Genomic DNA, 144,179 nt, shown 5'->3' on the forward strand with positions numbered 1-144,179 from the left:
GCTGTGTCGCTGATAAAACAAAAGTACATTTACGTTACTCGTATGTTTGATTAAAAAAAAAGGAAGAGCTCTCGTTGAAGTGGTGCGAGAAGCACGTATTTTAGTTTATTGTCTGGCACACCGCCATATTTCATGATATAGAAAATTACTGCGAGTTGCAACCATACTAGGCACTCGATTCTGTAAAGAATTTATATTTATAAAAGTAAGTAGGATTATGAACTGTAGGCTTATTCATTGAATATATCTGATTTAACTAACTGTGTAATTTTTTGTTTAGTAGACAATCACCTCTGTACGACGTTTTGGCATGGCTGGCAAATTATTGTAATATTGAGATTTAGTTATGAGTCCGCACCTACCGCAGCAGTCTTTGGAATCGATTTAATTACGAAGTCCGATTATTTCAGTTTTATTTCACGGTCAAGTACGAGTAACATTGCCTTTACGAAAAAGCCATTGTCAAGCGTCTGATACCGAATAATCAAAACCTGACGACTCATAGGAGAGCCAATCATACAGATAAAAATAATTAATATTATATTTAATTTTATTTTATTTTATTTATTTTATATTGGCGACCGAGACAGGACTTGTTATTTTGTCATTTGTTACATTGTTCTCTTTGTTTCATGTGAAAAATCAACCTTCTGGTCCTGGACTTGACTATATGAGAAATAAAAAAATCAGAAGATATTTGCCAATTATAAAATTTTGCGGGAAGACGCAAAGAAGCTTCCAGCAAAATAAGGTAAGACGCAGCATCTTTGCATTAGCAGGCTTGACCAGACGTATAATTCAGTGTATTAGCTTTTCAGTAAAATTCTGTAGTGTTTCTTTTCCGCATAACAGTTTCAGTGATAAATTCCATTCTCAGTATTTTTCCTTAAACAATAACGTATGCAACAATACCAATACACGAGTGTACAATATGGCCGACTTCTGTACGATATCATGTAACATGGCCAGCAGCCATTACCAATAATCTCAAATTCAGTTTATATTTTTAAATTAACAGACAGCCATTGTTGCTACGACCGATTCATGCTCAACTGTATTTTATTTTAAAATCAGTGACAAATATTTTCTTGAAACATATATCACGTGTGGCATGGTAATAACTAGAAAACAATACGCAAAAATGGAACAGCAAAGACGTACTATTCAGACGCAATCCGACTCGGACGAGAGACAAATGTTAGAAAATGACTTTACGACAGCAACCGGTAGTGACGATTCATCGAACATTGACGCGAGTGTTGACGAAAATTTTGACAATAGGCCTTCCACCACAAAAATTTCAAAGTCTCAATCAGAGCCCATGTTAATGCATGACGTCACGTCTAATGACGCGGCGGGGGCAGAGACCTTGCAAACGGTAAACATTGCCGACATGTTACAAATGCTAATGAAGCAAAACGCCGAAAACATGGCAACCTTACAGATGCAAAATGAACAGTTAAAGACACAAAATGACGGAATCAAATCTGATCTCATAGCACTCAAGACAAGCAGTATCACCAATATTATATTGATATGTGCAGAAACATGGCTGAGTTACAAAAATCTGATCCTCACTGGTATAAGATAATAACATTACTGGTAGAAAAACACAATCATCCTTTGACTAAGTATTACAAGTTACACAATGATGTGCTATTTTACCGCCGGCATCCAAATGCTACTAACTGGTGTGTATGCATTCCCAAGGAGTCCGAACGTAATCTAATTTGGCACACACACTTAGTTTGGGGTCATTATGGGACAACAAAGTGTGTAGCGAAGCTCAGTACATACTGTTATTTTAGCAATATGAGAAGAAAAATTTACAGGGAACTGAAAACATGTGTCATATGTCAAAAATCAAAACCTCAGAATTTATCCAAAAAAACAGATTTACATTCTATTTTACCTAGTAAACCCCTGGAAATTCTGTGTACTGACATTAGTGGACCGCATCCAGCAAGCTCTGGAGGCGTCAAATATATCTTAGCTTTTTACGATATATTTTCTAAACATGTTAAACTTTATGCTTTAAAATCCGCCACTGCAAGTGCTATAATACGAAGATTCTCAAGTGATTACCTGACGCACGTGGGAAAACCTAAAGCAATTCTATCAGATAATGCAGCATACTATTCTGGGTACAAATGGAGAAATTTCTTGAAGGACAATAACATTAAAAGTATATTTATTTCGAGGTTTAGTCCACAATGTAACGCGACTGAGAGACTTTTCCGAGAATTAAATCGATTCATGAGGACCTATATTTCATCAAAACATACTAATTGGGTGTCCTACCTAAGTCTTTTCGAAGACGTACACAATAACTTAAATATTTACGATACAAATTACACACCTAACGAGATCATGTTCAATTGCAAACAGAACGATCAGTGGATAGAACCATTACCTAAGTTGCCAGACAAGGAAATCACACCTGAACAGAAAATAAAAGAAGTATTGACTACATTGACACATCACGCACGAATACGAAACAAACATCACAGAAACATAATAAAAAGAAAACAAAAATTCGAGGTAGGAATGCTTGTACTACTTCGTACTCATCATAAATCTGTTGCACTCAAACGACGCAACGCTAAGTGGCGTCTGCTATATGAAGGACCTTATATAATTGTTAACATACCGCACCCTGGTGCGTATCTGTTACAACATCGTAGAACTAACAAAATTATTGGGCTATACGCACACCGAGATCTTAGAGTATTTCATGCTGAATAATGTCAAAGTCATACCCATCAAAATATTGCTAAGCAACTCGAAAAACTCTGTTGCTACAACACAGATAATAAGTAGTATAGAAATTTTCATTTCAGCGTTCCAGAGTCGCAGTTGAAGACAGAAGAACTTTTCTTTCAACGCCGCGGCTCCACCGAGAAGACTGAATATTAAAGTAAAATTTATGATTACGTAGCAGTGAATGATATATAAATTTTTCACGGAACATTTGTGACTGTAGGTACCACTGACCTGGTATGACACCTGACGAACTGACAGACGTCATCTGTGAAGCGATCTTTTACTTTGAGAAATAGATTAGACGCACATCTCTCAACACGAAAAGCATCTATCAGTAGTCAAGGCCACACAGACACTCTACACACACGCACAAAACGCGAGGAATCGAACATTTTCTCTCTCTTACTATTTTGAATATTTATTGAGTAGCGAAAACGCCTGGTCTTGCCTACTGATGTAATGAATGTTGTGTCTAACCTATCTTAATTTCAGATGACATCACAAAAAACATCGATAATATCCCGGCAAAACCGCTAAAGAGGATGTAAATATCTGCAATTCATGTAATCAAATGTGACACAATGTAATAACCTATAGCGATGTAATGATGATGTAAACATGTTTATGTGCAACTGTATTATGTTTATGCTAAGAAAATATGTGACGTGTGTATGTATAATTACTTATTTTCTTTTTAACTGATGTATCATGTAAAAATTTGAACAAAACGAGTGCCAAAAAGACATTGCATAGTGAACCTCTGTTCACGGACATTAACGAACATTTAGGTGAGCTATATTCAGCAAAAAAACGGAAAATGTGAAGTGAATAATTCGTGCATCGTCTAGTGACATTACTACAGTACCCAACTTCAAGATGTTAACTGGATTAAATGGACACAAAGTGCCTGTCCAGAAAACAACACGACGGGTGGAAGAGTTTTGGTTGGAACTTCAGGGAATGAAATGTTCTCGAAATGTGACGGACACTCTTACCTGGACTGTCCAAGGATCGACGCCAGCTATGTGCCGTCCGAGGTTCTGCAAACAAGCTTCCACGGAATGTAAAAAAAAAACGAACTGCACGTGGACCAATTACTCGACGGGTCACGTCTGATCTGTAATAAACAATGCTTTTTGTCACAACGAACTGCATCACAACGACTATAATGGAAATAGGAAACGGACACGCTTATGTATTAATCACGTTGTTATACAACGATGTTACTGTGATCAAAAAACTTTACCACGACGATACTAACCTGTAAAAAATTATTGTGCAGCAGATGAATATGAACTGTGATAACGACACCATGTGTATAGGTCAACGCACCTGAAACAACAGAACATTTTTCGTTGAAGCATTTCATTGCAATGCTATGTAACTAAGAACATTCAACAATCTAAAGTTGTATTGTATTATAACAAATATTGTAATTTTAAAACTAAGTTACCTGTCATAGAATGTAGTCTTCATATGTAATCTTGGTGGAATATTTTCTTTGTGCAACGACTAAGAAATGCGCGCGCACATGAACAATATGAACTGCAATACTGTGCCGCGTGATCTAAATTTACGAAATAACGGCAGTGCCGTAGTTACACAGACGCTTCTGCGCATGCGCGCACTCTGTTTTGCCAACATAAGAACTTTTTCGGCGCACGCGCGTCATTCAAATTTTGTATATAATATACAGTATAATGTAAGTCATGTAAATAGTTGTAGATAACTTAGATTTTCTTGTGCCTTTAGGTGAATTGCTCGCCTGCAGGTGTGTCCTTTCGCCTCGCAATTCAGGGGGCAATATAAAGGCACATCTGCATGCCGAGCGTGAGTTTCCTCGGAAACGCGAGATATTAATTAAATAAATAATCAGTGACAAATAAATAAAGCCTATGGCACACAACTGCAGCGCTGTGTCGCTGATAAAACAAAAGTACATTTACGTTACTCGTATGTTTGATTAAAAAAAAAGGAAGAGCTCTCGTTGAAGTGGTGCGAGAAGCACGTATTTTAGTTTATTGTCTGGCACACCGCCATATTTCATGATATAGAAAATTACTGCGAGTTGCAACCATACTAGGCACTCGATTCTGTAAAGAATTTATATTTATAAAAGTAAGTAGGATTATGAACTGTAGGCTTATTCATTGAATATATCTGATTTAACTAACTGTGTAATTTTTTGTTTAGTAGACAATCACCTCTGTACGACGTTTTGGCATGGCTGGCAAATTATTGTAATATTGAGATTTAGTTTATGAGTCCGCACCTACCGCAGCAGTCTTTGGAATCGATTTAATTACGAAGTCCGATTATTTCAGTTTTATTTCACGGTCAAGTACGAGTAACATTGCCTTTACGAAAAAGCCATTGTCAAGCGTCTGATACCGAATAATCAAAACCTGACGACTCATAGGAGAGCCAATCATACAGATAAAAATAATTAATATTATATTTAATTTTATTTTATTTTATTTATTTTATTTATTTTATAAGGTCCTGCAGAAAGTGTCTCTAAGCTGGACGTAGGTTGTGTTCCAAAAATGAACAGCATAGACTGACCGCGAATAGAGGAAAATATTGAGAAAACTACTACTACTAACAACTTGCATTATTTGACGGAGTTGGTGGAAGAATGTGATTAGCCCCGAGAGTGTGATTTAAATGGTGAGTAGGTCTTTCTAGCGCTTCAAATGGAATTACTTGTTACTACTAAGTGGTGCAGTCAAAAACACAACAGATAATGTATTCACACTAATCCTTACGAAATCGGGGTTTAGGGCTTTCTTCCGCCGACCCTTAATTTGTTTTATCAGCAACTGCGTAAGAGTAGTTTCAAAATTTCATGGTGACTACGACTTTTAGTTCACTTCTAGGCTAGGAAATCTACGAAACTTCGTACACTGCTCGGCAAAGCTTTAAACTTGAACATACGTGAAATAGAGAATGACTGATAAATGCGCTAAAGTTAAGGTATCTATCGACGGTGGCATAGGTACATTTTTCCATTTTTCCGCGCATGTCTTCATATACACTTGCACAATGCAGTATCACGAGTGGGTTTCGAAGATTTTTGCTTGCTAATTTGACCGTGCTCTTAACGGTATTCTACCAGAGTGTAAGCTCCATTAATCCTCAAGGTTTTCTTTTAATTGCAGGGACGTTGCCGAAGTTAAATCAAGGCGGATTCCCTTTAATTTGTTGTATGTGTCAGGCATGACTCTTTTTGATGTCAAAGAATACTTTGTATTCCGTGTTCAAATACATACATTGTGCTTGTTAAAGGGCATCGTGCTTTTTCTCCTCTTATCTGTTTCTTTTAGTTGTCCATAATGGCCAGAAATTCTTCAACTGAATTTTCATCTGAGGTTTAAAAACTGAGCCGTGTCGAAGTATCGACTTTGATAAAACGGGGCGAGACCCCTTGGTGTGGACTCCACATCTGGTGACAGCGGGCGGGGGGGGGGGGGGGGGGCGTAAATTGTATCCGTTAGTGGGTGCTCGACTAATGAGAACAAAGAGACGTGTAGCTGATGTTGGATTACCTGTTAAGACAGACGGCACGTGAATCTGAGAAATCGGCGGATTTAATAACCAGTGAAGCAATGTTTTTGGGATGTTACCGTACTCGCGACCATAGTTAAAGTGTAATTCAGTTCTGTTCAATACAGGTAGTATCTGCTGCCAAGGGAGTAGAACTCTTGCCCTACAGTAGCTTACGATTGGTAATCTGATAAACTTTTGCTGCCTTTTGTCTGTAAATAGAGAGAGAAGTTTTGAGAAACAGACCGGTCAAAGGGCTTAGTAGTAAATTGCATTTAATTTTCAGGTTTAAGTTTAACGTTGAGTGTGTATTTTATATGATTTTTAATTGGGTATATACATTTGCCGATGACAAGAAAAGCTTTATAAATTTTCTACCTCATAGTAAAACTAATGCGTTTAGAGCGTATTTGTTCAAAGCTCGATGTAATTTGCAAACGCCTCGTAAGACAGTGAACAATATATTAAGTTTTTATTTTATGAGGTTGTAATTTTTATTAATTGGTGTTCTACATAAAATTGAAAAAGTAATTTAATTGCTTAGATATCTAATAATTTCGAGATTTAAACTTTTTCCCATGAATTAATACAAGAGAAAACAGTGCAGCTGTGGAGCAATATGATCCTTGCTTGGGCTGTTGAGTCAAATAAATGTTTTTAAAAGCTTCTCTTGACGTTCAATAAACCTCCAGTATGTTCCACTTCTCTAAATCCATGTCCTGTCATTGTTCACAAATATTTTATTCTTTATAGGAAATATCAGCGTTGGGTTGGAAAAAAACCTTTCTCACTACAGTGTAATTTATTGTGACCATAGGTACAGATGCTTGTACAATATTTGTTCAAAACTATCCGGATGCCATATTACTGGACATTTATATGGGCTATGTCCACTCATCGCCATTTTGATTGCTTGAATTCTGCCTTGGACACATTTCAGTGAGGTGTCTGCATGTCTGTTGTGAAAGGGCAGCGCATTATTCCTCAAGAACCGAAACCAGTTGATGTTGGACACTGGAGTCTGGATCGAAATCGACGCTCTGATTCATTAAAAAACGTTGCATAGTGTTCAGGTGGAGACTCTGGGCGGGCCAGTCCACTCCAAAAACTTTGTCCACAAACTATTGCCTCACAGATGCTGCTCTGGCATGGTGCATTGTCAGGTTGATACAATCAATCATCATCTGTCAGCTGTTGGATGCTGGAAGCTGGAGTGAAGTCGACTGTCTAACTCATCCCAAAGATGATCCGTTAGGTTCAGGTCGAGAATCTGGGTAGGAAGGTCCATTTCAGGAACGTTATTGTCCGTAGACTATTGTATGAGAGATGCAGCTTTGATAGGTTGCAGGGTCGTCCTGATACAATCAGTCCTCATCTACGAACTATTCCTCTTGTATACGGAATACATAGTGTTGTGAAATATGTTCATATTCTTGAGCATTTAGCGTTTTCTTAAGCGAAATAAAGGGACCACACCCCGTCATCCACTGTCCAGTGACATCGCTCTTTACGGCACCTCAAGTGTCACTTCGCATTGACTACAGAAATGTGTGAAATGATAATTAAATCAAGACTCGAAGCTGTCGACAAGCGTGGATATACATCAACGGGGACAGTTGAAAATGTGCACCCCGACAGGGACTCGAACCCGGGATATGCTGCTTACATGGTAGACGCTCTGTCCATCGAAGCCACCGAGGGCACAGAGGATACTGCGACTGCAGGGATTTATCCCTTGCACGCTTCCCGTGAGACCCACATTCCCAACTTAATATCCAAACGTTACATTCGTAGTGCCCCTGCCCATTACAGTCATTACTCGCGGCAGACAATCTTACTGAGGCCCGTAAAAGTTCGGGCAATGCGTGTGCATCCAGCACAGGAGAAGAAGGTCACTGTCCGAAAGAACAGATATCATCTTCTGTGCTGGATGCACACGCATTGCCCGAACTCTTATGAGACTCGGTAAGATTGTCTGCCGCAAGTAATGAGTGTAATGGGCAGGGGCACTACGAATGTAGTGTGTGGACATTAAGTTGGGAATGTGGGTCTCACGGGGAGCGTGCAAGAGATAAATCCCTGCAGTCGCACTATCCTCTGTGCCCTCGGTGGCTCAGATGGATGCCGGTACGGTAGCTCAGCGTGTTCGGTCAGAGAGCTGGTTGGCCTCTGTAATAAAAAACTGAGTGGAAGGATCAACAAAACGAGCTTGGCCGGACGTCTCCAACGACCAAACACATCGATCAACAACGAAAAAAAAAATGGATAGAGCGTCTACCATGTAAGCAGGAGATCCCGGGTTCGAGTCCCGGTCGGGGAACACATTTTCAACTGTCCCCGTTGATGTTTATCAACGTCTGTCGACAGCTTAGGGTCTTGATTTAATTATCATTTCGTTCTAAGAGAGCTGCATGGTCGCTGATGGTATCTGTTCTTTCGGGCTTGTCCGAAAAAACACATACCATCTTCATACAGAAATGTGTGACTACTCGACCGTCGTACTCCGTTATTTTCAATTCTCTGCGCACAGCCATTATGCTATCTGGACTACTGTAGCACTTCAGAACTCACGAGTGATTCTTCTGATGATTTCACGCGATTTTTTACAATGACCCTACGCAATCCCTGTCCGTCATTACATGAGGTCTATTTGGTCTTGGTTTATCTGTTCTTGTTTCTTCACAATCACATCAGCAACACTCGACTTGGGCAGTTGTAGAAGAGCCGAAATGCGCATGATAGATTTATTCCTCAGGTGACTAGCTGACGTTCGAAGCCTCCTGACAGAGATATTCTTCTGTTACTACTTGTCTACTGACAACAAAATATTCCTCGCCTACTGTTATAGTCGCGGATCTGCTTCACGTGGCATCTAACGGTAAGTTCCGCACTACATGGGTGTGACCGTGTAATTTTGATCAGACGGCGTATACTGGAGTATATGAGAATCTTGGATGTGAATGCTATCAAATCTCAGAAATAAGTGAGTATTACAAAACAAAATATTTCATTACAAATACATAATTCTTTCCGTTTTTTTATTACTTAAATAAAGTACTCTCAGTCACAATGGAGTCAGTAACAGTGAGCGGCTGGATTTTCTTGGTTCCGGTCGCTGTCGCGAAAGCTCTGACTATGACCTACTCAGCGTGAATGGCTGCATCAGCGAAGATTCCACCAGCTGCATGATGCGCCGCTCGTGCTCTCGATATGGAACAAATGAAATAAGACATTCATGATATATATTTTCATATAATATCGTTTTACACAAATAAAATCATTAAAAATTACGTAAACTATTTTAGATATATTGAATTATTACTACTTCATCTCACCCATACTCGCTTAGGAGGAAAGTACAGCATTGTGAAAGCTCCAGTATTTTGTCCACTACTACATGCCCTAGGCTTTGGTATAATTTTTCTGTTTGAGAGATATCGTTCGAGAATTAAAGTTAAAACGGTTCCTAACTTCTTGCTTCGAGCAAGGTTTTCCAGAAGGTTCCCCAGGTTGTAAGGCAAATCGCAGAACTGGAAGTCTCTTCCCAAATATCCCCAGTTGGGAATATTTGTCTTCCCGAGCTAGCCTCGTTAATAAGTTTGTGGTCGAAGCCCTTGCCTTGTCCGCGTTCGCTTCCTAATATATGTAACAAAGGCGGTCCTGTCTTGAGCAAACATAGCTTTCCTTGTTTTACTATCCATACATGTTCCAGAGAACTTTGGCCGGCCGCTGTGAGCGAGCGGTTCTAGGCGCTTCAGCCCGGAACTACGCTGCTGCTACGGTCGCAAGATCGAATCCTGCCTCGGGCATGGATGTGTGTGATGTCCTTAGGTTAGTTGGTTTAAGCAGTTCTAAGTCTAGGGGACTGATGACCTCAGATGTCCCATAGTGCTTAGAGCCATTTGAGCCATTTGAATCCAGAGAACTTTCTCTATCTTCAGTGGGTTTTATCTATTTTCTGTTGAACAGTATATAAAGAATTTATGCATTATGATAGTTCCCAGTTATTGAGATTATAACGTTTACATTACAATAAGTATTGACAGAAATATTGACATGACGATTAAATGCATACCTTATTGTCACATACTGGTGCTTACAAGTCCGTTCGGCGTTCGCAGCACAGCTATAATAATTGCTTTCCAGTATATCATCTGTAGTTAACATGCATTTATCAATGGTTTGTTACGCAATTTCTCAAATTTTTAGGCCTAATATTATATCCCTGTATTATGTTGTTTAGAAAACGAAGATTCGCTATTTCGCTCTTTGACCAGCGGTTTTTTCGGCTGCATTACTATTTTTCGAAAAATGTGTCGAAACGTATGTCATTATGATTAGGCTTTGTGAAATATTGATTGGGCAGGGGGAGCAGAAAACGCGAGATCGACAAAAAGTAAGTACCTATATTTACATACATAGTATGCTGACCTCCCCAATCAACATTTCACAAAACCTAATCACAGTCAACATTCATTTCAACAATTTTTTTCCGGAAAGTAGTACTGTAGCCTAAAAAAAAAGAGAATAATGACGTAGCAGAGTACGAAAAAACGCGAGTATAAAAAACTGATAACGTATTAGGTCCCATAAAACTGAAAATTGTCTTAAAAACATTGATAAACATTTATTGCTTGCAGATGACGTATTGGAAGGCAACAATTATGTCTGTGTTGAAAATACCAAACAAATATCTGAACACCGATGTGTAAGAATAATGTATCTCTTTATTCCTCATGTTAATATTTCTGTCAATATTTTTAGTATTGTCAATACAGGGTGTATCAAAAAGTATCACCCGATTTGGTACGTCTATATTTCTGAAACTAAAAAACATATACACTGAACTTTGTTTTTTGGTGAACGGGAAACTGAAAAACTTTTTTTATACGTTCCATATGTGTTAGATATGCACCCCTTGAGATGCACGGCATATGTCAATGCGGTATTCAAATTGTACCCATGCTGCAGGGAGCATCTCTTGAGATATAGCTTCCACGGCTGTTGTTATGCGATGTCTCAGTTCAGTCGTTGTTGTTGTAATGGAGGCACATAAACAAAATCTTTTATAAACCTCCACAAGAAATAATCACATACAGTGAGGTCCAGTGACCTCTGAGCCCGGTAATGTAAAGCTGAATCGTTTGGTCCAGTGCGACCGATCCATCGTTCAGTAATCCTTTGATTTAAAAATTGCCGCGCTTCCAGATACCAGTGTGCTTATAAATGAAGTAGTTCAAATCAGTCTCCAACTGTGGGAAAAGAAAGTTCTAAGGCACATCGAGATATGTGCTTCCCGTAAGAGTGTTCTCGGCAAAGAAAAATGGACCATACACCTTTTCAGTGAAACTGCACAAAACACATTAAATTTTGGAGAGTCCGTCTTACGTTGTACAACTGCATGCGGTTGTTCCGTACCCTATATTTTCATAATACGAAGGTTCACCTTTCCATTTAAATAGAATGTTGCCTCGTCACTAAACACTAAGCGTGGAAGAAAACTGTCATCCTCTATCTTTTCAAGAGCGACATTACAGAACTCCACACGTTGTTGTTTGTCACCTTCACAAAGAGCTTGCAGTAGTTGAATTTGGTATGGTTTCATGTGTAAACATCGACGCAACTCATGCCAGACGGACATCGGAGGCATGTTAGAGCTGTCGAGCTTCACGGTGAACTTGGAATTGTTCACGCCATCGTAGGAGGATCCACACCATATCTAGTACGAAAGTCACGCTGAACAGCTGTTATTGACTGGCACTGCGCAAAACGTAGAACACAAAACGCTTTGTGTTGTCCCGACACCATTTTTACTATAACTGAAGTGGGCGTACACTGCTGCAACCTAGCGGGAACCGTGTAAAACTCGAGAGTTTGCTCTTTCCAACAGTACGTTGTTCACGCACATATCTCAAATAACATAATAGTTATGATTTTTTTTTAACGGACGATTGTTTTTGATGCACTTTGCACTGTAACTCAAAAACTGGTAAATATCATAATTCATAAATTCTTTGTACATTCTTCAACACATAATTAATAAAACCAACTGAAGAAGGAAAAACGTCTCCGTAACATGGATGGGTAGTAAACAAGAAAAAATGTGTTTGCTCAAGGCGAAATCGAGTTTTGTTATTACATAAGCCTGTCTCGTATTTGAGTGAAAATCCCAGACTCTGCTACATATACATCTACATCTACATTTACACTCCGCAAGCCACCCAATGGTGTGTGGCGGAGGGCACTTTACGTGCCACTGTCATTACCTCCCTTTCCTGTTCCAGTCGCGTATGGTTCGCGGGAAGAACGACTGCCGGAAAGCCTCCGTGCGCGCTCGAATCTCTGTGATTGTACATTCGTGATCTCCTCGGGAGGTATAAGTAGGGGTAAGCAATATATTCGATACCTCATCAGAAACGCACCCTCTCGAAACCTGGACAGCAAGCTACACCGCGATGCAGAGCGCCTCTCTTGAAGAGTCTGCCACTTGAGTTTGCTAAACATGTCCGTAATGCTATCACGCTTACCAAATAACCCTATGACGAAACGCGCCGCTCTTCTTTGGATCTTCTCTATCTCGTCCGTCAATCCGACCTGGTACGGATCCCACACTGATGAGCAATACTCAAGTATAGGTCGAACGAGTGTTTTGTAAGCCACCTCCTTTGTGGATGGACTACATTTTCTAAGGACTTTTCCAGTGAATCTCAACCTGGCACCCGCCTTAACAAAAATTAATTTCATATGATAATTCCACTTCAAATCGTTCCGTACGCATACTCCCAGATATTATACAAAAGTAAGTGCTACCAATGTTTGTTCCGCTATCATATAATCATACAGTAAAAGATCCTTCTTTCTATGTATTCGCAATGCACCACATTTGTCTATGTTAAGAGTCAGCTGCCACTACGTGCATAAAGTGCCTATCCGCTGCAGATCTTTCTGCATTTCGCTGCAATTTTCTAATGCTGCAACTTCTCTGTATACTACAGCATCATCCGCGAAAAGCCGCATGGAACTTCCGACACTATCTACTAGGTCATTTATATGTATTGTGAAAAGGAATGGTCCCATAACACTCCCCTGTTACATGCCAGAGGTTACTTTAACATCTGTAGACGTCTCTCCACTGATAATTTTGGAGAGTTCCTCTCATGTTGTACAACTTCACGTGGTTATTCGGTACCCCACATTCTCATAATACGACGGTTCACCTTTCCATTTAAATAGAATGTTGCCTCGTCACTGAACACCAAGCATGGAAGAAAACTGTCATCCTCCATCTTTTCACTATGAGTCATTACTCGAACAGCTCACTTTATCTGGAGAATGGTAAGCAATAAAATAAAAAAGAGGTTTTAGTATTTTTTTCCACACGAAGGTACGAACTATAGGAAGGCTCCTAGTAACTGACGGACATGTGAGTGTTATTACACACAGGTTGGTGTTGTGTCTGTCGAGAGCACTGCATGGCAGGGCTAGGGAAGAGCCGAGCTGTGGTGCGGCGGCAGAGGACGCGGCGGAGACGAGTGCAGGCTTTTTGCGAGCTCGTCATGAGTGAGTACGGCGGAGCGCCGTATGACAGGCGGGACGGGGTGATTTAGGTCGTTAAAATGCCGGCGCGTCTGCCGCCTTGTTACCGCGGGACCTAACTGCCCGCGGCGCCGCGCCGCTTTATGTACGCGCTGCTCGCTGCCATTACCCGGCCGTACTTTAAATAACAAATTCGCCGTAAATTCGTTTTATGCCCGTGCTGATGATAGGCTGTAAAGCGAGGCGCGGGATGATCGTTTCGCTTTTTCCGGTCTGATCGCAATTAGCGAGCTTAATTGCCCGGCGGAGCGCGCCCATAAGACAGCGAGTCGCGGCCCCCGGTGGACGCTGAGTCAACAACTCTGTTATCGGAGGTAGCTGGCAGGCAGCGAACCTCAGACTGCGGAACGCTAAACTCCGAGACGCTGGTCGGCTTCGAAACCGAGGCTGGCCGAACGCCGCACGCCATAAAGCGACCGCCGGTCGTAACATTTGCCGAGTTTGTGATGAGCCCGTACCTCGAATGAAATAATACTCGCCCGACTCGTCTTACCGTTGGCTCTTCAGTCCGAAACACTTTTGAAGCAGCTGCCCACGCTTATCCTGTGCAAGCCACTTCATCACTCAGTAATTCACTCTACTCCTGCATTTTTTTAGTACAAGAACGGTTTTCCATAATTACAAAATTCAATATCTCAGTTAGGAATGTTGATGTCAGAAACAGCCCAATAATTTGCAGGTTTGACGACTTTAAAAACACATACGACTCGGTTGACCGATAAGCACTTTTTGATATCCTTGAAGAACAAGGGTTAGACAAAACCCTTAACCTCATCAAAGAAACATTGACCGATACTATCTCCAAGGTGAAATTCATGGTTGAAATATCCGAGCCCTTCCTAATCAAAACTGGCGTCCGACAGGGTGATGGTCTGTCTCATCTCCTATCCAACCATGTGCTGGACAAGGACATCCGCCAATGGTAAAATGAACTGAAGAACAAAAACTGGTGGAAACCTATACAGATGGGGCGAGTCAAGGAGGACGTAAGAATTTCGTGTTTAGCTTTTGCTGAGGGCTTAGCGTTTCTAGCAGTTGATGAGATAACAGCAGTCGAACAGGCTGAAAACCCTTAAAGAATGTGGAGAGAAAGTTGGTCTGCAAAGGTCTTTCCCAAAGTCTAAGTTTATAACTGCAAAAACTGACACCCAAAACATGACTACAAAATACGGTCATATCAATAGAGTCCCATATTTTAAATTGTTAGGTTAAGTCCTTGAACCTACGGAGCGAGGGAAAATAGCACAAAACATTCGCCACCAAAAACTAAAGAGAGCCTATGGAAGAACCTACAAGGTGTACAATAAAAAATGCTTGTCGAGAAACACTAAAATTTGGCTCTATAATACAGTATTAAAACGTGAAGTCCTGTATGCTAGTGAAAAGGAACCTAGAAAACTTATTAAAGAAAGAACGTAAAATCATCAGAAAGATACTAGGGCCAATCAAAACAGAAGAGAGCTGTAGACTAAAATCTCGTCAAACAACTGAGAAATTGTCCAACATTGCAGCAGACATTAGAAAGAGGGGGTTAACATTTTATGGGCACGTCTCTAGGCTTCCCAAAACAAGACTTACGCACAAAGTTTTTAAAACTATACCCTGGATACAAGAGGCCGAAAAGGGCCTACAAAAAGCTCAGATAAGTTCTTCAGATATGTTGGTCGGAAAGGTATTTAAGCAAAAAGTTGTCAGATGGGAAGCTTAAGTCAGAGAACGAAACTCCGAAGAAAGCGGGAACAAAATGGACAGAGGAAAGGAAGAGAGTCCAAGCGCAAGCAGAAAAAAATGAGAGCAGTGTGGAAAAAAAGGGAAAAGTATCAAGAAGCTTTGCGTGATCCAATAATAATCATGGTGCTCTGAAGTTTCCCCGGCGCATTTCCAATTTGAACAGTTCTCGGGTATCCGACCGGGTAGCGTCGTAATTTCTCCACAATATTTCGGCAGACGTACACGCTGCCATCTTCAGGTGGTTCGAGACGAATCGTCAGGAACCACCTGAAGATGGCAGCGTGTACGTCTGCCGAAATTATGACGCTACCCGATCGGATACCCGACAACTGTTCAAATAATCATGGTTCTTACATGAGGCAGCACGTGTTCTGAAATTAGCTTTTCCATTGACTAGAAATTACAGAATACAGGTGACTAAGGTGTGTCTTTCTTAGTTAGACAGTGTACGACTAAAAACTCCTTTATTTAACACAGCAAACAGGAAAGAAATAATTCAAAGATATTCCTGATGTGCGAAAACGAATCGGCAACCGGTCGTTTTAAATAGGTTGGGAACTTTCCTTCAGAAAGCGAACACCAAGCCTTTGATGGTTATGGGAATATAGCATTACCTTTCAACTCCGCTGACCGGGGAGGTTTCAACTGCGGGGTGGGCTGGAAAAAACGCTCCCTAGATATTTCGTGTTAGCAAAAACGACCAAAAATCGATGACGTTATTGGGTTCATTTCTGAAAAGATGAAGGACGGTATACCTGTTATCCAAATGATCACATGCATATTTGATAGTTGAAAATACGTCTCGTTCGGACACAGGAGCATACTGGGGACGATTATGTTCATTGGCAACCGGAGATAAAGGGCCAGTATCTGTAAGAGAAGGAACTATACGTCCACCGCCACGCTGCAGAGGAGACGGTTTTCGTCCACGTCGTTCACATCACACCTCATGCAAAGGGGGTTGTCCGCCAGGGGATGACATGGAATTTGTGTCGCGTCGGGTATCTACCGGTAACGACGATGTACCAGGTAGCGCTCGTGTGGTGTGGTTGATGAACTGCGGGCAACAGTGCTGGCCGCGTGCCTTGTGGGTGACGTCCTTCGACAGCAGTCCTGAGGTGTGTCCGCATTAAGAGGTAATGAATATGTCACATAGTGGGAGCCCCAATGCGAGGAAAGTCTTCATGGATAAAAATGTTTCCAGTAACGCTTGATACGTGGCGCTGCTGGTGCAATGTGGGTCAGGGCGATCGGCGGTTGACATGAACTACGTATGAATTCGTCGGCCGAAAGTCCAGTGATACTGAATCAAGATTCTACGTACATAAAGAGCTGTAGTGCACGCATGGAAATTGACCAGAGAGAGACTCCCTCTTTTCTTAGGCAGTGTGAGGGTGTCATACTTGAGCTTGAATATGTGACCACTACTGACAAAATAACCAAAGGCTGCTCGGATCCGACGTGCCATCACTGTGGAGACAGGTAAAATTTGTGCGATGCGTGTTAGAGGGGATGCCTTATAAATGTTAATGAACTGCACCTTTTTTGACATATCCATTGCTCGCAATAACTGCTTTCGAAAGCCGGTCCTGATGTTCTGAAGAAGACGCTGCAAGTTGATTTGCCGTGATGCGACTAGTGTCTGGAGTAAAAACAAATCCTATACAGCGTAGAGTCTCCATCGTCCTGAACAAAGCCACACTTTCATCACGGAGTCCCCCTCCAGTGGTCATCACGCAAAATTTGGCGACGTTCATATGGCTGCTGCACCATTCACATATTGTTCGATTCACCGTGTTGCCTCTTGAACCTCCTATGAAGACGAAGTCATCTGCATAGGTGCGGAATTTGAAGTGTGACCTCGCACGGTGATCACCGATAAATGTCGTTGCAGGCAGTAGAGAAGCGGTTCTTGTGCGATGGCATACATGATCGTTTAAAGGGGCCAATCTCGTCGGACTGACAGTGCGATCGATATTGATGTCGTCATCTGTCCCTTGACCATCACTCTCGGTGAAGAGTCACATAGTAAACCCATGATTAAGACGACGAAGGCAGATGGGAAAGCCATCCTTTCCCTCACCTTCATGATGAGTGTCTGGTTCATGCGATAGAATGCCTGATCTAAATCGTTGGAAATCATGACTCCCTGCAGTCGACAAACTGTTGCAGTGGCTATGACGTCTCTATCGTCCCTATAATCGCATAGCACTGATTGTATAACAGTATCTTCCCCCAAGGACATCTGTACTGGTGACAGGACCTGGTGTAGGACTCATCTGGGACGCATCGCGAGGAGGTGCGTAAAAAGCTTAAAATCTGAGTTGAGTAAAGTGACTGGCCGATGGATGTCAGGTCATGTGCCTCCAGAGGGTTTGGGTATCGGAATAATTAGACATTCCAGAAATTCCAGTGGTGACGGCGTCATAGGGGACAGTAGTTCCAGGTTCATTTCCTTCTGTCGCGGCAACAAAGTCCTTGAAGCTCCTATAAAAATTTATTGGCAGGCCGCCTGGTCCTAGCGATTTGTTGAGAGTGCTCTAGACGAGTGCAACAATAATGTTTTCAGTGGAGGTGTTTGCTAGAAGAGAGTTCGCCGTCTGGCCATCAAGGGTATGATGGAACTTCTGTAGTATGTCTGTAGGTGTCTCAATATTAGGGTCTTCTTCATGATAGAAGTGACGATAGTGAGCTTCAAAGGGTGTTGCGATGTCCTCTTGTGATACTATCTAAAGAAAGGATCAGCACTTGTCGACGGCGCCGGAGATCTGTGACGACATGATGCACTGAGGGCGTTTCTCCAATGATGCTGTCTTTACATCGCACTCTGACAACTACGGTTTTCAAGTGGCGCCGTATCTGGGCTAATATCGTAGACACGCTGAACCTCGACCTGACCTTCCTGGGGGTGCTCCATAAAGTCCCTGAGGATCATGTAGTAAAATTCTGTCATGCTTCAGTGCCATTGCATTCGTTCCTTGCCATACTGGACCAGTGAATGGCGTGGGGCTGGCTTGACATATTGTATCCTCCACGGAAGTATGGACGAGTACTGTGTGATGCGTCTTTCGCGGGATTCCCATGTGATCATAACCATTCATCGACATTCTGTTTCCTATAAGTAGGTAATGTTAAGTTTCCACACCCCAACTGCGCCATAGTGTTTGATCATACACACATAAACACTGTGGTCTGATAAGGTCAAAGGCCATGTCTCCACGTTCAGAGCGTCCGAAGAGAGAGAGGAGGTCGAGTAAGCACGAGGGTGTTTACGAGACTGAGTCGATATAAATGGCTCTGAGCACTATGAGACTTAACTGCTGCTGTCATCAGTCCCCTAGAACTTAGAACTGCTTAAACCTAACTAACCTAAGGACACCACAAACATCCATGCCCGAGGCAGGATTCGAACCTGCGACCGTAGCGGTCGCGCGGTTCCAGACTGTAGCGCCTAGAACCGCTCGGCCTGAGTCGATATACTAAGTAATGGAGTTCGGCATGTGCGGTAAAATTTGGATATTGGTCCTTCCTCGTGAGAACACAGTTGAAATCTTTACCGTAATTATGTGCTCATATCGTCCCAGAAAAAGCAGCAGATTGTTTCAGAATAAAACTTTGAGCACTCTCGTCGTCGGTCTGTGCCGGATGACACATAAGACATTAATTAGTCTGATCACGTGTACTCGTAGTGCTAGGCCTCATTCTGGCTGCAAGAAAATGACATCCTCTACTACAGTGCCATTGCGCACAATAATCGCTGCTCCACTGTCTCTGTTGGTGGTATGGGGTGACGTATGCAGTATAACCGTAAAAGTTGGGCCAAGTCTCCATCTGTAACTCTTGGAACAGGGTAATGTGAACGTCCACTACTTGTAATGTGTCACATAACAATTGAAGTTTAACATAGGAAGCAATCGTATTTAAAATGGCCTTGGCAATTCTGTACGCCTGCATGTTGCCGTGCGAGAACACATGTGGAAGAACGAATGTAGCTGGGTCTTAAGCATTGTCTGTATCCTGATCATGCTCAGTTCACTGGGGCGGTCTCAGGCATTTCTTCGTCTGGTGGGAGTTCACGAACAGTGTCGTCCGCCCTTTTAACGGGCCAATCACGTCCAATCAGAACTGATGCAGGAAAAGCTGTTGGCATGAGTCCATACTGCAGCCGTGAGGAACGTTGCTGTGTTCCGGAGTCTCAGTAAATTGTTCTTGAAGTGATAGGGATGGGTACCAGCAATTCCATATATGACCTACTCCTGGGAATCATACGGCGGGTGTTTGACGATTTCATCCTGGAAGCACGATTCCCACTATGCCATCGATGTCATATACCTCTTCTTGCGTCTTTTTGAAGACCTTTGTTTGTGTGAATGTGGTTCAGAGTTGGACGATGGGATGGAGTCGCGACGTTCAGGTATGAATGCGGCAGTAGGCGCAACGATTGTAACGAGAGCCATATCACCATCACGTCTGTCAAGATATTTATGTGGCACGGGGATCTCTTGGGAAGGGGCCTGTCGCTGTCGTGGACGGTCGGCTTCGTCTCGTCCGTTCTCTGAAGGTTGTCAAAGATTGTGTGGAAGCTGCTGTGCAGGTGTCAGCAAGGCATCGGGTCTCAGTGCCGCAGCGTAGGTGTGTGGAAGGGACGTCATAGTGGAAAGGGGAGAAGCTTCGTCTTTTCTCAGCTGCGTAATTCTCATTACGCACATGTCCTTCTTTACCACATGCAGAACAGGTGTTTGGCTGCAAATCGTTTGTGACTATGGCCTAGCAACCGCCAGTGAAGGGGTAGGACGGGATATGTTTCTGTAGCTTCATACAGATTTGCCGCACTCCGTATGCAGTGAAGTGTGCCCATTTCTCTGCTACATGCCCGAGCGTTGTTCCGTAAGAGCACAGGACCGCCATCACGTCCTCTGCCGACATTTAGAAATGAAGTTCGAGGATACGGATCATGCGTAACCCCAGGTCGGTATATTCAGCAATTAATGGGCGACGTGGCTGTACGAATGCTGGGATTTGAGGTTTTTCTCGTCCATTCTAAGATCTCGTCCAAGCTGCGTCGTATGTTAGTGTGACGTAAACCATGTTACTGACGATGGATAGGTGTATTCTTACGCACGATCTTCACTTCGTCACGTAGGAATTGTTCAACGGCGAGTGCATTTGGTCACGCATATTCTTTCGAAAAGGTGAACATTAGTGTGGTTTTACGACAAAAGTTAGCCATTCTGTCGCTGATCGTAACTAGCGCAAATACCGCTGTGAAGTAGACAACCGCGAGGCACACACCGCAGCGAGGATATAAACAAGCTCCTTCTGCACCACTTGGCTACCGACGGCGAACTGCGAGTGTAACTGCCCAGAGCAGCGCGTCCGTAAAACAGAGGGGCGCAGCCCCCGGTGGACGCTAAGTCAACTCTGTTATCGGCGATTGCTGGCAGGCAGCAAACTTCAGACTGGGCAACGATAGACTCCGAGACGCTGGTCGGTTCGTAAACCGAGGCTGGTCAAACGCTGCATTCCGTAAGCGACCACCCGTCGTAACTAACATTTGCCGAGTTTGTGAAGAGTCAAATAACATAACACTCGCACGATTCGTCTTATCGTCGTTGTTGCGGTAGAAACACTTTTGAAGCAGCTTGCCACAATTACCCTGTGCAAGCCACTTCATCTCTCAACAACTTACTTTATTCAAATGGTTCAAATGGCTCTAAGCACTATGGGACTTAACATCAGTCCCTACATTTAGAACTACTTAAACCCAACTAAAGCCGGCTGCGGTGGGCGAACGGTTCTAGGCGCTTCAGTCTGGAACCGCGCAACCGCTATGGTCGCAGGTTCGAATCCTTTCTCGGGCATGTATGTGTGTGATGTCCTTAGGTTAGTTAGGTTTAAGTAGTTCTAAGTCTAGGGGACTGATGAACTCATATGTTAAGTCCCATAGTGCTTAGAGCCATTTGAACCATTTAAAACCTAACTAACCTAAGTATTTCACACACATCCATGCCCGAGACAGGATTCGAACTTTCGACCGTAGCAGCAGCGCGGTTCCGGACTGAAGCGTCTAGAACCGCTCGTCAACAGCGGCCGGCAGTTACTTTATTCCTGTTCTCACTTCCGAACAGGGCTGCACTCCAAGTACCGCCGGAACAGAGTTCATTCCGTTTAAATCTACAGTGCACAAAACAATTAAATGGTAACTCTTTTGAAACCCCGTAAAAAAAAAAAAAACTGAAATGAGCGTATGGCATCTTTGGCCGGGAGACCCCATTCGGGGAAGTTCGGCCGCCAAGCGCAAGTCTCATTTCAGTCGACACCACGTTGGGCGACTTGCGCGTCGGTGATGAGGATGAAATGATGATGAGGACAACACAACACCCAGTCCTTGAGCGGAGAAAATCTCCAACCCGGCCGGGAATCGGACCCGGGCAGGGAGGCAAGCACGTTACCGCCCAGCTAAGCAAATGTTTGAAATTTGGTTGAAAGGTGCCTACAAACTTCCTTCCTTTGTAACGGTGCGAAAGCCTGGCGTCCTCTGATGTCCCTCACCGGTAACGACAACGGCTCAAACAGTAAAGTGTCAACAACTGCGGAAAAAAGGCCAGACGTCAGAAGTTAATTTGAATTGTCGTGTAGGTTAGTGATTTCATACGGAATACAACGTCACCGTGGACGTGTAACACTATGGGAAGGTCTCTTACCTACATTTCACACCTTCTTTTCACGCCTCTGCGATGGAGGTCAGAACCACGACACCAAGCGCTGAAATCACGAAGTTTTGGTACGCGTGACCGAGGAAAACATTTCAGATACACAGCCCCTCAAAATTGACACGAAAAGCCCTCAGGAGGTGGCATAAAGGGCGTCAGTGAAACCACCCTTTCCCTTGGAGCGTTGATTTCCACACATTTCGCTGTCCAAAACGATAGGGCAACGTTCTTGACAATGCTCAGTGCTGCTGACAGCCTCCCCCCTCGCACCCAGATGATTCAACCCTTCTCTAAGGACATTGTGGGGCTGAAACCCCATTGAATTTGACCTGACACACATGAGTGTAGTGTGATCGCAATTTTTGCTCTGGTATAGAGAATGGAACCATTAGGGACCATTCAAAACCATTCGAGGCAGTCTGAATGTGATCCGAAGCAGAAAATGGTGTTTACGCTTTCTCAGTCCCCCTGTTTCACGCTCTCCTTTGGCTTGATCATGGGCAACATTGACATGTGCATGAATAAAATGGCAAAGAATCCCTCTAAGACATCCCCAGTTCAGCAACATACTTTCTGTTGCTCTAGCACCTGAGGGCAGGCAACCCCTTCGGCACCCCTTAGATTCTGTGCAGTCCTGATAGAAATGACTTCATGGTACATTCTAATCAGTGGTTATCTGATTCATAGCGCTACACCCCAGGATAGTATCTCTGGTGGGCACTAAAAATTTGTCCGAGTTCTACCTTGGCACCTCCCGGAAGTTGAACTGCCTGTGTCAATGACCAGTAGACTGCCAGCTAGGGAGAAACGCTGAGTAAGTTGCAGAAAACACGGGAGCTATCGCAGCATGGGGGAATGACTGAGCACCCAAGCGTGAGGGTGAAGTTTAATGGTATCATGGAATTCAAGAGACACCATTATACTAGTGATAAAGCAATCATGAAGGATAGGTACAACTCAACAAAAATACTGTATATTCAGGGGCCGAGCCATCAGAAAAGAGCCTCTGAACAGTGACACAGCCCAAGTCTGCAGTCACTAAGAGTGCTGAAAGTGAGGGAAAACCAGGACACGTGATGGCATCCTCACCACCAAAGAGTGTAAGGGAACTGCCAACATAAATACCCCACCCTTCTTAACAAATGTCTAATTGCTGAATGTTGATTGCCAACTGCCCACTCTGTAGTCTCAGCCCTTGTGTCAGTTGCAGCTATCCAGTGAGAGGCGCGGCTATGGAGGTCGACCCTTGGCACACCTAGCTACCTACGATCCTCTATGGAACCATGAGTCTGGTTGTAAGGGCGTCGCTGCTGGGAGCTGCATTGCCAACATCCAAGGCCATTCTGGTGCAGAGGCCGCAATCAACTTGCAGGCTTGTGGAGGCTTGGCCTACGTGACCTACGTGACTGCTAGGGAGAAACGTTGAGTCATCCACCTTTGAGATGGAGAGCGTCTCTGCTGATCATCCTGTTCCTGTGGCAGACACCGATGCTCTTGGCTTATGTTTCCTAAATGGGGGCTGAGAGCCAACCCCTCTGAGTGAGCGAGTACTTCAGTTGGATCTGGGGCGAGACTCCAGAGTGCAAATCTTTAATGTTCACAGGAGCACTGTAGAACTGGAGGCAATCAGATTTTATGGTCGATGGCCACCCATGACATAGCATCAGCCTTTGTCCTGATGCTTTGATGGGCTGGTGATACTGCAAGATGAGTGCAAGCTGGCCTTCTGCCATTGATGAGGCACTATTCTGACTGATGCGGCTGTGGCGTGGTGCTTTTGAACAGAATCCTGTATTACTGCCTAATAATTGTTCTGTTGTGCCGCTCTTGAGTGTAACCAGGTCCTCACCACCGCATTCTGCCCAGCTTTCTCCTGGTGACTGCAAGGGATTGGGACTGGACCCCTACATCTGGTAACAATGAGCGATTGCCAGTGTTAGAGAGGTCTAGGCCTGGTGGCACACCCACACATCTAGGACAATAGCAGCCAACTGTCTATGTAGCTCTGATGTTAGGTCAACAGGTACCAGTTGAAGTTCATAGCAATGGGTTGTGATGAGTGATGGATATTTGCTTGCTTTCTGGTTCTGTGCACCTGTGGTCTCAGGGGACTTGTATTTTGGCTGTGGTCACATGCAGACTGTCTCTGCATTTCACTCATCAAGTTGTTTACTTCCTCAATGTGGTATTTGTATTGCACTGTGACCATTAATAATTTTACACCAAGGCACACTCTTAGTGTCCAGTGACACATAAAGCTACATTCCAAACTGAACACTTATGAAATTTGTGAAGAGCTACACCTGGGCCCACAGGAAGTAATATGTATTCACTTTTCTGTCATTGGTAGCACTGTCTATATTAAAATGACTTTTGAGGAAGCATGTGCTGACGTAGTTCGACAACACACACATGGAATGAAGTTTAAACATTCTGACTGGCATATGATGGTAGACATGCGGGTTTCGGTCATCAAACAATTTGGGTGTTTGAGCTCCCTTTTGAAGTGCCACAAGACGTGATCACTGAAGCCTTTCAACCCCATGGCTACATTGTGGTCCACATCGTGAAAAAATTACAGACATTAACGATGTACCATGTGTTAAATGGTGTCCAACAGAACAAGATAGAACTGTCCAAAACATACCATCCTATCTGCTGTTAGGTGGTGTGCAAGCCATTATCATGTATGATGGCCAGCTGCAGACATATGCAGGATGCGGACAAGAGGGCCATGTTAGGTCTGATTGTCTCCATCGCCTTGGCCATGCACAGCAGCCCAAATACCTTACTTCAGGAAGCGCCTGTTCTCCTGGCATCATTCTCCCATGGAAACGATGGTGCATGTGAGACGTCACCAGCACCATCTGCTCTGACAGTAGTGAGACCCACATGCCACGATGGACATTGAACCAAGTATGAGGCCTACTTCTGCTTTCTTTCAGACAGGCATGACTTCAGATGGTGAATGACCGTAGTTTGACATGGAACAGCGCCTCCAAAATCAGTGGTCGCCCTGAAATTGGAAGAATGCCCTCCGACGACATTCTCCTTCATATGGCAAAGCAGGTAATGGACCAGATACCATACAATGCTCTCTCTTTGAATGCTCTGACAACAGGAGTGGACACTCCCAGTGTCCCATCTGGAAAGCATGCTTTCCACTGCCTATAATCCTGCTTGACATTGATGGATCCTATGGAGCAAGTCACCCTGGATCCCTCTGTGGCACTGTCACCACCCCCAGCCCACGATTGGTGTGACAATCGCCTGTCACTACCTTTGATTTTCTGGGCTGACGATGTCGACGACAGATTAGATCAGGATGCAGGCACACCCTTGGGGAAGTGCCCCATGGTGAATGGTGGCACCTGACCCAGCTTTCACCAGTGATTGTGATCACTGTGGCTGCACTGGATGTTTCATGCCAACTGGACATCTCTGTAGTACCCTCCATGCCAACAGGGAGAGCACGTCCACAACACTATTGCAGCACGAAGACGAATCAGGCCTCCATTCGGGTTCCACATAAATTGGCAATGTTCAGAGACATCATTTACACTGCTGATGTTGATATTGCCCTCATTGCTGTTTTTATGCTCCTATTTCCTGCATGGCCCTTATCTTCCACGCCTCTGACAACAGTAGTGGAGCAGCCATCCGCATACATATAAGGCTCCTCACTGAAGAAGTAGTATACCTTCCTAATGCTAAGTGTATGGCCCTCATGCTGTTCTACAATCACATCCTAAAGGTTGCACTATCTGGCTCCAGCTGACGTCACACACCTTCTTTACTGATAGGTAACTCAGCGGTTTGAGGGTCCACTGGATCATCTGGTCCTTTGCGGGGACTTCAACTACACGCAAAGGCTTACTGATCAACTCCCATGACATTCCCCATCTGTGACATTCTCTACCATCATCGACCAACTTCAGTTTATCAACACATAGACGAAAGTTCAAAGCACCTGCACAGGCTTCACATACAATACGGTGTACTCGTCCAGTCGTCTCGACCACATACATCACACATGTTCCCTTGCTGGTGGCACTCGACATGCTGAAGTTTGGCCTCTGGTTTTCTCTGACCATGAGACCTACATCTGCAATGTAGCCTTCGCCCACCAACAGGTGTGGCACAGTCGTGGCCTGTGGAAATTAAACTTTGCCCATTTGACTGTCCCTGACTGACGATGGATCATTTAGGATGCAGTAGCGCATCATGCTAAAACGCAGATCACGACACCTGGAAGGGACACTTGTCAGATCCCTCACTCATGACTGTATGCCTCACGAAACGCCACTGATGTGCCACCTCCTCACAGAACGCTGACACCGTTGTCGATCTCTCATACACAAACTCACCGATGTGGAATGACGACTATGTACTACACAATGCGCCATTCGTCACGCCTTGCGGGCTAAAATTGACTCAGTTGCATCTACTGATTCGGTTACGCAACTTGCAAAAAGTCAAGAAAACTTAAAGGACATAGTAGGTAATCTAAAACTTGGTTCAGAAAAACACATGGAGGAAATCAGTTCATTATCGGAGAAAGTAGCCGAACTTTCGGATCAGTTCACTAACTTATCAACAAAGATAGATGATGATCCGAATCTTACTGACGCAGAAGAGTACGAGCAAATTAGGAAATTCAAACAGAATCAGAATCAAATTAATACGCAACACAAAAGAGAAATCCGGGAAGTACAAGATCAGTTGGCACAGGTAAGAAAAGAGTTACAAATTTCAGAGGAGACTCGTGCTCCGACACGGGAACAACGATTTAGAAATACAGAGAAGCTACAAAGTAATAACACAGGGCATATCTGAATTATGAAAGAAATTGGCTAGGTGCACCGAATTTTGAGATGGAACCGCCGACACGACATAACAGTGACCGATTTGCGACCCGCCGACACGATGATTTTGACTATAAGCTGTTCATTACTACACGTAAATTCAAAACATTTAAGAATTCTGGTAACGACATTCATCCACAAGTGTGGCTTCATTAATTCACTCATTGTTTTCCTCCGCACTGGTCATCAGATCACAGGTTAGAATTTATGTGTGGCTACTTAGAGAATGAAGCAGCTGTAAGAATGCGATCGGTCATTCGCGATTGTCACAGTGCAGGAGAATTTTATCATGCCTTCCTCTGAGCATATTGGTCTCAAGCTACTCAAGATCGCGTAAAACATAGCATCATAATGATCAAGTCTGAATTTTCCAGACCAGTAAAACATTTCGAAGACATGTTGCACAAAAATCAGTATTTGACAAATCCGCACAGTCCCTCGGAACGCATCAGGATTTGCTTAATTAAATTGCCTGAACATTTACAACATATTATTTTGGCAGGAAATTGCAAAGACGACATCGAAGCTTATCAGGGACTGTTACAAGATCTGGAAATAGATACTGGCAGTCGTGGAATGCGAAAACAGGAACACAACAATTACAGGTCATATCTGTCACAATTTCATGATGACAGAAATAATAACTGAACACGACAAGACTACTTTCATAACGCAAATCGTGGCCAAAACAGACACCACCTGTATGACAACCGTTGGCAGAGGAACAACAGTTACAGGGAACGATCATCTCTCCATGGTAATGATTATGACAGACAATATGGGAACCAGAATAACTATAATCAAGTGAGACAGAACAACTTCAGACGCAACGGTCCACCTCGCAGTTACGACTGGGAGAAATTCCCCACCACATAACCGACAAGAAAGAAACTATAGGAATTACCTACATGAGGAAAGACGGTTTAATCATGACAACAGAGCTGATTGTAACCAAAATTAGCGGTTTTCAAACAGGGCAGGGCCCTCTCGATAAGTTGAAATTGTAGAGGGTAGATCTCCAAATCCCAATAACGACGCGCGACAACAAAGAGATAGTAGTTACTCACGCCATTGGCTGCCACAAAAAGGACTTACGAAGCTGACGACGTAGTTGCCGTGGCTATTAATTATGTAAAAATGGAAGACATTAGGGACATCTTTCTCCAGGAACACGACGTGAAACAGAACAACATTGCATATCCTGTGATTCACCTTACAGTAAATGATGTAAAATTTACGGCAGTACTCGACTCTGGAAGTCCCAATTCAGTAATTAGCGAAACAGCTTTTAGCAAATGCAACAAATCGAACGATTGTCCCACGCTTCCTTTACGTAAAATTAAATTTTTGGAAAAACTGTAAATGTACACCAACAACTAACTTAGAATTCCTTTGTCAAAGCCACAGATTCACTATGAACTTTCTTATTGTTCCAGTATTGTCGACGGATATTATATTGGGAGTAGACTTTTTGAATGAATACGAAGAAACATTAAACGTTCACGATGCTGAAATAAGTTTAGGGAAAGAAGGTAAGTCAATAGCTTTGAAATTTGAAGATTGGCTCTCAAACCATGATGAGGAAATTAATCGGCTTTACCTCTTGTTTGACAACAGTTCGGAACTTTCGACGGAACTTGACACTAATAATCACTATGCAAGTATTGACATGGATGATATTGATGAGGTATTTGATGCTAATGACAATTCAGAATAAAATCCAAACAATTGAGAACTGTAATGACACTGATTTTGACATTTTACAAGCATATTCCACAGTTTTTATTCACAAAACAGGAACAATCAAAGGGTTTCAATACCAGTTTCGTGCTCGTGAGCACACTAAATTTTGCGTCAGACCATATGTAATTCCGGCACATTATGGGGACCGTGTCAGAACGGAAATACAATCTATGCTTGACGAGGGCATTATTGAACATGCTGTAAGCTCATACAACAATCCTTTACATGCTGTTGAGAAGAAAAATGGATCAATCAGGCTTGTGTTAGATTCGAGACAAATAAATAATATCATCATTCCGGAAACAGACAGACCACAAACGTTGGAAGAACTTCTTCAAAATTTTAATGGTGTATCGAACTTGATCCAGAATGTAGAAAATACATAGTTTTTGTTTGTTTCGGCGTTTGTTATCAATTTCGGAGACTTTCTTTTGGTTTGATCATTTCTTTGGCAGCATTAATTCGTCGGCTAAATTCCATATTACCCGAGTTCTTAAAACGCCATATCACCTTCTATGTGAACGATATTCTAATAGCAGAAGCCTCATGGGAACAACATAATCGCATCCTCAACAGTGTGTTACTTATTTTTGCAGAATCTGGAATTACAGTTGACTTGGAAAAGACTGAGTTCGCTGGGACAAAAGTGAAGTTTTTGGGAGACACTATTAGAAGCAATTGGAGCCAATCCAGTTCCATCCAAAAAAAAAAAAAAAAACAAGACCACAGTTTTCCAGGTCTCGTAAATATTTACCGTCGTTTTCTAAATATGCAAATTCTAGTAACATCAAAACTTTGTTCTCTCTTTGGAAAAAATACTATTCGGAACTGGGTCGAACAGGTACAGTTGGAATTCAGTTCTTTGAAAGAAGCGCTACTTAACGCGCCAATCTTAGCTCACCCAGGTATGTCACAAGATTTTTGCCTTTCTTCTAAAGTCGGTCTTGGTGCTCATTTTTTTCAAGAAGCCATAGAAAATGACACTACTGTTCAGAAAACAACTGCTTTTGCTAGCCGCGTGCTAACACAATCTGAAAAGAATTATTCCGTTACTGAATTAGAGGCTTGGTCATTTAACAAATTCCGTTTCTTTCTGTCTGCTAAACACGTAAAAGTATACAGTGATCATCGTGCATTACAATTTCCTATGTCTTGAAAATTAAATCATGACAGGTTAAAACGTTGGGCATTGTTTCTGCAAGAATTACACTTCACAATAGTCTACATTCCTGGCAAGGAGAACATTGTTGCGGACGCACTGTCACGTGCACCGGCTGGACTGAAGAAAAGTAACACAGGAGCCAACCTCGAGAAAAATTTCAGTATCCTTTACATTCAGAAAGTCATCACATCTTTAAAGGCCATTGCTCATGAGCAAGATAAAGATCAGATTTGGAAAGACATTAAAAGTAAATGGCATGAAAAGACACACACGTAGATTCATCATTATTATCTGGTTAGAAACAACATACTCTTCAAACGTTGCACTGTTGATGACAGGCTATTGGTACCTTACATTCCTCACGATTTTGTTAATAAGCTCATTTGGTACATTCATTTCAGCTGTGCACATTTTACTTCACGAAAATGTTATCATATTCTTCGGACAACTTGTTATTTTATCAATATGCAAACTAGAATTGGAACAGACTTGTCTATTTGTAAACTTTGTCAAAAAGCTAAACCATCTACCATCTCTCGTAGTTGTTTCCTATCATTCCTACTAAATTAAAAGAATTTGCTACTATTGACCTCTTGGGACCCCTTGTCAGAACATCGAATGGATTTCCGAACGTTTTAGTCGCTGTTGAACTTACTTCAAAATTTGTTTCTTTCGCACCATTACGTAAAGCCACTGGACGGTCTGTATTCAACGCCTTTGTTTAAAATTTTCTTGCGTGAAGTTGGACACGTTGCTCAAGTTATTTCAGATAACGGACCGCAATTCAGATCTGCTGTTTGGCCACGCATGCTTCGGAATCGTAGAATCAAACCTGGTTTTACTTCATTGTACTCGCCACATTGTAACCTGTCAGAAAAGACTATGAAGAAATCAATAAGGTTTGCAGACTTTATTGTCACAGAAAGCATCAGTATTGGGACAGATATTTACACTTATTTCAAAACGTGCTGAATGAAATGCCTCATGACTCCACTGAATTACCACCTATTCTTAAACTGAAGAATGAAGAACCACCAAACAGAATCAGAGAGCTTGTACCTTTTCCGAATACACGTAAACTTCGACACAGAGACATAATTGATTGGGCTATTGAAATATTAATTCTGCTGCATACAAAAGGAGAAAACTACATGGTAAAGCAAATGCAAAGAAACTATATATTGGTCAGAAAGTTCTCATTAAATCTCATTCATTGTCATATAAGAAGAAACACTTCAGTCACAAATTCTTTCTGATTTACAATGGACCTTACAGGATCCAACGTATACCACATGATAATTGCGTTGAAGTTGAAACTCTGCCTACTAGAAAAAGTAAAAGATTACACCACATTTCACATGTAAAACCATTTATTGAGAGATTGTTTGCTTTCTGACTTGGTCATTGCTATAAGATTTCTACTTCCCTTTACTATTATGCTTTGTCATATTTAGAAACTGTTAACATCCAACGTTATTTTGAAGTCAACTATCCAGTCAAGAACCTAGGTAACTTATTTAGACAGTAATTACGAATGCATTGTTATAGTGGACAGACAACACAGTGCTATTGTGTGTATATTTTGTTTGTTGGTTGCAGGATTACATAACGATTATAGTGCTTACATATTTGGAACATATACTGGTAATGAGATTTTAATGCAACATTTTGGTTTACTTAAAAAGACATTTTGTATTTGAAGTACTTTCTGAGAGATTACAGACGACTTAGTATTTGGTTTGTTTGACAGCTACACGATTTTATCACGACGTTACTAATGAGTGACACAATTTACATTATTACTTTTACGCAGTATTTGTTTTATGTCTGCACAGTTTTTCTACATTCTTCTGAAAAGTAAAACATGTTTTTGCAGTAACTTCTGTGGTATAGCTACAATGAGACAGCCTTTTCTGTAACACAACAATATGTTACAATACAGTACTTTCTTGATCACTGGAATGAGCATAATAATTACATCTATATGCATAGCATTTCACTTTTGTTTATGATGAGGTAAGTACATTGACTTCTGCAGAACTTTGCTTATGGACGACAATAACTACGACACTTGGCAAATTTTTACCGTTAAGTAGTGACAGAAATTATCTTACAGCAAGACGCACAGTTTAGCGCTACAGGACACGCATTTGAGTGGTTAAATTTTGTACTTGGAACATTTTTAGAAAGGTTCTTGAATTACAATGATACAGTGATGGTTTTTAGTGATATATTTCATCATCTGAGGGCATAATTGCGTTAACCCTCAGGGGGGTACATGTTTACTTTGTGGACTATACGTGTGGCAAGTGCAAGGAGCCGTAGCTCATATGGTATTTGCTTATTCAGTTTTACACATCAGTACCATATTTCTCTAACACAGAATTACACAGCTATCTGATTACTTAAAAGAGAGACAAACATTTTTTTTACTACATCAGTGACACATGTTTACATAATTACACAGTTGGATAACTTCACACTTATGAAATTGTATTTTGTCTGCATTTTGGGAACTGTTCGTATTTACTTCAGAAACCACTGTATTACTACAAGAGCATTTTTTTAGAGACTTTGAAATTATTGAAGAAAGTTACAACATTTTTGAAATTTGGTTAGTTATGATGTTATAATTTCGAGGACGACGTGCATTGTGACGTTGAGCTGTGGTTGTGACCATTTTGAAAGGTGAGTGCGTGCATGAATGTCAGTACCACAATGCTGATGGAAAATTTTTTGGACACTGTTATTAATGAGATTTTGTTTCTACACATTTCTAACATAAATTTTCAACCTGTGAATTTTTTAAATTTATATGAGACTGTCACTGTAGCGGAAACTGCTGTCGTAAATGTTTTGGTAAGGAAGGTAGGTGACCTTGACGTATTGTGCTGTGGGTGCCCAGCTGCAGGACAGTCGCCTGGAAAAAAAAAACCATTAGTGTGTGCCTTTCAGAGGCACAGGTGTAGAAAAAAGAGGCCATTAATCTCGCTATTGACATTTCTTTGTAGAAATCATCACAAACACGACACGCTCATACTTGAAAACATATGATTACACTTTTGAGCATGTGCTTTCTGATATTTACTGAGATGCCTATGAAATTATGAGAAATATTTTACATCTATACACCTGATTATGACTACTGTCTTTCTAGTTGAGAGATTTTGTTTACTGCTTTATGAAATGCCATATGGCTAGTGAATGATATCTTTATACTTTGCCTTATATATATATATATTTGCCTATTTTGTTTGATATCTGGTTTCTAGCTGCGCTGCAACAATGTTTAAAATAAAGAAATATTTAATAGATATCCTAATGTAAATATTTTCTGTCTACAGATCCATTAAACAATAATTTTATGATCTACTTTCTTAAAAAAGGGAGCACTAGGAAATGAAAGAAGTACAAGAAGGAGAACTGATATAGACATTAGGATGTAAATATACATTTCCCTTCACAGGAATTGCATACATAATTTTTTTCAACGGCTTGGTAACTTGTTTGATAGAATAAGTTGTTGTGATGCGTCACTCTAGTGTTAAGGTGTGACACAGGTATTACAGTGTAAATAGAAATTTCCTTTATCTGCATTGCTATATTTACTGTAATATTTTTCTGCTTGAGCTTTGTCATGTTTAGGTATAGTTTGTTGCTTTTGGTGCTGCTGCTTGTCAGGTGATGTCCTACTGAATTTCTCTTTGTATTAGTCTGCTAAGCCAGTTTTACTAATGATTTATTTTTCTTGTTGCTCCACATTGGCTCATATTAGTTGTAATGTTGCATTTGCTTTGCTAATTTATATTTATTGCTGCTTGCTTTGCCACTTTGCATTTTTTCTCATTCTTGTTTGTGTTAATGTTCATGCTGCTGCATTGCTTCATCTCTTAGTTTATGTATCTGAGCTCAGCAGATTTAAGTTAGCTTAAGAGGGGGTAGGCAGAATGCATTGAGGAGTTATATGAAAAAGATTTGGGCGAAAATGAGTGTTGTATAATGAGAAATAATTATTTTGAAAGAGGATATGAATAGACAAGTAGGGCTTAGGGACAACAGGGTTAGCTAGGGTTTTCTTGAAAACAAATAAGGAGGTAAAGAATATGTGATAATACAGAAAGCATGCATAGATATGACCTTTTGGGAATAATGATGAATCAAGGGAGATCTCCGAGAAGTAAAGAAAGTTTTGTTTAAAAATGATATACGATAAATACTGCAGTACCAAATGTTATTCCGAAAACAAACCCTGTCCTTTCCTTTTGTGTGATTCCACTACATGTTTATGTGTACCCATGTGTGTCTATGTTTTTCCTGTCTTTATGTGTTTATCTGACAAGAGTTATGTTGTAGAATTTTTCTAATACTAAACTGCATTTACTATGATGAGGAGTACTGTTATCCTCAAATATAACCTGTTATTTACTTTGGAAAAATGTTTAGATATTACTTATTCTGTTATGTTTTCTTTTTATGCTCATGCATCAATTCAATGTTCTAATTAATATTCTCATTTTCTCCATTTATTTACTTATGTCACAATTCCTATAATACTCTTGTATATGCTTATTTCTATTCTTTTGTAACGCCTGAATTGCTACTACTGTAATCATTACGTTTTAATGATTTTTTGTACCTTTGTAATTGTATTCTCATGTCATAAAATTGTAATTGACAGCAGTTCTTCAAAAGAAGTAAATATTAGGGTTTCATTTCACTGCACACAGTTCTGTTGGTCATAGTATATGCAAAATACTTGAGAAGTGAAAAAAAGAACTGTTAGTGCTTGCAAGTGTGTTGATAATTCAGCATGGGGCTGGTTAATAGCATTGCTGGTTCTAATAACATTTCAAAAATTTTTTTTGTGATTGCACAAGTGGTAGTTCATGGACTTGTTATATTGTTCGCAAGACTCTTCGATGGTGGTTGTGCACCTGCACAGTCGCAACGGATGGCTGCTGGCCACCTCTAAAAGGACTACAGTGGGGATGGCCTCTGTGGCCGAGCGGTTCTAGGCACTTCAGTCCGGTCGCAGGTTCGAATCCTGCCTGAGGCATGGATGTGAGTGATGTCCTTAGGTTAGTTAGGTTTAAGTAGTTCTAAGTTCTAGGGGAACTGATGACCTCAGATGTTAAGTTCCATAGTTCTTGGAGACATCTGACCCATTTGAACTACAGTGGGTCTGCACCTTTGGTGGCCCAGCAATAAAAGGACTACAGAGGGTCTGCACCAGTGGTGGCCCACTAATACCATTTTCTCTACAGGAAATACTGTGGGTCTGCTCTGTGATGACCTACCTACCAATATTCTTCAAAACTTCGACTGACTCTGCTGTGCTTTGCTCTGTTGTGACCCATTACCCGTCTGCATGTCAAGAGTCAGCACTGTCTTTCTATTGGAAGGACAACATTACTTCTTCAAGACTGCATGAAAATCTACTACTTCCGTGTGCATTTTCTTTTACTGCTCAGACTTTGTGCATAAAACTGTAATTACTGTGTGATGAATGATCATGACCGTCTTTAGGGACTATGAGGAAAATTTTTGCTTTTGACCAACAGTGTACCAATAAGTGTGTGCATTTGATATATTTGTTATTGTGAAAAATTTTATGAAATCAGTATTGGCCACTGCCCAAAACAATTTCTAAAATTTTTTGTGGGGAGCATGGGGGCTATATAAGTAGGCTGTTTAAGTTTTTATGTTGGTGACGCCACATAGCGCTCTGTATTAAAATCGCTGACTGCGCTGTGGGCAGTCTGTGGCTGGTTGGACTCATTGGTGGAAGTTTTTCGCCAGTGTAGTGTTGGGCAGTTGGATGTGAATAGCCCATAGTGTTGGACAGTTGGAGGTGAGCTGCCAGGAGTGGTGGGTGTGGGGAGAGAGATGCCAGAGTTTTGAGTAGTTAATATGAGCGGACGAGCTGGACACGTAAATTGGATGTCATAATGACTTTTGAACGCTATTAAGGTAAATACATTGTTTGTTATCTATCAAAATCTTTCGTTTGCTAACTATATGCCTATGAGTAGTTTGTGCCTTCAGTAGTTAGTATCTTTTATTTCGCTGGCAGTATTGGCGCTCGCTGTAATGCAGTAGTTCGAGTAACGAAGATTTTTTTGAGGTAAGTGATTCATGAAAGGCATAGGTTATTGTTAGTCAGGTCTATTCTTTTGTAGGGATTATTGAAAGTCAGATTGTGTTGCGCTAAAATATTGTGTGTTAGTTTAGAAATGATCAGAACAAGTAAAGAGTTCCACTCTGGAGTTTGAAAATCAAGTAACGTAGGAGTTTTACCAGCACAGTCATTCTTTTCACTCAAACGGGAAGTTTCAAACTTTGTATATTATTCTTTAAGCATTATCGTATGTATTTTCATTGTTTTGCTATTTTTAGAGAATTTTTTTCGTTATTTATGTGACTTCCTAGTTGTTTGGTGATGTTATAATGCGAGTCGGCAGTCGCTATGCCCCGAGAACCCAAATGTTACGTCCTCACTGCTGAAGATAAATGGGTGGAAGGTGACCAGAGGATCTGTTACCGTAGGAATCTGGACAGGCAGGCAAAATATTGTGAGGCCTGAGTTTCTCCCGGCACCTACAACGTTCGAATAACTTACAGGAATGCAGCTGGGGGACGTAGCCGACAACCACAGATATTCTGACAGGAGAGCACCATGCCACTTTCAAGGCAAAGCTGTAGCAAGTGTGCACTGTGCAAGGGAATTTAACACCTCGGTTTTCAGTTAAGACCAAAGATGACCGACGTCAGAAGTTATCGATAATGAAATTAATAATCAACGGGTGAGATAGCATAAACTCTGTCCGTCTGGTTTTTGATTTGGGAGAGAGGAGGATTCCATGCAGAATTTAAGTAAAAACCACCATCTTTATTTATAAGGTTACTTGCGAATTTAATTTCAACAGTTTCCTTAACAACACTATCTCAGTCACTGGAAGTCCACGCCAGAATCGTTGTGTTGCTATATTTTTGTAACGAATTAACACTAACCTTACTAATACTAGATCTAGACATCGTGCGACACAGTTGAGAGAAGCTCAAACCGATGATTCTGTATTGGGTGAAATATTGACGAACATTTATCACAAATTAGTAACGTGAGTGAAAGTTCCGAAAACATTACGAACAAGTAGGTTCACACTAATTTATTAGCAGAACAAAGTACACGACAAAACATTTGTTATGAAAGTTTAGTCTTTGGAGACGAATCTGTGGGAGAAGAGACAGCACAATTTAGTTACATTTGGCAACGAACTCAGGCAGCAACGGTAGACCACGGTTTTGGGCTAATTCTCTTATGCGAACTGTAGTCGCGTCGCCTTCAGTTGGTCTTAGCGTCCAATCTAGTAACGTCGTTCTTGTAGAATTGTTGCTAATGACGAGGAAGGAAATAACGGAAACCAGTAGGTCACAGAAAGAAGTAAAAAAGACACAGGAAGAAAATATACTAGGTCACAGGAAGAAATAAAATCACAGATACAGAATCTGTCATTTCAAATTAGGCGCCGCGCGGGATTAGCCGAGCGGTCTCAGGCGCTGCAGTCATGGACTGTGCGGCTGATCCCGGCGGAGGTTCGAGTCTTCCCTCGGGCATGGGTGTGTGTGTTTGTTCTTAGGATAATTTAGGTTAAGTAGTGTGTAAGCTTAGGGACTGATGACCTCAGCAGTTAAGTCCCATAAGATTTCGCACACATTTGAACATTTTTCAGCCTAGGCAAAAGATGAGTGATGCATTCTAGCCAATAATAAATAATATTGAGGCTATGCTACGTAATGTTGGGACAGAACTAGGTCAACAGAACGAAACATTTTTAGAAATAATTGAAAAGTTATGTATGAGAGGTCTTTAAATACTGAAAAGAATAAACTTCAGAATTAAGAAGAATTAATACCCAAGATAACTACGATAGCAGAGAATTTAAACCATTAGATAAATTGTTTCTCCCACATGGGATATTATCTCTCCTTACATATAGTTTAAAAAAATGTATACACAACAGGGTGTTGTTTTGTCTTCTTCCTCGCAGACAGTTTTAAGAAAAAAGTAAGAAAGTTCTATTTATGACTTATCGGGTTATGATTAGAATACTACCAAGGAAACTGAATCGTTCGAAACTTTCCAATCCTACCCGTTCGCCGATTAAAATCTGCGAAATACTGTCATTGAAGCTACTATTCTCAAAGAACTAACACCTGGAGAGGTCTCTCTCATACCCCTTACATTAATGATCCCAACCGGTTTACCCACTCATTTTAAGCGACTTCTGTTTCTAATCAAGGTTTTTTTTGCAATAATAATAAACAAGACTCTTGGTCAGAGAGAAATGGGAATATGGAGATGAACAGAGAAGGGGATGGAGATGTACAGAAAAAGAGTGAAAGGAGGGGTTGGAGAGAGAGAGAGAGGGAGGGAGAGAGAGAGAGAGAGAGAATGACGGGAGAGGAGGGGATAGGCAGAGAGAGGGGTTACGAAGTCGTGGACAGAGAGAGGGGGGAGGAGGGGCAGATGGATGAAGCGAGGGGAGAGGAATAACAGATGGACAGAGATAGGGGGAGGAGGAGATCAGGACGTATATCCAATTCCAGTAAATATTTCGCACTTGCGAAGCATTGCCGGCTTCGTTAGTGGTCTACAGGGTGACCCAAAAGTCCATTAACTTTCGAAAATTCGATACTTCACTGAATAATGTAGATAGGGAGGTAAAGTGACACACGTGCTTGGAAGGACAGGGGTTATATTGAAACCAAATTAAGTGTACAAAATGACCAACAGATAGCGTTTCATATGATGCAAAAGCAATAATTATCATGAGAACTGAATTTTAGCGAAGACGATGTTCTGTATAACAAATGCTCAACTTCTCGGCCATTGCTTTGCAACGATACTTTTACTCGAGGGATAATACTGTGAACAGCACCGTATAGCAGATCAGTAGTTATGGTGAGAAATTGCCATCGCGGTATACCTGTGCTTCAGGTAACACCACAGCCAATAATTGCATGGATTGAGGTCTTGGGACCTTGGAGGCCAAGCATGACGGACATGGTGGCTCAGTGCACATCCTCAACAAACGATGTGCGCAAAAGATCTTTGAGATATGTAGCAATATGGAGCACCATCCTGCAAGAAAGTCGTACATTCCAACAGGTGTTTGTCAGCCAGGCTAGGGGTGATCAGGCTCCCTGTCACACCACAGATCATTTTTATACACGATTCTCAAGTGGCGTCACTGACGTATTGCTATCCATTGCCATCTGTTGGCCTGATTTTGTACTCGTTTTCGGTTTCAATGAAACCCCATTTCACTGCAGGTAAGTGTGTAAAGTTTTACCTCTCTACCTACATTATTTTGTGAATTAGTGCATTTTCAAATGTTAATGTACTTTCGGGTCACTCTGCACGCAGACGATTTTGGAGATAGCCACAGAAACCCTCTTAGATTGTTTGCAGATGGTGCTGTCGTTTACTGTGCAGTCATAAGAAGATCAGACCCAACAACAAGATGAGTTAGACAACATATCGTTATGGTAGGAAAAGTGGCAATTTACTGTAATAATGAAAAGTAGGCTATCCACATGAGTATTAAAAGCAATCTGTTAAATTTCGATTGCTACATAATTCATACAAATACACTGACAGAAAAAAATCGCTGCGCCAATAAATAATTAATGTAGAGTAACGAAATTCTAGCAATACATTTGTCTAGAAAACATATCTATGTAATTTGCATTGCACGTTCACAGGTTAATGTAATCGCGATAAAAGCCCTTGCAGATGCACGAATAGTCAGTGTAACCGCCAGAATCTACAATGGGTGTATGCAAACGTGTGTGCATTGTGTCGTCCAGGTGCCAGATACCAGTTTGTGGGATGGAGTTCCATGCCTGTTGCGCCGGCATTTGTGGCCGAGAGGTTCTAGGCGCTTCAGTCTGGAACCGCGTTACCGCTACGGTCGCAGGTTCGAATCCTGCCTCGGGCATGGATGTGTGTTATGTCCTTAGGTTAGTTAGGTTTAAGTAGTTCTAAGTTCTAGGGGACTGATGACCTCAGATGTTAAGTCCCATAGGGCTCAGAGCCATTTGAACCATTTTTTCTACTTCGGTCTTCATCAGTTATTTTGTTCCCCAAGTAGAAAAACTCATCTACTACTTTAAGTGTCTCATTTCCTAATCTAATTCCGTCAGCATCCCCTGATTTAATTCGACTACAATCCAATATCCTCGTTTTGCTTTTGTTGATGTTCATCCTACATCCTCCTTTCAAGACACTGCCCATTCCGTTCAACTGCTCTTCCAGGTACCCTAAAAAAAAAGAAAAAAGAAAGTTTCTTGCGGTCGAGACTGTTTACTCCCATTTTACAGATCTGGTGATCGAACAGGTCATGGTAACTTGTCGACACTCTGTAGAGCATGTACAGCGGTATGTGGGCGAGCGTTATCCTGGAATGCCGTTTATGAATGGCAGCACAACAGGTTGAATCACCAGATGTACGTACAAATTTGTAGCCAGGGTGCGTGGAATAACCACAAGAATGCTCCTGCTGTCATACGGAATCGCACCACAGACCGTAACTCCAGGTGTAGATGTAGTGTGTCTACTCTGCGGACTCACCTGGCCTCCTTCCACCACCAGCTTATTCCTCTGAATGCGAAAATATTTTTTTGACGCTCGCCTATATAGAGAGAAATGATGATAATAAAATAAGAGAAATCAGAGCTTACACGGATAGCCCTATTGGACGACCTCGATCAAATCTGGTGAGGTGTTGGTAATGGCGTCTTTGCCACCTTAAAGGCATGCTTGACTAACATCATTATATCTAATCTCAAAGGTTTTTACCGGGCGCTGGTCGAGAGTGGAATGGTAGAGAAATATAGATATGGGGCGACTATCCTGTCGGATATGGACAGAACAGACACCACATATCAATACATATATGAGCGAGGACGGCTCTAGATACTTTCAGTGCGGGTGCTACGAAAAGAAGGGCTAAGACATGGAGGCACTACCTCCGCGTGACATCTTGAGAATTTGGGTTGCTTGGGAAGGGTGTCCAGATAGTCGAGGTGGTGTAATCGGTTCGGTCAGAATGGCTGCCCTCTGTAATTAGAAAAAAAACTAAGTGATCAACGCTGAACTTGGAGGGGTGTCATGCAAAGTCCGCCCAGACCAGATGTCGAGAAAAATGAAAAAAAAAAAGAGTGTTTAAGGCAACCGTTCAAGAGAAGCTGCGCATCCAGGTTCGAGTCTCGGTCAAATTCAAATTTTCACCCTTCACCATTGATTTCTTTCAAAGCCTGTAGGCGCCTGAAGTCCTGCGTTCTCATAATATAAGTGAAGATGTGCTCCTCTCTGGGGGACACCCTCTTGAAGTAGCACTGTCCGTGAGGGTGGAGACGTTTGTGTTTTTGCGTGAAGCTGAGGGCTATGCTAGCTGTGGGAAACTACAGTCGCTAAGGTCTTGGCTGATCGACCAGACTAAGTGTGACCCACAACAACCTGTCATCTCACATCGATTTCCTGTTCTTCCCAGCTCCTCAATACTCAACCCGTAGTGTGATGCGATCCATGCCAAGGGGTGCATGGCACATGAGAAGATATGTCATGAACGGAGCCTCAGGGATACCGGGCGACCTCCCTGAGTAATTAGCCTTGCACTGTGTGGGGTTTCCATGGTGTGGTCTGATTAGATCCTCAACTCTCTTGGGACCAAAATGGACACGAAAGAAAATAGGAATATTGAGGGGCAAGTGGAGACCTCAGACACTCAGACATTGGGGCTGGAACCGATGGAAAACAGCCCCTCAGCTGAACAGGGGGACAGACCTGTTCAAGAAGGGGAAGTGGTTACTAAGAAGTTGGAGTAGGTTAAGATCAAAGACATGCCTGGGGCTCAGAGGAGGAAACTTGTTAGAGAACAAAAGCTAAAGAAAGAAAAAGAGTGGCTTCCTACACAAAAGTGGAGGGAACTAAAAGGGTCTGAACCCAACATCTCCAAGAAAATACTGTCCCAGGGCGAAGGGGGGTGTACAAACCCCTTCTACATCGAGAGCAGGAATTAAGAAAACAAGGGAGGAATCTAAGACTCCCACTTCTCAGGACAAGCATATTCAGAAAAATCTGAGGCAAGAAATAAGGAAACAGACCTATAGTACTGCAGTCTCGGTTTATAGGATGTCCATTATCCAGCAAGGGTGTCCACTGGTCAAGAGCTCGTGCAGATGGATGTCTTTGAGAACATTGGGGGGGGGGGGGATGCTGGTCCAGGACCCATATTCAGGAGAATCTATCTGGATCACAGTGCTCTTTTATTTGTTTGTGAGGGGGTGTATACAGTGGACTAGCTGAAGGAAAAGGTGCCCCTAATATCATCGTGGGAGGATGCGAAGCTGCTGGTAAAGACAGTGTCTGAGCTTTTCAAGACTGCAAAGATATTAATCTGGGTGCCAAAACTCCTTAAGGATACCTCTACAGGGAAAATAGGGTCTCAAGACCCGAAAGTATCGACAGAGGATTGGAAGATAATCAACTGGAAGGTCACATCAAACAGCCAAACCCTTGTGGTTGAAGTCAGAGAGAAGTTCCTTAAGGCATTGCGGGAACAGGACCCAGACTGTTCTTGGAGTTCTCGCAGGTTGCGTCAGGGTAATCAAAGGCATCAGAAGCGACAATGGCGGCAAGACGGAGACTGAATGTGCTGCAAATAAATCTGCAATACAGTAAAATGGCTACTGGTGCTCTGTGTCGTCTTCTGGAAAGACAAGAAGTGGATACGGCCCAGTGTCAGGAACCCATTTTATATAAAGGGGGTGTATCGGGCCTTGGCGGCACTGGAGGTAAGCTGGTTTATGTTAGAAATATAAGGAACTCCAGAAGGGCATTTATGTAAGAAATGTGATCCTCTTCATGCCGATGGCGAACTTCTGTTCTAGGGGCTTAGTGACCATCAGGATGTGGCAACGTGAGGAAGGTATCACGAGAGAGTCTGTTATGACCTCAGCATACTTTCCTTATGAGGACAGTGCTCCTCATTCTCAGGAGGTGTGGAGATGATGGAAGCCTGTGCACAACAGCACGACCAACTATTGGTTGGATGGGACACTAATGCCCACAACTTAGTGTGGGGCAGCACCGACACCACCAGTAGAAATGAGAACCTTCTAGCTAATAGCTTAGAAATCCTCAATAGGGGCAAGGAACCTGCATTTAGGAGGAGGAGGAGGATATTAGTGTTTAACGTCCCGTCGACAACGAGGTCATTAGAGACGGAGCGCAAGCTCGGGTTAGGGATGGATGGGGAAGGAAATCGGCCGTGCCCTTTCAAAGGAACCATCCCGGCATTTGCCTGAAGCGATTTAGGGAAATCACGGAAAACCTAAATCAGGATGACCGGAGATGGGATTGAACCGTCGTCCTCCCGAATGCGAGTCCAGTGTGCTAACCACTGCGCCACCTCGCTCGGTCCTGCATTTAGGAATATAAGAAGGGAAGAGGTGATTGACATAACCTTCGGTTCCACTTTGATGGGTAGTTATGTCAAAAAATGGCATGTGGCTTTAGAGCCATCCTCATCAGACCTCATGTATATTAAGTTCGAGTTTGAAATGGGCATTAGAAAGGCCATGTCCTATAGGAATCCTGGGAAAACGGACTGGGAGGTATATGGGAGGGACCTTGACTCAAGCCTATTGGAAGCCAGTACTTCGATAAGAAATTCAGTAGAGTTTGAGGAGGTAGCAGAGGCAGTGACCACTGCCATCATGACCTCATACCATGACAACTGCCAATCACCAAGAAGTGCTCGAATAGGAATGTATCTTGGTGGAACAATAACCTGAAATCAAAGAGGGAACAGGTACGAAAACTGTTTAACCTTGACAGAAGGAAGGGACAATGGGCAGAATACCGGGAGGCTCTTGTCAAATACAATCTTGCAATTAAGCAAGCAAAGCAGGCATCCTGGAAGCTGTGAGGAGGTAGAGGGTACGGTTGTTCAGGCCAGACATCACAAAATCCTCGCTAGGATATGAACTAATCCAGGAGGAACTTTAAGGAAAGAGGATGCGAAGTATACAAGGACAGAACATGAAACGCTGGAAGTACTCCTCAAGACTCATTTTTCTCAATGTACTCTCTGACAGACAACATAGACCAGCACGAGATCTCTGTGAGATATCGATTTTCAGGTATTTGAAGGGAGAACTGGGAATCTGCCAGAGAATGTGTTGACCATAGTAAAATCCAATGAGCCATGGGAACAATACAGCCACTGAAGTCACCTGGCCCAGATGGAATTTTTCCATTGCTCCTGCAACAAGCAGGTTATTTAGGGTTGGCCTAGCAGCAGGAATCATACCTAATGTCTGGAGGGTAATGAAGGTTGTCTTCATTCCAAAGCCAGGGAGAACTGATAATACCAAAGCCAAGGATATGAGACCAATCAGTCTATCCTCCTTTCTTCTTAAAACGTTAGAAAAACTGGTCAACGTGCATGTTAGGGAGAGGAGGTTAACTATGGTCCCTCTACACATAAACCAACATGCATACCAACCAGGAAAATCGTGTGAAGCTGCACTCGACCAACCTGTTGAGAAGGTGGAGAAAGCACTACACTTTCAGGAAATAGCCCTCTTTATCTTCTTGGACATTGAAGGGGTTTTTAGCAACATGACCTTCGAACTCATGGTTAATGCAGCAGACGTGCATGGCTTGGAGACCAGCATTTGCAGGTGGTTTAGAGCCTTGATTAGTGGTAGAAAGGTAGAAGCCACTATGATGCAAGAAAAAATGGCGATCACCAGCAGCGGCTGTCCACAAAGGGGGGGGGGGGGGAGGAGGGGAGGTCCTATCCCCTCTACTGTGGAACCTTGTGGTGAATGAAGTCATTGTAGAATTAAACTCTAGACAGTACTTTTGCCAGGGATATGCAGACGATCTTGTCATAGTAATACTTGGCAAATTTTCAAGTACAGTCTGAACTATGGCACAAGAAGCATTGAACATTGTGCAAAATTGGTGCAGGAAACAGGATCTAAGGGTCAGCCCTAAGAGGACTGTTGTAGTACCATTGATGAGGAAGCAGATCGAACATACATATTGGAATCTCAAGCTTCTCAGTGAAACTTTACCAATGAAGGGGAAAGGGAAATATCTGGATGAGAAACTATCGTGGACCCCTCGCATTAGGAACACCTGTTCCAAGCCGAAAGGTATTCTATTGAGTAGCAGGAGAACTTTGTGGTAAAAACTGGGGTTCAAGCCCCAAGATTATGTACTAGATATACACCATGGTAGTAAAACCATGATCACTTATCAGCTACAATGTGGTGGAAAAAGGTAGAACAGCAGGTAGTTGCTAAGGAGCTTGCTTAGATAAAGAATTTGGCCTGTTTAGCCATCACAGACGGAATCAGCAGGACAACCACTGCTGGGAGGGGAACCATGCTGGACATGCCCACGTTACACCTGTGGTTAGAGATGGAGGCATCAGCTGGAGCACACAGGTTAAAGACTGGCAAAAACTGGAACTTATTGGGGTATCCAGGATATCACACTAAAATACATAGTGAGGTAGCCATAGCTAAGGTTGGGGAAGTGCCGGGCAACTATGTAATAAGTTCCAGCTGCTTCAACAAGCCTTTCAGTGTAGTAATTGGAAGTAGAGAGCTCTGGGAGAACAAATTTCGACACCATACTGGGGGCATAGTCCGGTTCACTGATAGTTCGAAAACAGACCAACATGTTGGGGCTGGGGTACACGGAGTGCAGCCGAGGTTGGAGAGTGCAACGTCTCTAGGGAAGATGCCCACTGTGTTTCAAGCAGAAATATCTGCTAACAGGGTGTGCATGGAGGGGAATTTTTGGGGGTGTTACAGAGGTCATAGTATTTTCATTTATTCAGACAGCCAAGCAGCCCTGAAAGCACTGGAAGCCTCTGCAACAAGACCAAACATCGTGGCAGAATGCCACAAAGTCCTTGTGGAACTAGGGGAAACCAACAGGATAAACCTATTTTTGGTACCTGGTCACTCAGGGGCTAGTGGTAATAAGCAAGCCGAATGGTTGGCCAGGATAGGGGCGATGATACCGTTTATTGGACTGGAACCTGTCCTGAGCAGCACAAAGGGGATGATCAAAATAAAACAACGAGACTGGACAAGGAGACAACATGTAGAATATTGGGCTTAGGCCCGAAAGCAAAAACATGCCAAGGTATTGATGCTGAAGGCATGTTCTGAGAGAAGTCTCTCAATCCTGGGCTTGAACAGGAGGAAAATGAAACTCATGGTTGGACTATTGACATGACATGGGATTTTCAAAAAACACCTATATACCATAGGGATAATAGAATAAGACCCCACATGTAGGATACGTGGTGTGGGTGAGGAAACAGCATCACATTTAATCTTCAAATGCGAGGCATTGGACATTAAAAGACACAGAATATTCGGATGAACCAGACCTGAAGAAACCGTAGCAAAGCACTGGTAAAGGATCTCCTTGCACCGTTCAAGGGCATTCGTTGGCTTTACTAGAGACACTGGGAACAATACTGCACAATAAACTATGTTTCAGTACAGGCAGCAGTGGGCAGTGGGCTTGACCACTGTTGTTTTTGCTTCCCTGATAAAATCAAATCATATCAGTCAAAGATGTGCTGGCGTAAGCTGTCGTCAGCACAACAGTCGGCAAAGATGTAGCGTGAAGATCGATAGTAGGTGCTCGATCAAGCATCCCTGTCACAAGAGAGGCCAGAGGCAGACTCGCAAGCAACAAGCCGACAACGCCCTCTCGACAGCAAGTATTTAGGCAGCCGCCGCTGACTGGTGATCACTCAGTCACTCAGTCACTAGTTCATAGTTCACTAACTGAGTCACTAGTTCAGCCATTGAAGGACCAACTCACACTCACTAGCTCAGTCACTGATTTGACTTATCACACCAGGCTGGCGCCTGTCATTCATTTGTGGAGTGGCACAGTTCAGCACAGGCTACCCCAGTGCCTAGCAACCCAAATTGTGACTATGTTACGAGCTTACGAAAGCTGTAAAATTTACGACCTGTTTTAAAATTACCAGGTAAGAGGTCTTCATGTACGCAGTAATGAACTAATAAATGAATACTGCATAGCTCGACTGTTGCACAGTAGTTGTTAAGCAGTGTAGGATCTGTCTCTGGCCTTAATTTTTTAATTACTCGGTGTGTTACACGGAATTCCTGTTACAAGAGACAAATTGTCGGCGCGCCGGACAGTTCTTTATCGCGGCGGCGGTCCCGAGTGAGGCAGAGCCCTCGGTGGGCAGGCAGGCGGCGGCGCCCATCGCCGCGGTGATTAATCGCCGCGCAGTCATCAGTTAAGCGGCTGCGGCCGGTGGCCGACGCGTGGAAGCGCCGCGTCCAGTCGCGCTCCTATGAAATATTGCCCGACTGGTTTTCAAATTAACGAGCCCCATTCGCGCAACTAGTTCTGACAATCGTTTTAAAGCATTCCGGTCTCGGTATATGTCCGCATTAGGCCCGTGATGAATTTCCCGACTGAATTACATCTATTATTCAGCCTGTTTCCTGTCAGGAGAACCACTTCGTGAATTTGCCTCGCGCAGTTTTATAGCAGCCGGCTGGAGCCGCTTTCCCAGACTGGGACAAAAGCTTAAGTTCTGCAGTAATTTTGCTGCCAACAGCTTGCGTTTCTAAGTAGGGCTTCCGCTATAGCTGTTCCGCCTATTCGCAGACAGACCAGCTTACTGCCTCTAAAAGACAACTCATAACATAATGTGACTAAGATGGCAACTTTAGTGTAATGTACCTCATTTAATTATGCAGCCGTGGCCGGGAGGAATGACTTCCCGCGTTTTCCTAAATTGGCGGATCACTCAACTACAGTATCTGATCAGAAGTATCGGGACAACCCTATGTAATGCGGAATTGACCACTGGATGCACGAAAAGTAGACCCGCGAGTATAAAAGTAGGCAGGGAGAACTGTTCTGACGGTAGAGAAAGAAGTAATAGCAGAATGGGTCGGTCAGGAGTGCTCAGTAACTTCGAACATTGATTAGCCATTGGATGTTGTGGTGGTAGTAAGTTCCTATGTGACCAAATTGCTGATGTCATGGCACCCTAGGCTTACACACTACTTAATCTAACTTAAACTAGCTTACGCTAAGGACAACTCACACACCCATGCCCGAGGGAGGACTCGAACCTCCGACGGAGGAAGCCGCGCGAACCGTGGCAAGACGCCTGAGACCGCTCGACTATCCCTCATCTACATCTACACCTATATTTATACTTCGCAAGCCACCCAACGGTGTGTGGCGGAGGGCACTTTACGTGCCACGGTCATTGCCTCCCTTTCCTGTTCCAGTCGCGTATGGTTAGCGGGAAGAACGACTGCCGGAAAACCTCCGTGCGCGCTCGAATCTCTCTAATGTTACATTCGTGATCTCCTCGGGAGGTATAAGTAGGGGGAAGCAATATATTCGATACCTCATCCAGAAACGCACCCTCTCGAAACTTGCTGGCGAGCAAGCTACACCGCGTCGCAGAGCGCCTCTCTTGCAGAGTCTGCCACTTGAGTTTGCTAAACATGTCCGTAACGCTATCACGCTTACCAAATAACCCTTTGACGAAACGCGGCGCTCTTCTTATGATATTCTCTATCTCCTCCGTCAACCCGATCTGGTACTGATCCCACACTGATGAGCAATACTCAAGTATAGGTCGAACGAGTGTTTTGTGAGCCACCTCCTTTGTTGATGGACTACATTTCCTAAGGACTCTCCCAATGAATCTCAATCTGGTACCCGACTTACCAACAATTAATTTTATATGATCATTCCACTTCAAATCGTTCCGCACGCATACTCCCAGATATTTTACAGAAGTAACTGCTACCAGTGTTTGTTCCGCTATCATATAATCATACAATAAAGGATCATCGCGGCAGTCATTGGATGTCATCTGAGTAACAGATCCATCAGGGATCTTTCAACCCTTCTGAAGTTGTCCAAATCGACTGTTGATGATGTGACTGCAAACAGGAAACACTAAGCAACAACCACAGCTAAACCGTGGAAAGCACTGCGGTACAGGGACCGTCAAAGATTGTGGAGGGTGCGTATAAAACATCGCTTGAAATCAGTCGAAGTAATCGCTCGTGAGTTTTAAAAATGCTACCGGCAGAGTAGCGAGCACAATGTTGTTTAGAAATTTAAAATAAACGGAGAACTATGATCAACCAGCTTCTCATAAACCACTCTTTATTGTCGCCAGTGCTAAGCGACGCTTGACAAAAGATAACTCGAAACGAGTGAATGGAGTGGTGGATCACACTATGCCCTGTGGCGCCCGCCCGGTTAGCCATTAGGCCTAACGCACTGCTTTCCGGGCGGGAAAACGTGCCGGTATCCGGCATGAATCCGCCCTGCGGATTAGTGTCGAGGTCCGGTGTGCCAGCCAGTCTGTGGATGGTTTTTAAGACGATTTTCCGTCTGCCTCGGCGAATGCGGGCTGGTTCCCCTTATTCCGCCTCAGTTGCACAATGTCGGCGATTGCTGTGCAAACACTGTCTTCACGTACGCATACACCATAATTACTCTACCACGCAAACATTTGGAGTTACACTCGTCTGGAGTGAGACTTTCCCCGGGGCGAGGGGGGGGGGGGGGGGGGGGGGCTGTCCACTGGGGACCGAACCGCACCGCACAATAACCCTGGATTCGGTGTGGGGCGGCGGCGGGGTGAGTGGACTGCTGTAACCTGTTATGGGATTGTGAAGCGCTGAGGGCTTCGGCGGGGACGAAGCCTCTCCGTCGTTTCTAGGTCCCCAGTTCAATGCAATGCAGTACAATACAATGCACTGTGGCATTCTGACGGAAGGGTTTGGGTCTGGTAAATGCCATGAAACTTTACGTGCCTTCACGTGCAGAGTCAGTTGTGAAGTACGGAGAGGGTACTGTAACAGTATGGGTTTGTTTATCGTAGGTTATGAGTTTTCATCTTATTGCGCTTAAGAAATCACTAAATGCTAAAGGTTATGAACACATTTTACAGCATGTTTCCTTTAATAGTAGAGGAACAATTCGGAGACGATGATTTCTTGTATCAGCATGACAATGCCACGTTTCAAAAAGCAACATCTGTGAGGCGGTGGTTGGTGGACAGTAAAGTTTCTCAAACGAACCCGCCTGGCCAGAGCCCCGATGTGAACCGTGTGGAAGACCTTTGGGATGAGTTAGAATGTTAACTTCGCTGTAGGCCCAAGCGTTCAACATCATTACTTTGTCTGGTTTCCGCTCTTGACGAAGAATGGGCTGCCATTACTCCACCAACATTCAGACAGCATACTGAAAATGTCCACAGCAGAGTTGAAGTCATTATAAAGGCGAAGGGGAGGCACATACTACTTTAATATCCACTAATAGCTGTCCTGATAATTTTGTTCAGATAGTGTAGCCTACCTATGTAATCCGTTTGTCACAATTAGGTGAAATTATGCTAATCTGCCTGCATTAAGGATCTTTTCCGTGCATAAATCGTCGGATGTGGCTCTGTTCATCAAGCTACGATATAATCTACATGTTAGCGAATTTCGAATTTGCTAATGCGAAACAGGTCAGTGCGCTAGCGAGGTGGCACAGTGTTTACAACAGCTTTTTATTTACTGTCTTTCGGTGTACATGTCTAAAAGATTCTGTATCTTCCGTAATCTTCCACAGGCAGAAAGTTTGCATTCGAATTCTGTGATATCGTTTCTCCTTGGGTTCCTAATATAAAGCTGATTTCTTTGAATATATGTTTATCAAAATGAAGCGCCACCCCGTGACACATGTTTTGCCACAAACCGCTTGCGGGGTGTAATTTATTTATTACTGGCTGCCGCACCCGGCTTCGCTGAGGGAGATACGAGACTGTGTGGTACTTGAAATAAAAGGATAAACTTTAAAGTATAAGAGGTGAAAATTTTTTACTGTAAAGATATTCTAACTACACTCACGCTCATAAATTATGCAGAGGTGTGTTGGTGCATGTCAGAGTACGGTGTAGTGAGTAAGTGTACAGACGTTTTCAGACGTGCTAATTGTGACTGTGTGTTGAAAATGGCTCAAAGAACACATATTGATGAAGTTCCATGAGCAGTAGAATACTAGGGCGACTGGAGGCTGGTCAAACACAGCAGGTCGTAGCACGGGCCCTCCGTGTGCCACAAAGTGTGATCTCAAGATTATGGCAACGATTCCAGCAGACAGGAAACGCGTCCAGGCGTTACAGTGCGGGACGTCCACAGAATACAACACCACAAGAAGGCCGATATCTCACCGTCAGTGCCCGCAGCCGGCCACGGATTACTACAGGTAGCCTTGCTCGGGACCTTACCGCAGCCACTGGAACAGTTGTCTCCAGACACACAGTCTACAGACGACTGAACAGACATGGTTTATTCGCCCAGAGATCTGCAAGGTGCACTCCACCGACCCCAGGTCACAGGAGAGACCGTAAAGCCTGGTGTCAAGAACACAGTACGTGGTCGTTGGAACAGTGGTCCCAGGGACCTGAATGGAGGTGGTGGTTTGATGGTGTGGGGTGGGATTATGATTGGTGCCCCTGCATGTCTTTGACAGAGGAACTACAACAGGTCTGGTGTATCGGGACGTCATTTTGCACCAGTATGTCCGCCTTTTCAGGGGTGCAGTGGGTCCCACCTTCCTCCTGATGGATGATAATGCACGGCCCCACCGAGCTGCCATCGTGGAGAAGTACCTTGAAACAGAAGATATCAGGCGAATGGAGTGGCTTGCCTGTTCTCCAGACCTAAACCCCATCGAGCTCGTCTGGGATGGTGTCGGTCGACGTATCGCTGCACATCTTCAAACCCCTACGACACTTCAGGAGCTCCGACAGGCACTGGTGCAAGAATGGGAGGCTATACCGCAGCAGCTACTCAAGCACCTGATCCAGAGTATGCCAACCCGTTGTGCGGCCTGTGTACGTGTGCATGGTGATCATATTCCACGTTGGTGTGGGGGTACACGGACAGGAAACAGTGGCGTTTTGTAGCACATGTGTTTCGGGACGGTCTTCTCAACTTATCACCAATACCGTGGACTTACAGATCTGTGTCGGGTGTTTTCCCAATGTGCCTATGCTATTAGCGCCAGTTTTGTGTAGTGCCACGTTGTGTGGCGCCACATACTGCAATTATCCTTAATGTATGAGCATGAGTGTATTTACAATACTTGTTAAAGAATAGGACGTAAAACATTTTATTGAAAACATGTTTTAACTATTTACAATACTTGTTTATAAACAACATTTTCATTTTGTCATCAGGGGTATGCATGTACAAATTTTTCGAATTTCCTACTCTGGAGCAAGCTACGCATAGATGACGTGCAAGAGTGTTTGAGGTTGATGTCGAAATATTTTAGCGTGTGTCCTTTCGCTTTTTTAATTGCAAAACGAAGGCTAATTTGAGTGAAAGCTGCAGTCTTTTAAATTGGAATAGCAGTTCAGTAGAGATCAGTGGTATCTTGAGGGTAAGTAGTGTGTGTCCTTTGCACTTTACATTCGTAAGATCGGCTTCGATGATGTTGTTCGATAGCTGTTTGACGATCATCGTTGTTCCATTACATAGTTTTGGTGAGTTGAGATTTCTGAGTAGTTTGATCGGAGATCCAATTTTAAGTCGAAGGCGGTGTAATAGTATTCCTTGTACTTGCAAAGACTTTAGAAATTCTGTAGGCAAGTTCACACTTTCTTCAACGTTCACCATTACGTCGATCGATTTGTATGTTCTCTCTTCACCGGCAACTTTCTTTTGGATATTAAAGCTGAAATCATCGACAATATTCCCAGAATATATATTATTATTTTTCGTCACCAAAATTGCCCTTTAAAATAGCCAGTTCGGATTGGTGTAGTTGTGAACAATGTTTGGATAAATTTGGTCGATGAGTTCGTATTCAGCAGTTGCCATGTTGCAGAAATCACTGTTGAGTTTAATGAGGCCGGTCATCTGGTCAATAGGATATGTGCTTTCGCCTATTTGAAAAAGTTGTTGAGCAAAATGTACTGTTATGCCGTCTTTCGATAGTTCAACTCTCAACAGTTGCAGCAATTATTTGTGCGGCCAGAGATTTGACTTTATAAAGCATGTATTTATCTCGTCTGCTAGCATTGACTTGGGGATAACTGGAAGTGTTCGTCGAAAATCTCCTGAGAGTGTGAGTAGAGCTCCTCTAATCACTTTTGAGTTACCTAGCAAAGCTTCTAATGTTCTGTCCACGGCTTCGAGTGATTTTTTAATGTGCCATTTGCATTTGTCATAGAAGATAATTTTAGCTTCCCTTAGAAGTTCACCCCGTCCAGATGCTCTTGAGATTTTAACAGACAGGGAACTGTTCTCCGGCTATACTCAACGGTAGTTGTAAGGCCGACTTGGCAGTTCGTCCTCCTTCAATAAGTGTGGCTGCAGTGCCGGGTGATGCCAGAGAAAGAGCTTTGTGTTGTTTAGCAGGTATTTCCGCCAGCAATAGATTTATTAGAAATGTTTTCCCAGTGCCACTTGGTGCGTCCAAGTAATTAATTCCGCCAGTGTTTCTGTCGATCAGGTCCACGATAACGTAAATTTCCTTTTGATTGTCATTGAGGACTGTTTTGTTTGATGTGGTTCGTTGCTGTTGTAGATTCTTTCCTTTGTACTTTCGAAGTTTAGCACTCTGATAGCATTTTTTCGTGGTGCTTGCATCTCAAGTTGTACTAAGGTCTAGTTGTTTATTGCTAAACATTTACCTTCTAGGCGAACGAGTGTTTCATTGAGGATGTCGTCGCTGAATTCGATGGTCAGTACATGATGAGCTTATCGGATCTGGTACAGTATGTCGTACCTCATACTCACTTTGAAGGAGTCCCATAGCTGTTTTGGACTCCATGTGTTACATATTGTTCAATTATGGCGAATAAGTCTCTTATTTGTTCAGCTGTGGCTCTGAGTGAGGCTTCTTGTAGTGTTAATTGCCAGTGGTTGCCGTTCTCCAGTAGTCCATGCGTTGGTATGCTTCTCTCCATGTCTGGCATAGGTAACCGTGAACAGTCTTGAGATATGTGCAATTGTTGGTCCCCCTATTTCGTGTAGCAACATACGGAGATTCAACCATTCGGCATTATTCGGACGTACGGTGTATACTCGGCCCGGTGCGCTAGTTCTCATGATTCCTGGGCGATCTTCTACTGGAATTCCTTGTTTTCGTCGTTGAAAGATTTTTCTTCTATACGTGGCGAATTGGCGTTTAGTGGCCCGCGTGATACGTGAATCATGTTTTTCACTACTACGTCGTACAGTTCCGGATCTTCTCGTGTATTGAGAAATCCAGCATGGATGATTTTGTCGATATCCGTGGGATGAATACTGTCTTGTAGCCATGTGAGACTGTGTGAGGCAGTCGTCGTTTTTGCCATTCTATTGTGCACATCCACTTTCTAACGTTTCCAAAGACGTGGTGTTTTGTGACGACTTCAATAAATCTCACTTGTTGTTGAGCTAAAACTCGGGCTATTATGTGGTGTCGGTGCGTGGAGGCTTGTGCATATCTTAGTTGTTCTTTGATTTCTGGCCACGGCGAGTTGCATGTAAATGTTATGAAGACGTCATTTCGTCCATATTTTCTTATGCAGGTCATGGCACCTTGAGTGTATTCGTGCACATGTCTCGGAATTCCTATGCATAGTGTGGGTAAGATTACTATTGTTCCAATGCCGTCAATATTTCCGTCATTTATGACTGCATCTCGAAGTTGGTTGTATTCTACCGTGAGTACTTTTTTCTGATTCACTCTTATGTGAAGCATCCGTTCCGATTCTATTTTTGCACACATATGTACAAGGAATTGTTGGAACAAACGGCGAGTGATTGTATATTTCATTGTCTTTGATCATTATGTGGTAAGCATAGAACTCCCTGGAAGTGACTTTTGTGTTTGTTTCTACGCCTGTTTCAGGTTGGATTTGTTTCACATGTATCTGCAATGTGTTGTAGTCCTTCTCTTCTTCGTTGTACAATTATGTCACGGCTTGTATTTTCATTGTCCACAATGAAGATGATGACTTCGACTGTCTGAGATGCATTAAATCGACGTTCGTGTTCTCCATGTGGTCTTTTGTTCTCTCGAATTATAACGTTATAGTCATCAGAAATTATTCGGTCCAGTGCTGTTTTAAGTATGTGAATCAGTTGATTGTGTTCGTGTCAGATCCTCTATACATATCGGAATACTTTCGTATCAATCCACTGATATTTGTGCATAGTTGATCAATTTCTATTTCGTCATTTCCGATGAAATACAACGATGGTCTTCGTTGGGTAATGGTAGTAATGATCCCATGTTGTGATAAATTTGTCCTTGGATGGAAAAAACAGTCGATTTCATCTCTGTTACTGATGATGAAGTGACACCGAAAGAAGATATTAGGAAGCAGGCTTTATATCCGTTAATAATTTGAAGAAAGTGTTTTGATTCTGGAGTTTCCCCGGTCACGCAATGTAAAAATTCCTGAGGAGGTGCTTCCAGTGATGGTAATCGAATTTTTCCATTCATGCAACAGAATCCTGGTGTTTCTCTACCGAATTTTTTGGCTTGGCAAAACAGGCAGATGTCGTCAGTTTTTCTGATGACGATTTGTTTGTGTTTGTTATGTTCTTTCGTCGGGTCGTAGTGGAATGCTTCATTTTTCAGATTGTGCTACTTACTTGTTCTTGTACGCTCTTCTCGTAGGATGATATTTTCGTGGCTGGCTTCAGTTCTCAGTCTTTTATTATAAGATCGTGTCGCAACTTTTGGTTCTTCAATCCGTTCATTTCGTTGTCATTCGGTTTCTCTGCTACTCGCGGTGCGTTCGCTGGGAACTTAAACTTGCTTCGCGCTCTTCGTATGTTTCATTTTTTCGCTGACGTTTTGCTTCAGAACTGGCGAGATCTCTTCTTCTTTAATGTTTGGACTTTCTCTAAAGTATAAATCAAATCAGCTTTTAATTGTCAAATACACTAAGTACACTTTACACACTTTATTTTCGATTTATATGTAGTCAATGCATCTCTTTGACTACTCACACTTTACTGTTGGTTTTTATTCACTCGCTGCACTACTTTTTTCGGTTCCTCTCTTCGTCGCTGATAAGAAACTGACTTTCGAACCCACGATGGTTCTTGCTTTACAACCCCTAACAGCTGGTAGCCCCATAAGTGGCAGTAAAACCCACTGACCTATATTAAAATCGACAATAGTCTAAGATGCTATCCTGAGTAAATCTGTACTGATGTATTTTGGATTTGATAAAATATTTTTCGTTGATCTGACTCCAGCTGCCAGCCGCAAGGTCAGAATTGCTCCTCTGGTGCCTTTTTCCTTTCATGAAATAGTACTGATATTCGTCCAGTAATTATTAATCATATATATTTTTGCTGAGTGTGGAACTCATTCGTATTCTGACAAAGAGGCAAGAGTTCTCGTTTACAAATGTAAAATTAAAACGGACACGTTTCAAACGCGCCAGCTGCAGTTCAGAGAGAGAGAGAGAGAGAGAGAGAGAGAGAGCTCCGCAGACGGCACGTAAGAAGTGAGTGGTCGTGGCGATCTTATTAGGCGTGTGCATTGCGACTTAATCGACGGGCAACATGTACGGCCCGGCTGCGTGTACGCGCTCCATTAATTAAGGCAGCGCCGGCCGACAGCCTGTCTGTTCGCTCGTCATTTATTGATTGCTCCTTGTGTTGGAACATTACACAGCAACATGCTACTGTTCGCCGCCAGAATGGTAACACGCTTCGGTCTCGGTCTGCGACCAAGTGTTGCCTAGGCGTTCCGCTAAGTCGGAAAATGTCGTGTCTTACACTTACTGAACATTCGGATCAGTATAAGGTACACAGGTTCTAAATCCTTCCATCATCCGTTTCATACGTAACAAGCACAAAATAATTTACGTGTCTCGAGATAACTGGTTCTTACACACGTGGCCTATTGTCCGTTAAGCCGTGCTCACACGGAACGTGAAAGCTGTCGTTGGCGAGGAACTGACCGAGTTTTGTGACGTCACAACTTGGGATTTCATGATTCAGAGAATTGCAGACAGTGAAAGACTGAATAAATCAAGTCAGACTTTTGCTTCGTGGAGTAGCACATGGCCATTGAGATGCAAGATCGCCTTTAAAGGCATAAGCAGAATTTAGGAGACGCCATATTGGATTACGTTGTCTACAGTTGAAACCTATAATTGGTGGATTTTACTTTATAACTTATTATAATTTACGTTCTGTGAATATATGATCTTTCAAAGCATCAGTACTTCGAGGATCTCTCAAAAACGTGCCATTATTGGTAAGATTTGTTGTAGTAAAAAGGCGGAAACTTCATACTGGTACTTAAAGAATTTCCATATTTCGTTGTTTTCTTATTTTAAGCTGCCTTTTGTGAAAGTATGCTGTACAAGGCACCGGACTACATTACCCACCTACACATACATAAATACACACACACACACACACACACACACACACACACACACGCACGCATGTACGCACGCGCACACACTTATACGAAGAATAGATAATACTGCAGCGAATAAATATTTTGGACTATATTTACAAGAGTGCTTACGCTGTTTCAAGTACGTGATTTTGCACTTTCTTGTTTCAAGCCTTAGATTTCATATATTGTAAAAATTCCGTTACTGCATAAAAGCAGTGCTCTCGAAAGAATAATTTTAGGGTTTTACTAAAAAGCGAGAAAGGTGAAAAAATTTTTATCTTATTATAAAATTGTGTCCCACTATTTGTAATGGAAGTTTTAAATTCAAATGGCTCTGAGCACTATGGAACTTAACATCTGAGGTCATCAGTCCCCTAGAACGTAGAACTACTTAAACCTAACTAGCTAAGGACACCACACAGATCCATGCTCGAGGCAGGATTCGAACCTGCGACCGTAGCAGTCGCGCGGTTCCGTACTGAAGCGCCTAGAACCGCTCGGCCACCGCAGCCCTCAGGAATTTTAAAATTTGGTGTTTTTACTGAGTGGTCATGGAATTGTCCCTTTCACCTTGTATCATAATCACGGGTACTGAAGTTTGTATGGAAGGATATTACAGGCAGAACAGCATGGGTATCGTATGAACAAGGGATCAAAGTGTGCGTTTTAATAGAACCAACGTAGCAGTGTTACGAGGGTCCGTTTTCGTAAACTAAACTCTATGATTTGCAATCCAGATAGAGACGATAATTGCCGCAGGAGAGCTCTGCGGTCACAAATCGAGTGGCACGTTCTGCGCGATGTACCAGATCCTTTCGCTGGAAACCACGCCAGGTATGCTTCACAGCGAGAAACACGCCCCTTGTCAGACTATCTTTAGGTCATAAACACACTTCTCACCGTTAAAATCGTAACGTTATGTAGGCTGCATGCAACAAACATGGAATTGGTACGCTTGAATTACAAATGTTTAGAATTTCAGCACAAACGCAAAAGTAAGCAGCAATAATGCCACTTATATTCTTTATATAAGGAAAGCTTACACAGTGGGATTTACATCAAAAAATTGCATCTGAACATCACTTGAAGGACAGACGTCTATCAGAAGGTGCCGAAAATCAACAGCTGTAGGTTGGTGACCAGATGAGAGTGCACTTTATTGTTCCCCGATATCATTTATCGAGTCAGTAGTGATCCCACGGTAGACCAGACATGGAATTGATAGGTTTAGGAGGACTACACTCAGCGCCAAGCAGGATGCAAGTTGAAACGTCCCCTTCCAATAATTTAAAAATGACAGTGCTGGAAAACCTCTTACGTTATTTGATTTTCAAACAGCTGAGCAAAACTGAACGTATTCAGACATCTTCTCTTTTATTATTCTGATCATCACTAAACTGACTCAAAATATTTTCAGCGCAACGCAATCTGACTTTCAATAAACCCTGCAAAAGAATGGCCCTGACTAACAATAACTTATACCTTTCATGAATCACTTACCTCACAAAAATCTTCGTTACTCGAACTACTGCAATACAGCGAGCGCCAATACTGCCAGCTAAATAAAAGATTCTAACTACTGAATGCACTAACTACTGATAGGCATAGTTAGCAAATGTAAGATTTTGATAGAGAACAAACAATGTATTTACCTTAATAATGTTCAAAAGTCATCATATATATATATATATTTTAAGAGGTCCATGATTAAGGAATTTGTTGCTAGCGCACTCGAGCAGATGTAATTTCGATGGATTGCTCACGCGCTGCCTGCGATATGTGAGGTATAAGAGAATCTCAGACCAGAGAGCAGTGTTGTATGCGCTAGGAACTGTGTAGTAGTAGTTGCTAGCGAGCAGTCGTGTGTGTGGAGTTGGCTGGGCCGGTCGTGGCGAGCGATGGCAGAGCCTGAGCGTTGTAGTATAAGGTAAAAGCAGCCTCGCGCATATACACTATTGTTATGTCAAGACCGATGTAAATGTTTTTAAAAAAATTACTTAATAATAATCTTTCTTATAAAAAATTAACTTTCGATAATCATTCATCTCAATTTAAAGAGCTTACTAATTTCTCCAATCCATGGTCATCCCGATTATTGCAAAGAAAAATCAGTTGTTCTTTTTATACATGACAAATCTATCGGCCAGCATTGCACTGAGCTGCGCCAGAAAAATTTCTTATAGGAGCAGATATATACGCGTTATCCGGCGACCTAATTGAGGTAAGATTTTCCAATTTATTCAGAATGAATTTTCAGGGCCATGACGCAGCACTGCTGACGTCCAAAATATACCAGTTTAAATTCACAGTCAATTATTGAAAGGTTATAAGTGAGCCACAATTTTATTGAGAGATTAGTCACATTGTATTATTGGTAGGTTACGAAATTTTACTATTTGGGTGGTTTTGGTGTGTATCTGTTGGAAGGTTACATTGAATGTGAATGATATAAATAATTATATTTTTTTCTGTTGGGAGGTTGTTAGATATATTATTTTTCTGTTGGGAGGTTACACTTGGCGACAACCGGCCATGATCATATTTTTGTGAATTTCTGAGAGGTAGTCAGTTATATATCTGCTGTTATTTACTTAATATTAAATGTAGTTTGCGTCTGGCGCAACGCATTTACTAATTTGTCACTCTTTCTTTCACAGATCATCGGCAATTTATTGCTCTTTGTTATAATTTTATTTGTTTCAATTTTGCTTTGTCTTTGTTTCATTTTGTGCTTATCTTTGATTTGTGAAAATGCCGCGAAAAACTGCTAACAGTACATCGCGATGTGCAATGAGTGAAAAAGCTGACTCGAATAATTTGACCGATAATACTAGCGACAGTCAGTGTAATAGTGATAATACTCTAATTAATAATCAGTGCGTGCCGATCACTAGTAATGATTTTATCCCAGATGATGAACAAACACATTCAGTTATGTCCACACTTAATTTAACGGCAAATGATGACGCGGCACGATCCGTCACAATGAACGCTGTCCAGTTTGACACACATGATTGGCAAAATTTACACAGTTAACAGACAAATGTTTCTAACGAAGGTGAGCAATGTACTCAAAATATGTCAGATTTATTTGATTCCGGTGTAGTGGCCAGCAGTGCACATCCAATTGGCGAACCTTTTCAAGAATCAGAGAATGACCAAATGGTTACACAAAACGTGACAATTGCAAATACGCCATCAAACAGCACAGAGAATGGAGTAGGTAATATTGGCGTGGATCAAGTTATGGCATTATTGGTACAACTTCATGAATCAAACAAACAACTTAATGAAAATCTCAAACACTCGAATGAAAAACAAGACAACAATTTCAAACAACTTAATGAAAAACACGACAACAGTTTCAAACAACTTAATGAAAGTTTCAAACAGTCGAATGAAAAACATAACAGGTCGATCAAACAAATTAATAAGAACTTTAAACAGATTAATGAACAGATTGCAGCCGTTGCCGTGCAATGTCATGATACTAAAGAACAATTACGTGAGGAAATTAAGGCTTGTGCTAGGAACAGTAGTGAAGAAATTAGATATGTTGCACAAGAATTAAGTAATACACATGCAGCCACAACGAAATTACTTAGAGATGAAATTAGTGCAGTCGCTAAATAATGTTCTGAAAACGCAACACAGTTACGCGACGAGTTTAAATTAATGTCATCAGAACTTTCATGCACACTGGATGCTAAAGTAGATACGAAATTTGAACAACAAAACAGCCAAATTGACGAACGTTTTAATCACCACCTACAAAACAGTGAAACGCGTTACCGTAAATTTGTACAGGAACAGAACAATGTAAAGAAACAAGTCATGGAAACAATTACTGCACAGAGACAGGAAGATAAACGTAAATTGTTTACGAAAGCAAAAACATACGTGGACAACAACATTGCTGCAGTATCAGACGAAATCAATACTATCAAACAGTTGAAGACCGAATTGCATGATGAAATCTCTGATCTTAAAACAAAAACAGACACACACACAGTAGACTTTCAGACAGTGACCAGCAGACTTGAACAATTGGAATTAATACAGGACCCCGAACCATTAAAGCAGGCGTTAAGAAATTAAGCAAAACCACACGTAAAATCCAAAAACAAATTAATGCTTGTGACACTAAAAATGATCAGGTTAAAGCATTGACTGAAAAATGTGTTGAATTGGCCAGTCGTATTGATATTATCGAAAATAACAATGACACCAAATCAGACGATACGTCACCAATTTCGTTCAATCAAACACCCGAATTCGAAAACTTACAGCAGACAATCAGTGAGATAAGTTCGTCCAATAATACATTGCGTAGAAAAGTGTCGTCTTTACAGCAAGAAGTGACAGAAATGAAAAATGTTTCAGCCTCTAACACGTCACAGCATACGCCACATTGTGAACATTTGTCACATTCACACAGCCAGTATAATTTAGGTAAGTTACAGAGAGTACGTGACTTAGATTCCGAACAGCCACAGACAAACAGATTATCATACAATCCTGAGGCTGCTCAGACATTCCGAGACGATAATTTTGATTACAAGCACTTTCTATCCGTTAGGAAATTTAAGGTATTTAAAAATGACAACACAGATTCACCCTTTGGATTGGGTACAACAATTTAGCTTTGCGTTTCCACCAACTTGGCCCGTAACACACAAACTTGAATTTATTTGCAGTTTTTTGGAAAGCGAACCGGCAACTCGTATGACAATGCTACTCGGTTGAAGAATTTCAGAATGCTTTTCTGTCAGTGTATTGGTCGAAGACGACACAGCGCGGAATCAAGGATCAATTAATTAGCTTACCGAATTATGAGAACTCAAATTTTCCCACTGTCACGCAATTTTTTGAACACATGGTCCAACAAAACCAATACTTAAGTGAGCCATACAGTGAATCAGCACTTATCCAATTGTGTATTTCTAAATTACCACGCTCATTAAGAGTATCTCTTTTAACAGGACAGCAGAAAGAAAATATTTCGGCATTTAGAGATCTGTTACAGCTTTTGGAAGTTCAGCAATCAGACTATTCTTTCATAAACAAAAATTTTTCACATCATAACCAAGGCCGACAAGCATACGGCAATTACGATCAGCCACGCTATTTTAATAGCAAAGGTGACAGACGGTCCAAGAATGACAACCACCAGAACTTTAATAACAGACAAAATTTTAATTATCAGTATCCTCATAGTTATCAGCAACGGCGAAGACAGTTTGGCAACAATAGAGGCTTTTCCCCACAACATCAACAAAACCAGTCGGTTAGCATACCTAACCAACAATGTAGTCTGCAAGGTCAACCAAGCTTTAATGTTTCGCCGCCTACACGTATAGCGTCGGCTCCACCAAATAGTAACGCACAGCAACAAGGAAATCACTACGTACAGAAAACACACCATTTCAACTCATATCGCAATGCACCGTATAGAAATGACTATCATGACAGACGTAAAAGTAATGAGCACAATTTTCAGCGTACGTTGAATAACAGTCGGTCTTACCAGCAGCATAATCAACCACAACAACAGATTATCATAAATGAACCAGACAGTCGGTATCATCCCGAACCTAATACGTCAGGAAGAAATAACAGAACAGTACAAATAGTCGAGATGCCACAGCATCCTCCCGCAAATAACAGCACGTCAGAAAGAAATTGACTAGATACAGTACAGGTTGCATCTTCCAACAACGTAAGCACTACTTTTGACACGCAGAATGTTATTCACGAGAATGTTATTACTTTTGACGACATCCGAGACACTCCTTTGCATGAAAAACCAGTTATTCAAAAAAACCATTTCCCACCCTGTCATTGAAGTAAAGATCGGATCATCCACATTTTCAGCAGTAATCGATTCTAGATCACCTATGTCAGTTATAAATGAAGAAACCTTCAACGAATGCAACAAAGAGAATATTTATCCTACGTTACCATTAGGCACAACTTAAGTAAAAGGAGCAGTATCTGGTAAAGGAGTAGATGTAAAATTACAGACACACTTATCATTTTGTATTGCAGGTCATACGTTCCACTCAAATTTTTGGATTGTTCCCTTATTGACAACAGACGCTATTTTAGGTACGAGTTTTTTGGTACAACACGACACAATTATTGACTTTCAAAATTCCTATTTAATGTTAAAGGATGAGAAAGTACAACTGGCATTAGAATTTCAGCACGCTTTATCTGCAGATGAACAGGCAATTAATCGAACAGAGGTCATTTCTACATCGCGTAACACGGACTGTCATTCCACATCGTTCACAGCTATAATAGACCAGACGAAGCTGACTATGACGTTATGAAAATGATTTCTGATAACGTAAAACAAACAGCGCAAATACAGACGACGAACGTACGCAACTACGCAAAATTCTTTTACAGCAAGCTCCAGATTTTGACAACATCCTTGGTACTATGTCTGGTTTTATGTATGAATTTCAAGTTAAACAGCATGACACATTTAAAGCCAAACATTATCCTATTCCGTATATCTACAGAGAACAAGTTAAGAAAGAATTACAAGCTATGCTAGGCCAAGAAATTATTGAACGGGCAGTTAGTCCGTACATAAACCCGCTCCATATTGTTAAGAAAAAGGATGGCTCACTTCGCCTCGTACTTGATTCGCGTCACATCGATGACATTATTATTAATGAAACAGATCGCCCACAGACACTAGAAGAACTTCTACAGAAATTTCATGGTACTGCTATTTATTCCACATTAGATTTGAAATCGGGATTTTGGCAAATTCAGCTCCATCCGAACTGCAGAAAGTACACAGCATTTCTCTGTTTTGGTGATTGTTATCAATTTTACAAATTACCGTTCGGTTTAACAATTTCTTCAGCAGCATTTATTCGCGGTTTGAATACTATACTTCCGACAGAACTTAAAGACCGAATCACAACATATGTAGACGACATCCTTATTGCAGAAGCTAACTGGTCTGAACACAATTTGACTCTGGAACAACTGTTGCAAACTTTTCGTGCACAAGGACTGACAGTTAATCTTAGCAAATCACACTTTGGCAAAACTTCTATAAAATTTCTTGGACATGTAATTTCAGCAGAAGGCATTGCGTCTGACCCGGAAAAACTTCAAGCTTTACGTGACATTACTGTTCCAACGACAAAGAAACAATTACGCAGCTTTCTGGGATTAATTAACTTTTACCGTAAATTTATTCATTACTCTGCCAATCACCTAGATTATGCCAATTGACGGGTAAAAACGCTATTTGGTCCTGGGATAGCCAAGCACATTCTGAATTCGTTAATTTGAGACATGCCTTATTGAATGCACCTCTTTTATCACACCCATATCTTACTAGAAATTTTTCCATTGCCACCGACAGTTCTAACACCGCTTTAGGCGTACACATTTTTCAGGAAATTGAAGAAGACGGTATTACAGTAATTAAAAACATCGCCTTTGCAAGTCGCATTCTGTCACCTGCTGAACGCAATTATTCTGTCACAGAACTTGAAACATTATGTGTTGTATGGGCATTTACGAGATTTAGGCATTTTCTTTATGGAAGACATACGACCGTTTACAAAGATCATAGAGCTATACAGTTTTCACTTTCCGCAAAATTTACACACGACAGGTTAGGCAGATGGAAACTTTATTTACATGAATTTAATTTTACAATTATTCACATTCCCGGTACGCAAAATATTGTAGAAGACACACTATCCGCTCTCTCAGCAACAATCAGCAAGACTTCGCAACCAACTTCTGCAAAGCAAATTCTAGCGTCATGTATATTCAACAAGTCGCATTTGAAAATTTCATTTCATCGTCATTACGAGACATAGCACAAGAGCAGAGCAAAGACAACGTGTGGAAAGAAATTAAACGCCTTTGGAAAGATAAGAATAATGTTACCATTAGAAACCATTATACTGTACGCAATAATATTCTGTTTCGCCGCTCTCACCCTGACAGCAACAACTGGTTATTATGTATTCCTGACGAACTTGTTAACAAATTAATTTGATATACTCATTTAAGTCACGCACATTACGGAGCCAGAAAATGTTTTCTTATACTGAGACAGAACTGTTATTTTGCGAACATGGAGAAACGTATTCGACGAGTTTTAGCGTCATGTAAAATCTACCAGAAAGCTAAATCAGACACGACTTCACATATTCCTCCGTTACATCCCATTGTACCCGTTAAATTGAGACACATGGCCGCTGTAGACATTTTTGGTCCGATTCCCAGATCTAATAGAGGTTTTTGTTACATCTATGTCGCTGTTGAACTCACTTCGAAATTTGTTACCTTCACCCCATTACGCAAAGCTACTGCTAAATCTCTTTCGAATGCATTTATAAAACATTTTCTATTTCATGTAGGGCATGCATTGAAAGTAATTCCCGACAATGGACCACAATTTCGATCTGTGATATGGACCCGTATGTTACGAGCTAGAAACATTTCTCCGATCTATATATCCAAGTATCACGTTTCTTCGAACCCTTGTGAACGACTGATGAAATAAATTGGTAAACTATGTAGAATATACTGCCATAAAAAACATATTGATTGGGACACACACATACTGTCATTCCAGGATGTAATTAACTCCATACCAAATGAATCTATTATGTTATCTCCAACTGTTATATAGAAAAATGTTGAATCACCTAACAAAATTAAAGAATTAGTATCTTTTCCTACATCTCGTCGACTACGTCACCATGAAATAATTGACATCGCGCTCAACAACATCAAACGTGCCGCACAGCGCCGGAGACGACAGCAGAAACAGGTTTGTACACGCCGTGACTTTCATATTGGACAGAAGATATTAGTACGCACGCATTATTTATCCAACAGAGGAAAGAGTAGATGCAGTAAATTTGAGCTTCTGTACGCAGGTCCATATAAAATACGAAGCATTCCTCACCCCAATGTAGTACATGTCGAAACTTTGAGAACCAGGAAAAGCAAGGGCAATCACCATGTCTCCAATATTAAAACCTTTATTGAATGAACACACTTTATGATTTATCGCACTGTAATGCCATTTCCAGATATTTATATGACCACTTACTGATGATGATTATATTTTTTCTTGGCAAGTGCCCGGCAAGGTAAGGTTAGCAGGTCGCTTTTCTTGTCGTTAGACATCAGACCATGCACATTTTCCATTTCTTGTGTGTGTATGATTGTCTTCCTATCGAAAGTAGAATTTTTCTCTGTATGTACTATGAAATCTTTAAGATGTAACAAACACCAGTTGACATTGACATTTTGCCTTATGATATCTCAACATCGTGACTATTTTACATTTTTTGCTACTACATTATGATACTGTGTGTACATTTTTTGCACTTGAAAACTGTCTACGTTTTTGACCTAATACGTTTTCTGTCATGCTATGCTGTATGCTTAATTATATCACTAGAAACAAGTTTTCATTTAATGAGTATGTGTTTTAAATGCAAGATATTAATCATTATTCATCATTTTCAGAAAGCAATACCGTGTAAAAGAAATAAATTAAACAACCACAGTGGTTTACTATGAAATGGAAATTTTACCATCAGAATGAAGGAAAGAAAATGCAATATCTTGTCATGAAGAGTAAATGGGTCAGAATTAACAAGCATTAACAGGAGTATACTATACACATCGTATAATAGCAGTCTTATCCAATTATTTTTCTTTCAGAATACGAGGCGATTGATGCAGGCTGTCAGACAGAACTACACATGTTAATTTTAGTGATGAAATATGCTAGAAGTAAGAAACTCTATACTATGAATAGTTGTATGAACTAAATGGTAATATAAATAATGAAGTGTCTATTTTTTTGCAGATGATAATAAATGATGATGAATAGTTAGATGAGGTTATGACAATGTGAATAATGAAGTTTTTACTTGCAGATGAGAATAATGATGAAGTTTATATATTTACTATTAGTTAAGAGATGCTGTGTAGTTATTTAAGTATTTGTTGCAGTTCCTTTTGACAGTATGTCTTATGTCGCGTAGTATAATGATTGAATGTTTTGGGAAAGACAGCTAGAGTACATACATATTAAGTACACGTTTCATTACCTGTTAATTCGAAGTTTACTACTTTTCAGCATAATATACATTTTTTCTTTCATGTCAATAATCCATTTTGTATTTATTTCCAGGAGAAGCTTTACATGATATTAATATGCTATAAGCAGTTAGTTATTAAACCTGTTCTAATACTTGCATTTTTTACCCAGTTGTGTCTATCATTTATGAATGTGATCACATACACTGTACTTGTTTCATAACCTTGCTACAGCTGACTCATGACGAATGACATTATTAATCCTTATTTCCAGCAAGAAGTCAAAAGCACATATTTTCATGCCCCAGTAATTAACTATCGATCTTAAAGCAATGCATTGCTAGCACAAAGAAACATTATTACCAGTCCCAACTATTACCAGTATATAACTAAATAATGCTACCAGTTTAAGATATATTTCTAGTCCTATATATAATACAAATTTCTCTGTTGTATTGAATCCATTATATCTACGTATTATTGGACTACAGACCTTGAGAAATAGTTACAATGTGTTACATTTTAAATATGTCTTATGTCACTTGCATGATATCATATATAAACACTACAATTTGATGCTACACGCAATAACTCCTGTTTTGAATGATGACTTCTGAATGGTGCATAATAAATGCCTTGTCACTGGCCAATGAATGCCAATAATTACTGTAATGAGTTGTCTTATCAATGCTAATGATTACTGTAATGTGATGACTTATGCATAAATGCTATGCCAATAATTTCTGTAAATAATATTTTGTTATACTCTATAAATGAATGCCAATAATTACTGGAATGACATGAGTTATGAATAGTGTTTTGTAATACTCAATACTTGCTACATGTTTAGTAACTGGCCAACGAATGCCACTGATTACTGTAATGAGATGACTTATGCATAAATGAATGCCACTAATTACTGTAACGAGATGACATATGCATAAATGAATGCCACTGATTACTGTAACGAGATGACTTATGCATAAATGCTATGTCAATGATTACTGTAACGAGATGACTTATGCATAAATGTTATGCCAATGATTACTGTAATAAGGTGGCATATGAATAATGTTTTGTCATACCCCATAAATGTTTAGTAACTAGCAAATGAATACCAATAATTATTCAGATTAGTTGATACGCTAGTGTAATTCTGAATGATGACTAGCATAAGACTTAATTTATCCTTCACCTTCTGACCGAATTACCAGCAATTATTGCAATATCCATATGCCCTGTCCATCCTCATGATCACGGAGCACTATATTTGGTTTTTGCACTAATTCTACGTTGATGTAAGAGAATGGATTCTACAAGAATGTGGTGTTGACATATTAAGCTGTCCACCACTTTGAATGATGGAGATGCTATTATGGACCTACTGTTTGGTGTACCTAATGTACTACCAAAATGATAACATACAATATGAAAACAACATTTCAGTGTCTTGGCTACACTGATAAATACTTCAGGGAAGAGAACTTCAGATTGTCTCACTTGGTGTTGTGCTTCTGTAGAAAGATATGGACTTTCAGTGCAGCTACGTGCAACGTACTGTGCTACAACCAGGATGCAATCCTTCCCATTCCTTTCCTAGTTCTTGTAAAATGGTAAAGACTTATACAGTGCGTTTAAATTCTTGTAAAAAATGCTAAAGACATATACAGTGCGTGTGCACTTCATTTCATTTGTTAACAAGATCAGTTGTCCTAAATATGCCAAAGGCTTCTACAGTGCATGTGCACTTTATTTCACTCCTTGATATGTTTAATTGTTGTAAAAATGCTAAAGACTTTTACAGTGCATGTGCACTTTATTTCTTTTCTTAATGTATCCAGTTCTTGTAAAATGCTAAAGACTTTTACAGGGTGTGTGCACTTTATTTCATTTGTTAATATGATGAGTTGTCCTAAATATGCTGAAGATTTTTACAGTGCGTGTGCACTTTATGTCATTTGTTAATATATTTCGTACTCATTGCGTATACACTATTACATTTGTCAATATGTTCTGTACTCATTGCGTATACATTTTGTCATTTCTTGATATGTTCTGTACTCAGTGCATGTGCGCTCTATTTCATTTCTTAATATGTTCTGCACTTATCAAGAATGTATATACTCTGTGACTGTAGACTTAGCAACTAAGTGGATTATAGAAAAATTTTTTGCTCATGGCAAGTCCAATTGACTCACCATCGCTGCCAAATTTTTGCCCCCCCCTCCCCCCCCCCAGTGGAGGGTTATGTAAGAGGTCCATGATTAAGGAATTTGTTGCTAGCGCACTCGAGCAGATGTAATTTCGATGGATTGCTCACGCGCTGCCTGCGATATGTGAGGTATAAGAGAATCTCACACCAGAGAGCAGTGTTGTATGCGCTAGGAACTGTGTAGTAGTAGTTGCTAGCGAGCAGTCGTGTATGTGGAGTTGGCTGGGCCGGTCGTGGTGAGCGATGGCAGAGCCTGAGCGTTGTAGTATAAGGTAAAGCAGCCTCGCGCATATACACTATTGTTATGTCAAGCCCCATGTAAATGTTTTTAAAAAAATTACTTAATAATAATCTTTCTTATAAAAAAATTAACTTTCGATAATCATTCATCTCAATTTAAAGAGCTTACTAATTCTCCAATCCATGGTCATCCCGATTATTGCAAAGAAAAATCAGTTGTTCTTTTTATATATGACAAATCTATCGGCCAGCATTGCACTGAGCTGCGCCAGAAAAATTTCTTATAGGAGCAGATACATACGCGTTATCCAGCGACCTAATTGAGGTAAGATTTTCCAATTTATTCAGAATGAATTTTCAGGGCCATGACGCAGCACTGCTGACGTCCAAAATATACCAGTTTAAATTCACAGTCAATTATTGAAAGGTTATAAGTGAGCCACAATTTTATTGAGAGATTAGTCACATTGTATTATTGGTAGGTTACGAAATTTTACTACTGGGTGGTTTTGGAGTGTATCTGTTGAAAGGTTACATTGAATGTGAATGATATAAATAATTATATTTTTTTCTGTTGGGAGGTTGTTAAATATACAGGGTGATTCAAAAAGAATACCACAACTTTTAAAATGTGTATTTAATGAAAGAAACATAATATAGCCTTCTGTTGTACGTCATTACAAAGAGTATTTAAAAAGGTTTTTTTCACTCAAAAACAAGTTCAGAGATGTTCAATATGGCCCCCTCCAGACACACGAGCAATATCAACCCGATACTCCAACTCGTTCCACACTCTCTGTAGCATATCAGGCGTAACAGTTTGGATAGCTGCTGTTATTTCTCGTTTCAAATCATCAATGGTGGCTGGGAGAGGTGGCCGAAACACCATATCCTTAACATACCCCCATAAGAAAAAATCGCAGGGGGTAAGATCAGGGCTTCTTGGAGGCCAGTGATGAAGTGCTCTGTCACGGGCTGCCTGGCGGCCGTTCCATCGCCTCGGGTAGTTGACGTTCAGGTTTCATAACTAACCTTTTTCGTAGGACTCTCCATACATTTGATTGTGGAATTTGCAGCTCTCTGCTAGCTCTGCGAGTCGATTTTCCTGGGCTGCGAACAAATGCTTGCTGGATGCGTGCTACATTTTCGTCACTCGTTCTCGGCCGTCCAGAACTTTTCCCTTTGCACAAACACCCATTCTCTGTAAACTGTTTATATCAACGTTTAATACACCACCTATCAGGAGGTTTAACACCATACTTCGTACGAAATGCACGCTGAACAAATGTCATCGATTCACTTCTGCCGTACTCAATAACACAAAAAGCTTTCTGTTGAGCGGTCGCCATCTTAGCATCAACTGACGCTGACGCCTAGTCAACAGCGCCTCATGCGAACAAATGTACAACTAAATGAAACTTTATAGCTCCCTTAATTCGCCGACAGATAGTGCTTAGCTCTGCCTTTTGTCGCTGCAGAGTTTTAAATTCCTAAAGTTGTGGTATTCTTTTTGAATCACCCTGTATTATTTTTCTGTTGGGAGGTTACAATATATATATATGGATCATCACTAAAATGACTCAAAATATTTTCAGAGCAACGCAATCTGACTTTCAATAATCCCTGCAAAAGAATGGCCCTGACTAACAATAACTTATACCTTTCATGAATCACTTACCTCACAAAAATCTTCGTTACTCGAACTACTGCAATACAGCGAGCGCCAATACTGCCAGCTAAATAAAAGATTCTAACTACTGAATGCACTAACTACTGATAGGTATAGTTAGCAAATGAAAGATTTTGATGGAGAACAAACAATGTATTGCCTTAATAATGTTCAAAAGTCATAATATATATATCCATCAATTCATGACATCGACCTTTACAAATTTCCTTTTTCTGGCGGACACACGTCCAGTTCGTCCGCTTATAGCAACCTCTCAGAACTCTGGCATCTCTCCCTCCACATCCACCACTGCTGGCGGCTCACCTCTAACTGCACAACGCTAAGCGCTGTTCACATCCAACTGCCCAACACTACACAAGTGAATATTCCAACAATGAGTCCAACTAGCCACAGACTGCACACAGCACAGTTAGTGTTTTTCATACAGAGCGCTACGTCGTGTTACCAACATAAAAACCCAAACAGCCTACTTACAAAGTGATCAACGTGCGGGAGGACATGTTGGGTCTTACGTCGGGCCAGGAAATGGCTTTTTTCGCAGCAAGACAAGAATCCATATGGACAGAACGACTGATAGCACGACGACCACTTCCCTTAACGTGTCAGTGAAGTAAAACAACTGGACAGAGGAGTGCCACCACGGCGTCTTTTCAGACGAGCCTCAGTTTCGCATACAGCATCATGATGGACATAGCCATGTGAGGGGTCCAAGGTTAAAAAACGTTACCAGGCCACTTTCGCCATCGTCATATGGGCCTGGCACCTGGAGCGACAATATAGGGTGCCATTGAGTACGCAACACGATCACCTTTGGTTCATACAGCTGGCAATTTGGACAGTAGCCGTTAGGTTTCTGACGTGTTAAGATCGGAGTCCTATCTTCAAGATCTTCAACAAGGTAACGCAAGATCGCGCGTTACCCACGCTATTCTGATTTGCCTTGATATTCAGGATGTTCGACGATGGCTCTGGCGAATTCGTTCTCCAGATCTCTTATCCACTAAAACCATCGGTCATATGTTGTCAAGAGACTGACATACCATCATTCGCAAGAAACCAAAATTAACGAATTTTAGATGAAGCATGGCATGATGTACCCGTATACGAGTATGTCATCCAATCTCAGGTAAGCTCGATGCCCAGCGCGGTTAGAGCCAAGTTAGTGACAGAGCTGGCAGCTGTGTGTACTAAATTTCGCTCTCCTTGTGTGGTGACGGTATTCACTACTCCAGAGTGTACCGTCACCTCAATCGATTAGCCGCACTCGTAGTGCAGCAGTTGTATAGGTTGGCAGTACGAATTATACCGAGGTCCGCTATGGGCCATAGCTGCCAAACCATGGGCATCACGTGTGTGGACAGCGACTGTCGCTGCCCAAGGTTCGACGGACGGTTCTCTTCAGTTCGCTGATTTGTGAACAGTCTCCAATTACCTCAACCGGCTGATCTTTTCACTATAAAAGAGTTGCGATGGGCGATAGAAAAAGCGCAGAGTCTTTCTCAAGGCCAAAATTGACGATAATGACCATAAACATTGAAGGCTTATCAGCCAGCAAAGAAAAACTTCTGCAGACTATGTGTAAAGGAATAAATCCTGTGTAGTATAGGAGAGCACGATAGTAACAACTAGCATAAAACGCAGTATGTATTAGTAATATATGTTAATAATTTTACTTACGGCATTGATATTTCTCTGTTTTGATTATTTTCTTGCATCTTAAATGCGGATCTCAAAAGAAGACTGATAGTTGTAGAAATAGATTATTTGCGTAGGAGTGCCAGAATATCAAGAATCGAAAGAAAAACTAATGATGAAGTAAGAGTTAGAATGAAGCCAAATGTTACAGTCAGAGATAGAATTGAAAGAAAATCATTAAAATGGTACGGACATACGATGAGAATGCCAGGTCATCGGTGACCAAAGAAGGTTTATGAATGGAAACCACCCGGCAGACGTAAGCGCGGAGGACCACGACGTTCTTGGACAGACCACATAAATGGAGTGATGGAACATCGCAGCATTAACAAGAAAGATGCGCTGGATGAAGAATACAACAAGATATTATTAATTAATCTTTGTATTGATTAATCCTCTAATAATAATAATAATTATGATTACTTTTCTGTAATTTAACTTTCTTTTATATCCTCAATTCAATAAGAAGATAAATCAATGATGTTAATGACTAATAAGGATACATCGAGCGGTACGTTCTAAATGTTGTTTGTATTTTGTATCTGCAAAACATCAGTTTTGTAAACGTCGTATGTATTGAAAAAGTTAACAGACTTAACAGACTAATAAATGTTCAGTTTTGTGGACGAATAATAAAGCCCTTAGTAACTAAGAAAATTTTAGATTGAGGGTGGTGAGAGACAAGCGTGGGGACTTGTATTATGAAACTGTAATTGTTTCGCAACTTTTAACAGAGAACTGAAGATCATTTTCATTGTCAAAATGTTATTTAGACGAATACGGCTGCGACTGGGTGAGTCACTTCAGAACAGTTTTTGGTTGTTAACACTTGTTGAATTTTGCACTTAGTTCTGATGGAGCAGAACGCCCTAGAATTTATATATCAATCTGAACTGATGACAAGTGATAGAAATATATTTAACTGTTGCACATTGAATGAATAAATGAAAAGACACGAAAATTCTGACTCAGATTACTTACATGAGTTAAGGACCCTGGACCTTTTAATTCAACATGCAAGTTATCATTTATTTCCTGATCCTTCTAACATTGTCTGTTTCATTGTACCTGAGATGTAGTGGTACGTTTTGGATTGTCTGGCCAGTAAAATCAACTGCTGAATATTATGATTTATGTCTTCCAAACTAGTAATTTTTGTGCATGAAACAATGGGTGTTACTGTAAGGTATGCGACAGAGTGGCAGTGCCGTGAAGCACATACAGAATGGAAGGCGTCGACCTGTAAGTTGGAGCGTTCTTGTGAATGAATCGTTAGGGGACTTTTCGCCATCGATAAAATTCACCGATTACAACTTACTGATCACTAGCCCCACTCATTACGAGAAGTGCACACCGGTTACGAAGTCATAAGCCAGTATCTGAATGAGGTAACTAGAAAAGCATAAGAACAGTTAATTTAAATAATTAGAAGAGCAAATTGTGACGTGCACACTCTAAAGGTTGCTGTATCCGACGAAACGTCGCCGCACAATTATCATCATCATAACTATCATCAAAAATTTATCATCCACTGCTAGATATAAAACTCTTCCTGAATTCTCCACAATTTACGATCTTGAGCGTTTCTTATACAAGTTTGTCCTGCATCTTTCTTTATGTCGTTACTACATCGTCCACTAGGCCTTTTCTCATCACTTCGTCTCTCTGAATGTCCAACCCGCCTCCATTTAACTTTTGTAATCGTCACTATGACGCCCTCAACTAACCACTTTTCTCTTCTAAATTTCTCTGTTTTTCTGTTTCTTCTTATTATGGCCAACATACGTCTTTCCATAGCTCTTTGGAAACACTATTTTTTACCTGTCTGAGTATTTACTTTTCATGTTTCACTTCCATAAGTTAGTGATGGCGTTATACACTGTTTGTATACTTTCCGTTTGAGGGCTCATGAGAAATTGACTTCTGAAAACGGTATTCGGTTTTCCCGACGAGTTCTAAACCATTCTCTCCTCCTATTTGTTCTTTAGATGTCCATTTGTTTGTTACTTTCAGTTGTTTTAAGTGTACAAATTCGCTAATTGTTTCTGCAGCTTCAGCATTAATCTTCACTAATTCCTGTCAGCATACTCGCTATACATTAATTTTGCAGCTGTACACTAATTTGGTGGGTTTAAAATCGTGAATTAGATGACTCGTGAAGTGAGTTCAGCCCAGGGTGTTGCTGCGTACACTACCCCTTTTTGTGAGTGATACTTCGCTGGACCCCTCCACGTCTTTCCAGCTTAGCATTCGCGTTCGCACCGGTGCAGTTTTCTATTTACTCCGCGTAGCTTGTTATCTAAAGAGAAAGGTTATTTTTAATTTCTATAAATTATTACTCTAGTTCCTCATTGTACAATAAGCAAACAGTGTGTAGTGGCTATAGATTTAATATAGTACGCTGGCCCATAATACACTCACCAAAAAAAATTTTGCAACACCTCGGTTGCGGTAGTTCCGGAACCGTACACAGGAAATTGGAATAGAGATCAACATAAACATCATTTCCGTCCTTTCCACTGCTCGTGAAAACTACACATTGCATGTTGCACCACCATACAGCGAGACCTTCAGAGGTGGTGGTCCACGTTCCTATACACAACGGTACCTCCAGTATCCAGTAGCACGTCCTCTTGCATTTATGTATGCCTGTATTCGTCGTGGCAAACTATCCACAAGTTCATCAAGGCACTATTCGTCCAGATTGTTCCACTCCTCAATAGCGATTCGGTGTGGATCGCTCAGAGTGGCTGGTGGGGCACTTCGTCCATAAACAGCCCTTTTCGATATATCCCAGACCTGTTCGATAGCGTTCATGTCTGGAGAACACGCTGGCCACTCTAGTTGAGCTATGTCATTATCCTGAAGGAAGACATTCACAAGACGTGCACGATGGGGACTCGAATTGTCGTCCATGAAGACGAAATCCTTGCTAATATGCTGCCGATATGGTTGCACTGTCGGTCGGAGGATAGCATTCACGTATCGTACAGCCGTTACGGCGCCCGTCATGACTACTGGCGGCGTACGTCTGCCCCACATAATGCCATCCCAAACAGCAGGGAACCTCCACGTTGCTGAACCCGCTGGTTAGTGTGCCTAAGGCGTTCAGCTAGACCGGGTTGTCTCCAAACACGTCTCCGACGATTGTCTGGTTGAAGGCATATGCGGCACTCGTCGGTGAAGAGAACGTGATGCCAATCTTGAGCGGTCCATTCGGCATGTTGTAGGGCCCATCTGTACTGCGCTGCATGGTGTCTTGGTTGCAAAGATGGACCTCGCCATGGACGTCGGGAATGAAGTTGCGCATCATGCAGCCTATTGCGGACAGTTTGAGTTGAAACACGACGTCCTATGGCTGCACGAAAAGCATTACTAAACATGGTAGCGTTGCTGTCAGGGTTCCTCCGAGCCATAATCCGTAGGTAGCGGCCATCCACTGCAGTAGTAGCTCTTGGGCGGCCTGAACGAGGCATGTCATCGGCAGTTCCTGTCTCTCTGTGTCTCCTCCATGTCTGAACAAACATCGCTTTTGTTCACTGCGAAACGCTTAGACACTTCCCTCGTTGTGAGCCCTTCCTGGCATAAAGTAACAATGCGGACGCGATCGAACCGTGGTCCTGACCGTCTAGGCATGGTTGAACTACAGAGAGCACAAGCCGTATACCTCCTTCCTGGTGGAATGACTGGAACTGATCGCCTGTCGGACCCCCTCTGTCTAATAGACACTGCTCGTGCGTGGTTGTTTACATCTTTAGACGGGTTTAGTGAGATCTCTGAACAGTCAAAGGTATTGTGTCTGTGATAAAATACCCACAGTCAACCTCTGTCTTCAGGAGTCATGGGAACCGCGGTGATGCTAAACTTTTTTTGATGTGTGTAATTTTAAAAATATGGTCAGTTAGCATTCCTGTTATAGCGGGCACTTTGAAAAAGACCACCTTTATTTCTGGTGCACCGCTGTTCACGGCTTGTAGCCGCAGCATGTATTCTTTTTGGTTGTACTACATACGCTATCCAAATATGAGATAGGTAACTTCGTAGCGGGTCTGCCGCCTCCTATGTTACCACTCCGCCGGTAGTGCAGTGCTCGGTGGCAAGCTTTGGAGAGTCATACTAGCCGCTGATATGCGTGGATGGTACGAGGATGTTAGTAGCTGTGTGCATTTTATGAACTGTGTTTCTATGAAGGTATGATGGCTGGTTGTGTGATTTGGGGGACGGGACAAAACGGCGAGGTCATCGGTCCCATCGGATTAGAGAAGGATGGGGAAGGAAGTTGGCCGTGCCGGAACAGTCCCTGCATTTGCGTGAAGCAAATTAGGGAAATGAAGGAAAACCTAAATCAGGATGGCCGGATGCGGGTTTGAACTTTCGTCCATCCCGAAAGCGAGTCTCGAATGTGCTAATCACTGCGCCACCTCGCTCAGTGAAAGTATGTATAAAGTTTTTTATTTTTTTTCTTGTCAAGTGCATTTTGTGTTTCGACTTTATGTAATGAAACATGTAATTTTTATAACAAGTTCCGTAAGGGAGGTGATGTTTCGCATTTTATATAATAAGTGAAGTTAATTGTAGTCTCGGCACGTCACTCATTGTTTTCATGTTTTCCCCTGAGATCAGGTGGTGGCAGCATAAGATTGCTGAAAGCGGTCATCTTGGAACAATAAAAGTTTCCATACAGCCATCGCGGCGTGCATTGTGTGTTCCACACTTTCAGTCATACACGTCGCCCTGCAACACAATGTGTCTACTTTACAATCATAAGAAACTCGGAATTTCATCCGAGTTTGATGCGGCAAATAAATCTAGAACTTTTTAACCGAGGACGACATCACGAAAAACTTCGTAGCCAAGTTGTAACAATGATTACAGTAGGGGAACTCGGGGCGGAACGGGATACTTAATGTTTAACAATTTCCATAAAATAAGGGAACACAGGGAAACACTTCTTAAAGTGATAAAAGCACCTTGCAGTACAACCTAATGTACCTTCTTTTAAAATCACTTAAAACAATACATTTTGCATTTTTTACAATTTTTCAAAGAAAGTCTTGCATATTTCCCGTTCCGCCCCACCCACAGGGCAGAATGGGATAAGGGTTTTTTTGTTAAATTATTGCATAAACGTTGAATTTGAATTACGAATATCGTAATAAACTATGACAAAATGTTGTATAACAGGCAATTCAGACTAAGGAATGTGTAATTTAAACAATTAAAAAGTCATTCTTCAAAATAAGAAAATATTTTAAAGTCATTCTTAAAAATGTACAATGCTTAATAACCACCAAACCACTAACTACTAGCCCTTACGACAACAGTCACAAATCAGTATTTCCTCTTCATCTTCACTGTCTATGCCAGCGCATGAATTGTGTGCCCACTCTGGCATGCGACCCAGCCCTCATTAGAAACGGAGTAGAAGTCCCCACAATAGAGACACTCAGAATCCTCTCTTTCTGATTCTCTCTTCTCCATCATCTTCTTCCTTTTATTTTTCTTAATGTCTTTGATGTCCTCCCTACTTTACGTGCGACAGCATTCTTCAGTTCCTTCTTATAAGGAGAATCTGTTAATACGACGGTTTTTCCTTTTCGTCTTGTAGTCCGCAGAGTATTTTGACAGGTTAGTGGGATTGGAATGACAGCCTCGGGCGATATCTGGAAAGCTGAGTTGTTCGGCGAACATAGCTGGTTGGGAGAGTCTGGCATCCATGAACAACCAGGCTGGGTTTGCTTTCTACTTGCATCAAAATATGACGGGGCAGAACGGGACACTATCCCATTCTGCCCCGTCCCGTTCCGCCCAAAGAGCACTTTTGAGGTTAACAACCTTTATGGAGTGTAATAACTGACGTATTTAAACGCATTAAATAACTAAAGTATAACAAATGCCATGCTCTTTAAGGCAATGTGTCATTTCAAGGTATACAATTAACAATTAACAGCTTACCTGGCGTTGAAATTCACCAAACGTTAGAACAACGCAAGCGGTAACGTGACGGACAACAATTCACTTAGATCTCGCACTTCAAACTAAATCAGAATGGCTGTCCTCACTTCCCTTCCATTCGGAAAAATAGTTACATGCCCATACAACAGGTCGCAACACTGTACAGTCTCGAAAAGAGCAATTTTCCATTGTGACCCGCTATCCCGTTCTGTCCCGAGTTCCTCTATGTAAACCATTGTGTCAGCTTGCGTAGTGAATCCGATTCGTTGGCATCTTAAGCGAATATTTCATCACAGAGTAGCGCTATGTGGGGAGGTTAACGTCTTGTCGACAGCGATTTTATTAGAGACCGATTAGACTCGAAATGAAAGAAGATGGCGAAAAGAAACGTGTATTGCCGTTTTCAAGTAATTAGTTCATCATTCCGCCGCAGTAAGCGAACCACGGAGAAATTAAAGCGGGATGGCGAGATATGAACTCCACTCCTACGTGTCCACATCACACGGTAATTTGGCATACACAGTAGCGTCTTATCATGACTCATACGGAAACACACTGACGAGTATACATCGTGTTTGCGCAGCATGGTGTCCACATAACCGATACGGTGTACAAGAAAAATGTATTTTATAGAACCTTCGAGCCGCAGCAAACCGCCCACAGTAGTTTAGCTGGCGTACATCTGTCGTAGTTACCGTATAGATGTACAGATAAATACCATTTCCTTCGCATCCTGTACTCCTTTACCGCAAGAGGACTGCTACAATTTCGCTACACAGTTCTTGTTGGCGCTCCTCGTAATCTTCCGATCTGGGCGCACTGCCTAATGTTTCCATCGGCGGTTACGCGCGCGTTTCTACTCGCCCCGGCTTTCCTTTTTGCGCCGTGTACTTGTTCTTATATTAATTTCAGCACTGGGCGGTCGTCACCGGCGGCGGAAGTGTACGTGGTAACGGCGCGTGGCGACGCACAAAAAGCGCAGATTGTATCACTGTTATGATGCGCCTAATTGCGGCCGTTGTGGCTTCTTGCTAGACGCCGACGAGTATTTGGAGTCGCTGGCGCATGTATGTTTAGATGCAGCGTTAATAGGGCTCCGCCTGGGGCAGCCGACCTGGAAAATGTTTTTACTGGCGTCGACAGAGAACCGTGTAAACACGCAAAAGGAACTCGCAAAATTATGCACAGAAGGCCAATTCACACTGGACGTTAGGGCAACGTCACGTCACAGAACGGCAAGTGCTGGTATGTTAACAGTGCGCGGATCGCCTACCCCAATCGCCTATCCCGAATCGTATCTGTATCGATTAAGCTTGTACAATTAAATGCAGCTAAAATTTTAATATATATCACATCTTGTGAGGTAACGCGAGAGTTGTGGCGCCCTGGAAATATTCAAAGTTGGAAGTTCGCGTTTTTTCTTTTTTTTTGGGATGGGTTTTAGGCCCAAAACATCTAAGGTCACAAGCGTCCAGTAAAGAACCAGAGAATGCTGGTACCGCGAGGGGAAAAAACCGTTACGAGGTCCAATACAAAAGGGAAGAAAAAAACAAATGTAAAACATCAAGACGTTACGGAAGAGTAACAAAACAAGACGTCGACAAGGGACCGGAGTCACCAGGTAGAAATCAAATCTCTTTTGCCACATTACTGCTTTTTAAGAAACTTAAAACGCGAGCCCGTCAGCAACCGTGTGGTGTCGAACGTTAGCTGAGCATGAGGGGTAGCCCCAGTGCGTGGTCCAGCCGCGTGGCTGGGAATTCCATGGTGACGTTGTGTCGATGAAGGAGACACCCCGGAAGTGCCAAAGATGGCGCTCTTGGTGAAACCTTAATGGCAGACATTTCACGGTTCGTATAGAAATTAATAGTAGCCAGATGAAACATGATACATCAAAAAGAAACATGTACATTACCGTTATTTGCACAACGATTCTGATTGTGTAATCAGACTTTCAATATCTTTATTAGTTTAAAGTTTCTTATCTGTAAATTATACAAGTAACACCCAGCAACGAATTTCCAAAATCTAAACAGTTCATCCGATTGCGTCGATCGACGTGTTTTTAGAAAGCTATTAGTGTAAACCTAAATGGGTATAAATTACAGGCATGTAACTTGAATAGTACATGAGTTATTGGATATTAAAGTGGCCGATTACTATCGATCGAGTCAGGCCATAAGTACTCCACAGTTACACGAGAAAACGGTAGCATCATGCTTATAAACATATTTATTCATCTGTTGTTGTTGTTGCGGTCTTCAGTCCTGACAGTGGTTTGATGAAGCTCTCCATGCTACTCTATCCTGTCCAAGCTTCTTCATCTCCCAGTACCTACTGCAGCCTACATCCTTCTGAATCTGCTTAGTGTATTCATCTCTTGGTCTCCCTCTACTATTTTTACCCTCCACGCTGCCCTCCAATACTAAACTGATGATCCCTTGATGCCTCAGAACATGTCCTACCACGAGATCCCTTCTTCTGGTCAAGTTGTGCCACAAACTCCTCTTCTCCCCAATTCTATTCAATACCTCCTCATTAGTTATGTGATCTACCCATCTAATCTTCAGCATTCTTCTGTAGCACTACATTTCGAAAGCTTCTATTATCTTCTTGTCCAAACTATTTATCGTGCACGTTTCACTTCCATACATGGCTACACTCCATACAAATACTTTCAGAAACGACTCCCTGACACTTAAATCAATACTCGATGTTAACAAATTTCTCTTCTTCAGAAATGCTTTCCTTGCCATTGCCAGTCTACATTTTATATCCTCTCTACTTCGACCATAATCAGTTATTTTGCTCTCCAAGTAGCAAAACTCCTTTACTACTTTAAGTGTCTCATTTCCTAATCTAATTCCCTCAGCATCACCCGACTTACTTCGACTACATTCCATTATCCTCGTTTTGCTTTTGTTGATGTTCATCTTATATCCTCCTTTCAAGACACTGTCCATTCCGTTCATCTGCTCTTCCAAGTTCTTTGCTGTCTCCGACAGAATTACAATGTCATCGGTGAACCTCAAAGTTTTTATTTCTTCTCCATGGATTTATTCATCTATGTCTTTGTTTATATCCGATGTATGCTACTCATGAAGAAATTTACTGTGTTTTAGAAAGCACAGAGACATTAGGCTACTGGCCTACTTTTGCTTGCTATTCCTTTGATATATGTTTATTTAATTTGTTTATGTATTTAATAATGTATGTTATAGTGTGTTTATGGTCCAGCCGTAGGAATATTTATTAAATTTCAAGTTATTTAAATGTAAATCCAGTATTTGGAATGTGTTTCCTTTTGTTTGTGTATGTGCGTTGGCTTGAAGACATGGTGGGAGCGCTCTAGCCAATCACAGCGCTCGTGAATGCGGAGACTGGCTGGAAGTGGGAGAAGAGTACGGGAGAGGACGGGAGGTGCTGGACGCAAAGGCGCGACTGACGTACGATCGCAGCAGAGACTTGGAGAGTGTGGTGCGGTTTGCACGTGGTCGCGGCAGATAGAAATACTTCGGAGTGCCGACTTGTGCACTTGTGGGATTTCCGTGGCATCTACAGTGAAGACGTAGTGTGCGTTTAGAAGTGAATATCTCGCGAGCTATGTTGTTGTTCATAACTAATTACGTGCAGTAGGAATCTACTGTTTCCCTGTTATTCAACTTATATTTTATTTCATTGCTGGACCATCGACACCAATAAGTCTTTTACAGTAATAAAGGGTATTCTTAAAGGTACTTCATCTATCGTACCGATCATTTAAAGTCGTTAAAATAATACCTCCAGAATTTTATTTAATTGCAATCTATCATTTATAAATTTCTACGTTACATTCGCAATTGCTGAGTGATAGGAACCTTTGACCATCCGATTCATGTGTATATTCATGTTGTATACTGCAGACTCAGCAGTATTTGGCTTGTAATGCGGCAACTACGTATCCTAGCCTCTAGACAACGAAACCTGCCAAAACTTTTAATATTTCAACACTGAGTCGGAAGGAACGTAGTTGAGGACTACCCCACCATCATTTTCTGTTTTTTTTTTTTTTTTTTTTTTTTGAAGCCCGTAATCCAAAAATCTTTCAGTATATTGTCCAATATACAGTATAAATGAGGGCTACTCGGAAAGTGAGGTCCGATAGGTCGCAAAATGGAAACAGCAGTGAATATCCGATGAAGCTTTGCCCGTATGTATTCGGCAGTGCCTCTAGTATGCCTGTCAGTCGCGTTACATCGTTCTTTTCAGTTCTTACCGCACATTGAGCACTTGAAGATCCCTAGAACAATAGTGTCTCTCACGAAGTATGGATGCGTGCTGCGAGATTTCGCCTAATTTCATGCAACTACACATAACATACTTATGCATTTTTTCCTTCAAGACAATTCTAGGCAGCACACTGGGGCAATAACGACTCCCCTGTAGCGTTTTCGATGGGAAGTGATTGGTCATCCACCATACAACCCAGACTTGGCTTACTCCGATGTTAATGTCTGCTCACGCGAACCGCTGGCTATGAAGACAACATTCTGGCACAGACAACAAATTGTCGACCAGCATAGAGAAGTTGCGAATAGCGCAGGCTGCTGCCTTCTATGAGGAGGATACTGGAAGGCTGGTACGACGCTACAATAGATGTATTGAGCCAGAGCGGCGACTATACAGAGAAGTAGCTGGAAGATGTAGCTAACTGTTGCAAATAAAACATTTTTGATTTTCGCTGTGGTTTACATTTCGCGACCAATCGGACCTTACTGTCCGAATAGCCCACTTACGTGTGCGAGATCTGAAAAGCAGACGCTGGAATTGTTATTTTAATTGAAATCTGTCTTTTGTTTCCTGTAGATTAATAATTAAGTTTGTAAGAAAACTGAAGATACTTAGAATAAAGAAGAGAGATTAAAAATCTGAGAATAGGTGGATTTAATACTTACCAGATTAACACGTGGTGGAGCCGAAAAAAATTACTGAAATGTAGTAGTTACAAGGATTTAGAGAGTGAATGCAAAAGAAGGATATTGAAGGTAGAATAATGGCTGAAAGGACAGTTTTTTGTTTTGAAGATTTATTCTTTAATACACAAATAACACGGCTTTATTTTCCTAAGTGGTTAATTTTTTCCTCGCATTTCTGCATGGTAGCACTGAATGTCGTCAACATCTTAATTTTTGTTATTTAATCTAACAAACTAAAATTTTAAATGGTTGCTGTCTTTTATATGTGCCAGTTTCAGTTGACTGATCAGTGACAGTTCGTTCTTTCCTTTGGACTGTAAAGGAGTTTTTTGCAGAGTTCTGATTTGTGTCATGGAGCTTGTATCATTCCTAACCTTCCGAGTCTGATGAATTTATTGCCAGTGCAGATAGTTATGTTCATGCTCTGTTCCCATAGGAAGGAAATGTGGTATACCTCATCCGTTAACCACTGATAAGAAATCTGTAAATGTATTCCTTTATTATATTGTAATATTCTTAATTGTATAAAGCACTATAATGCAAATTTTTTCTGAAATATTTCGTTTCATATGTCGAATATAAAAAAGATAAGACATTTCATCTAGAAAAAAAAAGTGGTAAGACACTGGACCTGGAACCGAGAGAACTATAGTTCGGATCTCAGTCTGGTCATCAAAGTTAGGTTTTCCAAAAGTTAGAAGAAGGAATACATGTCTACCGAGATCTAACTGGACTTTATTTTGGAAATATACCTGTATAACTGGCATAATGGTGTGAAAAGGTAAGTTTACAAATGTTTGGCACAATTGTTAGTGCTTCACGCTGTATGGCGGCAACATTTCGTCGTAAGATGCAACATCTCCACTTGAAATTACTGCTGGTAAAGTGGTTGTGTGTGCTAGTAGTTTTGACAGCTAGACAATTTACATGGAAGTTGTAGAAGGCCATGTTATCTTCATACACGCTCCACGAATGTTCCTTTCATTCACTTTATTTTCCCTACAGCTGTGTTACGGTACTTACGCGGAAGATATCACATGCTTGCAGGTCCTTGTCTGCAGTTATAATCGCTACAAATAATTAGTAGGCTGCTTGACTGCTGACCATGAGTATTCAATTTTTGTTGTTGACATTACAGTGTTATTTATCATGAAAACTGTCCTTGTAGAATGGGTATCGCTGGTATTCACAGTCACTTTAAATAATAATCACACAGAATTCAAATGAAACGAAATTAATAGCAGCACTATTTACAAAACAGACCTCCGCTATGTACGTCTTTCTTCGGTCATTTTTACCGTCAGATTGTCTAGCCACCCCTCGTATCGGGCAGCTTTGTAGTCTGTTTTCGAATGATAGCCTATCAGAAGCCAGACAAGGCAACACTTCCTTACAAGGGCGTATTCTAGACCCCCTGTCGAGACGAGAAATGTATTTGTCAGTAGTTCCACGAGTGTGAGCACTCACCCACTGCGTGATCACGATGCCATAATTGTCACCCAGTTGAGATTATCTCATACCGTATAACACTCAATTCCTATACGCCGAATTTTTTAGCCGAATTTTTCCCAAATCTGATATCATGTATCACATTGGCGGTTCTCAGAACATGGACAAATGGATCTGATCACATCAAGCAGAAGACGAAAATATTATCGAAACTGCTCGTGAATAAACAAAATGATATTGCAGCTTCTTATGAGAAATACTGTGGATTACCACTTGTGCGATGTATGTAGGCTTTCCGTGGTTTCCCAAAATATCTTAAAGCAAATACTAGTGCGGTTATTTGGAAAGGACATGGCCGATTTCTTCTCCCATTCTACCTTACGCTCCGTCTCTATTAACCAGCTTGTGAAAATCTAACCTTCCTTCCATCCTTCCTTTGATAGCGCGTCACGTCACACTGATCAGTGAAGGGAGGTCCAAAAAGTTGTTATACAGTCTTATCAACAAAGCATTACTGATGGTGGCAGAATTTGTCAATGCTCAAAGCAAAATTCTTTATTATGTTATTGACATAGGTCATATGGTAAATTCTCAACACTACTGGAGTATGGAAGTATAAGGAAAGAGCCGTACAAATTTTTCAAAACATCAATATTTTGTAAAGTTCTTTAAAAATAACTTTTTGCTATCCAGATTTACTGTGTGATGCGTTGTTGAGCAAATGGGGTGCTTAATCAGCTTTACTGTAATCCAAAGAAAAATTAAACAACTTAATCTGGAAAACCAGTATGTAATGCCTATAATGAAATCAACCCCCCGAGTTCTATGTCCCTGTGCAATAAACTGGTAAAATTCCGTATGCAAACAATAAAATACATTTTTCTTAGCTCTTGAGTCGCAACGGATGTAATCTTGGTATCTGTTCTCTCCACAGTAGGCGTACAAAATATTCAATCTTGGCTCAGCGAAGTGCAAAACCGGCTGTAATATAGCTTCATATAGATATTGCACACGACATGGTAGAGGTCGAGGTACTCATAACAGCATATGGTATGACCGACTTCTTCAGTTCGAAAATTGTATTAAAAATAAAGTTCCTCCTTCAAGTGGTACCAACTGTTGACCCAGTACAAGAAACTGAGAGCGGCAACCATCACATACCGACACCTAGTGGGACTACTTGTAACTACGACAACCAGCCCCTTGATCACGACACAATATTAGAGGCAAAAATCACAGAAAAAGTTACACAAAAGATAAGCCTTATAATGGAGGATTTCACGAAGAGTGTAAAGATCATGATAAAGGAAGAAATTGCGAGTTCAAGACAAAAGATGCCAAAACCGCAGCAAATACCCAACACCATGAAGAGAGAAACCGAACATGCATTTCACACAAAAGAAGATGAAACACCTACAACACGAGAATACCAAGCAACGGAAACGAATGGAAATGAAGAACACTGGACTGGAGTTACCCATAGAAGAAACAGAAGACCAACTAAGCAACAGGAGACGCTGACAGGAATAAAACAATTTCTCAATAAGAAAGGAATCAAAGAAACCGCGAAATGTGAAGAACTGGCAAACAACAATAATACGAAGTCTTTTAAAGTAGGCATCCCCTTTCACAACTTAGAGTTGGCGAATAAACCTGAATTATGGCCAGCAGGAATCACCGTCAGACGCTTTCGTTTTCCCCGTTTTTTTCGAGAAAACGGAGGGGTGTCTCTTGCATAAGACACAAGAATGCAGCCCAAAAGATTGCAAAGAAGAAGGAGCAGTAGGAACCTTAAAGATCCTCCTGTGCAATATAGAAGGTCTAAAAAGTGCAACCAACACAGCTCCAACAGACTTTCTGCAGGGATATGACGTAGCAGTTTTAACAGAAACATTCTTAACCGAAGATTGGCAACACCCAGAATTTTACTGTACTCATCTCCATGCAAAAAAGGGCGACAGAGGAAGACCCAGTGGAGGAATAACTGTGCTCATAAAACCAGAATTAACGCCCAAAACTGCAACTATCAAACAAGAACATACACTCCTGACAGAAACGAAACACATCACAATAATATCAGCATACTTCAACCGAACAAGACATGCATTGATATAATAGATGAAATAGGCCAGCTGATCACTCAGAGTAAACATAATAAACCACTACTTACTGCTGAAGACTTAAATTGCAGAATGGATATACAAAATTACAAAGCAAAAGTAACAGTGGAAAAGTTGCAGGAAGAAGGCTTTATCCTGTTAAACAGTCCCAACATACCTACATATATTTCCCACAACGGGAAAAGTACAGTAGACATTGCGTTCGTAAGGAGACCAATCAGGGGTAATATATCACCTCTCTGGACTGCAGACCACACACCACTTCGGAAACATATCCCTCTGGAAATAAATATCCAAGGAGCATGGCGAAAAACGCAAGAAAAGGAGGAAGAAGCACTTTCGAGAACAATAGACGTCGGGCAAGTGGAAGCAGAATCCGATCATATAAAACAAATCGAAATATTAATAGACAATTCCCGACTAGAGGAAGCAACAGAAGCGATAGGAGAACTCCTAAGACAATCCGCCAACCCCAGATATAAAAGAGCGAAAAGAAGGTTCGACACAGAGTGTTACAATCTAGGAAAGATGAACTAGGAAGCCCACATCAACTAAAACAGTGCGCAGAGAACCCTATACTCCTCAGGAATTACGCCGAAAAACGAAGCATCTATAAGAAAACTCTAAAGGAAAAGAAGAGATCATTCTGGTCAAAAGAAGGAAAAAACTAGTGGAGGAAGCCTGGACCTGACGGGATACCAATTCGATTCTACAGCCGTGTACCGCAAGTCTCTACAGGAACGGAAGGTTCCAAATGATTGGAAAAGAGCACAGGTAGTCCCAGTCTTCAAGAAGGGTCGTCGAGCAGATGCGCAAAACTATAGACGTATATCTCTGACGTCGATCTGTTGTAGAATTTTAGAACATATTTTTTGCTCGAGTATCGTGTCGTTTTTGGAAACCCAGAATCTACTCTGTAGGAATCAACATGGATTCCGGAAACAGCGATCGTGTGAGACACAACTCGCTTTATTTGTTCATGAGACCCAGAAAATATTAGATACAGGCTCCCAGGTAGATGCTATTTTTCTTGACTTCCGGAAAGCGTTCGATACAGCTCCGCACTGTCACCTGATAAACAAAGTAAGAGCCTACGGAATATCAGACCACCTGTGTTGCTGGATTGAAGAGTTTTTAGCAGACAGAACACAGCATGTTGTTATCAATGGAGAGACGTCTACAGACGTTAAAGTAACCTCTGGCGTGCCACAGGGGAGTGTTATGGGACCATTGCTTTTCACAATATATATAAATGACCTAGTAGATAGTGTCGGAAGTCCCATGCGGCTTTTCGCGGATGATGCTGTAGTATGCAGAGAAGTTGCAGCATTAGAAAATTGTAGCGAAATGCAGGAAGATCTGCAGCGGATAGGCACTTGGTGCAGGGAGTGGCAACTGACCCTTAACATAGACAACTGTAATATATTGCGAATACATAGAAAGAAGGATCCTTTACTGTATGATTATATGATAGCGGAACAAACACTGGTAGCAGTTACTTCTGTAAAATATATGGGAGTATGCGTGCGGAACGATTTGAAGTGGAACGATCATATAAAATTAATTGTTGGTAAAGCGGGTACCAGGTTGAGATTCATTGGGAGAGTCCTTAGAAAATGTAGTCCATCAACAAAGGAGGTGGCTTACAAAACACTCGTTCGACCTATACTTGAGTATTGCTCATCAGTGTGGGATCCGTACCAGATCGGGTTGACGGAGGAGATAGAGAAGATCCAAAGAAGAGCGGCGCGTTTCGTCACAGGGTTATTTGGTAACCGTGATAGCGTTACGGAGATGTTTAGCAAACTCAAGTGGCAGACTCTGCAAGAGAGGCGCTCTGCATCGCGGTGTAGCTTGCTGTCCAGGTTTCGAGAGGGTGCGTTTCTGGATGAGGTATCGAATATATTGCTTCCCCCAACTTATACCTTCCGAGGAGATCACGAATGTAAAATTAGAGAGATTAGAGCGCGCACGGAGGCTTTCAGACAGTCGTTCTTCCCGCGAACCATACGCGACTGGAACAGGAAAGGAAGGTAATGACAGTGGCACGTAAAGTGCCCTCCGCCACACACCGTTGGGTGGCTTGCGGAGTATAAATGTAGATGTAGATGTAGAAAAGACCCATATATTGCGCTACGCCCCAGAAAACGAGCGGAAACACATTACATAGACATGAAAATATGGGAGACGCACTTCGACAACGTACTGAATAAGGAAGGACTAAGAGGGAGACCGGAGGGCAGAGAGGATATAATGCTGCAAACAACTGTGGATTGGATCCCATTGACCACGGAAGAGATCAAAGATGCCGTTGACAGCACCACGAGTAAAAAAGCTGCAGGCCCTGACAGACTTTATAGCGAATATCTGAAAGACACTGCCCAAATACCAACGCCAATGTGGACAAAACTCTACAATAAGTGTATAGAAATAGCCTCCATTCCGGAACAGTGGAGACAGTCAACAGTAAAAGTGCTTTATAAAGGGAAAAGAGACCCCAAGGACCCTAGCAAATACAGAGGCATAGCCCTAGAAAACTTACCTTTCAATGTGTCCACAAAAATAATAACAGAAAGAATAAAGCAAATAATCGACGAACACCTCCCCGAAAGCCAAATGGGATTCAGAAAGGGAAGATTGACAGCAATAGAACTCCTGCTAAAGAGAGTGTGAGAAGCTCTTGAAGACAGAGAAAAGTTCTATGTAGTATTCATAGATTTTACAAATGCCTTTGACTTTATAAACATAAAATTAATAACCAAAAAACTAGAGGAAACTCTGGGAAAAAACAAAATCTGGACACGAATTATAAGCGCAGTACTGCAATGGAACGAAGTAAGAATATGAGACAATCTCTCTCTATGGAAGCCGATACTCCAATCAAACGGAGTACTACAGGGAGACCCACTGAGTCCTCTGCTATTTATCCTTGCAGCGGAAGAAATTGTAAGAATACCTCAAAGGGAGGGTGTAGTCTCATATGCATATGCACAGGATATTGTAATAGGTGCAAAGAATATTGCAAAGTTACAAGAAGCGTTAAACGATATGGAAGATTGGTGTGTCGAACACGGCTTCGAAATAAATGTGGCAAAAACAGAAATGATGGTGCTCAGAAATGGAGGAAGAACACCTGCATCAGCTGAGATCTTCATACGAGAGAGAAAACTGAAGATTGTACCGGACTACAAATACCTAGGGGTCACAGTACAAACCACTGCAAAATGTTTCACAAAACATGTAACAGAGAAAGCAATGCAAGCAGTAATTTCAATACATGAAATACAATACATCAGATCCCTTAGCCTAGAGACAGCAATGGCACTATTCAGAGCCAAAATCTTCCCAATACTGACGTACGGCACAGAAATTATTGGACCACATCTTACAGTGAACAACCTAACAACACTAGAAGGAGTGAAGGCGACCTATGTAAAGAAAGCAAGAGGAGTGTCCAAAACAGCACGATCGAGACTTGTATACCTGCTGGCGAGGGAGCCCTTCCTTATTGAAGACGTTCGGACAATCCTGATGCTACCCAATAGCAGCGCCTTGGGAAGTCTACTTAAAACGTTCAAGGAAAAAAGGGAAGACATACCTTCAGAATTTTACAGCACAGGTGCCATGATTGACCGAACATGGACAAAGGAAAACTTCGAAATGAGACACGTGATCACCAGATTAGCAGTCCATGATTTCCGCTACCTTATTTGCAACACACGAATTGTGTGAGTGTAAATTGTGTCACCACGTTACCATATAGAGCTCTGTACCAAAGGACACGAACAATAAGTGACTATGCAAATCACAATATGTGAAATTTCTAAATTATCTCATTATTATCACTGTACATTGAATTTGTATGACTATTTGGCTGCAGTAAACTTATTATTATTATTACTATTATTATTACAAAATCTAATATGAAACATTTTACATTAACTTCAAAACCAGTGAACTTCTCAACTGTTCTACAATTCTCACTTACTGACGTAGTTAACAATACTCGAATTGTTACAAAGGTCAAATAGTTCTAATTATTAGATTCAATACAAAATGGAAGAATTGTGCTAACACGTTGTTTACTGTAAGACATTTTATGTCCTAAGCGTCCTGTCTTCAGTACCTCACAGGCAGTGTCTTATAGCTGCCTTATAGTGATCGGGATCTGACAAGACCGGAAAGGACTTGAGAACTCGCGTAAACTAGCCGTCGGCTAGGTCGCCAAGAGTTCACAGCAAGAGGAAGGACAATGGAGATGCCAGGCAGAATAACGAGTCCTACCAGTAAACTGAGAGCAAAAACCTAAGACGTAGCGAATCGATGAACCAAAACGACTTTGAGTAGCGAGATGAAGCCGGCCGGAGTGGCCGAGCGGTTCTAGGCGCTACAGTCACAGGTTCGAATCCTGCCTCGGGCAGGTTTAAGTAGTTCTAAGTTCTAGCAGACTGATGACCTCAGATGTTAAGTCCCATAGTGCTCAGAGCCATTTGAACCATTTTTAGCGAGATGAATACAAGAGCACAGTGAAATCAGGACTGTAGACACAACTTTCTCCTTTTTTTTCGTTCTTGGGTTGATTTGTACTGAAGTGCTACAACCTTGTGGCTGTAGTTTCTGGGATAGGTAAATGGGCAATTCACTCTTTATTAAAGTGTAAGAAGGGCTGTGGGCTGGGAGTGGTCTGTGACTCCTTCTGGAGTGTGGTTGAGGCATTGTGTGGTGTGGGTTGAATTAATTTGACTTTTTTAATGTTTTATTGTGGCGCCTCGGCGGTGGCCCGATGTACCAGAATGCGGTGCCAGTGTGCAGTGGCGACAGCTGTTACATTGCTAGCTTTAAAGGGAGGCTGCGAGCAGTGATAAGCCGGACAGAGGGGCGTGCCGCTGCCGCCAGCATTGCAGCGGCGGCGCCAGCGCTCTTAGATGTAACACTGCCATCTGGCAGCCAGTTGGGTGTCCCGGTATTTAAGCCCACAGGCTGGTCGGAGGGACTGGGCATGCCCAACAGTGTGCTGACATCGGCTGAGTTGCGGAGGTTGCAGTGAGATCTTCACCTCCATGCCCGCATCTGCGGGAACTACTGTTGTGTTCTGGGGCACAAGTTATATCTTCGAGGGCAATGGGTCGGCAAGGGCGGCCTTTCCATGTCAGAGTAAGCCACAGACAGCAATGCAGTTGGTAGGTGTGAATGAAGTTGATTGGTATGATGTGTCAGGCGCAGTATGACACCGTGCATCAGTGGTAACCACTGTAGCCGCCATCCACGCATTGATCATATCCGAAAGAAGAAACACTATGCACTCATATAACTCATTTGCCTCGATAGGCAATCAGTGCGGATGCGTATTTACGTTCGACCTCCATGGAGCATTTGGCCAGGTACTGCAGGTAGGTGGCGCTAGGTGGGAATGTGAATCACTTGGGGAGTGTGCCAAGATATTCTGCACATTTGTGGTAAACACTGTGTCCACGTGGCGCAGTGGTTGACACAATTTCGTAGTAAACAGGAGATGCCAGATTAGAGTCCTGGTTCGGCCCACATTATATCCGTTGCCGCTGATTCCGCACAAAGTCTCGATGCACATTAGTTCTTTGTTGTCTTCCTCCTTCAATTTACGTAAAAGGAAACACTTGTATTTGTATGAGTCATTGATAATTATAATGCTTCAGGACTCCTCACCCAGCAAGATCTGTAAATAAGGATCGAAAAAGTCTTAGAAAAATATTCAGTCCTGGCCAGCTTCTTAAGGAGGTCGTCTGGGCACAATATACGGTACGTTTTCGTCTGTCCCAGAGCACTGATTGTCGATTTAAAGTCTCCGCATAGCCCTAGGGAGCCATTCGGTTTCTTGACCACTGCCTGGAGTGTGGCCCAAGCGCAGATTTGTGAAAGCGATCGAATTTCTGCTCAACGCTAGCACAGAGGATGACTGGAATCGGTAATGGCCGACAGAAACGGAGATATAATCCTGCCAATTTGTGGTGCACGCAAGGCCAAGTCCGAATCTAGACGCGAAAGAGGCACAAAGGTCGTTGAGTTCCTGGAAGGGAACTGTGTCAGAGACATCTACAACTACATCTACATCTACTTGGATACTCTGCAAATCACATTTAAGTGCCTGGCAGAGGGTTCATAGAACCACCTTCACAATTCTCTATTCCAGTCTCGCATAGCGCGTGGAAAGAATGAACACCTATATCTTTCCGTACGAGCTCTGATTTCCCTTATTTTATCGTGGTGATCGTTCCTCCCTATGTAGGTCGGTGTCAACAAAATATTTTCTCATTCGGAGGAGAAAATTGGTGATTGGAATTTAGTGGGAAGATTCCGTCGCAACGATAAACGCCTTTCTTTTAATGATGTCCAGCCCAAAGCCTGTATCATTTCTGTCAAACTCTCTCCCATATTTGGCGATAATACAAAATGTGCTGCCTTTCTTTGAACTTTTTCAATGCACTCAGTCAGTCCTATCTGGTAAGGATCCCACGCCGCGCAGCAGTATTCTAAAAGAGGAAGAACAAGCGTAGCGTAGGCTGTCTCCTTAGTAGGTCTGTTACATTTTCTAAGTGTCCTGCCAATAAAACGCAGTCTTTGATTATCCTTACCCACAACATTTTCTGTGTGTTCCTTCCAATTTAAGTTGTTCGTAATTGTAATAGCTAGGTATTTAGTTGAATTTACGGCTTTTAGACTAGACTGATTTATCGTGTAACCGAAGTTTAACGAGTTCCTTTTAGCACTCATGTGGAGGACCCCACACTTTCCGTTATTTAGGGTCAACTGCCACTTTTCGCACCATTCAGATATCTTTTTCTAAATCGTTTTGCAATTTGTTTTGATCTTCTGATGACTTTATTAGTCGATAAACGACAGTCTGCGAACAACCTAAGACGGCTGCTCAGATTGTCTCCCAAATCGTTTATATAGGTGAGGAACAGCAAAGGGCCTATAACACTACCTTGGGGAACGCCAGAAATCACTTCTGTTTTACTCGATGACTTTCCGTCAATTACTACGAACTGTGACCTCTCTGACAGGAAATCGCAAATCCAGTCACATAACAGAGGCAATATACTATAAGCAATTTTGTAGTACGCAATTTTACTACGAGGTGCTTGTGTGGTACAGTGTCACAAGCCTTCCGGAAATCCAGGAATACGGAATCGATCTGAAATCCCTTGTCAATAGCACTTAGCACTTCATGTGAATAAAGAGCAAGTTGTGTTTCACAGGAACGATGTTTTCTAAACCCATGTTGACTGTGTGTCAATAGACCTTTCCTTCGAGGCAATTCATAATGTTCGAACACAATATATGTTCTAAAATCCTGCTTCATATCGACGTTAACGATATGAGCCTGTAATTTAGTGGATTACTCCTACTACTTTTCTTGAATATTGGTGTGACCTGTGCAACTTTCCAGTCTTTGGGTACGGATCTTTCGTCGAGCGAACGGTTGTGTATGATTGTTAAGTGTGGAGCTAATGCATCAGCATACTCCGAAAGGAACCGAATTGGTATACAGTCTGGACCAGAAGACTTGCTTTTATTAAATGATTTAAGTTGCTTCACTACTCCGAGAATATTTTCTTCTATGTTACTCACGTTGGCAGCTGTTCTCGATTCGAATTGGAATATTTACTTCGTCTTCTTTTGTGAAGGCATTTCGGAAGACTGTGTTTAGTAACTCTGCTTTGTCTGCACTGTCTTCGTTAGTATCTCCAATGCTATCGCGCAGAGAAGGCATTGATTGTTTCTTGCCGCTAACATATTTCACATACGACCAGAATCTCTTTGGATTTTCTCCCAGTTTTCGAGACAAAGTTTCGTTGTGGAAACTGTTATAAGCATCTCGCATTGAAGTCCTCGCTAAATTTCGAGCTTCTGTATAAGATCGCCAATCTTGGGGATTTTGCGTCTGCTTAAATGTGGCATGTTTGTTCCGTTGTTTCTGCAACAGTGTTCTAACCCGTTTTGTGTACCAAGGAGGATCAGCTCCGTCTTTTGTTAATTTATTTGGTATAAATCTCTCAATTGCTGCCGATACTATTTCTTTGAATTTAAGCCACATCTGGTCTCCACTTACATCATTAATTTGGAATGAGTGGAGATTGTCTCTCAGGAAGACGATGTGAACCTTGTCAGTTATGGAAAACCCAAGAAATGTAAAGGCATCCAGACCGAAAATTTTTCTGGCTGAGTGACTACCGACAGAAAGCGGCGTCATCAGCCAAGCGATCTTTCTGTATGCGCTGGTCATTGTGACTCGACCTTGTAGGGGAATCAAACTATCACCATTCGCAACCAATGTACAAAATGGTTCAAATGGCTCTAAGCACTATGGGAGTTAACATTTGAGGTCATCAGTCCCCTAGACTTAGAACTACTGAAACCTAACTAACCTACGGACATAACACACATCCATACCCGATGCAGGATTCGAACCTGCGACCGTAGCAGCAGCGCGGTTCCGGACTGAAGCGCCTAGAGCCTTTCGGCCACAGCGGCCGATGCAACCATGTAGAGGGGGCAGGATCAACTCGGGGGAGCTTCACCGAGGAACTGGTAGCTCCCACGTCCACTTGGAAACGGAAGTCTTGGTTCGCAATTTTGAGGCGGATAAACCACTTGGTAGCGCAAAGATCGCACTAAGAAGGAATCGCCTGAAGTTCATGCACCGGCCCTCGATGCAAGAGGCGAACTGTGTGTGTTACCCTAGATAGTTTACGGCAGACAGTTCAGAGATGCCCTTCTTTTCCACAGTGATTGCAGTGTGCGTGGTGAACTGTACAGTCTGCCATTGGGCACCCTGTGAATTCGCCGGTGCAAGATAGAAAATCCACTGCTCATGCAGTCGGTCTGTGACTGGCTGTTCCGAAGCCATCGACATATCAGGAATCGATAAATCATGATGCCCCTGTTGCGGAAAAGGCCTACGAGTATTGCTTTTCATCGAGTAATATGGACCTACAGACTACGTGTTGAGAAGCTAACAATACACTGAGGTGGTAAAAGACGTGGGATACCTCCTAATATCGTGTCGGACCTTCATTGTCTTGGCGTTACGCAACAGCTCGACGTGGAATCGACTCAGAAAGTCGTTGGAAGTCCCCTACAGAAATATTGAGCCATGTTGCCTCTATAGTCTTCCATAACTGCCGAAGTGTAGCCGGTGCAGGAGTCTGTGCGAGAACTGACCTCTCGATTATGTCCCATAAATGTTAGATGAGATGTCGGGCGATCTGGGTGACCAAATTATTCACTCAAACTGTCCAGAAAATTCTTCAAACCCATCACGAACTATTGTGGCCCGGTGACATGGAGCAATGTCGCCCATGAAAATTCCATCGTTCGGACCCATGAAGTCCATGAATGTATGCAGATGGTCTCCAAGTAGCCAAACATAACCATTTCCAACTGTTCAGTTGGACCAGAGGATCCAGTCCATTCCATGTAAACACAACCCACACCATTATGGAGTCACCAGCAGATTGCACAGTGCATTATTGACAACTTGGCTCCATGGCTTCGTGGTGTTTGCGAAACCCTCGAACTCTACCATCAGCCCATACCAACTGAAATCGGGTCTCCGTTGACCAAGCCACGGTTTTTCAGTAGTCTAGGGTCCAACGGACATGGTGACGAGCCCAGAAGTGGCGCCGCAGGCGATGTTGTGCTCCTAGCAAAGGCACTCGCGTCAGTCGTCTGCTGCCATAACCGATTAACGCCATATTCTGCCGCACTGTCCTACCGGATACGTTCGTCACACGTGCCACATTGATTTCTGCCGTTATTTCACACACTATTGCTTGTCTGTTAGCACTGACAGCTCCATACGAACGCCACAGCTCTCTGTCGTTAAGTGAAGGGTGTCGGGCACGACGTTGTCTGTGGTGACAGGGAATTCCTTAAATTTGTTGTTCTCGGTGCTGTTGATCTCTGAATATTGCATTCACTAACTATTTTCGAAATGCTATGTCCCATGCGTCTAGCTACAACTACCAGCTTGTGCGTTAACTCTCTTCGTACAGCCGTAATCACGTCGGAAACCTTTTCGCATGAATCGTCTGAGTACAAATGATAGGTCTCAACGCACTGTCTTTTTACACCATGTGCACACGATACTACCACCATCTTTATATGTGCATATCGTTATCCCATGACTTTCGTCACCTCAGTGTGTTTGTGACTGAAGAGTAGAATAAAAATATACGAAGGGTTAGTTAGGCTGTTTACCGTGGTAGTAACGGACATTAAAGAAAAGGCGAGGGAGGAATAGGAAGGCAAAGAAAGTAATGAAAAAGTAAATAATAGAGAAAGCAGCACTGGCAGAAAAAGTGAACATTCGTTTAACTGTTTGAGAGTGCGAGAAATAGCTGTAGGGGAACTCGGGGGCGGAACGGGATACTTAATGTTTAACAATGTGTATAAAATAAGGGAACACAAGGAAACACTTCTTAAAGTTATAAAAAAACACCCTGTAGTGTAACCTAATGTACCTTATTTTAAAATCACTTAAAACAATACATTTTGCATTTTTACAATTTTTGAAAGAAAGTCTTGCATATTTCCCGTTCCGCCCCACCCACGGGGCAGAATGGGATAAGGTTATTTTTTCTTAAATTATTGCATAAACGTTGAATTTGAATTACGAATATCGTATTAAACTATGACAAAATGTTGTATAAAAGGCAATTCACACTAAGGAATGGTAATTTAAAGAACTGAAAAGTCATTCTTCAAAATAAGAGAATATTTCAATGTCATTCTGAAAAATGTACAATGCTTAATAACCACCAAACCACTAACTACTAGTCCTTTGGACGATAGTCACAAATCAGTATTTCCTCTGCATCTTCACTGTCAATGCCAGCACATGAGTTGTGTGCCCACTTGAGTCACCTCTGTCATGATACCCAGCCCTAATTAGAAACGGAGTGGAAGTCCCCACAGTAGATACACTCAGAATCCTCTCTCTCTCTCTGATTCTCTCTTCTCTATCATCTTCTTCCATTTATTTTTCTTAAGGTCTTTGATGTCCTCTGTTTTGGTTTCTTTTTGGGTGTACAGTTTGATATTTTTACCTTAAGTTGCATTGCACCTGACGTCTCTGTCCTGACACTGTTCATATTTGTGCACCCTCCTCCTTTTTGTAGGCATACTTTACGTGCGACAGCATTCTGCAGTTCCTTCTTATAAGGAGAATCTGTTAATACGATGGTTTTTCCTTTTCGTCTTGTAGTCCGCCGAGTATTTTGACAGATTAGTGGGATTGGAATGACAGCCTCGAGCGATATCTGGAAAGCTGAGTTGTTCGGCGAACATAGCTGGTTGGGAGAGTTAAATTGTGAAACTGCTACTCTGTTGAATCCCATTGCTCGAGCACCAGAGGTATTTTCTGGCTTGCGAATAGACAGTGTAGGATGCCTCGTAATAAATCCTTTAACCCAGTGTTGTCCAGCTAGACAAGTTTGTTTGTCAAATCTGTGTGGTAAGCCATTTCGTTCGGCTAGTTGATAGGCTAGTGATTTGAGATCTTTCATTGTTAGACCAAAAAGTGTGCTTCCCATTGACTTGAGATATGTTACCAGCTCATCTTCTTGTTCTGCAGTGAACACCTTTTTAAATTTCCCATCTGATTTCTCAATTACGTAGTCAGGATTATTTGCAGCTTTAGGCACATATCTTTCAAATGTTGATTTCGGTACGTTGAACTGCTTAGATGCTTTTAAAAATCCCATTTGGGAAGATGAACCGGCTGAAACTGCCATTTTCATCGCTTTTACGTCCCATTGCTGTCTATCAGTCTTTTTCATATACATTGGCACCATCTGCAACAGCAAGGGAGAAAGAAAAAAGAATACAGTTTGCTTTCTACTTGCATCAAAATATGTCGGGGCAGAACGGGACAATATCCCATTCTGCCCCGTCCCGTTCCGCCCCAAGAGCACTTTTCAGATCAACAACTTTTATGGAGTGTAATAACTGACGTATTTAAAAGCATTAAATAACTAAAGCACAACAAATGCCATGCACTTTAAGCGAATGTGTCAATATAGGGTATACAATTAACAATTAACAGCTTACCTGGCGTTGAAATTCACCAAACCTTAGAACAACGCAAGCGGTAACGTGACGGACAACAATTCACTTAGATCTCGCACTTAAAACTAAATAAAAATGGATGCCCTAACTTCCCTTCCATTCGGAGAAATAGTTACATCCCCATACAACAGGTCGCAGCACTGTGTAGTCTAGAATAGAGCAATTTCCCATTGTACCTCGCTATCCCGTTCTGCCCCGAGTTCCCATACGTGTTAATTTTGGGGGAAAAATTATTAGAATAACGAAAGGAAGTACGGTACTTCGAAGCTGAGCGTATATAATGCCTGTCCTTTGCAGGAAAACTGACTATAGGTTGGAATTGAAGGAGTTACAATAGCACAGTGTATATTCTTGCACGCCAGTGGCACATGCAAATCGCAGCTTCACTTATTTGAGTGTAAAATGGTGATTTGCTTTGGCGTGGTCATCTTCAATCGCATTCATCACTCCCCCCCCCCCCATACCCCCCCCATACTCCCCCCTCCCCCCTCACCCCTCCCACAGCCAACGTCCCTCTAGCCTTTAACCCAGTCAGACTGGCTCCCTTTTTTTGTAAGGACCGGTGCTTCCTGCTCAAGCCGGACAATTCGTCGGCTGGTTTTTCGGCCTCCGGCTATTGGCGTGTCAATGCAGGAAAGAGCTCGGCCGAGCAAAGCAAACAAACACAGGCGATCTGGAGCTGAACAGGCGCCGGCGGCAAGAAGCTGCTATTACCCGCGTGACTCGGCCCGTCCCGCTATTCGACAGTATTACGGTTTTATGGCGGCCGGGAGGAACACGAATTCTTTTCCCTTTGACTGACATCGCGAGGCTCGTAACTCTAGTGACACCTGCAGCTGGGAGGCATTCCAGGGCGGCTGCTGCGAGAAGGCGAGGGAAGAAATAAATACGGCCCAACAAAGGCATATACAAATTAGGAGTCGTAACTCGCATTTCTCTGTCGATCCACGCGCTGTGTGGTAGTTCGTCCGCCTCTGTGCTTCCTCTCGTGCGCGGAAGCATCTGTCCGGAAATGTCATGCACCATCGTTTCAGTTTGCTAACACTTGTTATGCAAATTTCAATGAGCAAGGTGTTCTCTAACATTCCATATTCAGGAGCTTTACATCGCCAGGAAAGTAAGGAGACCTAACTTCAGAGAGAATGTAGGATCAAAACACCTTTCAGCCGTCTAAATTTCCAATTGTTATTTTATTGAGAAATGTTACCCCATCTTCAGGCCCCCTGTCCGAAGTGTGGGAAGATTCCCTATGGAAGTAGGCTGTTTAGGTTTTTATGTTGGTAACGTCACGTAGCGCTCTATATGAAAATCACTGACTGTGCTGTGTGAAGTCTGTGGCTGATTTGCACTGTTGGAATATTTGCTATTGTAGTGTTGGGCAGTTGTATGTGAACAGCGCGTAGCGCTGCGCAGTTGGAGGTGAGCCGCCAGCAGTGGTGGATGTGGGAAGAGAGATGGCAGAGTTTTGAGAGCGGACGATCTGGACGTGTGTCCGTCAGAAACAGTAAATTTGTAATACTGGATATCATGAACTGATATATATATATATATATATATATATATATATATATATATATATATATATATATATGATGACTTTTGAACATTATTAAGGTAAAAATACATTGTTTGTCCTGTATCAAAATCTTTCATTTGCTAACTATGCCTATCAGTACTTAGTGACTTCAGTAAGAATCTTTTATTTAGCTGGCAGTATTGGCGCACGCTGTATTGTAGTTGAGTAACGAAGATTTTTGTGAGGTAAGTACATGAAAGGTATAGGGTATTGTTAGTCAGGGCCATTCTTTTGTAGGGATTACTGGAAGTCAGACTGCGTTACGCTAAAAAATATTGTGTGTCAGTTTAGTGATGATCAGAATAAGTAAAGAGAGAAATGTCTGAGTACGTTGTTTTGCTCAGCTGTTTGAAAATCAAATAACATAGAGCTTTTCCAGCAATGTCATTTATAAAATTCTTTATAAGGGGAGGTCACAGATTCACACCTCTGGTCCGGTCAAAACGGGGGCCAGCACCGAATGACTGGTACCCGTAGGTTTTTCACACAACGACACCTCCGATCATCACTTGCTTGCTCAAAATTAAGTGAAGTGAACCGTACTCTGCATAACTGCTACCGTCCTTGACGTGATTTTAATCAGAAACGATAAAGCGAAATTCAGAACTGTAACTAGAAGGTCACAATTGTTTTCATTCCTTATACACCCAATAGTCGAAACACTTCTGTTTCAGTTACCTCTGGAACACAAAATACAGTTTTGATAGGGTGATTAAAATAATGCTTTTATTTATTCGTTGATTTATTAATAGTGGTAAGATTACCGCATCCTGGAATCTAGGTACAGCTTTTAGTTCATTACGGAATAATCAGACATTGCTAGCAATGATTATCAGCAACTATACCGATCTGCTGATTTAACACTGCTGACATCGACGGGAAATACTGTGACTTTAGCATGACTTTCTGAAGAGCTTGGAAGGGTGTCTCAGGGCAGACTCTGGCTGAGAAATAGTTGTAAGGAAAAAAATTAGATATGTTGCTTCGTTTCCGAGTTACACTACTGGCCATTAAAATTGCTACACCAAGAAGAAATGCAGATGATAAACGAGTATTCATTGGACAAATATACTACACTAGAACTAAAATGTGATTACATTTTCACGCAATTTGGGTGCATAGATCCTGAGAAATCAGTACCCAGAACAACCACCTGTGGCTGTAATAACGGCCTTGATACGCCTGGGCATTGAGTCAAACAGAGCTTGGATGGCGTGTACAGGTACAGCTGCCCATGCAGCTTCAACACGATACCACAGTTCATCAAGAGTAGTGACTGGCGTATTGTGACGAGCCAGTTGCTCGGCCACCATTGACCAGATATATTGGTGAGAGATCTGGAGAATGCGCCGGCCAGGGCAGCAGTCGAACATTTTCTGTATCCAGAAAGGCCCGTACAGGACTTGCAATATGCGGTCGTGCATTGTCCTGCTGAAATGTAGGGTTTTGCAGGGATCGAATGAGCCACGGGTCGTAACACATCTGAAATATAATGTCCACGTGACCGAGACGTGTAAACAACGGCACCCCCTACCATCACGCCGGGTGACACGCCAGTATGGCGATGACGAATACACACTTCCAAAGTGCGTTCACCGCGATGTCGCCAAACACGGATGCGACCATCATGATGCTGTAAACAGAACCTGGATTCATCCGAGAATATGACGTTTTGCCATTCATGCTCCCAGGTTCGCCGCTAAGTACACCATCGCAGGAGCTCCTGTCTGTGATGCAGCGTCGAGGGTAACGGCAGCCACGGTCTCCGAGCTGATAGTCCCTGCTGCTGCAAACGTCGTCGAACTGTTCGTGCAGATGGTTGTTGTTTTGCAAACGTCCCCATCTGCTGTCTCAGAGATCGAGACGTGGCTGCACGATCCGTTACAGCCATGCGGATAAGATGCCTGTCATCTCGACTGCTAATGATACGAGGCCGTTGCGATCCAGCACGGCGTTCCGTATTACCCTCCTGAACCTACCGATTCCATATTCTGCTAACAGTCATTGGATCTCGACCAACGCGAGCAGCAATGTCGCGATACGATAAACCGCAATCGCGATAGGCTACAATCCGACCTTTATCAAAGTCGGAAACGTGATGGTACGCATTTCTCCTCCTTACACGAGGCATCACAACAACGTTTCACCAGGCAACGCCGGTCAACAGCTATTTGTGTATGAGAAATCGGTTGGAAACTTTCGTCACGTCAGCACGTTGTAGGTGTCGCCACCGGCGCCAATCTTGTGTGAATGCTCTGAAAAGCTAAACATTTACATATCACAGCATCTTCTTTCTGTCGGTTAAATTTCGATTCTGTAGCACGTCATCTTCGTGGTGTAGCAATTTTAATGGTCAGTAGTGTAATTAGCACTGAAGATGGTGAATCAGACCGTTGTGCACGCAAATTCAAGAGGCCTGGCATAGACGGTGTTGCCAAACCTGTTGTTAGTTTGATTTCCTATAACCGAACAAGAGAGCGATACAAAAATTGGACATAGGTCGGTAGTCAGGACCGAAGCCAAGCCAGAGGCTGAGCAGTCTGTCATCTACGCTATGAGAGCAACTGACACTAACTGTACCTGGTGGGGCGCTTGAATTTCTGCGCGCGACGGCCTGATTTCATAACTTCAGTACTAATTAACTCGGAAACGACGCAACGGATCGAATTCTTTTCTTAACAATTACATCTCAGCACAACCTACCCTACGACACCTTTACAAACTTTTCAGACTGTTTTGGACCACCGTGTATAGACCTGTCGGGGAATGTTTGGCTGTCGCAGCTTTCACGGGGAGTTATGTCGATTCTTAGACGTTCTTCTGCAGCGGTTGGGACCATTTCAAACTCTACGGGGTGCAACACAGCAGCAAATGTGGTCATAGAGCTACAAACTCTACAGTCCAGTTGGGCTGAATGCAGAGTAATGTGACAAACTGAAGACGACAACTGCTTCGGTTCAGTCCCAGGCTGTTAAAATTCAGTTCTTCAACCAGTTTGGAGGTGGTTATGGGAGATTTCCCACAATCATTCAGTATAATTCTGCTCCCACTTACGCCTGCCCGAACCAATCTAAAAAAGTGCCCTTCTGAATAAATTTTATTCGACTTTAGTAATGACAGTCAACATTAAAAATAGAAACCACTGGAGTAATACAATAAGACCATTAACCTGATCAAATGCGAAGTTTCGTAAGCAAACAAATTATTGAATAAGAGTTTTTTAAACTTTTTACTCAATTTCTTGACCTCATGGAACATTAATGTGGCACTTTTTGTTGTTTACTTTTGTTGATATCCAACAGGACTTTCTCAATCATTCTGAATTTTTATATAACAGGTTTTATAATTTCAGTGTTAATCTATCACCAACGGAATATGGTAATTTTTTGCGAATATTTTCTATCCATACGGTACTCTTCAAGTCATGAGTTACCCTGCATGTAATCATCTAACGATATAATTTCGGAGTGTTGAATATCAAAAGGTTAACATACTATTGGCATTTGCATATCGTTTAGGCGTCAAAGTAATCTCACGCAAAAGTACTAACTGGATAGTTATCAATCGTTTGAGATAGTTTTGCATACTTTCTACAAACGTGTGGTTCCTGAAGAGGGGCAGAGGCCTTTTCACGTAGATGCAGGGGCAACAGTCTGGATGAATCACTTATCTGGCCTTGTAACACTAACCAAACTGGCCTTGCTATGATTGTAAGACGTTTCCAGGGGCAGATGTGGACTCTGACCACAATCTATTGACTATCAACTGTAGATTAAAACTGAAGAAGCTGCAAAAAGATAGGAATTTAAGAAGGTAGGACCCGGATAAACTGAAATAACCAGAGGTTGTAGAGAGTTTCAGAGAGCGCATTAGGGAACGATTGACAAGAACTGGCGAAAGAAATACAGTAGAAGAAGAATGGGTAGTTTAGAGAGATGAAATAGTGAGGACAGCAGAGGATCAAGTAGGTAAAAAGACGAGGGCTAGTAGAAATCCTTGGGTAACAAAAGAAAGATTGAATTTAATTGATGAAAGGAGAAGATATGAAACTACAGCAAATGAAGCAGGCAAAAAGGAATACACACGTCTCAAAAATGAGATCGACAGGAAGTGCAAAATGGCTAAGCAGGGATGGCTATAGGACAAATGTAAGGATGTAGAGGTATATATCACTAGGCATAAGATAGATACTGCCAACAGGAAAATTAAAGAGACCTTTGGAGAAAAGAGAAACACTTGTATGAATATCAAGAGCTCAGATGGAAACCGAGCTCTAAGCAAAGAAGGGAAAGCAGAAAAGTGGAAGGTATATATAGAGGGTCTGTATAAGTGTGATGTACTTGAGGACAGTATTATGGAAATGGACGAGGACGTAGATGAAGATGAAATAGGAGATATGATACTGCGTGAAGAGTTTGACAGTGCACTGGAAGACCTAAGTCGAAACAAGGCCATGGGAGTAGACAACATTCCATTACAACTACTGACAACCTTGAGAGAGCCAGGCTTAAAAAATCTCTACCATCTAGTGAGCAAGATATATGAGACAGGCGAAATACCCTCAGACTTTAAGAAGGCTGTAATAATTCCAATCCCAAAGAAAGCGGGTGTTGACAGGTGTGAAAATTACCGAACTATCAGTTTAATAAGTCACGGTTGCAAAATACTTACACGAATTCTTTACAGACGAATGGAAAAACTGGCAGAAGCCGACCTCGGGGAAGATTGGATTCCGTAGAAATGTTGGATTATGTGAGGCAATACTGACCTTACGACTTATGTTAGAAGGTAGATTAAGGAAAGGCAAACCTACGTTTCTAGCATTTGTTGACTTGGAGAAAGCTTTTGACAATGTTGACTGAAATACTCTCTTTCAAATTCTGAAAGTGGCAGGGGTAAAATACAGGGAGTGAAAGGTTATTTACAATTTCTACAGAAACCAGGTGGCACTTACAAGAGTCTAGAGGCAAGAAAAGGAAGCATTGGTTGGGAAGGGAGTGAGACAGGGTTGTAGCCTATTGCCGATGTTATTCAATCTGTATATTGAGCATGCAGTAAAGGAGAGGACAAACATGGAGTAGGAGTTTAAATCCGTGGAGAAGAAATAAGAACTTTGAGGTTTGTCGATGGCATTGTAATTCTGTCAGAGACAGCAAAGGACCTGGAAGAGCAGTTGAACGGAATGGACGGTGTCTTGAAAGGAGGATGTAAGATGAACATCAACAAAATCAAAACGAGGATGATGGAATGCAGTCGAATTAAATCGGGTGATTCTGAGGGAATTAGATTAGGAAATGAGACACTTAAAATAGTAGATGAGTTTTAATATTTGGGGAGCAAAATAACTGATGATGGTCGAACTAGAGAGGATATAACACGTAGATTGGCAATGGTGAAGAAAGCGTTTCTGAAGAAGAGAAATTTATTAACATTTAGTATAGATTTAAGTGTCAGGAAATCGTTTCTGAAACTATTTATATGGAATGTAGCCACATATGGAAGTGAAACATGGACAATAAATAGTTTGGACAAGAAGAGAATAGAAGCTTTCGAAATGTGGTGCTACAGAAGAATGCTGAATATTGGAAGGGTAGATCACATAACTAATGAGGTGGTAGTGAATAGAACGGGGAGAAGAGGAATTTGTGTTACAAGCTGAGTAGAAGAAGGGATCGGTTGGTAGGAAGTTTTGTGAGACACCAAGGGATCACCACTTTAGTATTGTAGGGTAGCGTGGAGGGTAAAAATCGTAGAGGGAGACCAAGAGATGAATACAGTCAACAGATTTAGAAGGACGTGTGTTGCAGTAGGTACTGGGAGATGAACAAGCTTGCACAGGATAGAGTAGCATGGAGAGCTGCATCAAACCAGTCTCTCGACTGAAGACCACATCAACAACAACTTTCTGTCAAAATTAGTGTTTGCGGCACGACCCGTGTTCGGACTCCAGAATGACAGTTTTAGAATTTTGCCTAAGGTAAACTCTTGCGGACACCCGTGGGCGGAGGGTGCTTAGTGTATCAGTATGGTTGCCCTCTCACTAGTTTATATGGTTATGCTACGCGGGAAGATGGACTGTTGCTACCCCTCCGTATGGGTCCGAATTTCTCTCAGCATGTGAAATGTGTTCTAGAGACAAACACTATGTTTATTGACTCATTTTGGAACGTGGCCTCTTTTAGTTTAAGGAGTGAGTTTCTCCTCGGTGCTCGAAGTCTTCCTTGAAGCTTTTTGTAGTCCGTTCAGCATTTGTGTGACTCATGGAGACTAAACAAATACGCGATGGATAAATGAGCGCTACAGGGTAATTGTAAAGTCCATCAATCGTTTTAAGACGTCGATATAGGCAAAGCGCTTAGCAAAATGTTACAAATGAAACAGTATGCGAAAGATAACCTCTCAAAGTTTTTTTGAATGTGATGTCGGTACCTCATTTTCAAAAACAGCATACAGGAGTGTCAACGACTGTAGTTGCCGAAAATGACAGCGAACCAGGCTGTGAAAGCATTTTGTATGCTAGGATTTGCCTACTGCCTATTAGTAGTGAGTGTACGTAGAGCTTTTCGTGGCAAGTTTCGCAACAGCATAGTGAAGTGGTACAATAAGTTAGACGCTGAAGCTGCGACTCAAAACGTCCGGGCCGACCGGGCGTGTCGGGACAGCAAGTAGACCGTGTTTGTGTCATGGTGCTGCTATGAACTACAAAGTCTACCTATCACGCTATTGCAGAATTTGGCACTGTGGAAAATCCTTCGTAAGTGATTAAGAGCGAACCCGTACAAAATGCAACTCCTGCAAGCCATTAGACATGACGATAAACTGCGCCGTCCGGAGTTTTGCGCTGTTATACAAGACCGTCTTGGAAACGACGACTTCGCAGGCAAATTAACCTTCAGTGACGGAGCCACTTTCATCTTTGGTTAATATCAGCCGACACGAACCATGCATATGGGGGACACGGCAAACATGTCCGGGATTTAGAAAAAGATCATGTTTCATCACCATCACTCCTTGTTTTGAGGCCGTATGGCGGGCGGTGGTCAGGTTGGTATCCTAGCGCCGTACGGAGCGTCTCCGGACGCGTGTTCTCTGGTCAACGGGTCCGAAGCGGGACTCATCACTGAATATAATTCTACGCCAGTCAATGAGATTCCAGGCCGAAGTCGTGTCTGGAGACGCCCCGGACACAACTACCGATTTCCGTCCCAGTCTGATAAATCCTTCGTGTTGTGTCTTTTTTCTGTCTTAGAGTGTAGTTCGCAATTTGTACTTCCGGGCGGAACCATTCAGGAGGATCTTGTCACTGGAAAAAACAAAACCAAAAAGCTTTGTATGGCGCAAACAGTACAAAGCATATAGTGAAGTTAGGTGCACCAGGGATTAGAGATGAATTCGGCCAAATATACATAAAATACATTTTTAATAAACACACTAAATAAAGGAGTATTGATAGAACAATAAAAGACAGTAGGAATTGAAACTTCCTGACAGATTAAAACTGTGTGCCGGACCGAGACTCGATCTCGGGACCTTTGCCTTTCGCGGCGGGCAAGTGCTCTACCACTTGGTAGGTAAAGGTCCCGAGTTCGAGTCTCGGTCGGGCACACAGTTTTAATCTGTCAGGAAGTTTCATATCAGTGCACACTCCGCTGCAGAGAGAAAATCTCTTACTTTAGGTACTTTAGGAATTAATTGTATGATAACATTCACTTCTGCCATCATATTCAACTGTCACTGCTTCAGTGAAGGATACGAATTCAAATCAGTTTTACTGCTTTACTGGTCGTAACACCTTTCCTTACATAGTAACTGATTTAGCCAGCTGTATGCTGGGTGAACCATGAGTCCATAAACAAAACTCGGAGGTTGTTTTGGGATATTTTATGAGTATTTTGGTACAAGGGACCGGTAGTATCCGGTTGCTCGTTACAGAGTATCGATGTAATTATAATTTATTCAGTTTGTCTCCCTAGTTACCTTCATTTATGGGAAAATACCTGCAGAACAGTGAAAAAGTCTACAGTACGACAAAGCGAAACATAGAGTAATGTAATAACCCCATACAGATGCAGAAGTAGTGTAACGGAGTTGTCGTAAATGGGAGAACATATCAGCACACCGTCGTCGTGCCGCTGTTCCGTTGCATTCAGCGGAACAATACACGAGATCCATTTCGGCAACTTCTCCATCAGTAAACCTATCCGTACACTTGTGTGTAACTGTTAACGAACGACTGACTCAACCGGAAAGAAAAGGAGGGACCGAGTGATACTGTATGCAAACTTGGGGCCAAAGAGTAAAGTGGGCTTTACTGCTATCAATAACAAGTACCGTAAGTGAATGGAACAAATGTTTCCCAGCAAACTCACAGTGGCTAACGTCGGCATTTGCAGTATTATAGCCGGCCATTGATGCCAAGCTGTTCTATGCGCTTCAGTCCGGAACCGAGCTGCTGCTACTTTCGCAGGTTCGCATCCTGCCTCGGGCATGGATGTGTGTGGTGTCCTTAGGTTAGTTAGGTTTAAGTAGTTCTAAGTCTAGGGGTCTGATGACCTCAGATGTTAAGTCCCATAATGCTCAGAGCTATTTGAACCATTTTGCAGTATTATATTTCCTATGCAATACAGATAGAAAGATAAATGAATGCAAGATGTCAAACGAAACCTAATTACTCTGTAACGAGCTATCTGAGGTCAATGGTCCCTTATACGAAAATACTGAAAATACCCGAGAATAACTTCCGAAATTTTGTATGTAATTTAAACCGTTACACAAAACCAACGCCGAAAAGGAAATACGCTTATTTGTCGTGATTAGAACCAAGTACTGTCCTCGCTACTCGGTTACAGTCCGGTTTTTGCCTGTTAAATTGAAGCAAGTGTGTTTCTAACATGCTCTTGGGAAGACAACGCCTCCTGCTAGAACAACATTGTGCTCTGTACCACCAACGAATCACAGAGCGGCTGTCCATCTGCTTTCTGTAGTACTGTTCTCTTATCGTTTGTGTAATGAAATTTCTGCTGAAGAGTATTCCTCCGAATTTATGGGAAAACTCTTAAAGCTTTTTAAGTAAAACAAACTTCATTAACGTTCCATAGCTTTATTCATCATGTCTACCTATTTATTTCTCAAAATAGTCACCCTTGCGATGAACACATTTCTCCTACTGAAAGGCCAATTTGTTGACGTAGCCACAACCTCCCCTCTGCCTGCACCGCTTCAACACGATCAAAGTGAAGTGCTCGAAGGTATCAAGTATTGGTCGTCCACATCGATCTGTGTCACATGCGTTGACGTTACCACTTCCGTTTCCTCCACTGCGATACGAGCAATCCAACGTCGCTCATTACTGATGTCGATACAACTATCACCGTACATACAGTAGCTTTTATTTTTCTACGGATTTGAATTATAAGCACATTTTCTACGATTAGAAACCCCATTACAGCACGCTATTTCTCACGTAAGGACATAGTTACGTTGCCCACTGCCATGTTACACGCTACAATTCGGAGCCATCTAGCGGCAAAAGGTTGCAACTTGTGTTAGCGGAGCTGGACTGTCGATCGAGTAATATGCATCTGATGTTGAGAACAGAATAAAAAACTTCAGCACGCCCTCGTATTTCCATTCCTCAATCAGCCTTATCTCGATTTTATGTACGCTGACGGAATGTGACCCTCTACGAACGCCGTCAAATTGATACTCAGGTATTTTCACACTTCGCGTTGAGTTAATTAAAATTTCACCCTTATGTGAGCTTAGCTCCAGTACAAATAAAGCCGTTCCTACATATGAAGAATTGAGTGAGTACATTATGGCTGTTGGGTGGGTCCAGCATTACTGGAATTTTTCGAATGGAGATCGCAAGCAGCTTATTGCTGTCTTCCAGATTTTGAGAAAGATCAAATCATTCTCACGAGGAACATTAAACAGACAGCTGGCTCTAGTGCAGCTACTGAGGAATGAGTGGTACGAAGTGGACGTCAGTGTGACAAGAAGACCAGCCGAGGGTCCTTGCAAGTGGTCTACACCACGAGAAAATCGTAGTTTTGACGAACAGACCGATGACTACAGCTGAAATCCGGGTAGAGGTTGCAGGCAGGTGAGACTAAGCGTCGGGAATAGGTTTTCGGAAGCTTGGTTGATTTCTCGAGTTGCCATGCACCCTTTACCGATAACACCTTAAGAAAAGGCTTTCTTGGTGTAGAGCAAGAGATAAGATGTTGAGAGGCGTTTCGTGGTTTTCAGTAGGGATCCCCGCTTCTATTTATATCGGCCACATCGACGTCAACGTGCCCATAGGCGACCTGGGAAAACAAAACTGGGAAAAGTCACAGGAAGCACCAATTCTCGAGGCTCTCCAGTTCCAGAAATCATGCTGTGGCGAGTTATTGGATATGACAACAGGACTGATTAGGTAACTGTTGAAGGGAAGCTGATTGTTTGCCAGTATATAACAAGAATAATAAACCCAGTTGTCACATACTTCATTATCCGGGCATCAAACGACATAGCCCAGACCGAGCGAAATGGCGCAGTGGTGAGCGCACTGGACTCGCATTGGGGGGCCGACGATTCAAATCCGCGTCCGGCCATCGTGATTTGGGGTTTTCCGCGATTTCCTTAACGCCTTAGGCAAATGCCGCGATGGTTCCTTTGAAAGGACAGTGCCAATTTCCTTACCCACCTTTCCCTACTCCGAGTTTTTGCTCCGTCTGCCATAACCGCATTGTGTGCTCCTACTCCAGATGGATAAGGCAAGAACCTACACTGCAGTTTACATCAAAAACGCCTTGAGAAATGCACGGATCCTTGAATGCATTGCCTAGTCCCCTCATTTGTCACCTGAAGAACATGTCTGAGATGTTAGGGGAATGCAGATACTTTAATGCCATCGTCGAAGCAGTAATCTTCTGTTAATGAGTCAGGATTGGCCAGGTGGGGAAAGCAGTAGATTCCCGTTGAGGTGAAAAATCAAACATGGTTTTGACGGTATGAAGTTTTAATGCCGTAAAAAGGAAAGGCAGGCCTCGAGAAGCCGCCGAGGCTGAACGGGCAGCCGCCCAAGAGAGCAGGTGAGGAGGGCGTCTGGTCGGTTTGGAAGGTGCCAACAGAAGAGAGCGAACGGTGTGTCCGCTCCCGGGAGCTAGACGCGGTTCCACCCCCACTTGATCACCTCTAAGCCTCCTTATTGGTCGGTCAGAGCGTAAGACGCGCAGTTCGGTAGCTTTACATCGTCAGCAACACGTGAGTTTAGCTGCTGATGGTTCAACACATGAGTTTCAGGGTGGTTCTATCCGGTTTTGGGCAACGTGACTGAGACGCTGCTACTTACCGCCTGGCAGAAGGCACTGACGAACATCAAGTAAAAAATAAAAATCAAATTTTTGGTACTAACAAATCCATTTAGTATCGGCCCCCACTGTGCACTTCATTTACTGACACAAAGTGTATCCCTGGTATGGCAAGGAATTCCTCAGGATGACATTCAGAGACTATTTGCTTCCGTGTTACGTTGAAAACAAGAGTATATTCGTTGGTGTCGGGACTCATGCTGCTGTTAATGATGAGCGTCAGTTCCGAATGGAATAAACGTTTATCATTTAATTTCCGTTATGTGATGAACATCTTGACTGGTACTTCTAGTGGTGAAACTTCACGTTTATGTCAGTGTAGTATTAATTATAAACGTCATTCAGTCACAAATTCCTGTCTGCTCGTTGATTTGGTGGGTTGCTTCTGGCGCTCAAATTTTGCTTCCGACTTCTCTGGAGAAACATTAGAGAACGTCTTCGGCTTTGTGCCAGGCTCCAGTACTTGCCAACGCCATGAATCTGGTCTGCTGGAGTGAACTGTCAGAATACCGCTGTTTGCTGGCCGTGTACTGTCTGCGAACTTTCGCGTTCTCAATTCAACCTACTGCAAATCAACCTGTAGAGAATTCACGTCTCATCCGACATTGAATCTCTTTGCCTTATAAATGCTCAGGTGAGATGTATCTTTACAGTGTCCATTTCACTTTCACGTTATACAGTGACTTAAAAAAAAAAAAAGATATTGCAATTACTTTTATACAACACTTGTTTAAGAAACACGTTCAGGGGCAGTTTAAACCAAAAAAACCAAAGACATCGCTCTTCTCATTGACACTGCTCAAAATATGGATTCATTTTTGTCCACGTGGCCAAACTGGAGACGTATTGCGTACTTCCGATTGGCTACGAGCACCAATGAAAACAAATGAAACTAGATAGCCAAACGTACAATGGTGCACCGCCGGTTGTCTAGCTATCAGGCGGACCGGCGACACTGTGCCATCGCCTAGCGTCTGAGTCGTGCACTGGCGACGCTAGTTCACTTATTGAAAACGGGTGCTTTTTAAATTCATTCTGTCACCACACAAAAATTCTATAGTTAATTCTGAAACTATTTGCGAGTATTATCGTGAAAACCTCTGGAGTTTTGTTTGTACTAGACTTGTGAAGCCCTGGAGAAATTTATGGGGTTACTGCGTCACCACTCGAGATCATATTAATAAATGGAAAAGGGTGGTTACGATTGTCACACAAGACAATTTTTTGTTGTTGTGGAAATAGGATCAGTGGTAACAAGCGTAACAGTAATTTTATAGATAAATTATGACTTACCTGCGAAAACTGTCTGATTCCTTAACTGTTCAGTATCGGAGTTCGCAAACTACAGCAGCTTTTTCAATAGTGGCTTGTTTGAGTTTCTTAGGGCGGAGGGGATACAGACGTGTAGCAGAGGTGACGCAAAAATTGAATCCAAAATCGATGTATTGACCTCAAGCACAATAGTAATTCTGAGGAACACTTCACAGCGCGGAAATGACTTTGAATCCACAATTCTGGACTACTATTGGTACAAGCAAGCTGTCCACGAGAAAATAATGACTAAAACACACAAGAAAATAACGAGGCAGCTCGCTTCAGACCTTAGGGAAAATTACTAGATGTATCGAGACAGATCTAATCGGAATGAAACAAGAAAGCAGTTAGTGACCCGTGGGACTAACAGAGATGAGGTGCGGGCGTACTAGTATGTTGCATACCACTGACACAGCAACATGCGGGTGACAGGTTGCTTGCAGACCCAGATGCCAGCGTGTGTTGTTACAGCAGTCACGGAAACTGCGTACATCTTCTTGAGATACGACCAGACGCCTGTCGTGGGTTTCCAGTACACGTCTTGACTTCAAGGTAATGAAATCCAGCACATGTTGCAACGAAGACAGCGCAGACTTGCAAGTCAGTCTTCACTACGTAACAAAATCAACCGAACGCGGCCAGATACTGCTTCAGAGCGGGGCACCGAGTGTGTTCGCTTCGTTTTATTTCGTCGGTGGGGACACTATCGAGTGACTGCACCAGTAAAAAGTAACTCCATCCAGGCAACTTGACCAAAGAGGGCGCGCTGACATCTCCTGCTGTGTTTCAGGTGGGGTGGCGGGGAAAATCCTTGACTTTTACGTTGGTCATTCTGCAGCGGCGTCAGGCCAGCAATCCCGCCCCCTCTCTCCCGCCTCCAGCATAAAAACGGTCTTCAGCTGCGGAAGCCGGCGGCGAAGCAAGTTCGAAAGCAATGGCCCCTGTTTCCTTTTTAACGAACATGCCATCTTCTCATTATGTGGTGTTGTTCCGTGTCAACACGTTAGTCGATTCGGAATTGTAAGGAACTTCTGTGGGCGGTGGATAGAGGGGGTGGGGGGGGGGGGGTGGCGCGCTAGAATTTTAGAATTTGCCTATCCAGTTTGCCAGCTTATGAATTATGCATGCAATCAACCCGTGATTTAGATCGTTTAGTTCATAATCTCTACTGTTCGAATCTGTGCTTTGATTAATTTTGATTAAATATTTCATAATCTTTCTTAGTAAGGACTGAACGAAACTATCGTTACAACCTCTCCAAGTGTGCATGTGAGATAGAAAAGTCTGTTATTCACAGTCTGGTTTCACAGAACACATGTTGGCATGGACTATTAATATTAAGTTTTAAAACTGGTGACTACTAACGATGAATAGCGAGATGCATGTTGGGAATTACTTGGAGAGGCAGTAAGTGGTAGACATCGTTATGAGTGTAATGGAAATGTAATAGGGAAGGTGGGTGAATGAAAGGATGTCAGATGGATCAAGGAAATTCTTCGCTGGATCACTGGATTCGAAGAGATAAGAGAAGGCGGAGACGACGACGTAATAGAAGGTGCGTAGATATCTGAGCGAGCAACATACATCCATATGGGTTAAGATGGAGGTCACAATGTTGGTCTATCGGAAAGAACGACCTGTTGGACTGCTTTCAATAAATAATGTTAATGACTGTGAATTATTTCTTAAATCGTGTAAAAAATACACTACACAATATGGCTGTGGCCATCATTTTGGCGAACACACGTGTACATATGGATCAGCGTGCAGCTGTAAAATCCCGAATGGCGTCTTAAAGTAGTTCGTCTCTTGAATTATGGATGTGATTGTTCAGTCCCTGCAGATACGAGGGTTGTTGGTTGGATGCTAATCACAATATCTGTAACACCGTAGACGTTGTCGGTACGGGGGAGGTACGGATAATGTATTTGTCGTGACAGAAGATACACAGCAACACGCAAGGCGCCGGCCGGGGTGGCGGTGCGGTTCTGGGCGCTACAGTCTGGAACCGCGTGACGGTCGCAGCATTTCCTTAGGACCGTCAAACGACGATACATTCCTGTCAAATATAGAATCACAAGCGAATAACGTGACAGTGCTACCGACCGTATCTGGTAAATTCTTTACGTGATGTGGCGTCCTTGAGGAGCGCTTGCTGTTGCTTTCACGTCTGTTGAACATTCACCAGCCGGCCGCTGTCGCCTAGCGGTTCGAAGTGCTTCAGTCCGGAACCGTGCGGCTTTTACGGTCGCAGGTTCGAATCCTGCCTCGGGCATGGATGTGTGTGATGCCCTTAGGTTAGTTAGGTTTAAGTAGTTCTACGTTCTAGGGGACTGAATGACCTCAGCAGTTAAGTCCCATAGTGCTCAGAGCCATTTGAACCATTTTTTGTGCCCTTCGTCTTATTTACTTATTTCTTACGTGGTCAAGTTGGGAAATCACACATGCTCCTCAAGTGGTGCATTTATAATGCTCTAAGTCTCAGGACAGGAATTTATGGCTGCACCAAAGCAGTCAGGGCACTTCGTCTCTTTTTCTTTCTTTCTGTGAGTTCTCAGCACTCACTTCCATAGCTTGTTATTGGTTCCTCGGTGGATTTAAGATTTAAACCTATTTTTGAGCGACAAAGAACAGGATTTAATTTTTATGTAACACTCCTTTTCTGCTTGATCCGTTGTTGGATATCTCTGTCACATCTTCGATGTGGTAGGATACCACCCGGGTACTTAAACTCTTTACTCACTTTAATAAGACGACCGTCAAAGTCAAAGTTACTTCCCTCTTCTCCGCACCATAGATATTCCGTCTTCACAAAATTTGTTTTTGAACCTCGTTTTTAAACTGTTCCAAAAACTTCGTAAGTATATAAGAAATATCCTCTTACTCCTTTTCTTTTTAACTAAATCACTACGTAAAACTATCATTTTGGAATTTTGGGGTACTAATTTAAACGTGCTGATGATTTTAGTTGACAGCCACACGACACATACAGTGTACAACAAACAGTAAAGTTCATACATAATTTAAGTAACAACAAAATCTGATGTATCATTTCCCTTAACTTAAACATAATACATAAGTCTGTATTTTAGGAAAATAAAAGAAAAATAATCACTGAGGATGCCATGACTGGTGAAACGTGTTTGGGTGATAAAACAAAACAATTATTTGGGCACATCCATTCCTAATCCATTATTAATGAGTAAAACATGTGACTTCATTAAAATGTGCTGAAAATATTTCCCTTTTTCACAAGATTTTGAGCCAAAAACAACGATTAAGGTAATCTGATCTCGGTTTCATTGAAATATTCAGAAGTAGGAAATGTTTTTATTACGCAATAAAGGGTGAAAGGGGGAGCTTTAAGAAATACTTGAATGAACGCAACATTTCGTTCACAAATGGTTCAAATGGCTCTAAGCACTATGGGACTTAACATCTGAGGTCATCAGTCCCCTAGACGTAGAACTACTTAAACTAACTAACCTAAGGACATCACACACATCCATGCCCGAGACAGGATTCGAACCTGGGACCTTAACAGAAGCACGGTTTCGGACTGAAGCACTTCGAACCGCTAGGCGACAGCGGCCGGCTGGTGAATGTTCAACAGACGTGAAAGCAACATCAAGCGCTCCTCAAGGACGCCACATCACGTAAAGAATTTACCAGATACGGTCGGTAGCACTGTCACGTTATTCGCTTGTGATTCTATATTTGACAGGAATGTATCGTCGTTTGACGGTCCTAAGGAAATGCAGGAAGACATTTTACCCTTGGGTAATGAATGTCAAGTCTCTTTATATATGGACGAATCCAATATAACTTCTAATTAGAACGTAAGAGGACACGGTACGATACGATTCCAAGATTAATGGCGATTATCACACAGTTTAAACATTCAGGATAATTCTAAAAAGCGACATTATGTGGAACGAACGCGAAAATTAGTACTGGGAAAGGCAACTGGTAAACTTCGATTTGTTGGAAGGGTTCTAGGAAAGTGCAGTCCGTCCGTAAGACAAGTTACATACTCGTCGCTAGGACGAGCGTATTTTCTTAGAATTGCTCAAGCGCTCAGAATCATGACAGCAGTCGTTGTACGAATTCAGTATCGATACATATCGTACAGCCATACGAAAGTGTTACAGCAATGCTCGAGGAACTTAAATGGGAATCTTTGGAAGAAGGATAACGAACTACTCGTAAGGTGAATTTACGGAACTTGTATTGGACGAAGACTTTGCGACAGTGTTAGTAACACCGGAAATTTGATATTTTATGGTCGCTATTGTGTCTAACTATTTATCGCCTGTAGTGTAGTCGAACAAAATTGGAGCTTACCGCCTGTTTTTCGAAATACATTACTTTTATTTCTGTTCAGCGTCCCTCAGTTCCGGCGCCGTTTATCCTCTGCTGGTCTTCCAGAATTTTTCTATAACTTTCAGGAATTGCGATTTTTGCACATGCAACAACATCACCTGACTGTATCGTCAGGGGGCTTCCGAAATTTATCCACTGATGAGCTAAAACATTCAAAATTGCCCTCTGCGAGAGTGAATGCCACCTGCTGGAGCTCCGGGGACGTGACGTGGTAAGAAAGGTATCATTAAAGCCAAAGTTGTGACCCCCACCCCTCCAGCCACCATAAAATCTTCCTGTGTTTAAAAGTCACTTCCTTCAATGATTTTAGATATTCCGAACCAATATTGTCGATTCTTTCTCGCTTAAAGGCTTACACACTTCAGTTTCACTCAATAATAGATCCCCTGTGTGTTTCATATCATCTCTTATTCCTTCGTCTCTCCCGTCATCAGACAAGTTCTCCCCCTCACGTTGAATGTAGTCTTTCCAGCAATCCGCTCTTTCTGCGTTTAACAGTAGAATTTCCATTGTCCTCTTAATGTTGCCATCTCCGCTTCTAATTTCACCGAAGTTAAGTTATTGACTTTACGCTATGGTAAATCAGTCCTTCCGACGACCATTTCTTTTTCGATTTCTTCACATTTTTCTAGTAGATATTTCGCCTTGGCTCCCCTGCACTTCCTAATTATTTGGTTTCCAAGTGATTTATATTTCTGTCTAACTCTGAACATTTTGTACTTCCTTCTTTCTTCAGTCAATTGAATGCTTGTTACCTAAGTGCTGGCCGCTGTGTCCGAGCGGTTGAAGGCGCTTCAGTCTGGAAGCGCGCGACCGCTACGGTCGCAGGTTCGAAGCCTGCGTCGGACATGCGTGTGTGTGATGTCCTTAGCTTAGTTAGGTATAAGTAGTTCTGAGTTCTAGGGGACTGATGACCTCAGATGTTAAATCCCATAGTGCTCAGAGCCAGTTGAACCAGTCGTTATCTAAGTACTCTTCGCTATTATCTTCCCTTTGTTTGTCTACCCAACTTCTGAGATTGCCATTTTGAGATATGTCAATTCTGTTTAGCCTACTGTGGTATTCTTTATGCAGTATCTGCAGTGTTTGAGGACTTCAGATACACACCTGATTCGTCTGTAGTTTACTGTCCCGTTTCTCTGCACATTCATTTTTCCAGGCGATTATCTTTAACTTCATCTACTCTTCAACATTGTTAGTTAAATTGTGATCTGAATCCATATCTGGTGCTGGGTACTCCTTACAATACAGTATCTGATTTCTGACCAGCAGAAGCAGTATAAGTTAGAAGTGCGAGAACAACTTCATCCTGGAAAGCTGCTATAGTATCACTTGTGCGTTGAAACGAGGCCTCGGCGCTGAGAAAACTCAGAGAAATTCGTTGAACTGTTTACGTTCCTACAAGGAACTAACACCAGCAATGCAGATATGGACACAATCTCTGGCAGAATGACGTTCTGCTCACGTGCACCGACGAATCACAGTCAGTTTAAGGTCAATAAATTGTCACCCCAACACAACAATTAATGGAGGTCCTCATCGGAAGCTCGATGTATTATCCAGATTTGACTCTACAAGTAACAGGAGGAAGTTTTATACATGCATTTCGTCGCGAGAAACATCGATTTCATAGCTCATGTACAGGATGTTTGATTTCCAAAAGACTCGTTCGACCAATACTTGAATATTGCTCGTCAGTCTCGAGTCCCTAACACATAGACTGACAGAAAAAATGGAGAAGACCGAAAGAAGTGTAATACGTTTAATTACGTGTTCATTTAGTAAGAGCATAAGTGTCACTCAGATGGGCAGTCAACTCCAGTGACATGCGTTTCTGGAAGAGTCAACCACTATGTTGCTTCTTACTGCCTATTTCTCTCACAAAGGCCATGGAGATAAAAGCAGAGAGATTCTAGCCTATGTGGAGGCTTACCAGCAATTGTCTCTCTCGTGAACCATTCGCGACTGCAATGTGGAAATAGAGGAGCGAGACTGGTTGTGCAAAACACCCTTCGTTACACACCGTGAGGTGCCTTCAGGAGTATAGACGTGAATGTTGTACAAACGAACTAGCGGACAGTTAAGGACAATGAGACAAGCAAATAATCATCATTATAAACGTAAGTCCGGAAACCAATGCTTTCCCTTACAAGACATATGCACAAGTTATTTTAAATTGCGGGCAACCGCAGCCAAATTTCCAGGTTTTGAAAGAAATAATCGGCACCGGCTGTAGAATACTTTTTATTAAAAGTGTTGACTGATTTGGCGAAACTAGAAGACGCATTCTCAAGTGATAAATATCCTTTTAACAATTACTGCCGCTCAACCACCTCCCTGCTTGTGGCGCGGTTCTGTGTTATCTCCTCCGTTTAAAATATGGACTACCGCTCTTAAGCACTCTATTTGTTTACAATTTGTACGATGTAGAGTGGTTATAAGGCAGTTACATTTTGGCGATGACTTGTTAAAAAGAATCTTTATCATCTGTTCATTGTTCTCTACTGGCCTCCTATGTTTGTACCAGCAGTAAGCGAACAATGTGTGCTGTTAAATAAAATGTTTTCGGGCTTCCAGCCGCATCAAGTGATTAAAATGCCACGAGCTTCCGACTAAGCACTCCCTGGCCACGGTCAGGTGAGTGCCTATATACCGCAATGCCTTGGGCACCAGTGACGTCACAGCCAACAGCTAGATTACCCAGGGCTGGTGTTTCAGCAAATGTTTGCAATTTATTTTCTACATAGTGTAGCTGGAGTTAGCCCAGACAAACAGTGGTCGTCATGCCTTTCATGCGATGCCCAGTGTCACCGGAAAGGTTTGTTTCCCGCTGCACACAGAATTATTTTTTAAACCGGAATTTTACTTGCCCATTCGACAGAGCGCTCTGTTTTATCAAAAAACGTGTGTGAATTCCTAAGGGACCAAACTGCTGAGGTCATCGGTCCCTAGACTTAAACACTACCTATACTACCTAACTAAGTCTAAGAACAACACACACACCCATGCCCGAGGGAGGTTCGAACCCCCGGCGGGAGGGGCCACGCAGTCCGTGACTTGGCGCCTCGAACCGCGCGGCTACTCCGCACGGGCCTGTTATATCGCTATGTATTAACAGGAACAGTAAAGCAGGAAGAATAAACAGCAATGCAGCAGCAGCAGCCTTGCACTGGCCCACATTGACTGCTACCACCAAGCATGCAGCGCTACTCGGTCGCTATTGGAGTACTGTTCATTCTTTGTGTTTTACTGTCCCTGTTAATACATATCGATGAAACAAATATCGGACTAGACTAATTTGGGAGTGCTCTAGGGAACGGTTACATAAATGTCCGATTTTGTTTGTGACGGGAAACAAACTTACGTTTTCTGTTGTTCAAATGGTTCTGAGCATTGTGGTACTTAACATCTGAGGTCATCAGTCCCCTAGCACTTAGAACTACTTAAACCTAACTAACCTAAGGACATCACACACATCCATGCCCGAGGCAGGATTCGAACCTGCGACCGTAGCGGTCGCGCGGGTCTAGACTGAAGCGCCTGGAACCGCTCGGCCACACCTGCCGGCTTTTCTGTTGTACTGAGAGTCGCATGAAAGAAGTGATCAACGCTTTTTGTTTGGTCTGACTCCCGTTACACGCTGCAGAAGCATAATTGCAAATATTTGCTGAAACACCAGAGAAAATGCGCCTGACGACACATAGGAGAGACACACGATATAAAGGCGCACCAGCAGCCCATTAACAAACATACACTTGGCAAAGAGCAGGGAGTGCTCGGTCGGAAGCTCGTGGAATTTTAGCCACTTGACACGGCTAGAAACCCGAGAAGATTTTATTGAATGTTATTGCAGTGAGCGTCTGCAGTCTTACCCACTAAAGTCAGCGTGCTGTGCGCTAAGCGGTAGCGAGAGCAGGCGAGGCTGGAGTGCGATCACGGTCTGGGAGCCTCCGCCAGCACGCGCTGCCGCAGCTGCCACAGAGCGAGCGCCGACCACGGCGGCGGCGGCGCCTCATTACGACTGTCCGGCTTGTTTATGCGGCCGAGGTGCGGCGCGGCGGGGTAATTGCGGCAGCGCCCGCGGCCGGCACTTTATCAATTTGGATGCCACCCACCGCGAGCCGTTTAGGCCTCCTAATGCGACAGCCGCCGAGTTACGGCGCAATTGCGCTCGCTATCGAGATCGGCCGTCCCGCGACGTTTTTGGACTGCGTACATCAGCGGTACCCGAGTCGGTGCGCGAGCGCGCCAGTGCGGTGATGCTCACCAGTCCGAATCTTTGCGGAATAAAACAGTTTCGTCGCAGGATTTGTACATCGAGAGAGAAGGGCCTTATAAGGTGTCAGCCAAACCATATTTCTTGATGCTTCGTACGGTCTCCGTTCTGACGCGGAGGTACAGTCGAACCTGGTCTCAGTCACCCAGGATAAGGCAGTTGGACCCCTATTTTCTCTCAAAAATCATAGCTTTGTGATTCTAATGCCACAAATATGTGTAATGTTTTATTTGAAATGATAAAACCTTGCTTTCTTACTCGCACGGATAGCCGTCCACTTTAAGGCGCCGCTTCCGGGCCGAAAGGTCCGCTGTCCCTGTATTGATTCCGCTCGGTGGATGAACGACGAGGGTCGCCGTGCCGACTAGTTCAAAAATGGGTCAAATGGCTCTGAGCACTATGGGACTGAACATCTGAGGTCGCCTGTCCCCTAGAACTAAGAACTACTTAAACCTAACTAACCTAATGACATCACACACATCCATGCCCGAGGCAGGATTCGAACGTACGACCGTAGCGGCCGCGCAGTTCCAGACTGTAGCGCCTAGAACCGCTCGGCCACAACGGCCGGCGCCGGCCAGTCTCCATGTGGTTTTTACCAGGGCTGTTGATATTTTTAAAAATATCGGGAATCCGATGTACCGATATTTAAAAAAAAGTATTATTACCGATCATTGATACATCGAAAAATATTAGCAATATACGATGCATCGATGAAAAAATAATCGACGTACCGACCAAAACAGAAGTATCGGCTGAACATTGTAAATACACTGCCAGTATTAGAACGGTATACTTAAGTATTGATTTATTATTAGATATTCTGCTCGTCGTCAAGGTAGCAGCCTGCTTATCCCACATAGAGCAGGGATTCCAAGGAAAATGGCGCACGTTCACGCTTGGCGGAAACCACTTTGCTAACAATGGTAACTGCAGGTAAGTGACATAATAAAAGGTGTCCCATGAGACAGTCGTTCAGTTTCGCCACACATCGGATGTGTCTGTAACATTTCATATGCTGTAAACGTCGTCGAACTGTTCGTGCAGATGGTCGTTGTCTTGCAAACGTCCCCATCTGTTGACTCAGGGATCGATACGTGGCTGCACGATCCGTTCCAGCCATCCGGATAAGATGCCTGTCATCTCGAGTGCTAGTGATACGAGGCCGTTGGGATCCAGCACGGCGTTCCGTATTACCCTTCTGAACCCACCGATTCTATATTCTGCTAACAGTCATTGAATCTCGACCAACGCGAGCAGCAATGTCGCGATACGATAAACCGCAATCGCGATAGGCTACAATCCGACCTTTATCAAAGTCGGAAACGTGATGGTACGCATTTCTCCTCCTTACACGAGACATCACAACAACGCTTCACCAGGCAACGCCGGTCAACGGCTGTTTGTGTATGATAAATCAGTTGTAAACTTTCCTCATGTCAGCACATTGTAGGTGTCGCCACCGGCGCCAACCTTGTGTCAATGCTCTGAAAAGCTAATCATTTGCATATCACAGCATCTTCTTCCTGTCGGTCAAATTTCGCGCCTGTAGCACGTCATCTTCGTGGTGTAGCAATTTTAATGGCCAGTAGTGTACAAGAAAGATCAGACAATGAATTTGCAGCTCTCGGTGAGGTGCTTCGACTGGTACAAGCACATGATTTGGCGCGTAATTAATTAATCAGTGAGGCACATTTTAATTGAACTTTAGTTGAAAATTGATATAAACTCTACCGCAAAACAAGTACATACATAGCAAGGTAGTATGCATTGGCGAATGTCTAACACACAATTTAGAATCATTAGATCTTAAGATATCATTAGATCTTAAGATTTATAATATTTATTGTATATTTCTTTGTTTCTTTATAGTGTCGCCTATTTTCGCCCGTAACTAATGAACTATTAAAGATATGTAAATTCTCAGTAGTGCACTAGTAGAGCATTAAAACTCCGTTATGGAAGTGATACCAAATTAATAATTGTTATAATACTAATAATTAACAGCTCAAAGCGAATGAACCCTTTTTGAGCATTGTAACGAAGTTTGCAATTGATCAGCTTTAATTATTGGGCGAACTATTACCCATACAATTTTGTATAAAATTTCACTTTAGACTAGAATTTAAGCGTGCAGCTGACAGTGCAGTCGAATGATTCGTAAGTATGTGTATATAAAGAAAGTGAAGTTGTTCGAACAAAGAACCTCATTAAGTGACGTATATGGGATGAAAAGGGTTTTCCGAGGGTGAAGGTAGGGACCAGCATAAGGACTGTGGTGTGGAAGGGGAACCAAAGGGTAACACAACTGCAACACCATTCACAGTCAAAAATTTTTAACAACTGGCAAGCTTAATTTGTGTATCTGTGATTATGAAATCTGAAAGATTTATGTTTTCCAGGGCTCACTCAGCTTGAACAATCTCAGATATATTTAAAATAATGATCTCTTAAAAAAAGATAACAGTTTTCTGAAAAACATTATATCATAAATAACTTATATATCCCAAGAAAATGGTAATTTAAATAAGATGTCTGCTTTAAATATGTAGCCATTATTAAGGCAATGAACATCTTGAACAACTAGCAACTGCCTGGATTCACGCGAAAACTTGAGGCTAACAAATACTGACGTTAAGATAATGACAGATTAAATTTATAACATCAAGAATGCCAGCACAAATAAGACCATAAGTCACTTCATTCTAGAAACAATTATTTCTCAAGACACACAACTGGCTAAAATCGAAAAATCCACATTCAGTAACTGGCTAGTAATAATTTGCAGGGATTAGAATGTGATTAAATGAATTTCGTGTACTCACAAAGAAGGTAAGGAAATACTGCTAGGCACGCATTTAAATATAGCTCAATTGCCAAGTGGCAAGCAAATTAGGAGAGACACTCTAACAAACCTTAAAACGTAATAAAACTTAACACAACTTACGTACACGATGTAGTCCATAACAAAATATATGGGAGATAGTGTCACAGACATGATACGTGAATTGGAGTGGCAATCATTAAAACAAAGGCGTGTTTCGTTGCGACGGGATCTTCTCATGAAATTTCAATCACCAATTTTCTCCTCCGATTGCGAAAATATTATATTGGCTCCCACCTACATAGGGAGAAATGATCATTACAATAAAATAAGAGAAATCAGGGCTCGCACAGAAAAATTTAAGTGCTCATTTTTACCGCGTGCCGTTCGAGAGTGGAAGGGTAGAGAGAGAGCTTGAAGGTGCTTCATTGAACCCTCTCCCAGGCACTTTATTGTGAATAGCAGAGTAATCACGTAGATGTAGAATCGAAGGCCAAGGCGCCGATCCGTTCTACTTTGTCACAGTAGTACTACAAATACGGTCATTGTATTGTGAAATTTCCTTCCTCCATCAGCTGATCAGGCCAGGCCATTTGGACCGCCATAAACAACTTCAATTGCGTGTCCATCAAGGTGGAGCGAAAGGCGACCAATTACTGGATCCGAGGTGTAGAGCAGTAAAAGAGACTAAGTTTATAGCTTTATTAAGGAGCAATAGTTGGCCACACAGAAAGGTTATATTGCTTAAAGGGGAGCGTAGCATCGAGTATTGACACAAGGTTACTCCATTATCGGAGAAGAAGTTACTCCGTTATCTGAGAAGAATGAAAACTGAATGTAGCAAGCTACTGGCAGTCTGCACTAATAAGGTTCAGTGCATGTAATTACAGCAAGCACGACTCGCCAAGGAGCTTTCACAGTTGTGAATGCTGACAGACTACATCAAGTAATTCAAAATGGTTCAAATGGCTCTGAGCACTATGCGATTTAACAAAAAAATGGTTCAAATGGCTCTGAGCACTATGGGACTTAACAGCTGAGGTCATCAGTCCCCTAGAACTTATAACTAGTTAAACCTAACTAACCTAAGGACATCACACACAGCCATGCCCGAGGCAGGATTCGAACCTGCGACCGTAGCGGTTGCGAGGTTCCAGACTGAAGCGCCTAGAACCGCTCGGCCACAACGGCCGGCTCAAGTAATTTAGCTGACCAAGCTATACCACAAAGTCACATGCAAACGTATGCTTGAACCTTGTACACTTTTGACACTTTTAACGAGCATACACAAAATGACGCATTAAGCTCGATTCATCAGATCCAACTCGCCACATATCTCCACACCCTATGCGGGCCCACAGAACTCCTCTCAACTTCTCGTGACCGCCGTCTGCACGTGTCTCCTCGTTTGCGCCACAACCCCGACCTCTCGCGGCTAGTTTCTCTATTCGTCCTCTCGAAAGCCTCGCAAATATCTTCTTGTCGAATCAAAGCGACCCATCGCATTGAGCGCCATGGCTCATGAGAATTTCGCGGAAGGAATGGTCCGAGGCTACATAACGGCGTCGACGATCAAGATTTGGGGAGAGTTCGGTACGACCTCGTTCAGTAAGGGCCTCGGTTGAAGAATCGGGTTGTGTGAGTTCGCTTGCCTCATAGAAAGTAGTGATGGATGTAAATTATTAAACATCAAGTTAACCCCACCAAAATTTTGACTGTGTTGTAGGATAGGGTTGGAGTGTCAATGTAGGTACTGTAAAATATCGGGAAAGATAATCAGGTTTATTCCAATTGAGAATTTACACATGCTCATAAATCGAATTAACGAGATAATGCCTCTTGAATGTGGGCAGATAAATAACTTAACAAGTGAAACCATCCCGTCTCCTATATATCTCTTTTGTTCCGCAATAACCTATGAAACCTTCTCTTAGGATTTCTATCTCTTGCTTAGTAATAACAAATGAAATCTTCCCTTTGAAATTAATTCTCTTTCTCAATCTTCGCATACAAATTTAAATGCTGCTTATTACAAGTGATTTTCTGATTATTTCGACGAAACACAGAATGTGTCGTCGTAGTGGCCCTCAGTCGTTATCTGGAATACCCCAAAACTGTTCCTCACCTTTTTTACTGTTACTGGATCGCCATCTGACTGCTACATCGAACTGCGACATGAATATACTTACTCTGGTTTACTACTCTATTAGCTACTGGTGGGCTGTCATAATAAGTGGCTGTATTTATTACCAAAGCTGACATTATTCTTTGATAGCAAAGCTGACGTTAGTTTTAATTAATTTGACTGAAGTTACGTAATTCATAGTTAAACTTTTTCTTGACAACAATAAAATTTTGCAAAGTTTTACGTTGATGGTTTTTGGGATGGATTATAATCAGTAACGCAATATTGCTGGCAAAAATTAATTATATTCTGAATGATATGATTTTACAAACGTTCAAAATGGGACTTCCTTTTTACAATAATCTTACAACTAGCATTGATCAAACATACCTTCAGTAGTCTTGAGTTTCTCAAAAAAAAAAAAAAAAAAAAAAAAATAATTCAATGATATTAGTTCCTCTTATGATAATAGTTAGCTGATGTCTCTGTACATCCGTTTATAATCTCTTGTAAATCATAGCAGGTGGCTGGCAGGCACACCGCTCCTGTCAATCTCTCGCTTCAGACCTGCTACCGACTCGCATCACTTCTCGCTTACTACTGACTTCCTACGAACGCTGAAGTGCGGTCTCTCCCGCCAACAATGCTTTCTGATGCAGACAATCTCTGCTACCATTACAAAACGTATCAATGGGCGGTCTTTCCCGCTCTTTTCTTAAAATGTATCCATACGCGGTCTCTCTCGACCTTTTTAAAACTATGTCAATGTGCGGTCTCTCCTGCGAACAATATTTTGGTGCAGACATTCCCTGCTACCACAACACGACAAATATTAATTATTCGCACTTAATCCTATTAATAAAATATAAACAGCTTTCATAAATTGTGGTTTGACAATGGACAATAGAAATATACACGTGTTACACAAGGAGAAAGGAGCATAACACGAATCTACAGCTATGAGACCTAGCGATGCCGATTGGCACTTCCTCTTAACTGAATGAGATCACAAGATTCTAGGTCACGCACTTTCCATCTGTACCAGACACAGAAATAATGCGAGAATGTGGTGCGATGCTCAGTAAACCAATGGCTACTCGTTTAACTTCTATGAACTGCAAGGCTGATCGTGCTACGGCCGGAGCTGCATACATTACGTATTCCGCCCTTTTGGTCCACGACAGGGTCCCCAGCCGGCTGTTCTCGTTGTGTTGTTACGCCGATCAGGTGTGATGTCTCTGCAACCACAGCGGCGCGCGTACTCGATGCAATTCCGCGAAATTATCCCGAGTTCCGAAGAAGGTACACAGCTGCTCCGCAATCACTCTGTATCGCCCGGTACAGAGTACTGCGTCCGTGTCGCACGGACTCTGAAACGTATCTCCTTTCTACCAAACACCTAGTGTGGCGTGCCGCTCCGCTGGTGTGGCTGTCCAATCGCAACATTTTAACAAATTTTTCACCAACGAGCTCTACTCGCGCTCGGCTGTGAGTGCGCAGGGACGACCGCTTACGTCACGTCGACGTAGCCAATCGCGGTCGCCTGTGGGAGTCACCGCTCGTCCGAAGAACTTTCCAGACGCGGCCATGGCGCCAGCGTCTAGACGGACACATTCCACTCCTCTGCCCCATGCTCAAAAAACATGGATTGGGAGATTTCCGAAGTGTGTTCCTTGCTGGCAATGTCGCCCGCAACGCTTCTGTGAGCCGAAGGCGTTATTCACTTTGGGGAGACATTCTGCCTGTCGGGCGGCATCAAACCCCGGCCGCTGGAGACCGCCCTGGGGGTGCCACCACCTTCTGGGATGCTGGAGGCTGTAAAATTTGACCTTCTGGCTAACGCGCTGCTGGCTTCCTGCCACTGGCACCCTGAGTACAATCCAGCACGAAACCCTATCTGCAAAAATTATTTGCATTTAACGCAATGCAGTACATTCTCATTGCTCAACCCTTAACCATCCATCTCTATTAGCATAGCGCGATGAAAGGCAAATTTGCTCACTTCCATGCTGCCACTTGTTGTTATTGCCCTAATTAATTATTCAAAAATGCAAAGTGGCGATCGATGTGGGCTTTGCACTCCCACTGCATAGCCCATATAGTTTGCCACCTTGCAATGTGGGAGAGTTCGGTACGACCTGACTGGGGCGGGCCTATGCTGGTCCGGGACTGTTCTGTGCGAACTCGTTGAAGCAACATTTTGGCCATGCTGAGCTGTGATTCCAGCCACGCACGCTTTAGGAAGAGGAAAGTTAAATAATTAGCTCAACAGATGGACTTAGAAAATTCAAGGCCTTGGCAGGTGTCTAATTATTTTCAGCCATATGACAGTCTGGACCTGTGTTTCTCATGTGAAGTGTGTTTCGAATTCTCTTTCTGAACACTAAAGTTGGACTTTGTCTCAGTTTTTCCAGTGAGGAACTCTGATGATTTTCACTACACTACTGGTAATTAAAATTGGTACACCACGAAGATGACGTGCTACATGCTCGAAATTAAACCGACAGGAAGGAGATGCTGTGATATGCAAATGATTAGCTATTCAGAGCATTCACACAATTTTGGCGCCGGTGGCGACACTTACAACGTGCTGACATGAGGAAAGTTTCCAACCGATTTCTCATACACAAACAGCCGTTGACCGGTGCTGCCTGGTGAAACGTTGTGATGCCTCGTGTAAGGAGGAGAAATGCGTACCATCACGTTTCCGACTTTGATAAAGGTCGAATTGTAGCCTATTGCGATTGCGGTTTATCATATCGCGACATTGCTGCTCGCGTTGGTCGAGATTCAATGATTGTTAGCAGAATATGGAATCGGTGGGTTCAGGAGGGTACTACGGAACGCCGTGCTGGATCCCAAAGGCCTCGTATCACTAGCAGTCGAGATGACAGGCATCTTATCCGCATGGCTGTAACGGATCGTGCAGCCATGTCCCGATACATGAGTTAACAGATGGGGACGTTTGCAAGACAACAACCATCTGCACGTCAGTTCGACGACGTTTGCAGCAACATGGACTATCAGCTCGGAGACCGTGACTACGGTTACCCTTGACGCTGCATCACAGACAGGAGCGCCTGCGATGGTGTACTCAACGATGAACCTTGGTGCAGGAATGGGAAAAAGTCATTTTTTGGGATGAATCCAGGTTCTGTTTACAGCATCACGATGGTCACATCCGTGTTTAGCGACATCGTGATGAACGCACGTTGGAAGTGTGTATTCGTCATCGCCATCCTGGCGTATCACCCGGCGTGATGTTATGGGTGCCATTAGTCACACGTCTCGGTCACCTCTTGTTCGCCTTGACGGCACTTTGAACGATGGACGTTATATTTCAGTTGTGTTACGACTCGTGGCTCTACCCTTCATTCGATCCTTGCGAAACCCAATATTTCAGCAGGATAATGCACGACCGCGTGCTGCACGTCCTGTACGGGCCTTTCTGGATACAGAAAATGTTCGACTGCTGCCCTGGCCAGCACATTCTCCAGATCTCTCACCAACTGAAAACGTCTGGTCAATGGTGGCCGAACAGCTTGCTCGTCACAATACGCCAGTTACTACTCTTGATGAGCTGTGGTTTCGTGTCGAAGCTGCATGGGCAGGTGTACCTGTAGACGCCATCCAAGCTCTGTTTGGTTCAATGCCCAGGCGTATCAAGGCCGTTATTATGGCCACAGGTGGTTGTTCTGGGTACTGATTTCTCAGGATCTATGCACCCAAATTGCGTGAAAATGTAATCACATGTCAGTTCTAGTATAATATATTTGTTCAATGAATACCCGCTTATCATCTGCATTTCTTCTTGGTGTAGCAATTTTAATGGCCAGTAGTGTAAATATCGGCACTTAGAATTAGGTGTGAATTAGTATGCGGTTTAGTATTTTTTAGTGATTAGCAGGGAACATAGTTAATGATTTGCAGCAGTCTTTCAAATTTATTAAATTTTGTTTAGCGAGCTTACTTGGCTCCATATTGGAGGCTCGAGTAATTTTTAATCACTTACTGAAATAGTAGTTACACCGGCCTGTGGGTTTATGTGAATATTTTAAATAAAATAATGATTTATTAGCGTGGACTGAAATATTGTAGTGAGTCGTGATTTCACGTATTTTCCGCCTGGATAATGCCTATCAATTGTCTTACTGTCAGAAACAGTATTATCCCGTCATTACAATTAATAATGTGCACGGGAAAGGGAAGCTGAATTTATCGTCACCGGTGATGACAACGAGAGCCATCCGATTGCACGAGTGTTGCCCAGAAAGTAATGTACCGTATTTTGTTTCTCAGCCGAAAACAATGTTATGAATGCGAAACGTTGCGTATGCATTATTTTAAGTCTTGTGAGTGAGCGCGCCAAGTTCCCTTCACTTCCGACAGATAGCGTCGCTGCAGGACAGTTTCAAAATTTCGTCTATAGGTGACGTACGTTACAAACAATGTGCCGTCACTGAATTTGTCACTGCAGAGAAAGGAACTGTGGGGAATATTCACGAACGCTTGCGCAAAGTCTGTGGAGCATCCGCTGTCGACAGAAGTAGAGTTAATCGCTGGACACGGAGAGCGGGCTCATCAGATGGCGGTTCGGCGGAGCTCCACGGTTTGCAGTGGTCGATGAGACCGTCCACGGCTATCACACCTGACATGCTGCAGCGAGCTGGCGTTGTTATTCGCGAGGACAGACGCATTACGACTCGGTAGGCCCTCAGCACTATGGGACTTAACTTCGGAGGTCATCATTCCCCTAGAACTTAGAACTACTTAAACCTAACTAACCTAAGGACATCGCACACATCCATGTCCGAAGCAGGATTCGAACCTGCGAACGTAGTGGTCGCGCGGTTCCAGACAGAAGCACCTAGAACCGCTCGGCCACCCCAACCGGCACGACTCTGTAGTTGGCGGTGCATTTGTCAATCAGCGAAGGAAGTGTGGATGCAATTATCCGCACTCTTTGATATTCAAAAGTGTGTGCAAGATGGGTCCAAAGTCTAACGGTGGATCATAAATCGCACAGAAAGAACTTTTGTCTTGATTTGTTGCAACGTTTTGAAGCTGAGGAGCAGGCCTCCTTGACCCGGAGTGTGACCATTTTGGGCACGAAACAAAACAACAGTCGATAGAATGACCCATTCCCACTCCCCTCAGAAGAAAAAATTCAAAGCAATTGCTTCTGCAGATGAGGTCTTGATCACCGTATTCTGGGACTCTGAAGATGATTCTCATTGACGTGATGCCAAGAGGCTGTGCTATTAATTCAAAAGCTGATGTCAACACATTAACAAAACTCAAGACGTCCATCCGGCGACTTCGGTAGGAAGATGTGTTGCAAGAGATGTTTTGCTGTAACACGAAACGCACGAACCATCACAAGTCTGAGGACTGCTGAACAAATCGCAAAACAGGGTTGGACAATGTTACTCCACGCACCCTACAGCCCTGATCTAGCCCCCTCGAACTTCCACTTGTCTGGGCCATTAAAGAATGGCATTCGCGGAAGATATTTTGAGGACGATGAAGAGGTGATTCACACAGTGAAGCACTGGCTCCGCCACCAGGACAAGGATTGGCACCAACAGGCATACACGTCCTTGTTTAGCGCTGGAGGAAGGCCATAGAACGGGACGGAGATTACGTGGAAAAATAGGGTGTGCGACGCCCTGCTAAACCCGCAGGACAAGACTGGCAGTTCAAATTGCGAAAAGGGGCCAAAATAAGCGGGTGTCACTTACACTCGAACATACAACTTTATTTATTTGACCAAACATTACAAGAGCCAAGAAAATAAAGAAAAACACAGCATTAACTTTTGGAACTTAACTACCAGCTGAATGAGCCATAGAATCTCATGCTTTGAGGGAAAGACCACTTTAATTTAAAATCGGCTGAAAGCCAATAACTTTAAGAGCGAAACAACTTTAATTTAAAAATCGGCTGAAGGCCCATCACTTAAGACTCAAACCAAAATAAATGTTTAAAAGGCAGAAGGCCTTACCTTAAAACAGTTCTTTAAATTAGGCTGAAGGCCCAAAAAAATCTTACGCCTTAAGGGCAAAACAGCCTTAATGTAAAATTCGGCTAGAAGCCATACAAATACAAACAACAAGAACAAATAAAAAAATGCAGTACACCCAACGGCGGTCAGAAGTTTCCGAGGGTCGGCCTGGAATTCTTAACACTAACGCTCGCTTAGGTGAGACAGACAGTCGGCCCAACCATTCTCGATCCGACTACAACCCAACCGACAGACAGTCAACGGACCCACCGACAAGATAACTTCCTCTCCACCCGACCAGCACACAACAGGGAGTTCAATGGAACAACGTAGAAGCTATTGGCGCCCACAACCGATTATACACTGAGCTGTCAAACTACACACCGTGCTAGACAGCGACAACACGATGAGAAAAATACACTGCTTGAATTTATGTCAACGGCCATGGCAGGTAACCAGAAAGTTAACGGCCACATGGCAGAAGATTCCGCTGGTGCACTTCAATTCAGAATTACCAAGTATAGCCCGGCCGGAGTGGCCGTGCGGTTCTAGGCGCTACAGTCTGGAGCCGCGCGACCGCTATAGTCGCAGGTTCGAATCCTGCCTCGGGCATGGATGTGTGTGATGTCCTTCTGTTAGTTAGGTTTAAGTAGTTCTAAGTTCTAGGGGACTGATGACCTCAGTAGTTAAGTCCCATAGTGCTCAAAGCCATTTGAACCATTTAACCAAGCATAGTTAAACTCTACTGCAGGGTGGGTAAAATTTGCCGACTTGAAAACACACGTTGTTGCTCGCTCGAATGTCCCAACAACCGACAACGAAATCCAAACGACTTGCTGGTAGATTAAGTCAAAACTCAACTTTGGTGTGCAGGATCGGTGAGCCATGGACCTCGTCGCAATGGGAACAGCACCACACACTCCGACCGCGCGTGGAGGCCGCCAACGGCCTCGGCCAAACTACGCGTCGCGGAGATTTCCTCGCTGCTCCACGCCAACCGACCTACTGTTGCCGGCACGGTAGCTCAGCGTGTTGGGTCAGAGAGCTGGTTGGCCTCTGTAATAAAAAAAAAAAAAAAAAAAAAAAAACTGAGTGAAACGATCAACAAACGAACTTGACCGGATGTCATGTGACGTCTGCAGCGAACAAACACAACGATCAACAACGAACAAAACGGAGAAAAAAAAATCTGCTCGCACAGAGCGCAGGCTGAAACCATAAGCCCCAGGCCAAAGATAGTACAAGGTGCGAATATCGATACACACCGCTGCTGCCACTCGCGGAGAGAGAGGATAACAGTATAATCGCGATAATGGCGGGAGACTAAACACACGATAGCAATCAAGGCTTAATCCAAACGCATAACTTGAGCCAGTCACGTCTCAGGATGTAGAGAAAACACCATTCTTTCGTGTGTGTAATTCTCTTTATGTTCAATAAAGAATTGTTGAAGAAAACAAATTCGGTGCATTACTTTCTGGGCCAAATAGGAGGAACAAAGTTAGAACAGGTGGACGGTTTCAAGTAGTTAGGATGCATATTCTCACCGGATGGCAGCATAGTGAAAGAACTGGAAGCAAGGTGTAGCGAAGCTAGTGCAGTGAGCGTTCAGCTACGATCTACTCTCTTCTGCAAGAAGGAAGTCAGGATCAAGACTAAGTTATCTGTACACCGTTCAATCTTTCGACCAACTTTGTTGTATGGGAGCGAAAGCTGGGTGGATTCAGGTTACCTTATCAATCAGGTTGAGGGTAGGGATATGAAAGTAGCTAGGATGATTGCCGGTACTAGTAGATGGGAACAATGGCAGGAGGGTGTCCACAATGAGGAAATCAAAGAAAAACTGGGAATGAACTCTATACAGAATGAACTCTATACAGAACTCTTCTGCAAGAAGGAAGTCAGTACCAAGACTAAGTTATCTGTGTACCGTTCCATCTTTCGACCAACTTTGTTGTATGGGAGCGAAAGCTGGGTGGATTCAGGTTACATTATCAATCAGGTTGAGGTTAGGGATATGAAAGTAGCTAGGATGATTGCCGGTACTAGTAGATGGGAACAATGGCAGGAGGGTGTCCACAATGAGGAAATCAAAGAAAAACTGGGAATGAACTCTATACAGCGTGTTACAAAAAGGTACGGCCAAACTTTCAGGAAACATTCCTCCCACACAAATAAAGAAAAGACGTTATGTGGACATGTGTTCGGAAACGCTTAATTTCCATGTTAGAGCTCATTTTAGTTTCGTCAGTATGTACTGTACTTCCTCGATTCACCGCCAGTTGGCCCAATTGAAGGAAGGTAATGTTGACTTCGGTGCTTGTGTTGCCATGCGACTCATTGCTCTACAGTACTAGCAGCAAGCACATCAGTACGTAGCATCAACAGGTTAGTGTTCATCACGAACGTGGTTTTGCAGTCAGTGAAATGTTTACAAATGCGGAGTTGGCAGATGCCCACTTGATGTATGGATTAGCACGGGATAATAGCCATGGCGCGGTACGTTTGTATCGAGACAGATTTGCAGAACGAAGGTGTCCCGACAGGAAGACGTTCGAAGCAATTGATCGGCGTCCTAGGTAGCACGGAGCATTCCAGCCTATGACTCGCAACTAGGGAAGACCTAGAACGACGAGGACACCTGCAACGGACGAGGCATTTCTTCGTGCAGTTGACGATAACCCTAATGTCAGCGTCTGAGAAGTTGCTGCTGTACAAGGTAACGTTGACCACGTCACTGTATGGAGAGTGCTACGGGAGAACCAGTTGTTTCCGTACCATGTCAAGCGTGTGCAGGCACTATCAGCACCTGATTGGCGCCGGCCGGAGTGGCCGAGCGGTTCTTGGCTCTACAGTCTGGAACCGCGCCACCGCTACGGTCGCAGGTTCGAATCGTGCCTCGGGCATGGATGTGTGTGATGTCCTTATGTTAGTTAGGTTTAAGTAGTTCTAAGTTCTAGGGGACTGATGACCTCAGATGCTAAGTCCCATAGTGCTCAGAGCCATTTGAACCATTTTTTGAGCTGATTGGCCTCCACGGGTACACTTCTGCGAATGGTTCATCCAACAATGTGTCAATCCTCATTTCAGTGCAAATGTTCCGTTTACGGATGAGGCTTCATTCCAACGGGATCAAATTGTAAATTTTCATAATCAACATGTGTGGGCTGACGAGAATCCGCACGCAATTGTGCAATCACGTCATCAACACAGATTTTCTGTGAACGTTTGGGCAGGCATTGTTGGTGATGTCTTGACTGCGTCCCATGTTCTTCCACCTACGCTCAATGGAGCACGTTATCATGATTTCATACGGGATACTCTACCTGTGCTGCTAGAACATGTGCCTTTACAAGTACGACACAACATGTGGTTCATGCACGATGGAGCTCCTGCACATTTCAGTCGAAGTGTTCGTACGCTTCTCAACAACAGATTCGATGGATTGGTAGAGGCGGACCAATTCCATGGCCTCCACGCTCTCCTGACCTCAACTCTCTTGACTTTCATTTATGGGGTCATTTGAAAGCTCTTGTCTACGCAACCCCGGTACCAAATGTAGAGACTCTTCGTGCTCGTATTATGGACGGCTGTGATACAATACGCCATTCTCCAGGCTGCATCAGCGCATCAGGGATTCCATGTGACGGAGGGTGGATGCATGTATCCTCGCTAACGGAGGACATTTTGAACATTTCCTGTAACAAAGTGTTTGAAGTCACGCTGGTACGTTCTGTTGCTGTGTGTTTGCATTCCATGATTAATGTGATTTGAAGAGAAGTAATAAAATGAGCTCTAACATGGAAAGTAAGCGTTTCCGGACACATGTCCACATAACATATTTTCTTTCTTTGTGTGTGTGAAATGTTTTCTGAAAGTTTGGCCGTACCTTTTTGTAACACCCTGTAGATGTAGCAGTCAGGGCGAACAGGTTTAGATGGTGGGGTCATGTTACACGCATGGGAGAAGCAAGGTTACCCAAGAGACTCATGGGTTCAGCAGTAGAGGGTAGGAGGAGTCGAGGTAGACCAAGGAGAAGGTACCTGGATTCGGTTAAGAATGATTTTGAAGTAATAGGCTTAACATAAGAAGAGGCACCAATGTTAGCACTGAATAAGGGATCATGGAGGAATTTTACAAGGGGGACTATGCTCCAGACTGAACGCTGAAAGGCCTTGATGTGTACATAGTTCAGCGTATTGAGGGCGTTCACAACTTTCAGACTAGAGCGCGCCCTGCTAAGCACAACAGCGCAGGCGCAGCGCTCGTCCGTCTCCGCACTACGAGATGGCGCTGACTCAAAGACGGACCAAATTCTGCTTCCGCTGATCCGCGTATTAATATGTAACGCAGCCAATGAGATTGCTGCTAACGTAGAACCTTTTCTCCTCGCGGATCACACTCGCGCAGTGATACCTGACCGCTCGAGGTATTATAACGACTGTACAGACCTCCGATTAGTCTGTATTAGTCTGTACCAGTCTATAGTCAAGTTTCAGTCTGCGCCTAATAAGATTACCATATTCCTGTACATAGCCATGAAGATAAATGACTAGACACTTTGTCAAGTATCAGAGATATGTGAGAATAAGGTTAACGTACCAAGACCAAAGGAACTTCAGATTGTCAATTGTAAATAGCATCCAGAATGAAGTTACATAATGTCTATCATTTTTATTACTTTAATAAATGTGTGTGAAAATTAATCAAGTTCTGTTTAAAGTTGGTCACCGTCACTCTGCTACTCTAAGCGTGCAAGTGGCATTTCTATCGTCTCACCTAACGGCAGAAGATAAACACGCCACGATAAGACCACGAGACATATTGCTGACACTCGCCTAGAGCGACAAGTCAAATAATCTGATGGTGTGTGTACCGAAGGTCTTACAGTACACACACCACAGGCCTAATCAGTCTTAAATGATGATGATGACTTTCTGGGCAACCCTCGTAATTTACGGAACAACAACGTTTTCACATCTTTCCCCCGTACCGTCGCAGTACCTCGACATCCATGCCGCCATTTTCGGCAGTAAACGAGTTCAGCATCTTGTGTAATCGAAACCCAAAGTGGTGAATCGGCGAGTCACAGGGCCACGCAGCGGCTGCAGGGGAGCCGCCGCCGAGTTCTCACGACGTTCGTAATCTGGTGGGGCAGCGCTAATGCGGCCGGCTGTATAATTACACACTTTGTCCGAGTTTTATGTAAATGGGGCGGTGTTCCACGTGAGCTGCGACAAACCGGCCGTGGCCGGCTTAATTAGAGGCCTGTAATGATTAAGTGCGCCGGCGGCTGCGCGCCAGATAAGCGGGCCCGCGGCGCAGCTGCCCTAGCCGGCGTCCGTGCTGCCCGCCGGGCCGGGGTCAGACCGCTGCATCGGCCGACGTGCCGATAGGGGTCGCCTTGCCCACGTCCGAATCGCTCTTCCCCTTTCCAGATTGCCATCGCTGCAGCTGTAACTGTCACCGCACGAGTCTCCTCTGCGGCAGACCACGCTCATTAATCATGCTGGAAACTACACTGCTGGCCACCAACACTGCAACAGCGTGAAAGATAGCACTATGTTTTTACAGTATAAGGCAAAAGTGGGACAGACGACGCGGGTGGGGGACTGACGCTGCACTTCACAGAAATTCCTTAGTAGAAGTTGTCGTCGGCGCGACGCTGACTATTGTTGTAACCGCTGCTGAGATCGATTTACTCGCAAGTTTCTGTACTTCAGGTGTGGAAAATAGAGGAGAAATGTAAGAAATTAGGATCCTGACACCAAGGTAAGTCAAGGAAATTTTTCACGATTCCATTTGCTACGTCTACATTTATACTCCCGAAGCCACCCAACGGTGCGTGGCGGAGGGCACTTTACGGGCCACTGTCATTACCTCCCTTGCCAGTTCCAGTCGCGTATAGTTCGCGGGGAGAACGACTGCCGGAAAGCCTCCGTGCGCGCTCGAATCTCTGATTTTACATTCGTGATCTCCTCGGAAGCTATAAGTAGGGGGAAGCAATATATTCGATACCTCATATAGAAACGCACCCTCTCGAAACCTGAACAGCAACCTACAGCGCGATGCAGAGCGCCTCTCTTGCAGAGTCTGCCACTTGAGTTTGCTAAACGTCTCCGTAACGCTATCACGCTTACCAAATAACCCTGTGACGAAACGCGCCGCTCTTGTTTGGAACTTCTCTATCTCCTCTGTCAACCCGACCTGGTACGGATCCCACACTGATGAGCAATACCCAAATATAGGTCGAACAGGTGTTTTGTAAGCCACCTCCTTTGTTGATGGACTACATTTTCTAAGGACTCTCCCAATGAATCTCAACCTGGCACCAGCCTTACCAACAATCAATTTTATATGATCATTCCACGTCAAATCGTTCCGTACGCATACTCCCAGGTATTTTACAGAAGTAACTGCTACCAGTGTTTGTTCCGCTATCATATAATCATACAATAAAGGTTCCTTCTTTCTATGTATTCATAATACATTACATTTGTCTATGTTAAGGGTCAGTTGCGACTCCCTCCACCAAATGCCTATCCGCTGCAGATCTTCCTGCATTTCGCTACTGTAGGTACTAGTAGGTACGGGCCTGGTAGCTTATAACTCGAACTGTGCAACAGAAACATTGTAGATTATGTGGGTCGAGTAATCGCTTCTTTCGCTAACTTCTTTGGTGGAAACGAGGGTGCCGCACCTGCCCTTATGAAAACACAGATGACGCACCCTTACTGTGGGACAGATGCCGCAATGCTTGCAACGCTAACATGAGTCCATGCGATTTTGTTTTACAGAGAAATGCCGAGAAAACGCATTAGCACAACAGAGAAGGGGAAATGGACTGCAGATCTAATACAGGCCATGAGACTAGTCGAAGAGGAATGTAATGCTAAAAGGATGAAACGGTACAGTAGTTTCCGCTCCATAAGCAGCGGGTTTCGCTAACCTCTCGCACCGGGAAATACAAACGGAGGCGGCTCCGCCGCCAACTTTATTGCACGACGCGGCCGGCCGCGGGTGCAACAGAACCCATGTGGACGGCTGGAAAGAAATGTGTCAGGCTTCATAATACGTATTTATATGTGTCGTGTATTATGCATTTCTTGTACGTGAATGTGAATCTGCACATGAACTTCCGTAATCCTCCTCACACCTTTCCATAAAGCGTGGCCAAATCTTAGTTGGGAAGTAGTTCTGTAGTATAGTAGTGCCAACCTTACTCCTGGGTAGGAGATCAGAGAGACAGTACAGGCGGGTAAAAGTCAAAGACGTTCCAGTGTCACAAGATTTGGGGTGGAGAGGTTGGTCACGGCCAAGTGGTTCGACCGTCCCCTCCACCAGGGCCCAGGAAGACCTCTGGGTGCCCGCGATATTCTGGGAGTGTTACAGAAGACGGGTAAGTGAGCGTCGATGCTCACGTGTGGAAGAGAGGTATTTGAATATTTGCATTAATTCTTTTATTTCCAGCTTCGGATTGTGTAAGGAAATGAATGTTCTCGTTTAATTTCGGAAATTTGACCCCCTGTGTTAATGTATCTGGTCCCCAGTTTGCCCGTTATCCTCCTCACATCGTGGATGTCCCAAGCAAAATATTGGGAGACTTTGGTGGTACACATTTGGCCAACGTAATTCCGTCTTGCCTGTAGAAATGTGCGTCCAGATTATTATATAATATACCCGAGCTATAAGTTGTAAAATTGTAATATCTATAACTGGAACAATTGCTGCAATCGCTGTAAAGTTGAGTGATAATGTTACAAATAAATAGGTAATCAATTGTCATCAATCTTTAACATACCCAAAAAATCACATGGGAGCCAAGTTAAAGGAATTCATTTAAAATAAAAGATATAGAATGCAGGGACCCACACATCAGCGTGTGTTACCCTCCAGCCCCTTTCCCAGTATCGTACAGAAAGGGCACGCTCTCTAGGTAGCGCTCTCAAGCTCCTCTCCCCAGTTATCCCTTGCGCAATTTTCATTCAGGGCTTGACGACATCAACTTTCATCCGGCGTCCCTAGGCAAGGAGGTTTGACGGTAATCTTTCAAGAAAAGCAGTTCGAATGAACGAACATTAAGGAGAAGACTTCCTACGCGCTATTTCAAGAGAAATCATCATAGTTGGGTGAAGATACAGAAAGGAAATTGACATATTCAACTTTTGTATTCCTGTCTTCCTCAGTTGCGTGTAATATCACGGTATAGCGATAATTTTTACTTATGGACCGTCTGACAGCAACTGAATAAAACACTATTTTAGTGCCATACTATTTTAGTGCCATACGCGTTTCGCCTTTATTTTCTGCAAGGCATCATCAGTGGCCTGTAATATGTACATATGTTAGCTATTTAATTAACGTTTTTGCCACTGTGCCTATAGGTTATAAACAATTCTGGTGGTATTTCCTATTAAGTAGTAATGTTTTGAACTGTACTTACAGGTTGCGTGGACAATTTCTTACATATTAGCTCCTGTTGCATTTTTGGTGTTGTCCTTCTTCTTATGAATGCCAATTTGCGGTTTTGTTCCCACATCCCACAGCACTATGAACTGAACGCTTGTTTCAATGCAATGTTTTGGTTTCTGTTGGCGACTGTCGAATGTTTTTGCCAAAGATCGAATGTTATTGGCAAACTTTCGAGTGTAATTATTGAAGTATCTGTGATCTATTCGTGTATGCGTTTGTGTGTGTGTGTGTTTTGGTGTGATATACATACACTCCTGGAAATTGAAATAAGAACACCGTGAATTCATTGTCCCAGGAAGGGGAAACTTTATTGACACATTCCTGGGGTCAGATACATCACATGATCACACTGACAGAACCACAGGCACATAGACACAGGCAACAGAGCATGCACAATGTCGGCACTATTACAGTGTATATCCAACTTTCGCAGCAATGCAGGCTGCTATTCTCCCATGGAGACGATCATAGAGGTGCTGGATGTAGTCCTGTGGAACGGCTTGCCATGTCATTTCCACCTGGCGCCTCAGTTGGACCAGCGTTCGTGCTGGACGTGCAGACCGCGTGAGACGACGTTTCATCCAGTCCCAAACATGCTCAATGGGGGACAGATCCGGAGATCTTGCTGGCCAGGGTAGTTGACTTACACCTTCTAGAGCACGTTGGGTGACACGGGATACATGCGGACGTGCATTGTCCTGTTGGAACAGCAAGTTCCCTTGCCGGTCTAGGAATGGTAGAACGATGGTTCGATGACGGTTTGGATGTACCGTGCACTATTCAGTGTCCCCTCGACGATCACCAGTGGTGTACGGCCAGTGTAGGAGATCGCTCCCCACACCATGATGCCGGGTGTTGGCCCTGTGTGCCTCGGTCGTATGCAGTCCTGATTGTGGCGCTCACCTGCACGGCGCCAAACACGCATACGACCATCATTGGCACCAAGGCAGAAGCGACTCTCATCGCAGAAGACGACACGTCTCCATTCGTCCCTCTATTCACGCCTGTCGCGACACCACTGGAGGCGGGCTGCACGATGTTGGGGCGTGAGCGGAAGACGGCCTAACGGTGTGCGGGACCGTAGCCCAGCTTCATGGAGACGGTTGCGAATGGTCCTCGCCGATACCCCAGGAGCAACAGTGTCCCTAATTTGCTGGGAAGTGGCGGTGCGGTCCCCTACGGCACTGCATAGGATCCTACGGTCTTGGCGTGCATCCGTGCGTCGCTGCGGTCCGGTCCCAGGTCGACGGGCACGTGCACCTTCCGCCGACCACTGGCGACAACATCGATGTACTGTGAAGACCTCACGCCCCACGTGTTGAGCAATTCGGCGGTACGTCCACCCGGCCTCCCGCATGCCCACTATACGCCCTCGCTCAAAGTCCGTCAACTGCACATACGGTTCACGTCCACGCTGTCGCGGCATGCTACCACTGTTAAAGACTGCGATGGAGCTCCGTATGCCACGGCAAACTGGCTGACACTGACAGCGGCGGTGCACAAATGCTGCGCAGCTAGCGCCATTCGACGGCCAACACCGCGGTTCCTGGTGTGTCCGCTGTGCCGTGCGTGTGATCATTGCTTGTACAGCCCTCTCGCAGTGTCCGGAGCAAGTATGGCGGGTCTGACACACCGGTGTCAATGTGTTCTTTTTTCC

This window comes from Schistocerca piceifrons, chromosome 5 (genome assembly GCF_021461385.2).
Source record: "Schistocerca piceifrons isolate TAMUIC-IGC-003096 chromosome 5, iqSchPice1.1, whole genome shotgun sequence".
Taxonomy (NCBI): domain Eukaryota; kingdom Metazoa; phylum Arthropoda; class Insecta; order Orthoptera; family Acrididae; genus Schistocerca; species Schistocerca piceifrons.